At 46.4% G+C, this 143,404-nt stretch overlaps 1 protein-coding gene across 1 annotated transcript; it reads right to left on the bottom strand.

Annotated features, from left to right (window-relative positions):
- Positions 1 to 22,017: 22,017 nt before the first annotated feature.
- Positions 22,018 to 108,932, bottom strand: LOC129708250 (inward rectifier potassium channel 16-like). The gene is made up of 2 exons (XM_055653894.1): positions 108,769 to 108,932; positions 22,018 to 24,252 (listed from the first exon to the last, which is right to left on the bottom strand). The coding sequence occupies exon 2, from the start codon at positions 24,130 to 24,132 to the stop codon at positions 22,915 to 22,917; it is 1,218 nt and encodes a 405-aa protein (XP_055509869.1). The 5' UTR covers positions 24,133 to 24,252; positions 108,769 to 108,932; the 3' UTR covers positions 22,018 to 22,914.
- Positions 108,933 to 143,404: the final 34,472 nt, after the last annotated feature.

Here is a 143,404-nt window from a genome sequence, read left to right as displayed (position 1 = left end):
TGCCAGCGAAACCAGTTGTCCTAAGAGTTGGGTGATAACGTGCATGTTAAATAGAACAGGCCGCGATGCAACGATGGTGGAAATACACACAAAAAAAAACCAACAAGACGACAATCTCGGAGCTCGGCTTGTGTGGGGAGGAACTGCAGTCAGATGCCGGTTTTCAACCGAAGGTGGCAACAGGCATTCTGTGGATGGAGTAAACTCAGCGGGACGGGCGGGCAGCATCGCTGGAGACAAGGAGACCCTCCTTCACACCCGAACCGTCACCCATTCATTCCTTCCCTCCAGAGATGCCACCCGCTCGTCCCGCTGAGTTACTCCATCCAGCATTTTGTGCCCACCTTCAATGAAGTCTCACAGTCTCAGTCTGAAGAGGGGTCTCGAACCGTCACCTATTGTCCCCCCCCCCCCCCCCCCCCCCCCCCCCCCCCCCGCCCCAGAGATGCTGCCTGACCCGCTGACTTACTCCAGCGTTTTGTGTCTATCTTCGGTGTAAAGCAGCATCTGCAGTTCCTTCCCATACACGAAATCACTCGACTTCAGTGAATTGGGTAGACAAAAGTGCTGGAGAAACTCAGCGGGTGCAGCAGCATCTACGGAGCGAAGGAAATAGGCAACGTTTCGGGCCGAAACCCTTCTTCAGTGAATTGACTCTTCGCTAGACTGCACCCCCCAAAATCGAGCACTTTTTACTTCATATGTTTGATAGGAAATCAAATAGAAACCTCATAGAGCAGGTGTCTTTTCGGGTTCTTCAGACAGTTTCGCAGTTTGTATAACTCGTTATCACCTCCTCCCGCAGCCAACAATGGACCATTGTGGGCTCCACTTTTTTCTTGATCGCCGTTGCTTATCTGCACATGTTTCATTCATTTGTCCCATGTACCGCCTATATCTCTTGTTCCCCTCTCCCCTGACTCTCAGTCCCAAGAAAGTTCTCGACGCGAAACGTCACATATTCCTTTCCCGCCAGTGTTGCTGCCTGACCCGCTGAGTTACTCCAGCACGTTGTGTCTAGCTGTGGAACAGCAGATGCAGGAATCTTGAGTGATACACAGATTGCTGGAGTGACTCAGCGGATCGGCCAGGCCACGTTTCGGGTCGGGAGCCTTCTTCAAACTACCGGGGAAGCACTCAGCGGGTCAGGCAGCACCTGTGGAGGAAGAACCACCCCCCCCCCCCCTCTGCCTCCACAGAGGCTGCTCGACCCCCCCCCCCCCTCCTCGCAATCCTTCAACAAAATCTGCCCGCATTCATTATCAAGGCTATACATTAGAAGGGTCTCCGCCTATTCCGCCTCTCCAGAGATGCTGCCTATCCCACTGAGTTACTGCAGCATTTTGGGTCTATCTTCGGTTCAAACCAGCATCTGCAGTCCCTTCCTATACATTAGGAGTTGTCCAATACCTTATCCCCATCGCCGCCGATACTGAATAAACCACACATTATGTGTTTGCGAGTATGCATGTTATTGTTATTTATCAAATCATTTAGGGCGGCACGGTGGCGCAGCGGTAGAGTCGCTGCCTCACAGCGCCAGAGACCCGGGTTCGATCCTGACTACCGGTGCTGTCTGTGTGGAGTTTGTACGTCATCTCTGTGACCGCGTGGGTTTTCTCCCGGGTGCACCGGTTTCCCTCCACACTCAAAAGACGTGCAGGTTTGTAGGTTAATATGTTTTGGGTAAAATTGTAAATTGTCCCCTGTGTGTGTGAGTGTGTGTTGGATAGTGTTAGTGTGCGGGGATCGCCAGGCGTCGCGGACTCGATGGGCCGAAGGGCCTGTTTCCGCGCTGTATCTCAAAACTAAGCTAAATAAACACTAAACATGGCTTCAAGACGGCTGAATCTTGAATGTGAAATACATGCAAGTGTGTCTTGAGTTGTCCAGTGGTGACCACAACATTCTCGCCGGCAAGAACTCCCTTTCGCTGCTCTTCCAATCTATCTCCTCTACTAATATTTAAAGATATTTCCAGGCGGACGTTGTCGTTATTTGTATGTTCGGCACAGTTCAAGCCGTCAGTATTTTTATGTATTTAAAAAAAAAATAGTGATGTTGTTATAATGCAACAACAAAAAAAAGATAGGACACACTCCAGCCTGTCGAGATTGTGCAGGAAATGAGAACCCGAGAAGTTAAAAGTCCTTCAAAAAACAATAAGACAATTAGTTGGGTACTTTTTATCCTTATGGTCGCTGGTCGGCGCGGACTCGATGGGCCGAGTGGCTTGTTTTCTGCGCTGTATCTCGAAACTTAACTAAAATAAACTAGACAAGGTCTTTAAGAAGGAACTGCAGATGCTGGAAAATGGAAGGTACACAAAAATGCTGGAGAAACTCAGCGGGTGCCTATTTCCTTCGCTCCATAGATGCTGCTGCAACCGCTGAGTTTCTCCAGCATGTGTGTGTACCTTAAACAAGGTCTTTGCTATTTCTTCTTTCTTTTTTTAATATATTGATTGGAAAGGACATCCAAATCTGAAAATGGGTCGACTTATAGATGTGTGGGGTTTGAGCAAGGGTCTCGACCCGAAACGTCAACTTCGTCCATTTCTCCAGAGATGTTGCCTTGGCCCGCTGTTACTATAGCTTTTTGTGTAACTAACACTTTGACGTTTTCGGCATTCACACCTGTTGGACACCGTTTATGAAATTGGTAATAAAACGGACAATGAAGTGAGAAGGTTTGTGTTTTGTGGACGTACTCGAGATATACCAGGAAAGTGTGTGAAATCGGCATACATGTGTCCAGAATTGTATCTGAAAGTCATGTTACCAATCTACCCCAATAGCTCATGTCCATCGGTGATAGGAGCAGAATTAGGCCACTCGGACCATCAAGTCCACTCCACCATTCAATCACGTCTGACCTATCGCTCCCTCCTAACCCCATTCTCCTGCCTTCTCCCCATAACCCCCGACACCCGTACTAATCAAGAATCTACCTTTCTCTGCCTTAAAAATGCCAATTGACATGGCCTCCACAGCCTTCTGTGGCAAAGAAATCCACAGATTCACCACCCTCTGACTGGTTCTTGAATCTGATCGATCTACAGACTAGAGATAATGTTTTGGAACCGTTGACACTGCTCTCAGAGAGAGAGAGACGGATTGTAAACGTGTGATCTGAAGAATTGATATGGAGGCACAAGGAACCGCAGATACCGGTTTACAATTGTAAAAAAAACCCACAAAGTGCTGGAGTAACTCATCGGGTCAGGCAGCATCCGTGGAGGAGATGTGTAGGAAGGAACTGCAGATGCTGGTTTAAACCGAATGTAGCCACGGTGCTGCCTGACCCGCCGATTACTCCAGCTTCTTGTGTCTATCTGTGGAGGATATGTACGTACATGCGACGTTTCGGGTCGAGACCATTCTTCGGACCCAATTGAATGCCACCCAATGCCTTAAACCTGCTTGGTCAGGTTTGGGAGGGATATGGGCCAAACGCGGGCAGGTGGGACTAGTGTGGTTGGGATATGTTGGCCGGTGTGGGCAAGTTGGGCCGAAGGGCCTGTTTCCACGCTGTATCACTCTATGAATAAATGGCGGAATCCAAAAGTCTGGGACTAATTTGAAGGTTCTAGCAAAGGGTGGCCAGTGGATGGATGGAATGGCCTTGTATCGTGTGGATGGGTGGTTCTGTAACCGGTTTGATAACCCATCGGAAAACCAAAGCATCATCAGCGTTGTCAAGGAGCGATGCTTAGTCATGGAACGGCGTGAAATGCTGGGGTAAACGACGGTGGTAACACGGTGGTACAGAGACGGGATCTTTACAACGGACCCCCCCCCCCCCCCCTCCATTACCGACCCAACAGGTCAAAGCCCTGGGGATAATCCTAAACCCATGCGAAAACGGTTCACCGAATGACCACAGCGGACTTTGCACTGTAGAAGGCGGACTAACTCACCACACTGCAACATGCGCGTTGAAATCGTCTCTGCCTTGAAAGAGCCAAGAGTGTTTTATTGTCATGTGTTCCTGATAGAACAATGACATTCTTACTTGCAGCAGTGAACATGGTACACTGTAAACCATGTAATAAACGAGAAAAACGTTCAGTGTGTGTGTGTGTGTATATATAGATACTCACAAATGCACACACACACGCGCGCATTTAAAATGCATGTTAATGCATGAGCAACAGATGATCACACCCTCCAATGTAAGCATAATTAAGACTCAATAAGGTTGCCCTGCAAAGCCGTCAGCTCCTGAAATAACCGGTATATCACAGATCGCAAAGAATGCTGTTGATGGTTATGTAATGTTGAATATCGCGCATGGCAGGGCTGAGTTATAAAACTCTTCAATGGCAAATCTGCCCTGTAATTCACACTGCACTTGCTGAGGGATGCACGAAGTCGGGTCTACAGGCAACGTGTGGGAAGCAAGAGCAGGTCAAGAGACAACAGTGTTTTATTGTCATATGTCCCAGATAGAACTCGGTTTACACTGAAGATGAGACACGCACAATGCCGGAGCAACTCAGCGGGTCAGGCAGCATCTCTGGAGAGAATGAACAGGGGATGTTTCGGGTCGAGACCCTTCTTCAGTCTGAGAGTCAGGGGAGAGGGAAACCTTTCTTCACAGTCTCTCAGTCTGAGGAACCCATTCCTTCTCTCCAGAGATGCTCTCTGACCCGCTGAGTTACTCCAGCATTTTGTGTCATATCTTCGGTTTAAAGCAAAGATACTGGTTTAAACCAGCATCCGCAGTTCCACCCTACATACAAAGATACAAAGATGGACACAAGCAATGTATCATGGCAGGCATTCATTCTGCATTTGTTAGTCTTAATATCCGCCCCAGCCTCTTATATCTTTCCTGTCTTTATTGCTACATTGGTACTTCCTTGATGATTCAAGATCGCCTGGCCTTTTGTGGAACAAAAATGTTCCTTGCAATGCAGCATTATACCGCCAGATGGTGCGAGTGGGGAATTAGGAACCTGTTGCTGTATCTGGCAATTTGATGATGGTTTTCCGCCTTTGCTGACCGCAAAAGCACGTCAAAACTGTGTTTTTAAAGGATTTCTGAGTTTCTGAGAGGAAGTAACTTTGTTTAAAGCGCGTATGCTTGTGGGGAAATTTTGTGTTGGACAATTGAATTAGTAATTCAGAAGATGCATGTGTCTGTTTGGTCATCTCTGATCATGAAGGTTCCACCTCATAGAGACCAACACTGACCTAAAGAGGAACATATCAAGTGGGACTGGGGAAAAGACTGCGATATCTGAAATGCTGTGTTTTGGAAGCTATCAAGGAGGATTACCAACTCTCTGAGATCGGTGGAAGAGTGTTCACAACGCTGTAGGGAAGAGGAAGGTACAAGATGTTCCCACTATGAAACACACAAAGTGCTGGAGTGACTCAGCGGGTCAGGTAGCACCTCTGGAAAAAAAAAGGAATAGGTGCCGTTTCAGGTTGAGACCCTTCTCTGAGAACATGTTACACCTGACAGTGCCAGGGACCCGGGTTCGATCCCGACTACGGGTTCTGTCTATACGAAGTTCTCCCCATGACCGCGTGGGTTTTCTCCGGGTGCTCCGGTTTCCTCCAAACACGTACAGGTTTGTAGGTACACAAAAATGCTGGAGAAACTCAACGGGTGCAGCAACATCTATGGAGCGAAGGAAATAGGCAACGTTTTTGGGCCGAAACGTTGCCTATTTCCTTCACTCCATAGATGCTGCTGCACCCGCTGAGTTTCTCCAGCATTTTTATGCACCTTCGATTTTCCAGCACCTGCAGTTCCCTCTTAAACAGGTTTGTAGGTAATTGGCCTCGGTAAAAAATGTAAATTGCCCCAAGGTGTGTAGGATAGTACTAGTGTGCATTGATTGCTGGTCAACGCGGACTCGTTGGGCTGAAGGGCCCGTTTCTGCGCTGTGTCTCTAAATTAAACTAAGAAACCCATTAACCTCCCAAACCTGCATGTCTTTGGAATGTGTGAGAAAACCAGAGAACCCGGAGAAAACCTACACGGTCACAGGGAGAACGTACAAACTCTGTTCCGACAGCACCCATGGTTAAGATCGAACCTGGATATCTGGCTCTGTAAGGCAGCAACTCTACCGCTGCACCACTGTGCCGCACTTGAGTCACTGTGCTGCCCTGATGAAGTGGTGGGGCATCTTGGTCAGCATGTGCAAGTTGGGCCGAAGAACCTGTTCCCTTGCTCCATGACTCAACCACTTCCACTTGGCCTGTTGCCCCAGTGCTTGTGTGGTGGCATTGCTGGAGAAGTCCTACCTGCAAGCTATCGACAAGTACTCAGGGGCTCCAGTGCTGCGTTGTCTAAATGCGTTGCCCCAGAATTAGAAACATTTCAGTTTAGCTCAGTAACATGATGCTATGAGAAATGCCAGCTACCTTGAAGTTGGGACAGGATTCACGGAAACTGATGAAGGGCTCGCTCATGGGAACTTTGCAATGAATTGGGCTTGTGGCTGATGTCTTGAGAAAGCCTAAGCTCTTACATTCTGCTATTATTGATCACTGTTCACAGTTGTCACGGTGGCACAGCGGTAGAGTCGCTGCCTTACAGCAACATGCAGCGCCAGAGACCCGGGTTCGATCCCGACTATGGGTGCTGTCTGTATGTTGTTGTTTGTACGTTCTCCCCGTGATCTGCGTGGGTTTTCTCCGAGATCTTCTGTTTCCTCCCACACTCCAAAAGACGTACAGGTTTGTAGGTTAATTGGCTTGATAAAAATGTAAAATTGTCCAAGTTAGCGATATGCAGAGTACTGCCCCGCCGACTACAAAATTCAGAAGGTTGTCTGTCTCTATCACTTCAAAGTGTAGGAAGGAACTGCAGATGCTGGTTTAAGCCAAAGATAGACACAAGTAGCTGGATTAACTCATTGGGTCAGACAGCATCTCTGGAGAAAAGGAATAGGTCTCGACTTGAAACATCATCTATTCCTTTTCTCCAGAGATGCTGTCTGGCCCGCTGAGTTACTCCAGCTTTTGGTGTCTATCTTCTATCACTTCAATAATCTGTTAGCTCTCCTATTTCTTGCTGGTTGTTAATTTTGTTTTTGCTTTGTTGAGTTCCCTTCTGTTGTTCCCAACATCACATCCCTGGAAGGGTTATTCCCCACCCCCTATTAGTCTGAAGAAGGGTTTCGGCCAGAAACGTTGCGTATCTCCTTCGCTCCATAGATGCTGCTGCACCCGCTGAGTTTCTCCAGCATTTTTGTGTACCTAAAGGATGGATTGTTTTCGCATGACTGGATGAAACTGATGGACAAACTATAGCAAAGTCAACATTGGGGATTGGTGATATATAAGGTGAAGACTCACAGGAGAACAATATTCCTTAGGATTGAAGATGACTAAGTTGGGTCCCGACCCAAAACGTTACGTATGTTCTCTATGGAGAGAGAAGGGGAACAACCCAAAACATGAACTATTCATGTTCTCCGAAAGAGAAGTGTCCTGACCCAGAACGTCACCTATCCCTGTTCTCCAGGGATGTTGCCTGAAGTTACTCCAGCACTTTGCGATTTTTTTCATACCTGCTGGGCTTATCCTGAAAAGGAAGAAAGTGCAATGATTGTACAGCAAGCAAGCTTGGGAAATAATATTAAAAGAGGAGAATAGAAAATTGGCTTGCCAACATAATTCGTTTTGTTCCCAAGTCCATGTTCTAAAGTGTGAAACAGAATCTGTTCATTGAAAGCTTCCAAGTGAATCTGAAATGTAAACTCATCAAAAACTTGTGGTTTATAGACATGAAAAACACATGCCAAAACCTCTCCTCATTAAAAATGGGACAGGCATATTGAGGTAACCAGTTCCACAGCTCACAATGATGTATCCCTCTTGTGATCACACTGTCCCTATCCAACAACTGGAGTCTCAGGGAACCACCCTGCCTAAGATCATCTGTTGCCTGATTTGGCCTGGTCTTTTCTTCCTTCCAGTCCTGTCCCCCACTCGCCCCACAATCAGTCTGAAGAAAGGTCCTGACACAAAACGTCACTTATCCATGTTCTCCAGAGATGCTGCCTGACCCGTTGAGTTACTCCAGCATTTTGTGTCTATCTTTGGCATAAACCAACCTGCCATTCCTTTTTTATTACATTGAGCTGACACCTTTGCTGTTCCTATAGGAACATCCTACACTGAGGAGAGAGAAATATTTTGTGGGCGTCATCACTGTTGGAGTGCAGAAAATGCAACATCCAACTTTTTACACACCAAGTTTCCAAAAAACAGCGAAGTGATAAACTTCGGGTGTCATAGGTTGTCACCTCTGTGGTCTCTGTGGAAAGCAGTGGACAACCCTCAACCGCTTGAGGGCAGGCGCCGGACGCTATGGAGTAGCGATGAAGAGGTGGGGCCTCGTGGACAGCGCCCCCTGCGAGTGTGGGGACCCAACACAGACAGTGGAGCACATAGTCACCAGTTGCCCCAAACACCAACCACCGAATGGTGAACGAGGTCTGATTTACCTGGACGATGACGCGTTGGCCTGGCTCGCCTCAACGGAGCTGCAGGTCTAAAAGACGTACGACAGAAGAAGCCTCTGTGGTCGAAGGTTGTCGGAGGTTGTTGCAGGTGTGGTCGTAGGTGAACGTCCCGAGTCGCGAGGATTCATGTCGCCTGTAGATGTAGTTTGACGTCAACTAGGTGGTAGCTTGTAGTGGACATTGTCTTGGGGGTGGGTGCCTGTCGTGGGAGTGGGCGCATAAAGCCTGTTTTTCTAGCGTCACACCGCGACAATGACTCACCACAGTCGCCTAAAAAAATTGCTTAAGTGGGACATGCCCTTAAAGGCTTTATGCGATTACAATCTCTGGGAGAAATGTATCAATTTTGAACGTCAAAGAGTCCAACCTGTTATTTTTCATACAAATTGATAATCCGAATGTTCTTACCTTGACATTTATAGGGTTTTCTAAAGATGTCCTCTCACTTTGAAAAGCTTTGAGATGTTATTCAAGCAGCCTCTTTGTGTAGGAAGAAAGACAAGGCAACGTTGCTATGAATACAGATGTAAACAGCTCTCGATGTACCAAGAAACCATTTCCTTGCTTTGTAGCTAACGTGACCATCATTTTGACCCATATCACAGTGACTAGATCTAGCCCCTATTCAATGCTTTTCTGAAATCCCAGTAGGTTTAATTCATAAATTAATAGGCTATAGGAGCAGAATTAGTCCATTCAAGTCTACTCTGCCATTCAATCATGGCTGATCTATCCCACCCTCCACCTCCCCCCTCTCAGTCCCATTCTCCCCGTAACCCCTAAAACCTAGACTAATCATAGAATGATACAGTGTGGAAACAGGCCCTTCGACCCAACTTGCCCACACTGGCCAACATGTCCCAGCTACACTAGTCCCACCTGCCTGCGCTTGGTCCATAACCCTCCAAACCTGTCCTATCCATGTACCTGCTACCTGTTTCTTAAACATTGGGACAGTCCCAGCCTCAACTACCTCCTCCAGCAACTTGTTCCGTACACCCACCACCCTTTGTGTGAAAAAGTTAACCCTCAGATTCCTATTAAATCTTTTCCCCTTCACCTTGAACCTATGTCTTCTGGTCCTCGATTCCCCATTCTGGGCAGGAGATTCGATGCATGTACCCGATCTATTCCTCTCATGATCAAGCTCTAATCAAGCCCTAAAGGGTAGAATTTCACCTAGTGCTTCAACAAAGTGTTGAAAGCATCTTTCTGCAGCATTCGGCACCAGTAGATTTTACGATTATCATAATCACCGCCATCAATTTATGCATTTGGGTGAATTTTATGTTTTGTTTAGATTATAGATACATCACGGAAACAGGCCATACGGCCCACTGAGTTCACACCGTCCGGAAATGCCCGTACACTATCACTATCCTACACGCGCCAAGGAAAATGTACAATGTACCAAAGCCAAGTAACCTACAAACCTGTACGTCTTTGGAGTGTGGGAGGCAACAAGAGCACCCAGAGAAAGCCCACGTAGGTCACGGGGAGAAGGTGCAAACTCCGTACAGGCAGCACCTGTAGTCAGGATCGAACCCGGGTCTCTGGCACTTTAATGCAGCAACTCTACCGTTGTGCTACCGTGCACTCAGTGGCCCAAAGGGCCCGTTTCCACGCTGTCTCTCTAAACTAAAGTAAATTCAAATGATAGCTGACTCAATTGTGTTACAACTCCGGAAACAAGGAACTGCAGATGCTGATTTACAAAAGAAAAGAAACAAAGTGCTGAAGTCAGCGGATCAGGCAGTGTCTCTGGAGAACATAGACAGGTAACGTTTCAGGTCGGGACCCTGCTTCAGACTGATTGTAGGCTGGGGGTGGGGGGGGGGGGGGGGAGAGAAAACTGTAAGAGAGGAGGGGCAGGACAAAGCCTGGCAGTTAATAGGTTAATACGAACTGCAAATGCTGGTTTAAACCGAAGACAGACACGCCATGCTGGAGTAACTCAGCGTGACAGGCAGCATCTCTGGAGTGAAGGAATGGGTGACGTTTATGGTTGAGGCTCTTCTTCAGACTACCAATAGTAGTTATCAGTATTGATCAAAGTGATATATCCCAATTCTGCCACAGAAGGCTGTGGAGGCCTAGTCAATGGATGCAGACTAAGGCAGATATAGATAGATAGATTCTTGATCCTTGCACGGGTGTCCGGGGTTATGGGGTGAAGGCAGGAGAATGGGGTTGAGAGATAGAGATAGATCAGCCATGATTGAATGGCAGAGTAAACTTGATGGGACAAATGGCCAAACCCTGCTACAATCACTCATAATAGAAACATAGAAACATAGAAATTAGGTGCAGGAGTAGGCCATTCGGCCCTTCGAGCCTGCACCGCCATTCAATATGATCATGGCTGATCATCCAACTCAGTATCCCGTACCTGCCTTCTCTCCATACCCTCTGATCCCCTTGGCCACAAGGGCCACATCTAACTCCCTCTTAAATATAACCAATGAACTGGCCTCAACTACCCTCTGTGGCAGAGAGTTCCAGAGATTCACCACTCTCTGTGTGAAAAAAGTTCTCCTCATCTCGGTTTTAAAGAATTTCCCCCTTATCCGTAAGCTGTGACCCCTTGTCCTGGACTTCCCCAACATCGGGAACAATCTTCCTGCATCTAGCCTGTCCAACCCCTTAAGAATTTTGTAAGTTTTCATAAGATCCCCTCTCAATCTCCTAAATTCTAGAAAGTATAAACCAAGTCTATCCAGTCTTTCCTCATAAGACAGTCCTGACATCCCAGGAATCAGTCTGGTGAACCTTCTCTGCACACCCTCTATGGCAATAATGTCCTTCCTCAGATTTGGAGACGAAAAACTACACGCAATACTCCAGGTGTGGTCTCACCAAGACCCTGTACAACTGCAGTAGAACCTCCCTGCTCCTATACTCAAATCCTTTTGCTATGAAAACCAACATACCAACAGCCAACATAATAATAATAATAATACATTTTATTTGCGGGCGCCTTTCAAAGTCTCAAGGACACCTTACAGAAATTAACAAGAGAGAAAAAACATATAGTCGGAGTAAAATAAATAATAAGGACATCACCAATACACAAATTAAAGACAGAATTTGCTCCAAAGACAAAAAATCAAAAACACAATGTGAAGAGAGAGCAGCGGCAGCTAAACCGCGCCAGCGTCCACTCTCCCTTCCGACAGCCATCTTGGACACAGACTAACATATTCACTTACACACAAAAAATCATCCCCCCACAATGGATAACACTGTGGGGGAAGGCACAATGTCCAGTCCCCATCCCCAGTTCTCCCAAAGTCAGGCCTATTGAGGCCTCCGCTATTGCCTCTACGGAGGCCCGATGTTCCTGGCCGTTCTGTCCGGGTGCTGTTGCCCCGGCGTCGGGAGAGTCCTTTCAGCAGCTGGGCCACCTGGAACGGCCGCTTCCTAACTGGGGACCGCGGCTTCCGAAGCTGACAAGGCCGCGCCGGTTTGGAGCTCCCAGGCTCCCGATGTTAGAGTCGGCGCCGCCCGCTCCGTTCCGCAGCCCCGCAGCCCGGAGGTGTTGATCTCGGCGGTCACAGCTCACCAGAGCTCCAGCGCGTCGATCCAGCGCGGCGACCCAGGCAAGGCATCGCCCGCTCCGCTCCGCGATAGTGCTCCAGCGCTGTGCCGCCACCGAACTTATGAACCTATGAGACCCTTCTTCAGATGAATCCAATGCCAGGTTCAGGTGGGGGAAACCTCAACTTTATTTTATTTCCAACGATTGCAGGTTTAATTTCCCATTGCTTTTCCTGCTGTGCCCCCCTTATTCTAACACTCCACAATCAAGTGTTGTGGAAATTCATTGACAGCTTTATGAGGATTCAAGGGGATATGTGATACTATTGGCAGGTTACACACAAGCTAGTCGGTCTGTCAGCTTTTGTTATCTCATTTTAAAATCCCCTGAAGAAGAGCAGCGAGCATTCCGGCATTGCCGGCCAACATTCCAGCCTTACCAGCAGGAACGTTGAGGAGTAAAATGGCCATTCATCTTTCTGATGCTCAAATGGCAGCGATAGCTACTCACATTACTCTTCTTCTTTTGCAGAGTCTCAGAGTCAAGGCTGTTTGGATGTGACCGATGAAGACAATATGGCATCCACAGACTTAAAGTGCTGGAGAAACTCAGCCGGTCAGGCAGCATCAGAAGGGTCCCGACCCGAAACGTCAACTATCCATGTTCTCTGGGGATGCTGCCTGACCCGCTGAGTTACTCCAACATTTTGTGTCTTGTTTAGGTTAATTTGGCATTGTGTTTGGCACAAACATTATGGGGCGAAGAACCCATTCCTCAGTTGTACTGTTCTGGGTTGAATAGGTCTGCTCCCCCAATGGTGTGATCCCCCAACCCAATATTCCACCATGCACCCGTCTCCTCCAACGGAACTGAAGCCGTCCCCAAATGTAAGATTCCAGCACTCCCCTGCCTCCCTCAGCAGTGGATTAAAAAAAAATTCCAATTGCACCTTCCCTGCCTGCTACAGCAGTGAAAAGTTCAGAGTGTTCCTGTCTTGCAACTTTGTTTCGAAGTGTGTTGGAAGCTGATAGGAGGAAGCAGCCGTCAACGAATCAAAAGGCAGAAAGGCAGCCGGACGGCAGCCGGTCGGATGGCACGAGAGTTTTATATATTAATAGATAGATAGATAGATAGATAGATAGACAGATAGATAGATAGATAGATAGATAGATAGATAGATAGATAGATAGATAGATAGATAGATAGATAGATAGATAGATAGATAGATAGATAGATAGATAGATAGAGGCTAATTTCCCAACACGTCCACAACGTCACCTATCCATGTTCTCCAGAGATGCTGACTGACCAGTTGGGTTACTCCAACACTTTGTGTCTTTTTTTTTTTGTAAACCAGCATCTGCAATTCCTTGTGTCGCCATGAGATGCACAGACTCTGGCACAGAGCAACTACCCGATGGGAAGATGGGTACCAACCTATCCATGTTCTCCAGACAAGACTGCCCGATCTGCAGTTACTCCAACACTTTGTTTCTGTTTAGGTCAAAGAGCAATCAATCTGAAACTTTCCCAGATCCTTCATCAAAAGATCCACCAATAAAATAAATACCTTGAGAAACTAATGATAAATCAAACACAAAGTGCTGGAGTAATTCAGCGGGTCTGACAGCATCCGAGGATAGTTGACGTTTCAGGTTGGGACCTTTCTTCAGACTAAAGAAGGGTCTTAAGTGGAAAACCCAAAACATGTTCACCTATCCATGTTCTCCAGAAATCATGTCTGCCCATTGAGTTACTCTAGCAACATTTGTCCTTTGTTATAAAACACCATCTGCAGCAGCTTGTTTCAACATTATTTTATTTCTGTTTTTAACTGTAAAACGTAGAGAACCAAGCTGCACTAGAATTAATGATTGACTACGGGTGCCGTATGTATGGAGTTTGTACGTTCTCCCCGTGACCGCGTGGGTTTTCTCCGGGTGCTCCAGGTTCCCCCCCCCCCCCCCCCCCACATTCCAAAAATGTGCAGGTTTGTAGGCTAATTGGTAAATTGTCCCCAGTGTGTGCAGGATAGAGTACGGGGTGGCCTCTGGTCGGCACGGACTCGGTGGGCCGAATGGCCTGTTTCTGCGCTGTATCTCTGAACTGAACTGAACTGAACTAAATGTCCCCATAGGTACAAAGCCAATCCTCAAGGGGCATGTCAGGAATGTCCCTAATTCCCACTACAAAGGCAGCTATGTTATTGATAAGAGCCTTTGTGCGGGGGGAGGTGGGGGGGGTTAGACAGTTCAGCCGTACAAAAATGCTTCTGTGGCCTGATTTTATCTGCTCATGACAATTCTCAGGTAGGCAACAAAGCTGGTTTATTTTGTGACGTCTCCAATCCCATGTCTGCAGAAGGAATTTGAATGCAGCCAAACTGGCCTCTGCAAAGATAAAGAGTATATCAAGGGGTCAGTTGAAACCAGCGGTAAATCACTAATGGCTACTGGAATGCTGTCAAAGCAAATTCCAACCATTTTTTCCCCCTTCGTTTTGTATCTGACCCCCAGCACCTGATACAAAAATCTCGGCATTACATCTTAGGCAAGCAGTTTGAACAAGATATTCTCTTCCAGTTATACGTGTAGTAGATTGATATCACCCATGGGAAACAACGTCCCACTTGAGATTTATGTCCTCCGCTTCCCTGTTTCATGAGAAAAAGATACATGAATGAAAACAATCATCTTGTTTTCCTATTTAAGAGCGGCATTTAAACACAAATTCAGCCCTGCTTCCTCCTGAAGTCAGATACATTCCTATCGGACCATTGAAACATCATTTTTTATTATCTGAAGAAGGGTCTCGACCCGAAACCTCACCCGTTCGTTTCTTTACTCCAGAGATGCTGCTTGACCCACTGAGTTCCTCCAACTATTTGTGTCTATCTTCCTTTTAAATTTATTGGTTTGGTTTCGTTCAGAGATACAGCTGGAAACAGGCCATTCGGCCCACTGAGTCTGTGTCGACCAGCAATCCCAGCACACCAGCACTGCCTACACAACGAGGGACAAATTACAATTTTGTACCCAAGCCAATTAACCTATCAACCTCTACGTCTTTGGAGTGTGGGAGGAAAACAGAGCACCCAGAGAAACCCCAGAACAGACAGCACCCGTAGACAGGATCGAACCAGGGTGTCCCTGGCTCTGTAAGGCAGTAAGGCAGCAACTCTACCCATGCTCTCTGGTGACCAGTGACCGGTGACATCAGTGTGATCCAGCACCACGACAAAGCTATCATCTATTTCACACATCTGCTTAACTGGTCTTTGCAAGTCCAAGGTTTGCTGTTCGAAAGCATCGCAAGGTCACCTTAGTCACAGGAAAATCACAATGAGCATTGGCGTAAAACAAATTACAAGATCAGTAGCCACTGAAGATAAGGACTGATCATCGTGGGGAGTTATAACTTTTCCCCAATTTGATCTTGATGAAAAAGCATCTGAGCTTATCTAAACATTGGTAAAAAATTATCTAAAAATTACTTTAATTTAGTTTAGTTTAGTTTAGATTAGTTTAGTTCAGTTCAGAGTTATAGTCATAGAGTGATACAGTGTGGAAACAGGCCCTTCGGCCCAACTTGCCCACACCGGCCAACAATGCCCCAGCCACACTCGTCCCACCTGCCTGCATTTGGTCTATATCGCTCCAAATCTGTCCTATCCATGTACCTGTCTAACTGCTTCTTAAATGTTGGGATAGTCCCAGCCTCAACTACCTCCTCTGGCAGCTTGTTCCATACACCCACCACCTTTTGTGTGAAAAAGTTACCCCTCGGATTCCTATTAAATATTTTCCCCTTCACCTTGAACCAATGTCCTCTGGTGCTTGATTCCCGCAATCTGGACGAAAGATTCTGTGCATCTACCAGATCTATTCCTCGCATGTTTAGCGTAGTTTCGAGATACAGGCCCTTCGGCCCACCCAGTCTGTGCCGACCAACTAGTTTTATCGTACACTCCAGGAAAAATTTACAGAAGCCAGTTAACCTACAAACCCGCGCGTCTTTGGGATGTGGGAGGAAACCAGAGAATCCGGAGAAAACCCACTTGGGTCACAGGGAGAACGTGTAAACTCCACATAAACAGCGCCCATAGTCAGGATCGAACCTGGGTCTCCGACAATGTAAGGCAACAACTCTACCACTTCGCCACTGTGCTACCCACTAATGTTCTTTTCCCTGTTCTTTTCACTTAGAAGTAACAAAATCTTTTCCCTTTAATTGGGGCGGCACAATAGCCCAAAGACATACAGGGTTGTAGGTGACTTGTGAATGGTCGCTAGTGTGTAGGAGAGTGCTAGCACAGGGGGTGATTGCGGGTTGCTGCGGACTTGGTGGGCCGAAGGGCCTGTTTCCGCGCTCTATCTCTAAAGTCTAAAGTCCAAAAGTCTAAATTGACCTCAATTTTTGGCATTTTTTCGCCTGCCTTTGTTTAGTTTAGTTTATTTTAGCCATACGGCACGGAAACAGGCCCTTCGGCCACCGAGTCCATGCTGACCAGCGAGCCCCGCACATTAACACTACCCGACGCACACTCGGGACAACTTGCATCTATCCCAATCCAATGAGCCTACAAATCTGTAGGTGTTTGGAGTGTGGGAGGAAACCGGAAGATCTCGGAGAAAACCCAAGGTACACAAGAATGCTGGAGAAACTCAGCGGGTGCAGCAGCATCTATGGAGCGAAGGAAATAGGCAAAGTTTCGGGCCGAAACCCTTCTGAAGAAGGAAATAGGCAACGTTTTGGGCTGAAGAAGGGTTTCGGCCCGAAACGTTGCCTATTTCCTTCGCTCCATATATGCTGCTGCACCCGCTGAGTTTCTGCAGCATTTTGTGTACCTTCGATTTTCCCAACATCTGCAGTTCCTTCTAGAACACTCGGAGAAAACCCACGCAAGTCACGGGGAGAACAAAGGCAGCTCCTCTACTGCTGCGCCACCGTGCCGCCACTGGGTCCCCTGTGTCCCCATCCTCAGCAGAGCCAAGGGTGCATGTCGACTGATATCACACATTTCGTTTTCTCCAACATCTCTGCGTATTGTGACACAGAGAGAACTGCTCGCTTCTTCAAGGTTACAGGGCAAACATCACCCTTAACCTTGCGAAACTCTTGATGCAGACACCCAGGGATATTCAACTGCCTGAGTCCGCTGCATTGCAAAATCTCGTCCTCACCTTGAACAATCACACAATGATAAGGGCCTGTCCCACTTGGGTGTCATTTGCGTGTCTCACAGATGGCGCGCGAAGAATTTGTACATCCCAAAACCGCGACCGCGTGTCACTGTCTACGTCACCACGCACCATGCGCACGCGTCGTGCGGCGTAGATTATGTCACGTAAATTACGGGCAAATGACGCCCAAGTGGGACAGGCCGTTAACGGCTCGATTGTAATCATGTGTTGCCTTTCCGCTGACTGGATAGCACGCAACAAAAGCTTTTCACTGTACCTCGGTACACGTGACAATAAACGAAACTGAAAAAGCCGTGACATGAACCTGTATTGTTCAGAGCAAACCGAATAAGTAATAATTCATAATTTGGTGGAGTGGTGGGGAAAACAATGACTAACATTCGTGGAATTTGTGAGCAACATTCTTATTTCCAAGATCAAAAAAATCTACACTTCAATATTAGCCGCATAGCAAGGTCACCGAAAATGTTGAACAGATGTTTTAAACCTAGTTTTGGCTTTGTGTTATTGAGAGAGGGATAGAAAGTGAGAGAGAGAGATATTACATACCTCTCCTTCGTAATAGGTCAGGATGATTTTTGTCTTCATAAGGTCGGCTGGAACCTGAATTTGCCTGTTGTAGGGATTAATTCACTGACTCACCATTCCTAATCACGTCTTCCACCTTTTTATTAAAAAAGCAGTCGCTCATGCGATACTTTGTGGGGAAACTCCAGAACAGGGCGTTTTACCAAACCAGTCCAAAAGGCTTGTGAATTGGAAATAACATTGGCCACAAAAATTAGTGATCCACTAATGACTTAGTTGGATCATATACATAGTGCAGCACGGTGGCGCAGCGGTAGAGTTGTTGCCTTACAGCGCCAGAGATCCGGGTTCGATCCTCATTACGGGTGCTTGTCTGTACGGAGTTTGTACGTTCTCCCCGTGACCTGCGTGGGTTTTCCCCGGGTGCTCCGGTTTACTCCCATGCCTCAAAGACATACAGTTTTGTTGGTTAATTGGCTTTGGTAAAATTGTAAATTGTCCCTAGTGTGTGTAGGATAGTGTTAGTGTTCTGGGATCGCTGGTCGGCACGGACTCGGTAGGCCAAAGGGCCTGTTTCTACGCCATATCTTTAAACTACACTAAACTAAAATATCAATTAATTGATGTTGCTCAACGATTCAGGAATAACTTATTGAAAGCTTGAGAACAATATAAACATATTTATTGACGCTGCTGGTTGACCTATTCCCTCACAGCGCCAGAGACTCGGGATTGATCCTGACCTCAGATGCTATCTGTGTGGAGTTTGCATGTTCTCCCTGTGACCGCACAGGCCTCCCCTCTGTGCCCCGGTTTCCTCCCACATCCCAAAAATGTGCGGGTTTGTCGGTTAATTATCCTCTGTGCATTGCTCTTCGTGTGTAGGGAGTGGATGAGATGGTGCGATAACTCAGAACTAGTATGAACGGGTGATCATATTAGCCTTGGCGGGTCGAAGGGCCTGTTTCCATGATGTATTTTTCGATCAATTAATATTCAGTATTCGTATTCCAGTTCAGAGTTGTTAACTTTTTATTTGCATTTCTGTAACAACAATGTTCAATTTAAATCATCAATGTAAATACATATTCATCAGTAGCTAGTCATTCAGTTTCCTATCAGTTTCTTCACCAATTGAAAAAATCTCTGCACAGTGTATATTATTCTCATTGTACTTCTACAAGCATCAAACCAACAGCTCCATTTTTTTACATTTAAAATGATCATTCAGAATTTAATTTCACTGATATTACATGAAAAACTAAGAGTTACCAGACTGGTAAGTTCCACAAAGTAGGCATTAGGGTCATCTAATGCAAAAGACACAAAGTGCAGGAGTAATGCCCCTGTCCCACTTAGGAAACCTGAACGGAAACCTCTGGAGACTTTGCGCCCCACCCAAGGTTCCCGTGCGGTTCCCGGTGGTTTTTGTCAGTCTCCCTACCCGCTTCCACTACCTGCAACCTCCGACAACCACCTGCAACCTCCGGGTACTGCACGGAAACCTTGGGTGGGGCGCAAAGTCTCCAGAGGTTTCCATTCAGGTTTCCGAAGTGGGACAGGGGCATTACTCAGCATCTCTGGAATACATAGATAGGCAAGGTTTCTGGTTTTGAAACTTCTTCAGTCTCAAGATTCCAGCATCTGCAGTTCATTTGTTTCAAGATTCCAGCATCTGCAGTTCCTTGTGTCTCAAGATTCCAACATCTGCAGTTCCTTGTGTCTCAAGATTCCAACATCTGCAGTTCCTGGTGTCTCCAAGTTTCAGCAGCGGCATGTATCCATGTCCTCCAGAGATGCTGCCTGACCTGTTCAGTTACTCGGCACATTGTGTCTTGTGTCAAGATTCCAACTTCTGCCGTTCCTTATGTCTCCAGATTCCAGCATCTGCATGTATCTACTTAAAATCTCCCAAAATAGGTTAAAATAGAAAAGGAACATTTTGGAATGCATCTTTAGTTTTTTCGTTTAGAGATACAGCGTGGAAACAGGCCCTTCGGCCCACCGAGTCCGTGCTGGCTAGCGATCCCCGCACATTAACATTATCCCATACACTAGGGACAATGTACAATTTTACCCAGCCAATTAACCTACAAACCTGAACGTCTTTGTAATGTGGGAAGAAAACAGAGTTCCTGGAGAAACCCACGCAGGTCACAGGGAGGACGTACAAACTCCATACAGACAGCGCCCGTAGTCAGGTTCGAACCTGGGTCTCTTGCGCTGTAAGACGTGAAAGTGGGGCAGGCCCTTTAGCCATGTTCTCCAGAGATGCTGCCTGACCTGCTGAGTTACTCCAGCACTTTGTGTTCTTTTCTACGAGTAAGATGCTGGAAATGACAGAGCATTTTGCAACGTTTTCTCATTTTCGTCGACATCTTTGAGGGTAGAGGGCGGGAGGGAGTCCCACTAACTGTCTCACCTACTGAGTTTCTCCAGCATTTTTGTCTACCCACTAACTGTCTCCTGCCTTTCGCAATGTTTCCTGTGCTAATTATAAGTCAGTTACGGAAGTATAAGGAGGCTAAGCTGTAATAGTGTGTAGGAGGGAACTGCAGATGCTGGTTTACGCCGAAGATAAACACAACATGCTGGAGTAACTCAGCGGGCCAGGCAGCATATCTGGAGAAAAAGGAATAGGTGACATTTCGGGTTAGGGGCTGCGCCACCATGCCACATCGGTTCTAATGAAGGGTCTTCAACCTGTAATGTTAACTCTGTTTCTCTTTCATTGACGATGTCTGACCTGCTGAGTGATTCCTGCATTATCTTGATTTTAGAATTTCAATTCCACCAATTTTTGTTACATTTTCAGAAACAGAGTATTTTTTCTGTAGCACAGTTCACACCAAGATGAGGAAAGTATTGTCTAGGAAGGAAATATACCGTCTCCCATCCCAGCATGTTGTTTAGTTAAAAGGTTGTCAAATTAGTCGCAGTGTTTTGCTAAGACTCCAGTCTGAGATATGTTGAACCCAGAGGTAAAAGCACTTTGTCCAGACCGCCACTTTCCCTTCTCCAGTAAGGTTCGCTGTAAAAGGTAAGAGCATTTTATTACATCTTCTAAGCTGTTTTTGATCTTTGTCACGAGACTTCATCCAACTTGAAAATAGCAGCAAGAGGAATGAATTAAAGAATTCAGGCCACAGTCCTTGGCTTCAATTTCTGGGGACATCATCATCAAGCCATGAAACTCACATGGAGACACCAAGGCGGCACAGTAGCGCCACGGTAGAGTCGGTGCCTCATAGCGCCAGGGACCCGGGTTCGATCCTGACTACGGGTCCTGTCTGTACTGAGTTTGTACGTTCTCCCCGTAACCAGCGTGGGTTTTCCCCGGGATCTCCGGCTTCCTCCCACACTCCAAGTTTGAAGGTTAGTTGACTTGGTATAATTGTAAATTGTCCCTAGTGTGTGTAGGATAGCGTTAGTGTGCGGGGATCGCTAGTCGGTGCGGATGCGGTGGGCTGAAGGGCCTGTTTCCGCTCTGCATCTCTAAACTAAACTAAACTAAATTTAACATGTGGCTCGGAATTTCTTGTGCTCTTTCTGCCAATCTTCCACATTTCAGTTCTCACTTCTGTTGGATCTCGACCACCAGATGCCTATTAACCTGTATGTGTCCCCTCTGGTGATAATGATGGTTCTGGTCCATGTCTGAAGAAGGGTCCCCGACCTGAAATGTCACCCATCCATTGCCTGCACAGATGTTGCCTGACCAGCTGAGGTGCTCCAACACTTTGGGTAGTTTGCGGAACAGAGTAGGACTTTCAAGGCTGTAGAAAGATGTAAGAAGTTTCATGCTGATGAAATTATTAGAATCTGTGGCACAATTGTAAAAGGTCTAAGCCATGCCCATGTTGAAAATGTTTTATTGCTGCTTACAACAAGCCAGATTACAGACACAGAGTCTGTTTAATAGTGTTTTATCAAAATGGATTAGGTGCCTTGTGCAAAAATTGTCCTTAACTGAGCAGTGGATATATTTTTTGCTTGGTGGATATCATGCTGCCTTTTGACAGAGGGGTCCCGACCTGACACATCACTTATAGGACCTGTCCCACTGTCACGACCTAATTCACGACCTCTGCCGAGTTTGCCCTTGACTCATACTCGCAGCATGGTCGTCACAAGGCCGTAGGAGGTCGTAGGATGTCGTAGGTGGGTCACGATGCTAGTCGTAGGTACTCGTGGCATCAAGTAGGTCGGGGCGTTTTTTCTAGCCTGATGAAAAATATCCACGAGTAAAAAAGTAGGTCGTGAAATTGGGGCAATGTTCTCCAGAGATGCTGCCTGACCCACTGAGTTACTCCAGCACTTTGTGTTCTTTTCTATGAATAAGATGCTGGAAATGACAGAGCATTTAAGATCATGTTGCAACGTTTCCTCAATTTCGTCGACATCTTTGAGGGTAGAGGGCGGGAGGGAGTCCCACTAACTGTCTCACTGTCTGAGTTTCTCCAGCATTTTGTCTACCTACTTACTGTCTCCTGCCTTTCGCAATGTTTCCTGTGTTAATTATAAGTCAGTTACGGAAGTGTAAGGAGGCTAAGCTGTAATAGTGTGCAGGAGGGAACTGCAGGTGCTGGTTTAAGCCAAAGATAAACAGAAAATGCTGGAGTAACTCAGCGGGCCAGGCAGCATATCTGGAGAAAAAGGGAATAGGTGACATTTCGGGTTAGGGACCCATCTTTGGACTGAGAGTCAGGGGAGAGGGAAACAAGAGATGTGGGCAGTACATGGAATACGTGAATGAAAGATGTGCAGACAAGCAACGACGATCAAGGAATGGTGGAGCCCACAATGGTCCATTGTTGGCTGTGGGGTAGGTGATAACGAGTTATAGCAACAGTGACACACAACAGGAATAGGTGTCATTTCAGTCTGAAGAAGGTCCCGACCCACAACGTCACCTAATTCCTTTTCTATAGAGGTGCTGCCTGACCCGCTGAATTACTCCAGCTTTTTGTGTCTATGATTGATTTTTTGCTGTGTTTAATTATCCGTTTCGGTGGTGCTTGGGGTGGCTTCCACCCACTGAGATCCTCCATCATTTCGTGCCTGTCTCAGCTGCATTAACATGGCGAAGGAGGCATTGACACCATTTCCTAAAATCATCCTATTGCGTGTTCAGAGGGCGTCTGGCGTTGGAATTAAATTTCCGATTCCATGGAGAGGGTCCTGAACACAAGCTCGGGTCTTTGGTACACATACAGGTCATCTTCCAGCTCCGTGTCTTCACAGGGACTGATGGCAGTGTCGCACTTGCCGTCCTCGCTGTCCAATCCGGCCACCGTCAGCACATTGACCGCTTGCACGGGCGTCGAGTCCAACTCCTCGGCGCTGCAGTCTGAGATGGCCACCTCGTGGGTCTTGTGAAACTGGGAGTAGTTGACTTTGTAATGGCTGGTCTTGTCCTTGAGGATGTCGTTGAAGCGATGGCCCCACAGGATCTCCAAGGGGGTGTAGGAGCTCCGAGACTGGTGGGTGTTCCCAGTTGAGTCTTCGGAGTAGACGAAGGTCACGATGACCTCAAAGTCGTCTTCGGCCAGGTCTTTCCGACCGAGCTTGTAGAGCGGGCTGCCCTGGTTTATCTCGTGCACCACGGTGACGGGGCTGATGAGGATGACATTGCCGGTGCCCACGTTCAGGTCCTGGTGCACCATGGACAACTTCTGATCGTCGTGCTCCTTGAATCGGAGGAGCTGGGCGCGGACCGTGCCCTCGATGATGTGGCTCTCTCGGAAGTCTCCGATGCGCCACATCACGCACAGCTTCCCGTTCCGCACAGCGATCACGGCGTTGTTGCTGAACCCAATGGTCTGGGCTCGCTTCCTGGCCTTAGACATCTTGGCCACCACTGTGCCGATGATGAAGGTGTTGATCAGGCAGCTCATGACCGACTGGAAGGTAACCATGGAGACGGCGAAGGGGCACTCTTCCGTCACGAACCGGGACCCGTAGCCGATGGTGGTCTGGGTTTCGATGGAGAAGAGGAAGGCGGCGGTGAAGCTGTGGACTTGCTCCACGCAGGGCGTGTGGCTCCCACCGCCGCCCGGCAAGTCTCCATGGACCGCGGCCGTGACCCAGAACACCAAACCAAAAAACAACCAGGACAGGATGTAGGAGAGGGAAAAGATCAGGAACATCTGCCTCCACTTCAGGTCGATGAGCGTGGTGAAAATATCAGAGAAGTAATTCTCCCATTCTCCAAACGCCCGCTTAAAATGGATGTTGCAGTTCCCATCCTTGCGTAGGAAGCGCCGCCTGTACTTCTTCTTGGTCACCTGCATGTAGCAGCCATTCTTAAAAAACCTTTTCCGGTCTTCATCCGAGCACACGGTTTGGTAATTCAGATTGATGAAATTCATCCTGACTCTTGTGGTTCAGGACTACTGTTGACCGGCTTCCAGTTGATGGTAGGGGCCACCTTCAGGTTTTAACTCCACCTGCTGTAACCGGTATATATCTCCCCGACAAATCACATTAGCCTGAAGGAACAAAAGGGTACATGTCAGTTACACCAACAGCCCGCAGATAGGCATTTCGATTAGTTTGCTCGGTGACCTTTGCTACGATGTTCTTTCTTTTTTTTCAATCTTAAGAAAGTGGTATTATCAGCAAATGTGCACATAGTGGGGAAACAGGCCGTAGTTACAGGTATGTTTCTCACGTTTGATCTACGTTAATGGTAAGAGTATTACCCACAGTGATTCCAATCATAGAGTCATACAACGTGGAAACAGTCTCTTCGGCCCAACTTGCGCACATCGGCCAACATGTCCCATCTACACTGGTCCCACCTGCCCACGTTTGGCCCATATCCCTCCAAACCTGTCCTATCCATGTACCCAAACACAAAATGCTGGACTAACTCAACAGGACAGGCAGCATCTCTGGAGAGAAGGAATCGGTGGTGATGTTTCGGGTCGAGACCCTTCTGCTTGAATTCCCATTCCATCTCTCCAGAGGTGCTGCCTGTCCCGCTGAGTTACTCCAGCATTTTGTGTCTACCTTCGATTTAAACTGGCATCTGCAGTTCTTTCCTACGCACACTATCCATGTACCTGTCTAACTGTTTCTTAAATGTTGTGATAGTCCCTGCATCAACTACCTCCTCTGGCAGCTTGTTCCATACACCTACCACCATTTGTGTAAAAAAGATACCCCTCAGATTCGTACTAAATCTTTTCCCCTTCAGCTTGAACCTATTTCCTGTGGTCCTTGATTCCCCTACTCTGGGCAAGAGAAGTTGTGCATCTACCCGATCTATTCCTCTGTTATTGCATTTTATTTTGTTCCCAACCTTAAGAAAGTAGTATTTTTAGTTTAGTTTAGAGATGCAGCACAGAAACAGGCCCTTCGGGCCACCGGGTCAACGCCGGCCATGCAATCCCCGCACATTAACACTATCCTACACAAACTAGGGACAATTTTTACATTTACCAAGCCAATTAACCTACAAACCTGTACGCCTTTGGAATGTGGGTGGAAACCGAAGACCTCGGAGAAAACCCACGAGAGGTCACGGGGAGAACGTACAGACAGCGCCCGTAGTCGGGATTGAACCCTGGTCTCCGGTGCTGGATTCGCTGCAAGGCAGCAACTCTACCGTTGTGCCACCGTGACTGCAAATTGTCAGCAAATGTATACAAAGTGGAGAAATACACTATATTTACGGATATGTTCATCAACTTTGATTTCCATGAATGGTAACAGTATTACCCATAGTATTTCCAATCATAGAATTTATTGCCAAATTGACTAATTCTGCTCCTACAGCTTATGAACAATAGACAATAGACAATAGGTGCAGGAGTAGGCCATTCGGCCCTTTGAGCCAACACCGCCATTCAATGTGATTGTGGCTGATCATCCCCAATCAGTACCACGTTCCTGCCTTCTCCCCATATCCCCTGACTCTTCTATCTTTAAGAGCCCTATCTAGCACTCTCTTGAAAGTATCCAGAGAACCAGCCTCCACCGCCCTTTGAGGCAGAGAATTCCACAGACTCACAACTCTCTGTGAGAAAAAGCGTTTCCTTGTCTATCTTCTAAATGGCTTACCCCTTATTCTTAAACAGTGGCCCCTGGTTCTGGACTCCCCCAACATCGGGAACATGTTTCCTGCCTCTAGCATGTCCAAACCCTTAACAACCTTATGTTTCAATAAGATCCCCTCTCATCCTTCTAAACTCCAGAGTATACAAGCCCAGCCGCTCCATTATCTCAGCATATGACAGCATATCCCGGGAATTAACCCTGTGAACCTACGCTGCACTCCCTCAATAGCAAGAATGTCCTTCCTCAAATTTAGAGACCAAAACTGCACACAATACTCCAGGTGTGGTTTCACTAGGGCCCTGTACAACTGCAGAAGAACCTATTTTCTCCTATACTCAACTCATCTTTTATAATTGACTCCAGCATCTTCCCCACCACCGATGTCAGGCTAACTGGTCTATAATTCCCTGTTTTCTCTCTCCCGCCTTTCTTAAAAAGTGGGATAACATTAGCTACCTCCAATCCACAGGAACTGACGCTGAGTCTATAGAACATTGGAAAATGATCACCAATGCATCCACGATTTATAAAGCCACTTCCTTAAGTACTCTGGGATGCAGACCATCAGGCCCTGGGGATTTATCAGCCTTCAGTCCCATCAGTCTATCCAACACCATTACCTGCCTAATGTGGATTTCCTTCAGTTCCTCCATCAGGCATCAGTGTTTTGGAAACCACTCTATAAAGTAGTAATAATATGTAAGAAACGTATTACAGGAACAAGATTATGAAGGGGATAGATCGGGTAAATGCACAGTCTTTTGCACAGAGTTTGGGAATTGAAGACCAGAGGAAATAGGTTTAAGATCTGAGGGAAAGATTTAATAGGAACCTGAGGGGTAACTCTTTTACACAAAGGGTGGTAGTACAGTGCGCTGCCACTGATGCAAATTTGGAATCCATTCACATGTAGTGATGTAGGTTCCTTCTATAAAACAAAACAATCTGTAATGTACCTCCACTGGAATGCTCTGCAAAATGAATGCGCATTCTAATTTCTCCCGCAGGCAGATTCCTTCCCATCACAACATCATTTATCTCAATGAGAATTACTATGCGGAGCCAACCTCAAAGCTCCATCTGACCCCACCGTCATTCTGCCCCGTCCCCCGCTTAAAAAGGGATGGTGCATGTTGGTGCAAGCAATAAGTGTCCAAACAGAAACTCAGCCAGCTCCCACTTAGAACCGCGCAATAGATTGTAACAAGTTACTTCCGAGAAAATACTGTGAGGAAATAAAGTTATTCCAAAGAGGGTAAATTGGGAAGAAGAACTTCGACCACATTAACCTGGTAAAATAAATCAAAATAGCTCATTCGAATGGCCTGAAGAAGCAGGGAGAGATCTTAGTTTAGAGATTTAGCATATATCTATATACTATATATAGTATTTTAATATATCCTAAAACATTTTTTGTATATATGCTAAATATGTTAAATATATATACATAAATGTGCACGTATGTGTGTGTATATATATATATATGTGTGTGTGTGTATATGTGTATGTGTGTGTGTATATATATATGTGTGTGTGTGTGTGTGTGTATATATATATGTGTGTGTGTATATATATGTGTGTGTGTGCGTGTGTATATATGTATGTGTGTGTGTGTGTGTGTGTATATGTGTGTGTGTGTGTGTGTGTGTGTGTGTGTGTGTGTGTGTGTGTGTGTGTGTGTGTGTGTGTGTGTATGTGTATATATATATATGTGTGTGTGTGTATGTGTGTACATATGTGTGCGTGTGTGTGTGCGTCTGCGTGTGTATGTTTGTATATGTGTGCATGTACATATGCGTGTATATATATATATATTTATATATGTGTGTGTTTGTGTGTGTGTGTAGGAGGGGACTGCAGATGCTGGTTTACACCGAAGATAGACTCAGAATGCTGGAGTAACTCTGCGGGACACGCAGCATCTCCGGATAGAAGGAATGGGTGATGGTCGAGATCCTTCTTCAGACTGTCAGTAAAAGCCTCTTGACCTGAAACGTCACCCATTCCTTCTATACAGAGATATTGCCTGTCCCGCTGAGTTACTCCAGCATTTTGTGTCTATCTTCTGTCTATATAAATATATACCAGAGTCTCAGAATCTCTTGCCCAGAGTAGGGGAATCGAGAACCAGAGGGCATTAGTGAAAGGTGAAGTGGGAAAGATGTTATAGGAATCTGAGGGGTAACTTTTCCATGCAAAGGGGGGGGGGGGGGGTGGGTGTATGGAATGAGCTGCCAGAAGAGGTAGTTGAGGCAGGGACTATCATAATGTTTAAGAAGCAATTAGACAGGTGCATGGATAAGACAGGTTTAGTGGCATATGGGCAAAAACTCAGGTAAGTGGGACTAGTGTAGATGTCAGTGTGATCAGTGTGGCAAGTTGGGTTTAAGAGCCTGTTTCCACACTGTATGACTATGACTCTCTCTTTCTCTCTCTCTCTCTCTATATATATATATATATACTAGACCAGGTGCAGACCCTTTGGGTCTCTTATGGTGGGGGAGGGGATGGAGGGGAGGGGGGGGGAGAAAAAAGAGGGGAGAGAGGGGGGGGGGGGGGAGAAAAAGAGGGGGAGAGAGAGAGGGGGGGGGGAGAGGGGGGAGGGGGAGAGGAAGGGGGAGAGGAGAGAGGGGGGGAGGAGAGGGTGGAGAGGAGAGGGGGTGGAGAGGAGAGGGGGGAGAGGAGAGAGGGGGGAGAGGAGGGGGAGAGAGGGGGGGGGAGAGGAGGGGGAGAGGAGGGGGGAGAGGGGGGGGGGAGAGGGGGGGGGGGGGGAGAGAGGGGGGGGGAGAGGGGGGGAGAGGGGGGGAGAGAGGGGGAGAGGAGAGGGGGGGGAGAGGAGAGGGGGGGGAGGGGGGAGAGAGGTAAGGGGGGAGAGGAAAGGGGGAGAGGAAAGGAGGAGAGGAATGGGGGGAGAGGGGGGGAAAGGGGGAGAGGAAAGGGGGAGAGGAATGGGGGAGAGGAAAGGGGGGGAGAGGAAAGGGGGGGAGAGGAAAAGGGGGGAGAGGAAAGGGGGGAGAGGAAAGGGGGGGGAGAAGAAAGGGGGGGAGAACCTAAAAAACATTTTTAAACCAAAAAAGACACATTCGGCAAGCATTGTAGAACCAAAAGAGACACTTTTTGCAAACATTTTAGAACCAATAAACACTTTTTGCAAACATTTTAGAACCAATAGACACATTCTGCAAGCGTTTTAGAACCACTAAGGACACTTACATTTAAGTGTACATGTGTTCAGTGTTATTCACAGCTCAGAAAAACATGGCCCTCTGCCTTCCTCCAGCTTGCAGACACTGATTGAGGCACGCCACCTCCTGGTTTTATAGTCCCTCCCCCCTGCCGCCAGCAGGGGCAGCAGAAAGAATGGGGAATTTTGTAAAATCATTAATATCTCTGTCATTTTTCATCGACGGGAAAAATCCTCAGCACACATGTGGCGGAGGGGGGCTCTGAGCGAGGTGGCCAAAAATGATGGCCGTAGGTGGCGGCGTTCTCTCGGAAATCGCAGCACAGATGGCCAAAACCGGTCAAGAACAGACTTTTAGTAATATAGATAGATATAGGTATAGCATGGCATAGGTATAGTATAGCACATAGGTATAGCATGGTAGCTGGCCCTTCAGCCCGCCCCCATCGAGACCGTGCGGACCATCGATCACCCGTTTATATTATCCTACTTTCTCATCCACTCCCTACACACAAGGGAAAATTTACCAAGGGCCAATTAATCTACAAACTCGCACGTCTTTGGGACGAGGAAGGAAACCGAAGCACCCGGAGGCAACCCTCGCGGTCACAAAGAAGAACATGCAAACTCCACACAGACAGCACCTGAGGTCAGGATCGATCCCGGGTCTCTGGCGCTGTGAGGCATGCCACCTTCAAGGCTCATGGATGTTAAACATACTCGTGTGTTGAAATTGTGGGACGGACTTGTCTCATGAAACGCAAGGTGCTTTCTGCAGGTGTCGGACAAAGGAGAGCATCACTTATTAAGATCTTTATCGGCAGAGATGCCTGTTCCTAAATGCACTTAAGCTTTACAAAGCCGTCAGCACTCACTCAATCATTCGCCTCTGTAGATGGCAGCTTCACACATGATCCTGAGGGCAGGTTTCACGGCATTCTTTAGCCAGAGTGGCAAGTCCAAAAAAATGTTTTGCTTCCGTCATAAAACTGTCTCTTGAGCTCCATTTTATTTTCCAAACAGGAGACCTTCCACCGAGCCCTTGTCATAGTTGCATTATCCTTTTTTAGGTCGTTGAAATAAAAGACTAGATGGCACCGTTCCCAGTGCCTTTAGAATTAGTGGAGCTGAGGCTGTAAGGCGCGGGTCAGGCCTCATATGGAGCAAATCTGGGCCCCATGTCTGAGGAAGGATGTGCTGGCTCTGGAGAGGGTCCAGAGGAGGTTCACAAGAATGATTCCAGAAATACGATGAGGCATTGGGCCTCTACCCCCTGGAGTTTAGAAGGATGCAGGGGGGACATCATTGAAACTTATAAAATAATGAAAGGCATAGATAGAGTGGGTGTGGAAAGGATGTTTCCACTGGTGGGAGAGTCTATGACCAGAGGTCATAGCCTCAGAATTAAATGGCGCTTGTTTAGAAAGGAGGCGAGGAGGAAGTTCTTTAGTCAGAGGGCTGTGGAAGACAAGTCAGTGGAGGTTTTAAGGCAGAGATGGACAAATTCTTGATTACAGATTCAGATTCAGATTCAGATTCAATTTTAATTGTCATTGTCAGTGTACAGTACAGAGACAACAAAATGCATTACAGCTGTCAAGGGTATGGGGAGAAGGCAGGAAAATGGGCTTGGGAAGCAGAGATCAGCCATGACTGAATGGCAGAGTAGACTCGATGGACCGAATGGCCTAATTCTACCGCAATAACTTGTGAAGTTGTGGCATTTAAGGAAGATCTGTACTTAGTCATACAAGCATATAGAACGGAAACAAGACCTTCAGCACAACTTGTCTATGCCAACCAAGATGCCCCATCTAAATTTCAATGGTGATTGTGTCAATGGTACTATATTTGCCACATAAACCGAATTGTAGTGAAATTCATTTAGATACAGTACAAGAGTCTAGCAGTAGTACACTGAGACAGTACACAAGAGTCGCCAGATTTGGCATCCAGATTTGGAGAAAAAGAATAGGTGACCCTTCTTCAGACGGAAAGTAGAGGTGGGGGGGGTCGGATATAATCTTTCTCAAGGGATGATTCAGGAGGCGATACGATACAATGGAACTTTATTTATCTCCGGAGGGAAATTGATCTGCCAACAGTCATAAATAGACAAAAACACAAAATACATTAAATTAAAGTGACAAGTGGAAAGGATTGGGGGGGTGCAAAGATTGGCGAGGGGGGGAGGTCAGTCTCAGTCTACCCCACGACAGAAGGGGGGGGAGTTGTACAGTTTGATAGCCACAGGGAAAAATTATCTGTGGCGTTCTGTCCTGCATTTTAGGCAGACATGATAGTGGTTTTTGGATATGATGGGGGTTTTGGATAGGGACATGGATAGGCAGGGAAATGGAGGGGATATGTGTCACATTCAGGGAGCGGAGATGAATTCAACGGCAGCATGGGCATTGTAGGCCAAATGGCCTATTCCTGCACTCGACTAAGCTCTATGTCTAAATGCAGATGAGACTTAATCAGTTTTAGCAGTCCATAAACTCAGCACTCTAAGAAAAATTTCTTTTCTCCCTTTAATACCCAAAAATAAGATTAAGTATGAAACTAAAAGATGTGGAAGATGATTAAACTGCCAGATAATGTTTGCACATCCGCCCACACTGTATTCAAACCAAGGGCTTAAGACTCTATTTTTGGATATAATATTAAATAATTTCCTACATGCACACATTTGCAGTCCACAAAGTTTAATCATTTCTCAATATGACGTATTTGACCAAATAATAATTATTATAAATTTGTCACATGTTCTTGCCATTGGCACTTCAAACTTGCACCCTCCGTTTTATGAATCCATGTTGCAGAGATACTGTAGTTAATGCTGCAGTCTTCTATACTTATAAGCCTTATATTTGAATATGCTACTCAAAATATCTTAGACACGGGTGTAATTTAACGCAAGGGTGGCATAACGGTAGAGTTGCCGCCCGGGTGCTGTCTGTACGGAGTTTGTACGTTCTCCCCCCGACCCGAGTAGGTTTCCTCCGAGAACTTTGGTTTTCTCCCACACTCCAAACACGTACAGGTTTGCAAGTTAATTGGCTTGGTATGAATGTAAAATTGTCCCCAGTGTGTGTAGGATAGTGTAAGTGTGCGGGGATCGCTGGTCGGTGCGGACTCGGTGGGCCGAAGGGTCTGTTTCCGCGTGTGGCCAGGATGGTGTGGGACTCTAATGATGCTGGCTGTCTTTTTCCTCCAGAGCTTTGCGCTTTAGTCATAGAGTGATACAACTTGGAAACAGTCCCTTTAGCCCAACTTGCCCACACCGGCCAACATGTCTCAGCCACACTTGTCCCACTTGCCCGCGTTTGGTGCATGTCCCTGCAAACCTGTCCAATCCATGTACCTGTCTTACTGTTTCTTAAATGATGGGATAGTCCCAGCCTCAACTACCTCCTCTGACAGCTTGTTCCATACACCCACCACCCTTTGTGTGAAAATGTTACCCCTCCGATTCCTATTAAATCTTTTATCCTTCACCTTAAAGCTATGTCCTCTGGTCCTCGATTCCCCTACTCTGAGCAAGAGACTATGTGCTCCTACTCGATCTATTCCTCTCATGATTTTATACACCTCTATTAGATCGCCCCCTCATCCTCCGGCGCTCCAAGGAATGGAGTCCCAGCCTACTCAACCTCTCCTTATAGCTCACACCCTCTAGTCCTGGCACCAAGCCTAAGGGAAACTTTTAGGGGGAAAGAAGTTGGCTAATCTGGTTTATAATTGCACCAGGTAAAATGATGATAGTTCTTTTTTTTGTAAAGATATGCTGACATCATTGTCATAATATTTAATGTTTGTCGTGAAGTGAATGAGCTGCAGCATGCCAAGGAATTCAGAGAAAGGATTAATTGATCTGCAAAAGGTTTCATGATTTATACAGCCCATACCAACTGTTCAACATTTAAGGGCATGATTTATACAGCCCATACCAACTGTTCAACATTCCTCGAAGAACTACAGGAGGGCACTGATGGAATGTGAGCCCTGGCTTAAGTCCCACCTGCCTCATTTGGTCCATATCCCTCCAAACCTGTCCTATCCATGCACCTGCCTTAATATTTCTTAAACGTTGGGGTAGTGCCAGCCTCAACTACCTCCGACGAAGGGTCTTGTCCCGAAACGCCAACCCACTCCTTCTCTCCAGAGATGCTGCCTGTCCGGCTGAGTTACTCCAGCTTTTTGTGTTTATCCTTGTACCTCCTCCCTCGATTTCATCCAGGGGCCCAGACAGTCCATTCAGGTAAGTCAGAGGTTTACCTGCACCTCCTCCAACCTCATCTACTGTATCCGCTGTTCCAGGTGTGGACTTCAATATATCGGCGAAACCATGCGTAGATGTGGCGATCGTTTTGTTCAACGCTTAACTTACGCTCAGTCTGCCTGATCTCCCTGTGGCCAAACACTTCAACTCCCATTCCCACACTGATCTTTTTGTCCTGGGCCTCCTCCACTGTCAGAGAGAGGCCACACGCAAATTGGAGGAACAGCAGCTCATTTTTCACTTGGGCAGTTTATAACCCATCGGTATAAGCATTGATTTATTTAATTTCACGTAACCCCTGAATTCCTTCCCCCCCCCCCTCCCCCACCTCTATCCCACCCTAGTAGTCCTGCCAGTTCTACAGTTCACATCCTTGTAGCCCACTCAGTAGCACTTCTACCCCAGCCAACAATGGGCCATTATGGACTCCACCCGACCCGAGGTCATCTGTCGCCAGGTCTGATTTGTTTTGGCTTGTTCTCATCTTCAGTTTTATTCTGAAGATGGGACTCGACCTGAAACATAGTGAGACCACACCTTTGACTATTGTATGAAGTTTTGGTCCCCTAATTTGAGGAAGGACATTCTTGCTAATGAGGGAGTGCAGCGTAGGTTTACAAGGTTAATTCCCGGGATGGCGGGACTGTCATATGCTGAGAGAATGGAGCAGCTGGGCTTGTACACTCCGGAGTTTAGAAGGATGAGAGGGTATCCCATTGAAAGATATAAGATTGTTAAGGGTTTGGACATGCTAGAGGCAGGAAACATGTTCCCGATGTTGGGGGAGTCCAGAACCAGGGGCCACAGTTTAAGAATAAGGAGTAAGCCATTTAGAACGGAGACGAGGAAACACTTTTTCTCACAGAGAGTGGTGAGTCTGTGGAATGCTCTGCCTCAAAGGGCGGTGGAGGCCGGTTCTCTGGATGCTTTCAAGAGAGAGCTGGATAGGGCTCTTAAAAATAGCAGAGTCAGGGGATATGGCGAGAAGGCAGGAACAGAGTATTGATTGGGGATGATCAGCCATGATCACATTGAATGGCGGTGCTGGCTTGAAGAGCCGAATGGCCTACTCCTGCACCTATTGTCTATTGCCTATTGTCACCTATCCATGTTCTCCATTGATGCTGCCTGACCTGCCGAATTACTCCAGCACCATGTGTCATTTGAGGAGATGGCATTCAAAACAAAGCTGGCCACTGTATCTCAGTATAAGTGACAACAATAAGTGACTTCAATATAACTTCAATCCATTTGTATTACAACACATGGTATCAGAGAATTTCACATTCTGACCTCTCACTGAATAAAGAAGATAGGAAGTTTTTAAAATATAATTTTTAAAAGAAAAAGCAGTTCCATACTTTCAATCAATTAGGTGTTTAATAGCTTGGAAAGATCTAACATCAGTCAGAGTCATAGAGTGATACAGCGTGGAAACAGGCCCTTCTGCCCAACTTGCCCACACTGGCCAACATATCCCAGCTACACTAGTCCCACCTGCCCGCATTGGGCCCATGTCCCTCCAAACCTGTCCTATCCATTATTAAAGATATCATTGAATTTTCACCATCTGAACTTTTGTGTGTTTCCAAATGTTTTCATTTCTAATCGGATATTCGTTCAAAAGAAAAATTCATAAGTGATAGGAGCAAAATTAGGCCGTTCGGCCCATCAAGGCTGCTCCGCCATGCAACCATGGCTGAACTACCCCTCCTTTCTAACCCCATTCTTCTGCCTTCTCCCCGTTACCCCTGACACCCGTACTAATCAACCACATAATGATCTGAATATTACTCTGTGTTCAACAAATGACGCACCATGTTCCTTCATTTTATTTGTGTACCGTTCTCCGACTAATCTGGTAAAAACCTATGATGACATATTTCACACTAATTGCAATTAAACCTGGTTAAGATCCTTATCTAATTCTAAGCTACAGCTGTTCACGATCTGTGCCAATGTTTTTCTATATAATTAGCCTTCCTACTTTTTTAAACTTAGCTTTCTTTTCCTCTTTTGCTTCCCCTGTAGTTCCGTTTGCTGCATTGGCCGGGAGGGCACAGGCTGAACTTTGTACTTATTAGCACACAGCAACACTTGAGGACGTTGAGACGACCAACTTTAACTCCCTCCTTTGGGATGCTGCAGTCCACTGCTGTGGACTCTCGAGACTAATTGATCCGGGGCACAGATCTACAGTATGAAAACATTCAAAGTTATCGTGTGCATCACCACCCTCTGACCAAAGAAATTCATCCTCATCTCCTTTCTAAATGTACGTCCCTTTATTTTAAGGCCACGGCCTTAACAAAGAGGAAGATGCCTGAACTTTATTGCCTTCCATCACGATGAAGAATGCCGATTCCACCGTGGTGGATGTTTATGTTAAATTCTATTGTGTATTGTGTTCTTTTTTACTTGTATAGCTGCATGGTAACTCAAATATCACTGTACCTACATTGATGCATGTGACAATAAATATGAACTTGAACTTGAACTTGGCCTCTGAGTCCTAGACTCTTCCACTAGTGGAAACATCCTCTCCTTATTCACTCTATCCAGGCCTTTCACTATTCGGTAATGCCCCTGTCCCACTTAGGAAACCTGAACGGAAACCTCTGGAGACTTTGCGCCCCACCCAAGGTTTCCGTGCGGTTCCCAGGAGGTTTTTGTCAGTCTCCCTACCTGCCTCCACTACCTGCAACCTCCGGCAACCACCTGCAACCTCCGGGAACCGCATGGAAACTTTGGGTGGGGCGCAAAGTCTCCCGGAGGTTTCCGTTCAGGTTTCCTAAGTGGGACAGGGGCATTAGTTTCAATGAGGACTCCCATCATCCTTATAAACCCCAGCGAGTACAGACCCAGTGCCATCAAACGCTCATCACATGTTAACCCAATCATTCCTGGGGTCATTCTCTGGAGAAAAAGGATGGGTGACGTTTTGGGTCGCAACCCTTCTTCAGACCCTCGAATTGAGTGATTTCCTGTGCCACTTCGGAAGAATTTAAAAGTCTACCACATTGTTCCATCAACCTGTGGACACAACTAAGCTGAGGAGCAATTAGTAAAGTAGTCGGTATTTTACAATGCTTTCATAATTTCATCTCCAGTATTGTGACTACCAATTTGATGCCAGAATAATTTATTTAATTAGCAGAGATCACATTTCTCATGCACTGTAGTGTGATTTCCAGCACATCAGTCCAAGCTATTAGATTAATAACCCACTGTCCTATCATGTCTCCCACTTCTGGAACTCACACAGAGTCATACTCAAAGCAATAGGTTTTACGGAGTGCATGAACAGAAATCAGCAAAGTGGACAAACAAGGAAAAGTGTAGGAAGGAACTGCAGATGGCGAAAAGATAAACACATTCAGCTGCAGTAACTCAGCGGGACAGGCAGCATCTCTGGTGAGAAGGAATGGGCGACGTTTCGGGTCGACCCGAAACGTCACCCATTCCTTCTCTCCAGAGATGCTGCCTGTCCCGCTGAGTTACTCGAGCTTTTTGTGTCCAATGAGGGAAAGTGTTGAGTTCAAGCATACCAGTGGCTTCCAGTGTCTGTGGTGGTATTGTCGATTTCTGTGTAACTACAAATTCTCTTCAGTGAAGGGACGGGCGAGGAGCGAGGCCGGTAGTTCATAAGGTCGTGTGATAGGAGCAGAATTAGGCCATTCGGCCCATCAAGTCTACTCCGCTGTGCAAACATAGCTGATCTATCTCTCCCTCCGAACCCCATTCTCCTCCCTTCTCCCCATAACTCCTGACACCCGTACTAATCAAGAATCTGTCTATCTCTGCCTTGAAAGATATCCATTGACTTGGCCTCCACAGCCTTCCATGGCAATGAATTCCACAGATTCACCACCCTATGACTAAAGAAATAACTCCACACCTCCTTCCTAAAAGAACGTCCTTTAATTCAGAGGTTATGATCTCTCCGGTCCTAGACTCTCCCACTATTGGAAACATCCTCTCCGCAACCACTCCATCCAGGCCTTTCACTATTTGGTAGGTTTTAATGCTGATTCCACTTAACCCTAACCCTAACCACCCCCACCCCACCCTCGTCCTTCTAAATGGTAGGAGTTGGAACAGGGGTCTTGGCCTCGCACGCCCTCAAGATCGGCTGCGGGAGGCACAAAGGCCAGCAGCATAATCAAGGACAAGTCACACCCTGGCCACTGCCTCTTCCATCGGGGGCAAAAGGTATAGAAGTGTGAAAACGCACACCTCCAGATTCAGGGAACAGTTTCTTCCCAGCTGTTATCAGGCAACTGAATCATCCCACCACTACCAGAGAGCAGACCTGAACTACTATCGACCTCTTTGGTGACCCTCGGGCAATCCTTGATTGGACTTTGCTGGCTTAACCTTGCACTAAACGTTATTCCCTTATCATGTAACTGTACACTGCAAATAGCTCGATTGTAATCATGTATTGTCTTTCTGCTGACTGGATAGCATGCAGCAAAAGCTTTTCACTGTACCTCGGTACACATGACAATAGACTAAACTAAACTGAGCATAGGCTCTTAAACGAGAGCAAAGTGTAATGATCTGTATGACAGCACAGTACACATCTCGAACCAGAGCTTGGTATGGACCTCTATATCTCAGCACCATTCAGGTCTTTACACCAGTGCTCCATAGAAGTTGCTGTATCAGAGTAAAGGGGCTGTCCCACTTGGGCGGCCTAATTGGCGAGTTTCGAAGAGTTTGAAAAAATGACTTGTTAAAGACCTCCTTCAACTATGTTGAAGACTAACTACGACTAACTTCGGGAAAATTGGACACTGAATAGTGAAGAGTGAAGATGACCTCCGTTCGACCTCCCTTCGACTATGATGAAGACTATCTTCGACTACCCTCGATTACCTACGACTAACATGCCGACCTACTACGACTAAACCTACGAGTAAAAAAAGTATCGATTTTTTCCATGGTGACCTTTTTTTACTCGCGGGCATTTGTTTAACATATTGAAAAAAACGCGGCGACCTAGCTGAGGCCTTGAGTACGCGGAGACCACTCTCGAGCATGAAGGGGAGTTATGAAGACCTCCTACGACCTCGTGTCGACCATGCTGCAAGTATGAGTCGAGGGCAAACTCGCCAGAACTCGCGGATTAGGTCGCCCAAGTGGGACAGGCCTAAGGTACATCAGAACACAGCAGGCTTTTGTACCAATGCACAGCATAGGCATCTGTATCAGAGCATGATACATATTCCAAACTAGAGCATGGTACGGATCTCTATATCAGAGCATAACACAGGTCCTTACACCAGAGCACGATAGAAGCACTTAGACTAGGGAAAGGTACATCAGGACACAATAAACCTTTGTACCAATGCACAGCCCAAGCACCTGTATAAGATCTCAATACATTTTCCAAACCAGAGAAGGGCGCAGGTCTCTACATTGTAGCACAGCATGTCCTTACGCCAGAGCGCCATTGGAAGCCCCGATTCTAGGGAAAGGTACAACAGAACGCAGTCGACCTTTGCACCAAACACACTGCCCACGCACCCCAGCCTGAGCATAGTACAAACATCTAAACCCAGCAGGAGCTGGAAAAGATTTGAGCAAAATGATTTAGTCTTTGTCTCGGGTAAAATGCCATGCAATTTCAGCAAATTGGAAAATGGGATGGATAATATCTTCAACTCCTGGAACAAAATATTGATGCGAGATTTTGCTCTTCTAGCACTTACTATAGGTTAAAGTAATCAGTCTGGCAAAATGTTCAGGAGATGAGTAATGGCTAGGCTCCATTAAAGCCATCCAATCTTCCCCACTTAAATCTCCACTGCCAAAAGTTATCATTTATGCTCAACCTGAACGATATATATCCACCTTCACTGGGCAAGTGAGAGCTCTTTAATGCATCTCATATATTGGAGGCCGTGCCTGATGTTATTGCATATTACAAATTGCAGCTTGTGTTAGGGGAAGCACTAAGTGTTTACTTTCAATAAGAGATAATAATGTAAATATCAAAAATAATTGGAGATTAAAATGCAATCTGATTTCCCACAGGCTAATGAAATGGGCACATCGCTGTTGTAAATCTACTAGCTTTCAGATTTATCCTTTGAGACCAACGGTCTCAGTTTTACTGCATCTCAGTTCACGTGCAGTCAATATTGATAACGCAACAAAGCGGTATAGTTGCTGTCTCACAGCGCCAGAGACCCGGGTTCGATCCTGACTACGTGTGCTGTCAAGTACGGAGTTTGTGCGTTCTCACCGTGACCAGGTGGGTTTTCTACGGGTGTTCTGGTTTCCTCCCACGCTCCAAAGACGTGCGGTTTAGTAGGTCATTTGGGCTTCGGTAAAATTGCAAATTGTCCCTAGTACGTAGTGTTAGTTAGTGTACGGGGCGATCGCTGGTCGGTGCGGACTCGGTGGGCTGAAGGGCCTGTTTCCATTCTGTACCTCTAAAGTCTAAAGTCTACACAACAAATGTATAAATAAAGGTTGATAGGCCTGGAGTTCTATCACACGGGGCAGACTTTATCTCACTAAATGGTAGCTTTGGAACCCAAAACAATTGCTGGATAATATTGACATGCATGTTACATTATATCTTGATCCACCATGCGCATGATGCTTTTATGAAGGTAGACCGTTATGCACTGACATCAAGCAATAGACAACTCACAACTAATGCTCTGCTGTAATATCGTAATGTCAGTACATACTGTAGAAATGACATAGGTTGCAAAGCTGAGAATATTCCTTCATTGCCCATGGTATGGTACGGAACTACCATACAACCCAGTTGTTGTTAGGAAAAGATCGGGTCGATGCACAGTCTTTTACCCAGGGTTGGAGAATCGAGAACAGGAGGACATAGGTTTAAGGTGAAGGAGGAAAGATTTAACAGGATCCTGAGGGGCAACCTTTTTTCACACCTGTATGGAACAAGCTGCCAGAGAAGGTTGTTGGTACACAAAAATGCTGGAGAAACTCAGCAGGTGCAGCAGCATCTATGGAGCAAAGGAAATAGGTGATGTTTCGGGCCGAAACGTTGCCTACTTCATTCGCTCCATAGATGCTGCTCCATAGATGCTGCTGCACCCGCTGATTTTCTCCAGCATTTTTGTGTATCTTCGATCTTCCAGCATCTGCAGTTCCTTCTTGAACACAGAGAAGGTTGTTGCATACTTCCAGCTTGACAAATATCATTCCTAGAAGGGTCTCGACCCAAAGCATCGCCCATTCCTTCTCTCCAGCGATGCTGCCTGTCCCGCTGAGTTACTCCAGCATTTCGTGTCTAACTTCCCAGGACACTGCTCTGAATCATCTGGTGAAGATGATGCTTCTTGACAGGAGGCATGTACACGTTCCCCAGCTGAGTTCAATTTGGTTTATTGTCACGTGCTCCGAGGTAGTGAGGAAAGACAAAGGTTGCGTGGTCTTTGTCGGCTGGTTCAAACCCAGGTGGGGAAGGAAGCATTGCTTTGAGAGAGGACTTGCCATTCGGTACCTCGCAGCGGAGCCGAATGAAAAGAAACGATTGAAGTAAAAGCGCACACTGAGGGAGTTCAGTGTGTGGATCCATCAGTGCCACCTGTTTCCTTGCCTTCCAGTCATTATGATATTGTACGGATTTTTTTCCCATCATCTGTGTCCTCAGGGATGTGTCACATCTGTTTGTGGTTCCTGTAGCTCCTCCATTCTGTCAACACTGTTGCATCGAGCGGGCAGGAAGGTGTGTGAGACATGTAACGTGCCTTCTCTTCCACCCATCCCCCTCAATCCCCTCCCCCCCCCCCCCCCCCCCCCCAACTCCCCCGTTGACACCACTTTTTGTTCGTGCCTGAGCCACGTCCACTCACTTGATCGCACCCCACGGGAGGAACAAAAGAAGGAGCCGGCGTGCTTTGTAACTTGGCCAGTGCCGTAGGTGGATGCTATTTGTATACATTGGGTACCAGCAAAGATTCTCACTGTGCCTTGTCACATGTGGCAATAACGTATCCCATCTCATTCCACTTCAAAGTGCCAACAGTTGGAGCCCAACGAGGTTCATTCGCACGACCACTCTTCATGTCAAAGACAAACCAGGGCAATCCCGAGGAAAATCTCGTCAAACAGAATCCAACGACAATTCTCCGTCCCGTCTCCTCTCTGCCCTCTGTCTCCAGCTGTAGAAGGATCTCGGTCCGAAACTTCACCCCATTCCTTTTCTCCCGGGATGCGGCCTGGCCCGCTGAGTAACTCCAGCATTATTCCCACTAGTATTGTGATTATTAATTGAAGTTTAGATTAATTTAAGTTAAATTGAACTCTTGCCTTTTATATATTAACTAGACCAAGTGCAGACCCGTTGGGTTTGTTCCCCTAACCCCGGGGAGGGTGGTTTTGGGGTAAAAGGGGGGAGAGTGGGGGAGAGAGAGGGGGAGAGAGGGGGGAGAGAGAAGGTGTGCTGAGAGGGGGGTGAGGTGAAGGGGAGGGGAAGAGATGGGGAGAAGGAGGGAGGCTGGATGGAAGGGAGTATGGGGTGTGTGGAGGGGGAGGGGGGTTTAGGGATGGATGGGATGGGGAGGGGGAGGGGGAGAAGAAAGTTCGGAGAGAGAGAGAGAGGGGGAGAGGAGAGGGGGGGGAGGAGAGGAGGGGACGGGGAGGAGGAGAGGGGGGGAGAGGGGGGGGAGAGGGGGGGGGGAGAGGAGGGGGGAGGGGGAGGGGGGGGGGGAGGGGGAGGGGAGGGGGGGGAAGGGGGAGGGGGGGGGGGGGGAGAGAGGGGGGGAGAGAGGAGGGGGAGGGGAGAGGGAGGGGGAGAAGAGGGGGGGGAGGGGGAGAGGGAGGGGGTGATGAGAGGGGGGTGAGAGGGGGGGAGAGGGGGGGAGGGGGATGAGAGGGGAGGGGGGAGAGAGGGGGGGGAGGGGGGGGAGGAGGGGGGGGAGGGGGGTGAGGGGGGGTGGGGGGGGTTGGGGGGGGGGGGGGGGGGGGGGGGGGGGGGGGGGGGGGGGGGGGGGGGGGGGGGGGGGGGGGGGGGGGGGGGGGGGGGGGGGGGGGGGAGAGAGGGGGAGAGAGGAGAGAGAGAGGAGGGGGAGGAGAGAGAGTGCCTTTTTATTTCAACCCAAACAACCATTTGCAGGCCGTGCTTTTTTACTTTAACCATAGTTTCATTTTCAAACCACATTAAGGGTACTTACTCATAGTAGTGTTGAAATGTGTTCTGTGTTATTCACAGCTCAGAGAATCGTGACCCTCTGCCTTCCTCCACCTTGAAGAGACTAAATGAGGCACACCACTTCCTGGTCTTATAGTCCCTCCCCCCTGCTGCCAGCGGGGGCAGCAGAGAGAATGGAGAATTTTGTAGAATCATTAATATCTCTGTCATATTTAATCGACGGGAAAAATCCTCAGCACACATACGGCAGAGGGGGGCTCTGAGCGAGGTGGCCAAAAATGACGGCCGTAGGTGGCGGCTTTCTCTCGGAAATCGCAGCACAGATGGCCAAAACCGGTCAAGAACAGAGTTTTAGTAATATAGATAGATGTATGTGCATTGTGTTTATAGTGCTGTCATGGTGCGAGAAGCAAGAAATTCAATCTTCTGTTAACAGTTCACAAGACAATTAAAGACTCTTGACTTGAAGTGCCGACTGGTATTTTCTTCCACAAAGAAGGGAACCGAAGCCAAAACAGACAAAAAGTTTGATTGAAAAGTCCTCCTTAAATGTGGCCCTTGTATTTATTGCCTTTCGAACGGATATAATCCAACCTACTTAGTAACACTTCCCTTATGGGCCTATCCCACTTAGGTGACTTTTTAGACGACTACAGGAGACTATGCGGTTGCCAAATGGTCGCCACATGTTCGCTGGTGGTGATGCCCGTATGGTCGTGAGTAGTCTCCTCAGTCGCCCAAAGAGTCGTAGCGTCTTTCTGGTCGGCGAAAGATTTTCAACATGTTGAAATATTTTCGCCGACAATGGCGACCTTGGGTTGGACGCCAAATGAGCGTAGCTTGACGCAGGTGCTGTCGTAGGTTGTCGCCTGGTTAATGTAGACAGTCGGCAGGATGTCGTAGGGTGTCGACAGGAAGTCGCAGGTTGTCGCCGCGTGACGTAGGTTATCGTCGATGCTGACTTCGGTGAATTTCAATGTCGTATTCACCGGCAGTGGCCTAAAAAAAATCGCCTAAGTGGGGCAGGCCCATTAGTCCAGTCGCCGGTCTTTCAGCGACCTGCTACGACTATGACGGTCGCCGCCAGTCGCCGAAAAAAATCGCCTCAGTGGAACAGGCCCATAAATCTCTTCTGATCTGCAGCCAGAGAACAAGTTCCAGATTGAGTGGGATTTTGAGGCCAGTCATGAATGAAATGCAGGGCTTCATGGAGCAGGAATCTCGACTGGAACCTCAGACTAGGCCGGAAGTAACGTTGGATCCCATAACATTTATCAGAGGGCATCAGGATCCCTCCTGTTGCCGCAGAAGGCCAAGTCAGTAGGTATTTTTAAGGCAGAGGTAGATAGATTCCTGATTAGTACAGGTGTCAGAGGTTATGGGGAGAAGGCAGGAGAATGGGGTTAGGAGGGAGAGATAGATGCCATGGATGAATGGTGGAGAGGACCTGATGGGCCGAATGGCCTAATTCTGTTCCTAGAACTTATGAACATGACCTTAGAAGAGAGTGGTGATGGAATCTCACTGCAGTTGGGTGGAAATGGTAAACGATGAGGTGCTTGATGGGGAGGAGGGTGATGTGAAAGGTGAAGACACTCGAGAGACTGCAGATGCAGGAGACTTGATCAAAACACAATGTGCCACAGAAACTCAGTGGCTCAGGCAGCATCTGGGGAGGGAATGGACGGGTGACATTTCAGGTCTTGGATCCTTCTTCACACGATTAAGCCATCTCTTGCCCAGAGTAGGCAAATTGAGGACCTGGGGACTTAGGTTTAAGGTGACGGGGAAAAGATTTAATTGGAATCTGAGGGGTAGCTTTTTCACACAAAGGGTGGTGGGTGTTTGGAACGAGCTGCCAGAGGAGTTAGTTGAGGCAGGGACTATGGGAAAGTTTAAGAAACAGACAGGTACATGGATAGGACAGGTTTGGAGGGGGTATGGGCCAAACGCGGGCAGGTGGGCCTAGTGTAGCTGGGACATGTGGGCAGGTTGGACCGAGGGGCCCGTTTCCACACTGTGTGACCCTCTGGCTGTGGAAACGCTGTCTCTATTCTGCGGAAGGAGGTTGAGAGCAGGTCAGAGAAACAGTAAACCAAGGTAGGAGAGGGCAGGGAAAGGGTTGTATCAGTTATTTATCCATGTGCAGGAAGGATGCTGGTTTAAACTGAAGATAGACACAAAAAGCTGGTGTAACTCAGCGGGGCAGGCAGTGTCTCTGGAGAGAAGGAATGGGTAACATTCCGCGTCAGAAGAAGGGTCTCGACCCGAAACATCACCCGTTCCTTCACTCCAGAGATGCTGCCTGTCCCGCTGATTTAAACCACTGTACGAGTTCATTCCAAGAGCTCTGCCGAGTTTTAAAAAATCAAACTCGTGGTAAGCATGGAGAATGAATGCAGCGGGTACATCGGAGCTCGGGGACGTCTCTTAGCGCTAACGGCATGTACTCGGGAAGACTCGTTAATGGCAGGTAAGCACGGGAAGACTCGTGAAGATTTTACAACATGATGAAAAATGTCCACGAGAGCCCCGAGTACCGACGAGCGGCCATTACCGTAAACCTCCGAGTTGGAATCAGGGCAAACTCGGGAGAGCTCTTGGAATGAACGCGTACCGTGGGACAGGGCTATTACTCCAGCTCTTGGAATCTTTGTCTTCGGTCAATTATCCATGTTTTCCACCACGGTGCTGATCTAACAGAGATGCTGGAATGCAGCAAACCTTTATTTCCTCCCAGGATATGCACGGCTGAAATGTGTTCTGTTTTTAATCTCCGTTACTTTAAAAAAAAAAAAAAAATACAGTCAAGGCTGTGATGTACTTTCCAGCTGTTCCCGCCCCAGTCAAGTTAGGACATTCAAACAGCACGGTTCCGGTTTAATTGGGTCAACAAGCTGTAACAGGGCAGATATCATCGCCGGCAGCTCCTCAACTTCCCTCAATGCAGTCTGTGTCGATTAAAACATTTACATCCTTGGGGTCAACTCATCTGTCTCAACACCGACACAGCATCGCAAAAACAGACACGGTGAATCTCAACCAATGCTGGGGGTCTGTCTCCCTCAGCTCTTTGCTGTTAATAGTCGGCTCACAGTTCCAGAACCTTCGTTCCCGTGCATGGAAACCCCTACTTTATTTTCCAACACAAGGTAGCTGGGTATTTCCTGCCTGCCTTGACTTCCTTCCTTCCAAAGTTGATCCTTACTCTTCATGTTCTCTCCCTCTCTCCTCTCTCTCTCTCTCTCCCTCTCTCTCTCTCCCTCTCTCTCTCTCTCTCTCTCTCTCTCTCTCTCTCCCTCTCCCCCTCTCTCTCCCTCTCTCTCTCTCCCTCTCTCCCCCCTCTCTCTCTCTCTCTCTCTCTCTCTCCTTCTCCCTCTCTCTCTCTCTCTCTCTCTCCCTCTCTCTCTCTCTCTCTCTCTCTCACCTCTCTCTCTCTCTCTCTCTCTCCTCCTCTCTCTCTCTCTCTCTCTCTCTCCCTCTCTCTCCCCCTCTCCTCTCTCTCTCCCTCTCTCTCTCTCTCTCTCTCTCTCTCTCTCTCTCCCCTCCCCTCTCCCCCCCTCCCCCCCCCCCCGCTCTTGCTTCCTCTCCAATGAAGACTATTAATGAAGGAAGTGAACTGACGGATATGGAATAATAGCACTGAATGACTAAGAAAAGCAGATTAGCTATCAAGAGCAGATAACATTTCTTTAGGATTTATAAATATGAAGCTGGGACATGTTGGCCGGTGTGGGCAAGTTAGGCCGAAGAGAAAGTCCAACCCATGAAAGCGCCTGATCTGCAAATTATACCTTAAGGCTTTGCCAACAGTCAAAGCTGCCAAGGGACATGTGGAAATTCTCAGAACTATTGAAGATTAATTAAGCAATAAAAAAAAATTAAAACTTAATTATTTTTATTGCTTAATTAATCTTCAATAGTTTGAAAAAAAATAGATCACATAGAAATTCTTAAAATAATTGAAAAGATCAGAGTGACAGTTTTTTCCTAGCATCAGCCGGGCATGGAAATCTGCTGACATTTCCCAAAAGGTTCAGACGGATGATGTGCCAGAGAAAGTCTGCAGAATGATGGCATCCTGCTGACTAATAGTACGATGGCAAGAAGGTGCATCACGGTGGCGCAGCGGTAGAGCTGCTGCCTTACAGTGCCAGAGACCAGGGTTCGATCCTGACTACAGGCGCTGTCTGTACGGTGTTTGTACGTTCTCCCCGTGACCTGCGTGGGATTTCTCCGGGTGCTCCGGTTTCCACCCACATTGCAAGGATTGTAGGTTAATTGTCTTCGGTAAAATTGGAACTTGTCCCTGGTGTGTCGGAAAGTGTTAGTGTGCGGGATGATCGCTGGGTCAGCATAGAGAAGGTGGGCCAAAGCACCAGTTTCCACGCTGTATCTACAAACTAAACCAAACTAAACTGAATTAAACTCTCAGCTTAATCTCGTCAGGGAGTGATGCTTCGCTGACATTTGAGCTGCCTCCTGATTTCGCCGTGTAGGAAGGAGGTGATTGCATTCAAGCCCCGCCACAGTTGCCGAACATCCATCTCATCCTCCAGTCTGGAGCAGAAGTCCCTTTCGGCCTTTTTGAAGGCCTTATCATAGGTATGTTACAAAACCTACCTGAATCGTCATTAGGAATCTGCCCTCAGCCATGTCGGCGATTTTGGCGCTGTTTGGAGGGGGCGGGTTTTAAACGCGATTTTTACTAGGCTGTACTAATCGCACATGTTCAGCCTAGTAAATCATTAACGAAAAATCGCTGCAAGACCCGGTCGCAAAAGGTATTATTAGTTTTATAGGCCTCGATAATATAGTTCTAATAGTTTTTAAAATTACTCTCTGATTCCGCAACCTCTCGCAGCCCCAGGGTTTTATAAAGCAAACAATTAAAGGTATGTACCTTATTTTTACATTAAATGGGGCATATATATAACCCTATATATCAAGTTATCTATAGCGAGTGGTTCATTTTGAGCTTTTTTATATCCCGCAGTATTTTTCTCGGCATTTGAGGGCACTAATCCAGCGCTATGTCAACGTTCTAAACCAGCGCGTTCCACATGAACCCACTAGAAAGCCGATTTAAATGGGCATTTATTTACAGCAATTGAACACTAAATTCCTTCCATTTGGCCTATAAATTAATGTAAATTAGATATAAAAATCATGTTATATTGTGAATTATTTGTGAATAATCTTTGGACACTTAGGCTATTTAAAAATGTTAATCTTTCCTTAAGAAATGGGCGTTTGACTATCCAAGATCACAGCTTTTTTGTAATGTCCATTGAAAATCAATAGGGAACAAGATGCTAATTTCCGAGTATGAAAATGGTCATAACTTTTTTAATACTTGAGATATGAAAGTGAATTTGGTGTCAAATTAAACTTATTGTTATGCTTTATCTGATGGGATAAATTGCAGACTTGATTTTTTGAATCTCAAAATTTTGTAACATTGCTACTTATCAAGGTTGTATCTGGACTTCTTGTAGGCCCCTGCATCTCCAGACCTGTTTGAATGCCCGGGATCTAGACTTCAGAAGAGTGCGGATCTCATGGTTCATCCAAGGCTTCTGGTTAGGAAACACTCGGAAGGTTTTTGTAGGGATGCAGTCCTCCGTATTTCTTTATGAAGTCTGTAACGACTGTGGCATATTCATTCAGGCCCATAGCTGAGTCCCTGAACATTGCCCAGTCTACAGACTCCAAACAGTCCTGGAGTTGTTCCTCTGTCTGTCCCCCCCCCCCAACCAGCTCTGTACAGCCCTCACCTCTGGGAGAGCGCTCTTTAATTGCTGCCTGTAGGCAGGAAGAAGCAGCACCACGGTATGGTCGGATTTAACGAAGTGAGGGCGAGGGATAGAGCGATAGGCATCTTTGATGGTGGTGTAGCAGTGGTCGAGGGTGTTTGATCCTCTGCTGCTGCAGGAGACATGTTGTAGGAAGTTAGGGAACTATATCTTCAGGTTGGCTTTGTTGAAGTCCCCGGCTACGGTGGTAAACACCTCGGGGTAAGCCGTCTGGTGCTTGTTGACCATAGTGTGCAGCTCCCCCTGTGTAGATAGACATCAGCCTGGGTTGGGATGTAGTCCGTGGTCAGAATGATGGAGGTGAATTCCCTCGGTAGGTACAAGGCACGGCACTTCACAGCCAGGTGTTCCAGGTGTGGAGAGCAGGAGTTGGATCAGACTGCCTCGTCTGAGCACCACGCAGAGTTGACCATGAGGCAGAAACCCCCTCCTCTCCCTTTCATCTGTTTTCACCAGTGTAGGGAGTTTGGCGGCAGTTTTGCACGCACACATATCTGCGTGTGGGTGTGGACATCTGTGTGTCACCGTGAGAAGACTCGCTGGTAGACTTGACGTTAACACAAACACAAACAAAAACAAAGGCCACCGTTGACCTCACAGAGTTGTGCAGCAATGGCATAGATTGGAAGAGAGTTGCAATGATGATGTGCCAAGGATGTTTATAGTGTGGGAACACAATCTCGTCTTCTCATCACAGATCCCGTATTCCAGCAGCAGAGCCCAACGTTCAGCGAGCTTTTACAATAGTTCCTTAAAATGAGAAATTGGCTGTCGTCATCTGGGCCCAGGAGTGAGTTCAGCAAAGTTTCCCTTCAACTTCATATCCTCTTTCTGGTGAGTCCCAGCACAGTGCCACATTGTCCCTCATACACAAGATTTAAAGTCCCACTTTTGCCCTCCTAGGCTAGATATGTGCACCTTTTAACCCCTTAGAAACAAATACACCATACTAATCTTTGTATATTGAAATGATTGGTGCTGCTTTACAGCTCCAGTGTGTATATTATATATATATCTATACATACACACATATACACATACACACATACACACATACACACATACACACATACATACATACATACACATACACACACACATACATACATACATACATACATACATACATACATACATACATACATACATACATACATACATACATACGCCTGTCCTGCTGAGTTACTCCAGATTATTGTGACCCATTCCTTCTCTCCAAAGATACTGCCAGTCCCGTTGAGTTACTCCAGTTTTCTGTGTCTATTTTCAGTTTAAACCAGCATCTGCAGTTCCTTGCTACGAATAATTAGTTTGATAATACAGTACTGTTTACATTTCTGTTGTGCTGCTGCAAGTAAGAATTTCATTGTTCCGTTTCGGGACCAATGATAACAAAACATTGTTGACTCTTGACTGTTGACCTGTTGGGAGGTTTTGACTCACTGGCAGGGCCAGCATTTATAGGCCAGCTCTAACTGATCTGAGAAGATGAGCAGGAAGGAACTGCAGATGCTGGTTTAACCCGAAGATAGACACAAAATGTTGGAGTAACTCAGCGGGACAGGCAGCATCTCTGGGGAGAAGGAATGGGTGACGTTTTGGGTCGAGACCCTTCCTCAGGCTTGTTTTGCTCGGATAGGATAATGTGTAGGAAGGAAGTGCAGGTGCTGGTTTACACCGAAGATAGACACAAAATACTGCAGTAACAGGCAGCATCTATGGAGGAAAGGAATAGGTAACATTCCAGGTCGAGTCTGAAGAAGGTTCTCGACCCGAAACGTCACCATTCCTTCTATCCAGAGATGCTGCCTTGTTCCACTGAGTTACTCTAGCATTTCGGGTCTATCTACGACAAGATAACGTGGCTGGAATGTCTGCAGCTCCTCTGAGAGAGATACTGCCCCAGAGTTATTGAGCAGGGAGTTCCAGGATTAAGACCCAGGGATTTGGGGAAAACTGCAACGTAATTCCTAGACGTTAAAGTGTGATTTGCAATTGCTGATTAACTCCTCAACAACCCCTCTGTATGCTTGAAATCTTGAAACACGAAATATACCTTGAAATGAGAAACACATTTTTGAAAAAATGCAATTCAAAATTGGATATATTTCAAAGTAAGGCATAATTAAAATAAGAATTTTAATGCATCACATGAACAGAAACTGAGGTCAGTGAAAGTCCCTTAAGTTATGGTCACTTCAACAAATGTTTGAGATTAGCATCAATGTAGAACAGGATTCCAAACAAAAGAATGTGTATTTTAGATAGCAAAATCGTAATCAGAGAACTTTATAGTGGTACCAACTTAACACCAGGAAAACGTTAACAATGAAGACAGACACAAAATGCTGGTAAAGGGCCTGCCCCACTTGGGCGTCATTTGCGTGTCACGCAGATGGTGTGCAAAGATTTTGTACATCCCAAAAACCCTAGGGCACCGCATGCGACCGCGCATCACCGCTTATGTCGCCACACACCATGCGCGCATCGTGCATCGTGATGCGTAAAATAATGTTGCGTAAATTAAGCGCAAATGTTGCCCAAGTGGGACGGCCCCTTAACTCAGCAGGGACAGGCAGCATCTCTGGATAAAAGGAATGGGTGACATTTTGGGTCGAGACCCTTCTTCAGACTGAGAGTCAGGGGAGAGGGAGACAGAGATATGGAAGGGTAAGGTGTGAAAACGAGACATCAAAGGGGACGAAGGTAGAGGAAAATGTAGAATAGATCGTTGGTAGCTAAGGAAAGGTGACCACGAAGCATACAGAGATAAAATTTAATCAGGAGGACAGTCAGACTGGTCGGGGAACTAGGGTGGGGGAAGGGATGGAGAGAGAGGGAAAGCAAGGGTTAGTGAAATGTCACCCATTCCTTTTCTCCAGAGATGCCTCCTGGCCTGAGTTACTCCAGCATTTTGTGTCTTCCTTCAATGTGCACACCACTGGGGTGTAAGCTGCACCAAGCGGAATATGAGGTGCTGTTCCTCCAATTTGTGCTGGGCTTCACTCTGACAGTGGGGGAGGCCCAGGACAGAAAGCTCAGTGTGGGAATGGGAGGGGGGGAGTTAAAGCGTTAGTTCGGGGAAACTGACAACGAAGCCTACAAAGATAAAATGTAATCAGGAGCACAGTCAGGCTGGTGGGAGAACTAGGATGGGGGAGGGTTGGAGAGAGAGGAAAATGTTAATGTGTAGGAAGGAACTGTAGATGCTGGTTTAAACCAAAGATAGACGAACGCTAACACTGAATTCAGCTGTTGAGAGATCAGTGGCTGCCTGACACTGTATGGTGTGCAATTGCAGATAATCTCATTTAGTTTTGGAAAATACTCGAAGGAAATGCCCTTGAAAATGCATGAATTCATGGCTTGATGTGTTTACAACTTGATTGTGTGCGTACTCGATAAGCACAAAATTAATTAAGAGCTTACGAGAGACAAATAAAGGCATTTCCTGTCTTGGCTGTTGTATTCTGTCTTATCGCCGACTGTAAGTTCCTATTCCTTTCCTTATTTCGACTCTAAGTTCTTTTCTAATTAAAATAAACAGATAAACCCCATTCCTAATTTGCATTGGACTGTAATCTGATAGGAGTTTGGTTTAGTTTAGAGATACAGGGTGGAAACAGGCCCTTCGGCCCACCCAGTCTGTGCTGGCCGGTGATCCCCGTACTCTAGTTCTATCCTACACAGTGGAGGACATTTAATTTTAAAAGAAGCAAATTCACCGACAAACGTGCACATCGTTGGAATGTGGGAGGATATCGGATCAGCCGGAGAAAACCCAACGTGGTCGGAGCACCCGGAGAAAACGGGTGGAAAAAAAGGGAGAAAGTACAAACTCCGCACAGACTGCACCCTTAGTCAGGATCGAACCCGGGTCTCTGGCGCGGTAAGGCAGTAACTCTACCGCTGCGGCTCTGATCGGCAAAGCTGAGTTACTCCAGCACTTTGTGCACATATGTGCACTAACCAGCATCTGCAGTTCCTTGTTTCCTCATTTTGACTGCGAAGTGTCCTCAAGATGTCCCTACCACCTTGAAGAGGTTCCCCTCCTCTCTCCGACAGGAGAGTTAGATGTGGCCCTTGTGGCTAAAGGGATCAGGGTGTATGGAGAGAAAGCAGGTACAGGATACTGAGTTGGATGATCAGGCATGATCATATTGAATGGCGGTGCAGGCTCGAAGGGCCGAATGGCCTACTCCTGCACCTATTTTCTATGTTTCTATGACAGGCGTTATGCAAACTGCCTGTGAAAAACCCTCCTTGCCTGTGTCGATGTACACCCTGCCATGCTTTATCCTTTGTTCTGCCTCTCTCCTTTCTTCCCCCACACCCCCTCCACTCCACCCCCCCCTCCACTCCCCCCCCCCCCCCCCCCCACCTCCACCTCCCGCTTCAATCATTCTGAAGAAGGGTCTCGACCCGAAACGTCACATATGCGTGTTCTACGGAGATGCTGCCTGACCTGCTCAATTACTCCAGCTCCTTGTATTTTTATTGTAAACCAACATCTGCAGTTTATTTTCTTGTCTGTTATGGAGGCATCTCTGAGCATATTTTCGCAGATTCAGAAAAAGAACAATCCAATTCTGCCAACTCTCACAAAAGCTGGAAAACAAAACAGTCAGAACCAAAAATAAAAACTGAAGAGTTCAAGTTCTGTTGAGGAGTTCTGTTGCCAATTTATCAGCACAACACAGATTCTCTGGAGTATCTGTGGATTCAAGTTTACTTTAGTTTAGAGATACATCAAGGAAACGGGCCCTTTGGCCCACCGAGCCCACACCAACCGTTAATCACCCCTTCACAGTGGGGCAGCGGTAGAGTTGCTGCCTTACAGCGCTTGCAGCGCCGGAGACCCGGGTTTGATCCCGACTACGGGCGCTGTCTGTACGGAGTTTGTACGTTCTCCCTGTGACCTGCGTGGGTTTTCTCTGAGATGTTCGGTTTCTTCCCACACTCCAAAGAAGTACAGGTGTATAGGTTAATTGGCTTGGTAAATGTAAAAAATGTCCCTAGTGTGTGTAGGATAGTGTTAATAATAACTAATTATTGGGTCTTTGTAAGTATTTATTGCTTTCAGGCATTGTCCATATTGTATTTTATGTATTTTTTGTCTGCTTTCGTTCTGAATGTGTGGGTTTGTTGGTTGTTGGCTTCTGGGCATCTGAATTTCCCTGGGGATCAATAAAGTGTTTATTATTATTATTATTATTATTATTATTATTATTATTATTATTATTATTAATAATTGTGTTAACATGCGGGGATCGCAGGTTGGCGCGGCCCCGATGGGCCAAAGGGCCTGTTTCCGCGCAGTATCACAAAATTAAATTAAATTAAACATTAGTTCTATGTTATCCCACATTTGCATCCACTCCCTACACACACTAGGGGCAATTTACAGAGCCCAATTAACCTACAAACCCGCACGTCTTTGGGATCTGGGAGAGAAACTGGAGCTTCCCGGAGAAAACCCACATGGTCACAGGGAGAACGTACAAATTCCGTACAGACAGCACCCAGAGTCAGGATCGTATCCGGGTCCCTGGCGCTGTAAGCTCGACCGCTGCGCCACACTGTCGCCCCAATATGCCACCTGCCCAATATCTACTTCATCGTTAAATTTTTGCACCATCACCGTCTATATCTCACGTTTCCCTTTTCCCGACTCTCAGTCCGAAGAAGGTCTCGACCCGAAACGTCACCCATTCCTTCTCTCCAGAGATGCTACCTGTCCCGCTGAGTTACTCCAGCATTTTACGTTTATCTTCGGTTTTAAACCAGCATCTGTAGTTCCTTCCACATTAAAGGCCTTGCATTTTCAGTGACACAGTGAAACGTTTAAACAAGTTTGAGAAAGCATTGGCATGGCCAGTCAAGTTTTATCAAGCATCTGAGGATCAGTTAACCGTTGAGTGAGCGGAGTTACTCCACCCACATTCTCAAAGGTTTGGGACGTCAAGAACAAGAACACAAACTTCCTTTGGCGTGGATACATTCTAAATGGAGTCAGGAAATGAGAAGGAGAGTTGCCTCACTGGCGGCTCCTAGTATCAAAGAACAACACTCACTGACGTTGATATTCATCCCCAGTCTGTCACTCCAAACTAATTAGACAGCAGTAGCAGCATGTTTCGTTTTTGTTTTAGTTTAGAGATACAGCACGGAAACGGGCCCTGCAGCCCACCGAGTCCGTGCTGGCCAATGATCCCCGCACACTAACACTACCCTACACACACACACACACACACACACACACACACACACACACACACACACACACACACACACACACACACACACACACACACACACACACACACACACACACACACACACACACACACACACACACACACACACACACACACACACACACACTAGAGAACAATTTTACATCTATACCAAGACAATGAGCCGACAATCCTGTAAGTCTTTGAAACGTGGGAGGAAACCGAAGATCTCGGACAAAACCCACGCCGGTCACGGGGAGAACGTGCAGATTCCTTACGGACAAGCACCCGTAGTCAGGATGGAACCCGGGTCTCTGGCGCTGTAAGGCAGTAGCTCTACGCCACCGTGCCGCCCTCTGGCGTGCTATCCATCAGCGGAAAGATTATGCATGATTACAATCAAGCTGTAATACAGTGTCCAGATACAGGATAAAGGGAATGACGCTCAATGCAAGATTAAATCCAGTAAAGTCCATTAAAGATAGATGGTTCAGTTGCAGATAGATAGAAAGTTGATCTGTTTGTATGGCTTGCCTGGACTGGTAGGGCTGATTGGCCTGTTCCTGTATTGTAAACATTGATGCCAAGGAGTTAATGAGATTTACGGTAATGGCCGCTCGTTGAAAAATCTTCACGAGTCTTCCCGAGCTTACCGCGTTTCCCGAGTACCTGCCGTTAGCGTTACGAGCCGTTAAGAGACGTCCCCGAGCTCCGACGTACCCGCTACGTACATTCTGCGTGCTTACCACAAGTTTGATTTTTGTTTTTAAACTCGGGAGAGCTCTTGAATGAACTCGTACAGTGGGACAGGGCTTTAATGCAGGGGTTCCCAACCTTTTTCGTCCCGTTTACCCCTGGCAACTTCAATAGCGCATAACAATGTCATTTCACTTATTTATGAACAACTAATGATGAACAGTTCATTATATACCAGAATTGTATGCCAGAACCAAACGCAGTCAGTCAATGCGAAAAAATATGTATAAATTCAACAAATTCACCCCCTGGGTGGGCGAAATTTACCTTCCAGGTTGGTAACCCTTGCCCTAATGCATCAGTCTGAAGAAGGGTCTCGACCCGAAACATCACCCATTCCTTCTCTCCAGAGACGCTGCCTGTCCCGCTGAGTTACTCCAGCATTTTATGTCTACGGTTTAAACCAGCATCTGCGGTTCCTTCCTACACATATGTATGTCCTCAGTGCTTATTTAAAAGTAATTAAACTTTATAGACTTAAAAAGCCACACACTTACATTTTACGAACTCCAATTTTCTTGACCTTATAAAACTTTGTACGGTCTGAGTTACTGGGAGAGATTTATTGGCACATTGAACGGGTCATCAAGTCTCTTGCTCAAGGTTAGCAAATTCATCCGACTTACTTCTCTGTACAGCCAAGATAAAAACCCCAAAGTATTGTTTTATTTAATGCATTTACTTCTGGTAATATAAAGTAATACTTAAAGACTTAACATTAATTTCTGCAAAATGTATAACTACTCTTGAGCAGTACATTGGTTGCAGAATAGGAGGATATTCTGCCCAACAGATTGGTACTATCTAACATCCATTGTCCTCTCCTTCCACCTCATCTCATTCTTTAGGAGATGGGGGTTCCCCTCTTCCATTATAGATGAGGCTCTCACTAGAGTCTTCTCGATATCCCGCAGCTTGGCTCTTAGTCCCCCTCCCCCCATTAGTAACAAGGACAGAGCCCCCCTCCTTGTCCTCACTTTCATCCGTCGCATACAACATATAATTCTCCAACATTTCCGCCACCTCCAACGGGATCCCACTACTGGCCACATCTTCCTATCTCCTCCCCTTTCTGTTTTCCGCTTCGACCGTTCCCTCTGAAACTCCCTGGTATTCTCGCCCCTTCACACCAAAACCACCCCTTCCCTGGGTACTTTGCCCTGCAACCGCAGGAGATGCAACACCTGTCACTTTACCTCCCCCCTCGACTCCACCCAAGGACCCAAACAGTCTTTCCAGGTGAAGCAAAGGTTCACTTGCACCTCCTCCAACCTCATCTACTGCATCCGCTGTTCCAGGTGTCAACTTATCTACATCGGCGAGACCAAGCGCAGGTTCGGCGATCGTTTTGCTGAACACCTCCGCTCAGTCCGTCTTAACCTACCCGATCTCCCGGTGGCTCAGCACTTCAACTCCCCCTCCCATTCCCAATCTGACCTTTCTGTCCTGGGCTACCTCCATTGTTAGAGTGAGGCCCAGTGCAAATTGGAGGAACAGCACCTCATATTTTGCTTGGGTAGTTTACACCCCAGCAGTATGAACATTGACTTCTCTAACTTCAGATAGAACTTGCTTTCTCCTTCCATCCCCTTCCCCCTTCCCAGTTCTCCCACCAGTCTTGCTGTCTCCACCTACGTTCTATCTTTGTCCCGCCCCCTCCTCTGACATCAGTCCGAAGAAAGATCTCGACCCAAAACGTCGCCCATTCTTTCCCCCCAGAGATGCTGCCTCATCCGCTGAGTTACTCCAGCATTTTGTGTCTACCTTCAATCTAAACCAGCATCTGCAGTTCTTTCTCACACATCTATATTTCCATCACATTTTCAGTTCAAATTAGTTTATTATCACGTGTACCGAGGTACAGTGAACATTTTTTGTTTTGGATACGTGCTAACCAGTCAGTGTAAAGATAATACATGATTACAGTCGAGCCATTTACAGTGTCATAAGGTCATAAGGTTATAAGTGATAGCAGAATGAGGCCATTCGGCCCATCAAGCCTTCTCCAGCATTCAATCATGGCTGATCTATCCCTCCCTCCAAGTCCCATTCTCCTGCCTTCTCCCCACAACCCCTGACACCCGTACTAATCAAGTGTATAAATACATGATAAGGAAATAACATTTAGTGCAAGGTAAAGCCAGTCATTTAGTGCAAGGTAAAGCCAATAAAGTCCGATCAAATATAGTCCAAAGGTCAACAATGAGGTAGATAGTAGTTCAGGACTGCTCTGTAGTTGTGGTAGGATGACTCAGTTGCCTGATAACAGCTGGGAAGAAACTGTCTATGAATGGAGGTGTGCGTTTTCACACTTCACATGGATGATTGCATTAGTGTTTTATCTTACTAAACTCTTACAAAACTCAAAAGTTTAATTTAGAGTACAGCGTTCAGTTTTGGTTACCGTGTTATTGGAAAGATATTGTTGAACTGGAAAAGGTGCCGAGAAGATTTATGAGGATATTGCCTCATAAGCTCTAGAGAGAAGCTGAGCAGGCTAGGACTTTAGTCCTTGGAGCGCAGGTGATCCTATAGAGGTCAAGGGAGGAATAGTTGGGGTACGTTAAATGCACAAAGTGTTTGACGCAGAGTAAGGGGATCAAGAACTGGAGGACTTGCGTTTTAAGGTGAGGGAGGAATGATTTAATAGGAACCTGAAGGACAACTTATTTACTCAGAGGGTGGTGCATATCTGGAATGAGCAGGTAGCTGAAGCAAGTACTATATAATGTTTAAAAAACACTTGGACATGTGCATGAATAGGAAGGTTTTGGAGGGAAATGGGCAAATGTGACCAGCTTAGATGGGGTATCTTGGTCAGCAAGGCCTAGTTGGGCCGCAGGTCCTGTCTCCATGCTGTATGACTCTATGACTCCACCACACAACCTTGGCAGCATTTCTCACTCCAGGGGTTTGAAACCAGCAAGAAGACAAAGAGATAAAGAGAAATTGGAAACACATTACTGCATGGATTTCACTGACAGCAATCCGGCCTATTCCTTCGCTCACTGAATTGACTTGACTCGGGGGGGTGGGGGGGGGGGGGGAGAGGGAGAGAGGGGGAGGGTGGGGGGGGGGGGGGGGGGGAGAGAGTGCAGTGGAGAGATAAGTTTATTTGGCCTTCCATCACAGCAATGTGATGGATGTTTATGTAAATTATGTTGTGTCTTGGGTCTATTTGTTTGTAATGTATGGCTGCAGAAACGGCATTTCGTTTGGACCTCAAGGGGTCCAAATGACAATTAAATGTATCTTGTATCTTGTATCTTGTACCTTGTGAAGGAACAGGCGACGTTTCGGGTCGAGACCTTTCTTCAGACTGAAACACTGTTGAAATCTTGAATACATGGCAGGTGAAATTTAACGCAGAGAAATTTGTTTTATTTCAGGAACAAAAATGTAAAGAGGCAACATACACTGAGAGCTATAATTCTAAAAGGGATATGGTATGGTGAGATGCAAGAATATATATGCATTGTTTACTGAAAGTGACAGGTTGAGAAAAGGATTAAAATAGCATAATGCATTCTAGACTATAAATAGATGCAAGAAGGACAAGAACAAGAATTTCCCCATGAACTTTTATAAAACACAGATTCGTACAGAACTGGAGATTTGTGTACAGTTATGTGTGTTGCACCAGGTTTCAGGTTATGTTGCAGTTGTACAGGACGTTGGTGAGTATTTAGGCATTTAGAGTATTGTGTTCAGTTCTGGGCACAATGCTCTAGGAAAGATGTTGTCAAGCTGGAAAGGGTACAGAGAAGATTCACGAGGGTGCTTAGTTTAGTTTAGAGATACAGCGCTTTAACAGGCCCTTCGGCCCATCGAGTCCGCGCCGTCCAGCGACCCAAGCTCATTAACACTATCCTACACACACTGGGGCCTTACACTTACACCGAGCCAATTAAACTACAAACCTGCAAGTCTTTGGAGAGTGGGAGGAAACCGAAGATCTCGGAGAAAACCCACGAGAGGTCACGGGAGAACATACAAACTCCATACAGACAGCACCCGTGGTCGGGATCGAACCCGGATCTCTGGCGCTGTAAGGCAGCGACTCTACCACTGCGCCACCGTGCCGCTGTTTGTGAATTGCCGCCCCAATATGTAAAAGAAAATAATTTCTAGGGCAACGTGGAGACATGAGGAGAGTGAGACTTACTGGAGTGCAGGTTGTGGACAATGGGATTTACGTATCAATCTGCACCATTGACCTTTCTGCTTTTCCCTCAATCACTCAGAGGTGGCACGGTGGCGCAGCGGTAGAGTTGCTGCCTTACAACATTTACAGCGCCAGGGAACTGGGTTCGATCCTGACTATGGGTGCTGTCTGTACAGAGTTTGTACGTTCTCCCCGTGACCTGCAAGGGTTTTCTCCAAGATCTTTGGTTTCCTTCCACACTCCAAAGACGTAGAGGTTTGTAGGTTAATCGGCTTGGTATGAATGTAAATTGTCCCTCATGTCATTGTGCAGGGATCGCTGGTCGGCTCGGTGTGTCAAAAGGCCAGTTCCTGCGCTGTATCTAACCTAAAACACTCAGAGATAATACTGGTCCTCGCTGTGCTAGCTGCACTATTCTGCGCTACCTTCTCCTCCAAGCATTTTGTCACACACCGTACCTTCAGGACAGACATATTACACACACCCCCACCTGAACCTGTTGCTGCACCAGTTACAATGCCCACCTTGACTAACAGGAAAATGTTGCCAGGACTTGAAGGTCCGAGCTATAGGGAGAGGTTGAGTAGGCTTGGTCTCTATTCTGTGGAGCGCAGGAAAATGAGGGGTGCTCTTATAGTGGTGTACAAAATCATGAGAGGAATAGATGCACAGAGTCTCTTGCCCAGAGTAGGTGAATCAAGGACCAGAGGACATAGGTTTATGGTGAAGGGGAACAGATTTCATAGTACTCTAAGGCGTAACTTTGTCACTCAACGGGTGGTGGGTGTATGGAACAAGCTGCTAGAGGAGGTAGTTGAGGCAGGGCCTATCACAATGTTTAAGAAACAGTTAGACAGGTACATGGATAGGACGGGTTTGGAGGGATATGGGGCAAACGCGGGCAGGTGGGACGAGTGTAGCTGGGGCATGTTGGCCGGTGTGGGCAAGTTGGGCTCAAGGGCCTGTTTCCACGCTGTATCACTCTATCACTAGCGCTAGAGATATTAATTCTTGTTTACCAGGACGTTTAGCACCTGTGCGACTTGGCTGACATTTTAATGAGCAATCCAGTTTTAGTTTGCAGCAAGATATAAAACAGCCATTACCCATTTCCCACTTCTGTTTCAGAGGGACTTCTGCTAATGGAATCCACCTACAGGTGACGTACATTATCAGGCAACAGAATGCCTTATAATTAATGTTGGATCTGACCACACTTTGTGCAATGGTTATGCTGTGCATAGCTGTGGTTTTTGAGGTCAGGTTTATCGCGGGGATGGAAACTCCCACATTTCTGCTTCTTTGTTTCAGATAAATGCGTTTGCCCATTTTGGAGGTGGTTCCCACATTGTCAATGTCCCTTTGATATGTCTTGCACTGATGGTTAAACAGGTTGCCACTTGGTAGCATGGGGGTCAAGGAAAGAGCGTTCACGTCGCGGCCCCTGTTTCCACCAATCTCTCCACCACCACGCACAAGAAGCGCAAGAAGCGACAAGACGGACCCCATCGTATGCAGATGCCGAGATGTGTGTTCAGCTCTGGCTGAAAAACTTCTAATCTTGTGTGTGGACTCGATAAGAAGTAGACCTGGTTGCATCACATGTGGGAAGGAACTGCAGATGCTGTTCTATACCGACGATAGACATAAAGTGCTGGAGCAATTCAAGAGGGTCAGGCAGGTCAGAGGCTCTGGAGAAATAGGAATAGTTTTGAGTCAGGACCTTTCTTCCGACATTCCGACACGAATTCCTTTTCTCCAGAGATGCTGCCTGACCCTCTTGAGTTGCTCCAGCACTTTATGTCTATTGTCGGTATAGAACAGCATCTGCAGTTCCTCTTAGACACCTCCTCCTACTTATCCCTGGGCCATGACCAGTTTGCACCCCAACGGTATGAACATTGACTTCTCTAATTTCCGGTAGTCCTTATTGTCTCCTCCCCTCCTCAGCTCTCCCTCAGCCCTCTGGCTCCTCCTCTTCCATTCTTCTTGCTCCCCACCCAAGGTTTCCATGAGTCGCCAGAGGTTTTGGTCACTCGCCTGGAAAGCCTCCACCGAAGCGTGAGCTGCATCTACTGACCAAAGATCCTACAGGATAGTGAAGGGGAGAGAAGGGGAGAGAATGGGGGAGAAGGGGAGAGTGAAGGGGAGTGAAGGGGAGAGAAGGGGAGAGAGAAGGGGAGAGAGAAGGGGAGTGAAGGGGAGAGAAGGGGAGAGAATGGGGGAGAAGGCGAGAAAGGGGGGGGGAGAAGGAGTGGAGACAGTTTTAAGAAGTTTAATAAAGTTAGCGGGCATTTTACCTTCCAGCGGATCTTCTAGGTCCTGAAAACCAAAGATCCTTTGCTGAAAACTCCAATGAGCCAAATAAAAATGGCCGGTCAGTGAAGGAGATTGCCTTCAACTGCCTGTAAGCAAATAGCGACCCCACTCCACTGGCTTCGACCAAATGGCAACCTATTTTTAGTCGAGGCCGGTTTTGAATTTGTTTAAATAATCGCAGGAACATAGAAGAAGCCTCGACTACGCGGAAACCACTTTCGACCAATAGGAAGAATGACCAAAACCTCCGGGAACCTCACGGAAACCTTGGGTGGGGCGCAAGGTCATCAAAGGTTTCCGTTCAGGTTTCCAAAGTGGGACAGTGGCTTAGATAGAGCTGTTAAAGTTAGCGGAGTCAGGGGATATGGGGAGTAGTCAGGAACGGGGTACTGATTGTGGATGGTCAGTCATAATCACAGTGAATTGCGGAGCTGGCTCGAAGGGCCGAATGGCCGAATGGCCTACTCCTGCACCTATTGTCTACTGTCTATAATCACAGGAAACCATTAGATGCTGCTTGCTAATCCTAAAACTGCAGCATAAGTCTGGACAAATCATTGTAGCGATAAATATTTTATTTCCTGGTATCAGAATGTTATTTGAGGTAAAGTATATGTCTATACATGGAAGAGATATATTTTTAATTTTGTTTTTGTGTTTTGAAATGAGTTAAGGAAAATTGAGTTTTTTTGTTCTAAAAATATTAGCAGATGCCAATTTAATATGTTTGCCAAAGTAAGCAGCAGCTTCATGCTCTTGTAAATCATATGATGAAGAATAACAGATTGCTCAGAAAGTACAGTATCTCTAAACCTCTTATTTCAACTTAAACGCTTATTCTTATCGCACAGCAAGGCAGCTGATCGAATTTGATGTCCTCATTTTCAATTGTACAGACTCAATTGTACAGTACGTGCTTATTTTCCACTCATAGGGCAGCGCGGTAGCCCAGCAGGAGAGTTGCTGACTTACAGCGCCAGAGAACCGGGTTCGATCCTGACTAAGGGTGCTGTGTGTACGGAGTTTGTATGTTGTCCCCGTGACCTACATGGGTTTTCTCCAGGAGCTCAGGTTTCCTCCCATGCTCCAAAGTTGTATAGGTTTGTAAGCTAATTGGCTGGGCGAAATTATGAATTGTTCCTAGTGTGTGTAGAATAGTGTTAGTGTGCGTGGATCACTGGTCAGCGCGGACCCGGTGGGCCGAAGAGCTTGTATCTCTAAATTAAACTAAACCAAATATCTTTTACCTGAGTTCAAAAACTTCAAGTTAATACAAGAAAATCCTCTAAAGTCTGAAGAAGCGTCTGGACCTGAAACGTCGTCTGTCCATTCCCTCCACAGATGCTGCCTGACCCACTGAGTTACTCCAACACTTTGCGTTTTGCTCAAGATTCCAGCATCTGCAGATTCATGTGTCTACTAGAAAAGGCTCAGCAGGTACAAGGAACTGCAGGTGGCGGCTTGCAAAATAGACATAAAGTGCTGGAGTTACTCGGCAGGCCAGGCAGCATCTCCGGAGATCGTGGATTCTCGTGACGTTACAGGTTTAAGACCCTCCCCTCCGAAGAACATGGATTCACATGACATTTCGGCTTGGGACCCTTCTTCAGACCAAAATGTTCAGCGGGTCAGTCTTTCTTACGGGAAGGGAAACACAACAAACAGGTCGAAGGTCGAAGACCTATCGTCAGAACTGGGAAGGAGATGAACGACGATGCTTATTCTGTAGGAAGGAGTTGGATGTCTCTGATACAGTAGAACAGGGGTGACCATGGGAATAATTTTATTTTAAATTTCCAATATCTGCATTTTTTGCCGATTGTCCACGAACTATCTGAATCCACACAGAATGATGCACAGAATCGTTGAAAACCTTTGCACATGTGGCAATTATAAACAGCGGGTCAGGCAGCATCTAATAATAATAATAATAATAAATTTTATTTATGGGCGCCTTTCAAGAGTCTCAAGGACACCTTACAAAAATTTAGCAGGTAGAGGAAAAACATGTAAGGGGAATGAAATAAATAGTAGAGACATGACTAGTACACAAAGTAAAGACAGAATACAATTCAAAACACAATTTGAGGCAATTAACGCACAGATGAAAATGGAGGGGGACGTGGGGCTAAGGATAGGCAGAGGTGAAGAGATGGGACTGAGATTGAGGCGGGACTGGAAGATGGTGAGGGACATGGAATTGCGGATCAGTTGGGGGAGGGAGTTCCAGAGCCTGGGAGCTGCCCTGGAGAAGGCTCTGTCCCCAAAACTGCGGAGGTTGGACTTGTGGATGGAGAGGAGACCGGCTGATGTGGATCTGAGGGACTGTGAGGGAATGGGAAGCCAACATTTTGGGTTGTGATCCTTCTCCTACGGACCCGCTACGAGACACCCACAAACTCCTACGGACCCGCTACGGACATTCTCCGAGTTCGAATCAGGGGAAAACTCGGGAGAACTTTTGAATTACCTCGTACAGTGGGACAGGCTCTTAAGAGCTCTACCTAACTCTCTCTTGAAATTGTCCGGTGAATTGGCCTCCACTGCCTTCTGTGGCAGAGAATTCCACAGATTCACAACTCTCTGGGTGAAAATGTTTCCCCTCATCTCAGTCCTACCCTTTATTCTTGGAAGGTGGGCGGCGCGACTCTCGTCAGCAGCGGCCTCTGCAGTCTGTCCGCATTTTATTATTTTCTGTCTATGTTTTTATGTAGTTTTTGTTATTTTTTGTTGGGGTGTGTGTGTGTGGGGGGGTGGTGGGGGTGGGGTGGGGGGGGGGGGGGGGGGGGGAACTTTTAAATCTCTCCCTGCATGGGAGACCCGACCTTTTCTCGTCGGGTTTCCGTTATCGTTGGGGCTGCAACGAGGAGCGGCCTCCAAAAGGAAGAGACCGGGGTCTCTGGTGCCGACGACTCACCCTCACCGTCGCAGTCGCGGGGCTGGCCGAGTCCAGAGCGGGTGGAGCGGTGGAGGAGCGCTGCTGCTGCTGCTGCTGCTGCGGCCCGACCGGAGAGTCGGAGGCTTCAACGGCAGGTCTGTGGACGGCGGCACCGGGAGCCCGCGGGTCCCTGGAGGGAGACCGCTTTTCAGGGCTCTCGCAACGGCGACTTCCCCCGCCCGAGTTGCGGGGTTGAAGAGCTCCTGGAGCGGGGCCTGACACCACTGCCCCGCGCGGCTGGAATGGCCGCGGGACTTTGCGAGCGCACACCGGGGGCTCCAACACCAAGACCCGGTGTGCGACCTTGCACCACCCGGCGTGGCTTTAATGGCCGCGGGACAATTGCCATCGCCAGCCGGGGGCTTTGACTTTGACTCTGACATCGGGGGGGGGGGGAGAGTGCAGTGGAGAGATAAGTTTATTTGGCCTTCCATCACAGCAATGGATGTTTATGTAAATATGTTGTGTCTTGGGTCTATTTGTTTGTAATGTATGGCTGCAGAAACGGCATTTCGTTTGGACCTCAAGGGGTCCAAATGACAATTAAATGTATCTTGTATCTTGTATCTTGTTGTATCTTGTAGATCATGATCATGTAGGCTAATTGGCTCGGTACAAATATAAATAGGAACACAGCCCCAAGTGTGTGTAGATTAGTGTTAGTGTGCGGGGATCGCAGGTCGGCGAGGATTTGGTAGGCTGGAGGGCACGTTTCCGCGCTGTATCTCTAAACTAAACTAAGCTAAACACAGCGGGTCAGTCAGCATTTGTAATTTCCCTGGGACATATGAAATGGGAGCTCCGGCCCTCCCTCCGCTGTTTAGGCCGGATCTGATGAACTGCCAAAGCTAAACTGCTCATGGACATTGAGCCGTGCCCTGTGTGACATAGGACATAATCCCCAGAGCTCTGACTAAAACAGACTCAATGCCAATGAACAGCAATGATGCAGATGCCAAGGTTGGCAGCATTAGTACAGGATGACATTCACTCACTATGAAAAGCCACACGCATTCATCTGTTATTTGTATTAAGGTCATGAAAGCTCTGGGAAACAAAAAAGAGAATGAGATAGCAACAGATTATGTTTAATCTTGCATCTTGATATAGATAGGGCACAGGGTTCAAGGTGAAGGGGGAAAGATTTCATAGGAATCCGAGGGGTAACTTTTTCACACAAAGGCCCGTGGCTATCAAACTGTACAACTCCTCCGCCTTCTATCGTGGGGTAGACTGACTCCCCCTCTCCCCAATCTTTCCACATGCCCAATCCTCTACACTCGTCACTTTAATTTCATGTTTCATGTATCTTGTGTGTTTTATTATGGTTGGCAGATCAACTTTCATACTGGGATAACTAAAGTTCTATCATATCGTATCGATGGTGGGTGTGTGGTGCACACTGCTGGTGGGAGTAGTTGAGGCAGAGACTACTGCTGCAATGTTTAAGAATCAATTGGATATGTACATGGATAGGACAGGTTTAGAGCGATATGGGCCAAGCGCTGGCATGTAGGACTAGTGTAGATGGTACATGTTGGTCAGTGTGTGCAAGTTGGGCCGAAGGGCATGTTTCTACACTCCCATTGACTCTCTGTCTATGACTATCTGAATGTTGGGTCCTGAGCGGAAACTTCACCTATCCTTGATCTCCCAGATATGCCGCCTGGACTTTGTGTCTTTTTCGCGTGTTCCCAGCTTTCACCCACCCACCCACAGTGAAACAGAAGCAGGCTGAAGCTACCAAAGCAACAGTCTTGTGCACCGTGAATTTGTGGCTCATCGCCAACTTTCCATTTCAGGAGAGAGAGAGAGACATTTTCAAAGAAAATGAGAACTCTGGTTCTGTCCAAACCTTGTAAATCTGCTGGGGTCACGACATCTGAACTTGCCCAAGTCTCGGGGGAATGTTAGATTTCAGGCTCCATGTTCGAAGGGCCGAATGGCCTCCTCCTGCACCTATTTTCTATTTTCCATGTTATTCCCTGGTGAATGTCGTTGTGGCTTTTATGAGCCCCAGCTGACCCATTTTGTGTTGGTGGCCAGAAGAACATATTAGTGAATTTAACAGATAAAGAGGATGCAGGTTGGTGGGGGGGTCGGTGTTGGTGAGGAAGAGTCGGAGGTGCTGGGGCTGTTTTAAAGGGCTTTCTCACGGTGCGACCTGAAGCAAGACTTAACAAGAGTTTAACATCGTGGGAACCTTCTGCGATAGCAGTACGGCATTCGTGGACCACCGAGGACCTCCGTGGCGCTAACGGCAGGTAGTCGTGTAACTTTGTAAGGTCGGGAGAAAATTCAAACATTTTTGAATTTCTCCAAGAGTGACTTGAGCAGCGTTGCAACATTGTATGAACGCAGATGCCAGTGCGATATCCGTGCGATATCCGTAATGACTCTTGCGGGTACCATGGGAACTCCTGCGAATGGTAAACCCGGAAGCTTGACAGAAGGGACATAAGGTGAGTAAAAACGGTGGTCTCAATATCGCCAATGGACCATGTGTCCATCGAGGACGTCCCACCTAATTGTCATTGTTTGAAAATCTTTTTCACAGTAAAAAGACTTGCAGAGATGCCTCTCAGAAAAGCCCAAAGAAAGGGGTCAAAGAAAGTCAGAACGTTTTTAGCCATGCAGGTAAATGAGGAGGAAACTCAGCAAGAGAGACAGGTGGAGAGGCAAGAGGAGATGCCAGAGATACCACTGCCTGTGGGCTCCTTGGAGCAGGGAGAAGGTGATCAAGGTGGATTTGAGATTGCCTCCCCAGGAGCTGTTGCCTCCCCAATATCCTCAGCAGACGATAACATAAAGGTAAGATGGCAGAAGGTAAGGCCATATAACTTCAACAGGGAACAAGAGGGGGAACTGGTGGAGTGGTACCAATGCAATGAGATTCTCTATGACAAATCCAGAGAGGATTATAGAAATAGGGAGGGAAAGCGCAACCTGCTGGAGACGAAGGCTGCGGAGTATCCCCCGGTGCTCATGTGAGTAACTATAACAATATATTAGTTTATGTACAGGAGAACAATTTAATGTTATCCATGATTTAAAAATATACAATGCTACAGATGTAAAAGTGCTGTTTTTGCAGTTACCTTTAATTTATCTTATAAGTCTGTCTGTTCCCTGCAGCTGCAATGTAAAAGTAGTGGCAGACAGACAGACAATGAAAATAACAACCAGCCTGTACTCGAACCAACTTTGTATAGGCATGTCTGCAAATGAGCTAATTCTACGAACGGAGGATATTTATATAGTGTGTGAAAAAAAAGTGACATCATTTGTGCCACGTGATTAACTACACTACAGTCCACGATGGTCATTCACGATTAACGGGAAAGATCGGGAGACGGACAAGTCACTCGCACAAATGACAGAATTGCCGAGTACCGTGGGAACTCTTTATCTACCCCCCCTTATATCGTGCAGAACTCGTGCTGGACCACGACCACTCACTCCGGTGACATCTTGCATCAGGTCGCACCATGAGAACCGGCCATTAGACTTTACTTTAGACTTTAGAGGACATTGTAGCGGCACCTAGTGGTGATGCTGGGCATTCAGAACCCTCGTCATTGTCATGTGACTGGGGATTTGTTCGCGGACTTTTGAGAGTAATCAGTAGTTAGTGCTCCTCGCATCGACAGGAGCTTTAATTGTTAATTCTTGACTAGGTGCGCGGTAGTGTGAGCATTTGTTTTCGTTAATAAAGAATATTTCGCCCAACCTGCCTGGTCTCACTACAACATCATATTAGTTTGCCAAGATTGCAGGTATTATTTCAACCTGCTTTGCCACTTTACATACAGACGAGCTGTAGAAAGCATTTGATCGGGATGCATCGCAGGGAATGGCTCCATCCAAGACCGCGAGAAATTACAGTTGCGGACGTAGACCAGACCATCACGTAAACTATCCCTCCCTTCCATTGACTCCACCTACATGTCGCCCCTTAAAATAGTTTAGTTTTGTTTTGGAGGTACAGAGTGGACGCAGGCCATTCACCCCGGGCCAACCAGCGATTCTCCCCGACACTGGTTGTATCCTACACATTGGAGACAATTAACCTTCAGAAACCTGCAACTCTTTGCAACGTGGGTGGAAACCAGTGAAAACCCACGCGGAGAGAACGTGCAAACTCCGCATAGGCAGCATCCTTAGTCAGAGTCGATCCGGGTCTCTGGCGCTGTAAGGCAGCAACTCTACCGCTGCGCCACCTAGTGGAATTGCCCTAGTCACTGAAGAACATGGTGTCCTTATGTTCATTCATATCGATGGTTTTCCAATGGCGCTGCCTCTGACAGCATTGACATTGTTAAAGATTTAAAATGGTAACAGGGCCAAAGAGGTGGGTCCATATCTAAAAAGCCCAGAAGAGTTGGACAACTACCATCAATATTTTTCTATTCCCAACTCGAGCAATCTTTCAGCAAGTCGAGTGTAAACTAAGGGATATTTCCGTTGTGTGATACTCCAGGTTTGCAAAGTCAAGGGCCTCTCTAGATGCTGCGAAGATCGAGTGTAGTCTCTTTGCCCTTATCTGCTGTCGCCTTAATGGAACCACTCTGTGTTCAAGCATCTCGACCCCAAAACGTCACCTAATCCTTCCCTCCAGCGACGCTGCCCGTCCCGCTGAGTTACTCCAGCGATTTGTGTCTATCTTCTGTGCAAACCAGCATCTGCAGTTCCGTCCTACACGCTCTGTGTTTAATCCCTGCCATTCTTCTCACTGACCAACTACAAACTACAAAGTTTCCATCACTTCATTAAGCGCTTTCCAGCCCACCAAGATTTCACTGTAAATTGTAAGGGGTGGCACAGTGGCGCAGCGGTAGAGCTGGTGCCTTACGGCGCCAGAATCCCTATCTCAATCATGGCAATGGGCGCTGTCTGTACGAAATCCGTACGTTCTCCCGGACGACCTGCGTGGGTTTTCTCCGGGTGCTCCGGTTTCCTCACACACGCCAAAGACGTACAGGTTTGTGGGTTCATTGGCTTTGGTAAAATTGTAAATTGTTCCTCGTGTGCGGGATAGTGCAAATGTAGGGGTTGATCGCTGGTCGGAGCGGACTCGATGGGCCGAAGGGCCTCTTTCCGTGCGGTATCTCTAGAGTAAAGTAAACTAGAAGGGGTGTGTGTAAGAAGGAACTGCAGATGCTGGTTTTAACCTGAAGATAGGCACAAAAAGCTGGAGTTACTCAGCGGGACAGGCAGCATCTCAGGAGGGATGGAATGGGTGACGTTTTTGGTCGAGACCCTTCTTCGTACTAGAAGGGGTATTGAGTGGGTCCAGCAAAAAACATCTGATCAAAAGATCAGTGCATGTTGACAAAGCATTTATCACAATTCCACTGAACAGCCTTATCTCTTGTTGTGGAGGGAGCTTAAATATGCAACGCACAAACGCACTACAAATAGTGGGGATAAAAGGAATCCTTCTGCACTGCCCTTCGCTAGGTAATTAATCACTGTCAACACTGCTTTCACCATTAGGCGCCTCTGGCTGTTTGGGAAGTAGTTTTCTCTCTGCGGCTATTTCTGTTCAAAGCGAACAGTGCACAATGAGCGAATGTGTGGAGCGTGAGCCTGGTGTAAACCGGCTGAAACAGGAAAATGGCTACTCTGCTCTTAAGTTCATAAGTTCATAAGTCCATGAGGCATAGGGGTGGCACAGCGGGAGAGTTGCTGCCTTGCAGCGCCAGAGAACCGGGTTCGATCCTGACTGAGGGTGCTTGTCTGTACGGGGTTTGTTCGTTCTGCCCGTGACCCGCGTGGGTTTTCTCCGGGTGCTCCGGTTTCCTCCCACATCCCAACGACGCTCGCATTTGTAGGTTAAATGGCCTCTGTAAATCACTTCAAAGGGTGGTAGATATGGAACAAGCTGCCGGAGGAGGTAGTTGAGGCAGGAACTATCACAATGTTTGAGAAACATTTGGACAGGTGCATGGATAGGAAAAGTTTAGAGGGAACTAGACTAAGTGGGACTCGTCAGGTCCCTGTTCACACGGGAGGGCTGGTCCCCCAACGCAATATTCCACCTCTCCACTAATTCCAATATTGGTGGCCAGTAGGGAGGTGGTGGGGCTTTCTGAAGCGCTAGTGTGGGTGTAGTTGGCCAAAGGGACTGGTTACCAGAGGGCTAGTATGGACATTGTGGGCCAAATGGATTCTTGGGCTGGCACTCATGCCTGGTGACTCTTTGGGCGACTGAAGAGACTATGCCCGACATACAGGCGACACCCTGGTGACATGTCGCGCGGTGAAGCTTGTTTGGTCTTGAGCAGTCGTCCAAAGAGTCTTACCTTCTTCTGGCCGCCACTGGATTTTCAACATGCTGAAAATTTCCGCCGACCTGCTGCGACTATGAGTAGTCGCCGAAAATAATCGCGTAAGTGGGACAGGCCCATTAGTGTGCGGGGATCGCTGGTCAGTGGGGACTCGGTGGGGCGTAGGGCCTGTTTCCGCGCTGTATCTCAAAAACGAAAACTAAAAACTAAATCTCAAGCTAAACGCGGGATATTTATGAGACTTCCTTAAATAGGCAAAATAATTACAGTACCCAAGCTTATATCCGTGGGACGAGATCCTGTCATTTCAGAGCACTTCAGCTTTGTTTTTTGTAGCAAACTGTCAGGCTTTTAGTTCTCATATTGAACACCCAGTCATATGAGTGTATTTGATTGTCAGGGTGACTACGTAAGTGGGATTAAAAAAATTGTCATATTTTAATGAAAGCAGATAAGTGTTCTTATAAAACCGACTGGGGAATCGTGAGGCTTTCTGCTCTCTGCTTCATTATGAATATTGCTTGTTTAGTTTGGTTTAAAGAGATACAGCCCGGACACAGACCCTGTGGCCCACCGAGCCCGCTCTGACTAGCAATCCCCACACATCACCACCACCTTACACCCTAGGGACAATTTACATTTTACCAAAGTGGTCACGGTGGCGCAGCGTTAGAGTTGCTGCCTTACAGCGAATGCAGCGCCGGTGACCCGGGTTCAATCCTGACTACGGGCGCTGACTGTACGGAGTTTTACGTTCTCCCCGTGACCTGCGTGGGTTTTCGCCGACATCTTCGGTTTCCTCCAACACTCCACAGACGTACAGGTCTGTAGGTTAATTGGCTTGGTAAATGAAAAAAAAAATTGTCCTTAATGGGTATAGGATAGTGTTAATGTGTGGGGATCGCTGGTGGGCGTGGTTCTGGTGGGCCGAAAGAGCCTGTTTCCACGCTGTATCTCTAAACTAAACTAAACTAAAAATTAGCCTACAAACCCGTAGTTCCTTGGAGTGTGGGAGGAAACCGGAGAAAACCCACGCAGGCCACTGGGAGAACGTACAAACTCCGTACAGGTAGCACCCGTGGTCAGGATCGATCCCAGGGTCTTTGGTGTCGTAAAGCAGCAACTCTACCGCTGCGCCACCGTGCCGCCTTTGTATGCTGAAAGACTTTGCTGTGAAAAAAGTTAACTTGCTGACATATCCACATTCAAAGATGAAGAATAATTCGCAATGAAGAATGGTGACCATACATTATAAACAATGATCTACTTTTTTTTTCTTTCTTTATGTCTTATTCTCTTTTTTCTATTTTCTTTTCCTCAACTTTCTTCACTCATTCGTCTTTCTTCTCTTTCTTCACACACTATATATCTCACACTTTTCTATCCTTTACTATCTAATTTATTTTTCTTATTCTAATCTTTCTTTAATATAACAAAAAAAAATAAGAAGCTGTACATAAAATGTATTATGCAAATATATATTAGGCACTTTGGTGCCATATGATTGTACTTACTTCTAATAAAATAAAATAAAATATTTTAAAAAAAAAGAAAAAAGAATGGTGACCATACAGAGGTGACCATACTGATTTAAGGGCCTGTCTCACTTGCGCAATTTTTTCGGTGACTTGCCGGCACCCGTCATAGTCGCAGCAGATAACCGAAAATTTTCAAAATGTTGAAAATCCAGTGGCGACCAGAAAAAGGTACGACTCTTTGGGCCACTACTCACGACCATTGAAGCGTCACCCCACAACATGTCACGGGGTGATGTCTGTTTGGTCGTGAGTAGTCACTAAGAATGCTGGTTTACACTGAAGATAGATTTTAAAATGCTGGTGTAACTCAGCGACTCGATAGACACAAAATGCTGGAGTAACTGGAGCAAATGCAGAGATGCTGCCTGGCCTGTGTTACTCCAGCATTTTGTGTCTGTGACCAGATGCTATAGCCTCAGAATATGACACCTTTACAAAGGAGATGAGGAGGAAAGTCTTTAATTCTGTGGAATTCATTGCCACAGAAGGCTGTGGAGGCCGTCAATGGATATATTTGAGGTGGCTGTTGACAGATTCTTGATCAGTAAGTGTGTCAGGGGCTATGGGGCAAAGGCAGGTGAATGGGGTTGAGAGGGAAAGATAGATCAGCCATGATTGAATGGTAGAGTAGGCTTGATGGGCCGAATGGCCTAATTCTTCTCCTATGACTACTGACCGTAATCAATTGTGCAGTTGCCGATTTGCTAAATCCCCATCAATAGCTCACACCGCAGGCATCAGTCAAGAATTTAAGATCTACGCTGCACTAACTTCACTGACAAATCTCATTGACAATTCTTCAACCCAAAGTCGGAGAAAATGCAATTTTGAATTTTGGCCAAAATGGCCACTATTTTATTGCAAGTCCAAGTAGCTTTTTAATTGGAAAACTATTTGCAGTTCGTGACACAACGATATTCATAACCGCTTAAATGCTTCACCAATGCCTACTGGGATGATTTTGTGAGATGCAAATCCTATTAACATTATTACCCATATGATTATACTACTGCAAGGTTTGCACATATTGATTGAATTACAAGACACTTGAAATAATGAAGAAATCTTGAAAAATGATGTGCTTGAAATTATGCCACTGGGCATGAAAAATTCTGAACTGACAATTCTGTGTCACCTGTCTTAAGTTTAGTTTAGCTTAGAGATACGGCGTGGAAACAGGCTCTTCGGCCCACCAGGCCTGTGCCGACCAGCGATCCCCGCATATAATACTCTCCTACACACACTAGGGACAATTTTTACATTTATACCAAGCCAATCAACCTACAAACCTGTACGTCTTCGGCGTGTGGGAGGAAACCCACGCGGGTCACGGGGAGAACGTACAAACTCCGTAAGACAGCGCCCGTTGTCAGATCGAACCCGGGTCTCTGGGTCTGTAAACGCTGTAAGGCAGCAACTGAACCGCTATGCCACCGTGCCGCCTCGATAAAGAAATCTTTCAAAATTATGATCTTGAATTTTTGCCGCTGGACAATTTTTTGTCCACTATCTTAAGTTTAGGTTAGTGTAGATGAGAGATCCACCAAGTCCATGCTAACCAGCAATCACCCGTACACTAGTTCTAACCTACACACATGGGACAATTTACAGAAGCTAATTAACCTAAAAAACCTGCACATCTTTGGAGTGTGGGAGGAAACCGAAGATCTCGGAGAAACCCATGCGGGTCACGGGGAGAACGTACAAACTCCGCACAGACAGAGGTGGAGGTGGAGGCAGATACGATCGTGGTATTTAAGGGGCTTTCAAACAGCCACGTGGAATTGCGGGGAATAGGCGGATCTGAATCACGTACAAGCAGATGAGATCAGACCGACGGGCCCGTTCCTGTGCTGTATAGTTCTAACAATGAGTTGTGGAGTGAGTACGTACAAGTGTCGGGCGGCACAGTGGCTCAGCAGTAGAGTTGCTGCTTTACAGCACCAGAGACCCGGGTTCAATCCTGACTACGGTTGCCGTCTGCACAGAGCTTGTACCTGTGACCTGCGTGGGTTTTCTCTGGGTGCTCTGGTTTTCTCCGACACGCCACAGACATACAGGTTTGTAGGTTAATCGCCTGCTGTACATTGTAAATTATCCTTAGTGCAGGATAGTGCTAGTGTACAGGGTGATCGCTGGTCGGTGCGGACTCGCTGGTAAAGGGCCTGTTTTCACAGTGTATGTCTAAAGTCTAAAGACTAAAGTTCAGAGTGATTTCAGATTAAGGGGTTTTAAAACAAAAGGTATTAGTGTGCTAAGATGTGATGCGCATCAGAGTGAACAGGGGTGACTAAAGAACAGATTCGCTTTTCATGTTGGAAAGAACTGCAGATCCTGGTTTAAACCAAAGATAGACACAAAAAGCTGGAGTAACATCAGCTCAGACAGCATCTCTGTGCTCTTTTCCACAAAAACGCTGCATGACCCACTGAGTTACTCCAGCATTCTGAGTCTCTCTTCAAGCTATAATGTGAATTTGATTTGCGGGTGATGGTGGAGTTTAGGATCATAAGGTTATAAGTGATAGGAGCAGAATTAGGCCATTTGGCCCATCATTTCCACCATTCAATCATGGCTGATCTATCTCTCCCTCCTAACCCCATTCTCCTGCCTTCTCCCCATAACCCCTGACACCCGTACTGATCAAGAATCTGTCAATCTCTGCCTTACATATATATGTACATCCACTGACTTGGCCTCCACAGCCTTCCGTGGCAATGAATTCCACAGATTCGCCACCATCTGACAAAAGAAATTCTTCCTTAAGAAAGAGATGAGTGGAAGAATCCAGGTGTAGGTATCGTTTCACAATGAGAGGGAGGGGAGACCGATCAATCTTCTCCTGCCTAGCCACGGGGTGATGGGCCTTAACAGCCACTGCAACTCCATCATTGGCAAGTCAGCTTGGACTGGCCAGAACTGCTCCCTGCATCAATTATGCAACTATCCCCAGGCACCTAAACCTGCTGACTTTGCAGGGAGAGTAAATGGACAGCACTTTGAAAGTCAGCAAATCGCTGCAAGTTTCAAGTCAATTTCCACTTGTTTTAAAAGTCTTTGCGCAGAAACTGAATTACGGGTGACAGACACGAAATGCCGGGGTAACTCAGCGGGCCAGTTGAGTTTTTCAGTTGAGTGCAGTTTATTGTCACGTGCAGTGAAAAAAGCATTCCTTCCCCTGCCAACCATTCAGCGGAAAGACAATACGCGATTACAATCGAGCCATCCACAGTGTACAGATACATGATAAAGGGAAGATAGACACAAAAAGCTGGAGTAACTCAGCAGAACAGGCAGCATCTCTGGAAAGAAGCAATGGGTGATGTTTCGGAGCGAGACCCTTCTTCAGGCTGAAGAGTGAGAGCCTTCTTCTTGAGTCTGAAGGAGGGTCTCGAAAGAATGTCACCCATTCCTTTTCTCCAGAGATGCTGCCTGTCCTGCTGAGTTACTCCAGCATTTAGATTAGATTAGATTAGATTCCTTTATTGTCATTTAGACCTTTCGGTCTGAACGAAATTATGTTGCCTGCAGTCATACACAGAACCAATAAAAACAAAACATACAATAAACACAAATTAAACATCCACCACAGTGAGTTCACCAAGCACATCCTCACTGTGATGGAGGCAAAGTCTTTAGTCTCCGTCTCTTCCCTCCTTGTTCTCCCTCTGCGCTGAGGCGATTGATCCAGGCCGGAGATGCCGCCCTCCAGTCTAGCAGACCTCCGTGGTGATGTTGCCGCCGCCGAAAGCTGGAACGCCGTCTCCGCTCCGAGACGGCCCGCCACAGCATCAGCTCCAGGCCGGCGCCCCAGCTCCTGGTCTCGCAATCTCCGCTCCGGGCAGCCGCCCCAGCTCCAGGGCGCTGCCCCAGCTCCGGGTCCCGCAGTCTCAGATCCGAGCCCCGCTGCATCAACTCCAGGCCGCCGCCGAAAGCCAGAACGCCACACCAGCAAGTCGGGCCACCGCTGCTTCAACCCCGAAGACGGCCAGCCTCTCGTTGGTAAGTCCTGGCTGGCTCTGCCTCCGGAGCCTCGGAGTCAGTCGCAGGCTGGAGGCCGCCAGCTCCGCCATTAGGCCTCAGCGCAGACGGAGGCAGAGAAGGGGTATACGACACGAAAAAGTTGCATTCCCCCGAAGGAAGAGACAGAGAACATGTTTCACCCCCCCCCCCCCCCCCCCCCCCCTCTGACACAACCCAACAAACTGAAACTTAACCAAAACAAGACAAAAAAAACAACAGAAAAAAATAAAAACAGACGGACTGCAGGCGAGCGCCGCCACTTCCGGATTTAGTGTTTATCTTCGGTGTAAACCAGCAGTTCCTTATTGTACATTATTGAGGGAATAATGTTAGTGCAAGATAAAGCCAGTATAGCACAAGGATTCAGCAAACTAAGTCGAGTGTACAAAGATCTCCCACCTGCGACCAATAGACAACGGCAAGTCCTACTGTCTCCGCCTATTTCCTTTCTTTCCAACCACCACCCCCCCACCCCCCGACATCAGTCTGAAGAAGGGTCTCGACACGAAACATCGCCAATTCCTTCTCTCCATAGATGCTGCCTCACCCGCTGAGTTTCTCCAGCATTTTTTGTCTACCTTCGATTTTTCCAGCATCTGCAGTTCTTTCTTAAACAAACTGCAGGCAGTGATCAGCTTTATTGGGGCTAATAAGTGAGACGAGTGCCAGGTCTTTCTGGGCTTCCCAATACATTACTTACACAAGATTTGTCAGAAGTCGTGATGCATAAACTTCGAAGGTAGACACAAAATGCTGGAGCAACTCAGCGGGACAGGATAGAAGGAATGGATGATGTTGCGGGTGGAGGCGTATCTTCATTGATTGATACTGATGATGTGTGGAGGATGGCAGAAGCCTTTCATCAGCTGCTTCCTCCAATCTTCCAATTTGTAGCATTGTCAGTGCTGACTTCCGAATGCTGTTCGGCTTGATGCAAGTGCATGGGAATCGATACATCCCTCTCTCCCATTTCTGGCGGGGTCATTTCAGCACCTTACACATGTCAGCTGTATCCTGTATTGAAGTATTCTGAGCAAAGGTTGCTGCAGGTTCAAGTCCCGCTTCAGAGTGCAAATATATAGATTGTTGGTGACCTGCTGGAGTCGCTGCCTCAAAAAGGCAGCCAGCATCACCAGAGACCCACACCACCCTGAACACACACTCATTTCACCCCTGCCATTGGGAAGAATGTACAGGAGCCTGAATACTGTAATGTCCAGGTTCAGGAACAGCTTCTTCCTCACAGCCATCAGGCTATTAAACACCACAACCTCCAAAGCCCCGAACTACAAAGACTTGGGGGTATTATTTTTATCTTTGCACTTTCATTGCATGTTTAATTGTTTGTTTGTTTGTTGTTAAATCTAGATAGATAGTTAGATATCAGATTCAGACTCGTCCGAAGAAGGGTCTTGACATATTTCTTCTGTCCACAGACGCTGCCTGTCCCGCTGAGTTACACATAGATAGATAGATGGATAGATGGATAGACAGAGAGACAGACAGAGAGACAGACAGACAGACAGACAGACAGACAGACAGACAGACAGACAGACAGACAGACAGACAGACAGACAGACAGACAGACAGATAGATAGATAGATAGATAGATAAATCCCCATCCGCTTTCTTTGATGGAGGCAGAAGATCTATGAAACTATTCTGAAGATCAGAAGTGATCGCCAGAGAGCTGTTGATGCTTAAGCCTTGATCAGCATCAGAGAGCAGGCGTGTCTGGCGACTGGCACATTTACAGTATATTGCAGTAGGAAAGAACAGCAGATGCTGGTTTAAATCAAAGGTAGACACAAAATGCTGGAGTAACTCAGCGGGACAGGCAGCATCTCTGGATAAAAGGAATGGGTGATGCTTCATGTGGAATGGGTGAAGTTCCGGGTTGAGGCCCTTCTTCAGACTGATCATTTATATTGCTGCTAACTTGCAATGATTGTACCCTTATTGACTCCTGTCGCCTTTCACATTACAACATCTATACCTTAAATAGACTTCATTGGCCAGGCAATGAGTCAATGTGAGATCCTGAAAGTGATTTATGTAAATGCTGGTTTTGTTTTCTTTTTAAAACACCTGAATGGTGCCAGCGAACAGGCCAATAGATGTGCTAATTCCGATAACTTTATACAAAGGAGTCCATACCTGATGGGATTAAACTTTATACCTCTACCCACAACATACTTGTCCTGCATCATTCCATAGTATTCACAAATGGGCTAATCTTAAAAACAAAAGATATTTTGATGATGGCATTTGAGTAGATTCAAAGACACTCCCTTCAGTAACTATAGGAACTACAGAGAGATTTATTTCTAATATGTTTTTCATGCAAGTTGACGACACTTTTGGGCAGATAATGTGGACGGCGCAGCACGGTGGCGCAGCTGTAGAGTTGCTGCCTTAGAGCACTTGCAGCGCCAGAGACCCAGGTTTGATCCCGACTACGGGTGCTGTCTGTATGGACTTTGCCCGTGACAGCATGGGTTTTCTCCAAAATCTTCGGTTTCCTCCCACACTCCAAAAACGTACAGGTTTGTAGGTTAATTGGCTCGGCATCAATGAAAAATTGACCCCAGTGTGTGTAGGATAGTGTTAGTGTGTGTGGTTTGCTGGTCAGTGCGGACTCGGTGGGCCGAGGGCCCTATTTCCATGCTGTATCTCTAAAATTAAAATTAAAACTAAGAGACTGAAATGCTAACTTGCAATTTCCGTGACGATAATTTTCTCATATGATTCCCCATCTACATGAATGTAAATTTTATCCATTCATTGCCTGATGTCCATCACATAACTGACCGACATCATCCAGTGGATAGATAACTCAACAAACCAAGGAGAGTCTATTCATCTTTATCACAGGTACGTCTTTAGACTTTAGAGATACAGCGTGGGAACAGGCACGTTGGCCCACCGAGTCCACGCTGACCAGCGATCACCCCGTACACTAGCACTATCGTACACGCTCGGAACAATTTACAGAAGTTACCTGACCTGCAACCTTTACACCTTTGGATGTGGGAGGAGACCAGAGCACTTGGAGAAAGCCCACGCAGTCACTGGGATAATGTACAACCTCTGTACCGACAGCACCTATGGCCAGGATCAAACCCGGGTCTCTGGCGCTGTCAGGCCGCAACTCTGCCGCTGCGCCACCGTGCCATCCTACGAGAGTTCAATTTACCTTCGAACCTGGAGTGCCAAGGTACATATATGTACCATGCATTGGGAACTACTTATGTAGGGTGGCACGGTGGCCCAGCGGTAGAGTTGCTGCCTTACAGCGCCAGAGACCATGGTTCGATCCTGACTACGGGCGCTGTCGGTCCAGAGTTTGTACGTTCTCCCAGTGACCTGCATGGGTTTTCTCCAGGTGCTCTGGTTTCTTCCCACACTCCAAAGACGTACAGGTTTGAAGGCTAATTGACTTGGTAAAATTGCAAATTGTTCCTAGTATGTGTAGGATAGCGTTAGTGTGCATGGATCGTTGGCCGGCGCAGACTCGGTGGGTCGAAGGACCTGTTTCCGCGCTGTATCTCTAAACTCAACTAAAATAACTAAAGGGCCTGTCCCTCAAGGCGATTTTTTTTCAGCGACTTCCGGCGTCATATCAAGGTCGCCAAAAGATTTTGAACATTTCAAAATCCAGCGGCGACAAAAAAAATGTTGCGACACTTGAAAAAACACCACGCGTCAATACGTCATCACGCCGCATCAATGATGCCGGCAGTCGCCGAAAAAAATCGGCAAGTGGGACAGCCCCTTAAATATTTCTTCGGGGAATTCCAAGTCTGGGAGGGAAAGTAGAGATTAGCTTGACGGCAACAAGTTTCAGGAAACATGACATTCTTCCAAATCTATTTAGACCTATCCATTTCTCGATGCGGTTCAGAGCTAATTAAGAACTTATAGGGTGTAGTCAATGTTCTTTCTGAACATAAAAGTTTCGACATGCAGGTTATTGTTTTAAGGTATGGTAATACTTTTCCAATACATCCCATCGGTGGAATGGGGGCGTCACCATCACCTGGAGATTAATTTCAAACAGAAACTCGGGCAATCAGAAACTCCCTGGACTATCTTTGATCGGACTCTATTGGATTTTATCATGCACTGAACGTTATTCCCTTATCGTGTATCCGTTCACAGTGGACGGCTCGATTGTAATCATGTACTGCCTTTCCGCTGACTGGGTAACACGCAACACTGTACCTCGGCACACGTGACAATAAACTTAACAGAAACTGAGAAATCTAACCTAAAACACGGATAAATCAACCTTGCTCATTCCAGGATTAATTTTGGAAGAGGTATTAGTGAGACTCAAACAGCAGATTGTAAGGGCTGTTGCCTTAACTATAAAGTGCATTTTGCTCACAAGAGCAGGTGGATGCACAGAATCTATTGCCCAGTGTAGGGGAATCGAGGGAAAACTCACGTGGTCACAGGGAGAAGGTACAAACTCCATACAGACATATGTTCAAGTTGAAGGGGAAAAGATTTAATAGGAATCTGATGGGTAACTTTTTCACACAAAGGGTGGTGGGTGCATGGAACGAGCTGCTGGAGGAGGGAGTTGAGGCTGGGACAGGGATGCGGCCTCTGCCTCAGCGGGACAGGCCGCATCTCTGGAGAGAAGGAATGGGTGCCGTTTCGGGTCGAGACCCTTCTGCAGACTGTCCCTATCCCCATACTGTATCTACACTACATTGCCGACTGCATCGGGGCCACCTTCTGCACCAATGCATAAACTCACAGACTTTACTACCAATTTCCATACAGTGTGAAGAAGGGTCCTGTTGAGTTACTCCAGCAATTTGGGCCTATCTTCTGTGTAAGCCTGCCCCTACAGTTCCTCCCTACACATTAACAGGCAGGACTTACATTGGAATTTTCTATTGATTATATCACAGCAAAGGAATTATCAATGTAATTTTAAAATGTACAAAATCATAAGAGGAAGAGATCAGGTAGATGCACAGCTTCTCTTGCCCAGAGGAGGGGAATTGAGGACCAGAGGATATAGGTTTAAGGCAAAGGAGAAAAGATTTAATAGGAATCTGAGGGGTATCTGAGGGGAACAAGCTGCCAGAGGAGGTAGTTGAGGCAGGGACTCAACATGTAAGAAACAGTTAGACAGGTAGGAAAGGACAGGTTTGGAGGGATATGGGCCAAACGCAGACAGGTGGGACTAGCGTCACAGGAACATATTGGCCAATGTGGGCAAGTTGGGCCAAAGGGCCTGTTTCCATACTGTAAGACTTCTTCACTCTTGATTGATATGGGTATCAGGGGTTATGGGGAGAACGAAGGAGGATGGGGTTAGGAGGGAGAGATGGATCAGCCATGATTGAACGGAGTAGACGATGGGCCGAATGGCCTAATTCTGCTCCTATCACTTATGGCTTTATGACCTAAGATAGACACAAAAAGCTGGTGTAACTCAGCAGGGCGCAGCTTCTCTGGACAGAAGGAATGGGTGACATTTCGGGTCGAGACCCTTCTTCTGATGACCTTATGACCCTTTGACCAAGCATTTTTATCTTGCGATCTCGCACAATGTTTATCGCTCAAAGTCACATTTCATGTCAATTTTGTTCACTTCTACTTTTGACTCTTAACTTTTGTGACCCTGCTGCACAATACTGTCTCGGTTAAACTGGTAGCCACTAGCGATTCCAGTTTAAGTAGTTTGTTAAGTACCAAAGCTGGGAACTTACAATGTGAAGTATTTCCACGTACACTGATATGCATTTCTAAGGTTACTTCCCTACAAAAACATCAGGTTCCTGCCAAAACCAGTTGACGTTATACCGGCTCACAAAGTGGGTTCATAAAAAGTTAATACATGAGTTAACATCAGCAAATTTGCAAGCACCGTAAGAAATTTCTACGAAAAGGATTGGCCTCACTTTGTATTAAAGTACGAATTCTTCCCATTGTCAAGGAATTGACTATTCAGTAAATACATGTATATATATATATATATATCACAGAAATATCAAATATGAGAGGATATAACTTTAAGGTGAGAGGGGGAAATGTTGAGACAGCAGTAACGTTGCTGCCTTACAGCTCCAGAGACCCGGGTTTGATCCCGACTACGGGTGCTGACTGTACGGAGTTTGTACCATCTCCCCGTGACCCCCGTAGGTTTACTCCGGGAATCCGTGTTTTCTCTCACATTCCAGAGACGTACAAGTTTGCAAGTTAATTGGCTTCGGTAAAAATTGTAAATTGACCCGAGTGTGTGTAGGGTAGTGCTAGTGAACAGGGATCGCTGGTCGGCACGGACTGGGTGGACCTTGGGACCTATACCCACGCCGTATCTCTAAACTAAACTAAACTATGCTCTACATTCTATGCTAGTTTGTCCTATTACACATGGATGCCACTGACTTGGACGTTCACCTTGTCTAAAACATTCACCACACCTACACTCCAAGGTGGTCTTAACATTTAAATAAATGCCATGGCATGAAGTTGTTCTCCTTGCCTTGTATATGTTTACTAGGGATGACAAATTAAGCTGGGGCTGGAGTGTTTATACGGCACAGAACCAAGGTCGACAGGGGACTCGGGGTGAGTGAGAGATGGGACACGAGGGAATGAATGGAGCGGGATGGGGGGGTAGGCGGTTGGGGGTGGAGGCGATCGAGCAGGAAGATGATTAGGTGGAGGTCAATAGCAGGAAAGTTGCGCCAGGGACTGGATACAGATATGGGTAATTTTAGAGGACCTAACATGAATCATCAGGGTCAATCAATGCATTTTTAAATGTCATGCCAGACCAACTATATCACAATCCCAGGGGCTACTTAATTAGCACCCATCATTCACCTACTAACAATCTCCATAAAAGAAGACATACCCAATATTCATAAGAAGACCTCGCCCTTACACACAGGTTCAGGTCTCTCCATTCCCCTTCACAGTCCACGTTCTCCTACAGACAACCAGTGTTATCTGACACTCATTGAATCATTTCCCACAAAGATACACACAAAAAGCTGGAGTAACTCAGAGGGTCAGACAGCCCTGAAGAAGGGACTCGACCCGAAACATCACCTTTGCCCTTTTCTCCAGAGATGCTCTCTGGCCCGCTGAGTTACTCCAGCTAAGTAAGTAAGTAAGCAAGTTTATTGGCCAAGTATTCACATACAAGGAATTTGCCTTGGTGCTCTGCCCACAAGTAACAACATGATATACAGTGACATACAGTGTCATACATTTTTGTGTCTATCTTTGGTTTAAACCAGCACCTGTATGTTCCTTCCTCAACATTTCCCTTTCTACATGAGTAGCTGTAGCCCAAAGCAACGTTTCAAAACACAGGAGATAGGGATCATCAAAGCAGAACAGCACAGGAAGGTGATGGTGGCGAGGTTGGTGAGGGTGTTTTCTCTGTTGATCAAGGAATTCAAACTTTAGTATAAACCGGTAGAGTTCTGCCCAACTTGCCCACACCGACGAACATGTCCCATCTACACTAGTCCCACCTGCCTGAGATTGGTTCGTATCCATCGAAACCTGTCCTATCCATGTACCTGTCTAACGGTTTCTTAAAAGTTGGGATAGTCCCTGCCTCAACAACCTCCACCAACAGTTGGTTCCATACACCCACCACCCTTTGTGTGAAAAAGTTACCCTTCACATTCCTATTAAATCTTTCCCCCGTCATCTTAAATCTATGTCCTCTGGTTCTCAATTCCCCTGCTCTGTGCAAGAGACTGTGTGTGTCTACCCGATCAAGTCAAGTCAAGTCAAGTCAAGTTTATTTGTCACATACACATACGAGATGTGCAGTGAAATGAAAGTGGCAATGATCGCGGACTTTTGTGCAAAAGACAAACAACAAAACAACCAAACAAATTATAAACACAATCATAACACACATATTCTTTTACATAATAAATAATGGAAGGAAAAACGTTCAGTAGAGTTAGTCCCTGGTGAGATAGGCGTTTACAGTCCGAATTGCCTCTGGGAAGAAACTCCTTCTCAACCTCTCCGTTCTCACCGCATGGCAACGGAGGCGTTTGCCTGATCGTAGCAGCTGGAACAGTCCGTTGCAGGGGTGGAAGGGGTCTCTCATGATATTGTTGGCTCTGGAGTTGCACCTCCTGTTGTATAGTTCCTGCAGGGGGGCGAGTGAAGTTCCCATAGTGCGTTCGGCCGAACGCACTACTCTCTGCAGAGCCTTCTTGTCCTTGGCAGAGCAATTCCCAAACCAGATGGTAATGTTCCCGGACAAGATGCTTTCCACCGCCGCTGCGTAAAAGCACTGGAGGATCCTCGGAGACACTCTGAATTTCCTCAATTGCCTGAGGTGGTAAAGGCGCTGTCTTGCCTTTCTCACGAGTGCTGAGGCGTGTGATGACCATGTCATATCCTCGGAGATGTGGACTCCCAGATATTTAAAACAGGTCACCCTATCCACAGGATCCCCATTTATCCTCAATGGAGTGTACGTCCTCGGATGATGTGCCCTCCTAAAGTCCATGATCAGCTCCTTCGTTTTTTTGATGTTCAAGAGGAGGCTGTTATCCTGGCACCAGAGTGCTTGATCAGCCACCTCCTCCCGGTAGGCCTTCTCATCGTTGTCTGAGATCAGGCCCACCACCACAGTGTCATCAGCAAACTTAATTATTGAGTTGGAGCTGAACCTAGCCACACAGTCATGTGTGTACAGGGAGTACAATAGGGGGCTGAGGACGCAACCCTGGGGCGATCCTGTGCTCAGGGTGAGGGACTCCGATGTATTCCCTCCCATCTTGACTACCTGGGGCCTGGCGGTGAGAAAGTCCAGGACCCAGGCACACAGGGAGGTGTTGAACCCCAATTCCATTAGCTTCCCGGCCAGTCTGTTCTATTCATCTCATGATTTCATACACCTCTACAAGATCTATTCCTCTCATGATTTCATACACCTCTACAAGATCACCCGTCATCCTCCCGCACTGCATGGAATCGTGTCCTAGCCTGCTAAAACCTCTCCTGTCGCTCAGACTCTCGAGTCCTGGCAACATCCTCGTAAATCCTCTCCGCACCCTTTCCAGCTTGACAGCATCTAAAGGTTAATATGCCATTTTTACAAGCTTCAAATCACAAGTAAACTGATATTTCATATTTGCACAAAGAAAGCGCACTTTCTCTTCTTTCAATTACTTCCGACTAATGAGCTCCAACACAAGGGAGTAACGCAGCAGCCAGGCTGCACTCGGTCAAAGACCATTTGTGACTGGTTTTCACCACAACACCAGTTAGTTTAGTTTAGAGATGCAGTGCAGAAACAGGCCATTCGGCCCACCAAGTCCGCACCGACCAGTGATCCCCGCACACTCAAGGGACTATTTTACATTTATATCAAGCCAATTAACCTACAAACCTACACGTCTTTGGAGTGTGGGATGAAACCGGAGCACCCGGAGAAAACCCACGCAGGTCATGGGGTGAAAGTATGAACTCTTTTACTTTCTGTAAATAATTAAATAATTGAACAATGAATATCATAGATACAGCGTGGAAACAGGTCCTTCGGCCCATAAAGTCTGTCCCGGCCACCCAGTCACTAGTTCTGTCCCACACACTAGGGACGATTTACAGATGCCAATTAACCTACGAACCTGTACGTCTTTGGAGTGTGGGAGGAAACCGGAGCACCCGGAGAAAACCCACGCAGGTCACAGAGAGAACATACAAACTCCATACAGACAAGCACCCGTAGTCGGGATCGAACCCTGGTCTCTGGCGCTGTAAGGCAGTGGCTCCACCGCTGCGCCACGGTGCCATAATGGCATTTCTAACTAATGGGCTTGAACGCAAGAGAGTAACTCAGTAGCTAGACTGCCCTTTGCAGCGGGATCAAGGGAATCGTCGATGACCATTTGTAACTGCTTTTCACCGTAACATAAATGGAGAGAGACTGTGCTTGTCTGGGAGAGAACGAACAGTATTTCACAGAATAGAATCAGAGGCTGCCAGAAATTGATACCGCCGTACATTTGACAACCTCACTGTCCGTGACTGCTGATTCACTGAGGTTGATATTTGACCCGATGCATTAGTAGCTAGGTTACTGGCGGAAGAGTGCTGGGGAAATTATGGAACTATAGACATCAAATTTTGCAGAGGGCATTCTGTGTCAGGATTTAATGCAGAATTAAAAGCAACGAGTTGCCAAAATACATTGAGCATTTTTTTTTTAAATGCAGCCAGAGCTTTCTTTTTTCTTTTTAATATTTTTTATTATTTTATACAATTTTTTAACAAAACAGAACAAAACAAACAAAAAAAAAAAAAAAAAAACTGAAAAAGACAACAGGAAAAAAAAAGGAAGGAAAAAAATAAATAAAAATAAATAAATAATAAAACAAAGCCGCCAGACATAACAGTATTGGTACAATCCACATGGTGCTACACAGTCATGCATTGCAAAAGCAGAAGCAAAGGTCACAGGACTACATCACTGCAGATAATATGAAATTATGAAATTATTGGACTTTGAGATGGTTGATAAATGGTCCCCAAACACTTAAAAAGTTGTTTGGTACCTTGGAGTTGTAGAAGCGTATCCTTTCCATCTGTATGATTATTATCATTTCATTGAGCCATTTTTCGAAGCAGGGGGGTGTAGATGATTTCCAGTCTGTTAGGATCATTTTCTTGGCTGCCACCATACCAAGCATCAGTGCTTGTTGTTCTCCAGAGCTTTCTAATTGTGACATTTTTAACTGAAAGGTGCAGCATAGAAAAAAGGCCCCTCCGGCTCACCGAGTCCACGCTAATTGTCGAAATTGTCCCTAGGTGTAGGATAGAACAAGTGTATGGGTGATCATTGGAAGGCAAAAATGCTGGGGAAACTCAATGGGTGAGGCAGCATCTATGGAGCGAAGGAATAGGTGACGTTTCGGGTCGAGACCCTTCTTCAGACTGATGTGGGGGGGGGAGAAAGGACAAAGCGGAGACAGTAGGCTTTGGCGTAGCTGGGAAGGGAAGGGGAAGGAGGGAGAAAGCAAGGACTAACTGAAATTGGAGAAGTCAACGTTCATACCGCTGGGGTGTAAACTACCCAAGAGAAATATGAGGTGCTGCTCCTCCAATTTGTGGTGGGACTCACTCTGGCCATGGAGGAGGCCCAGGACAGAAAGGTCGGATTTGCAATGGGAGGGGGGAGTCGAAGTGATGAGCCACCGGGAGATCAGGTTGGTTATTGCGAACTAATTGTTGGTCGGTGTGGGCCACAGGGTTTGTTTCCATGCTGTATCTCTCAACTAAAACTAATCTAAACTAATGAGGCCCATGTAACATACAAAAGCAAAATGGCTTTAAAATATTGGAGAGACAGTCAACCCTTTCCTTGGGGATCACATCCTCATGAAGTCCAGATATTGTGGGCAGCACCGTGGCAGCGGTAGAGTTGGTGCCTTACAGCGCCAGACACCCGGGTTCGATCCTGTATTACCTATATAATATGTTATATATTACCCAAATTTCTGATCTACTCCCTACACACAAGGGGCCACTTACAGTGGTCAATTAACCTCCAAACCTGCATGTCTTTGAGATGTGGGAGGACACTGGATCACCCAACGGAATCCCACGAGGTCACAGGGAGAATGACTGAGCAAACCTCCACACGCACAGCAACCAAGTTTAGGATTGAACCCGGATTGCTGGCTTTGTGAGGCTGCAGCTCTACCAGCTGTGCCCGCCACCGTGCCACCGTTCCAAAGGGACGTGTCGTTTCCGAAGAGTCCCGTCATGCCAAGTTCTTTGGGGAACTTGGAATATGCAAACGTATCAACTTTCTATACGTCAGGCAACTGTACCATCCTTTCACCATCTAGAGAATGACCCTGAGCTGCCATCTACCTCATTGGAGACCCTCGGACTATCTTTAATCAGACTTTACTGGACTTCCCCGTGGATTGTCACCTTGTCGTGGTGGAGAAGCTTGTGTGGACCTGAGATCCTGAGAACGATGCCGTTTGGAGCTATGCTCCTGGTAGGGCCACCCATGGCAGTAAGGTAGAGGGGGAGGTCTCTGACAAAGAGCAATCCAACCAAGACCTCAACGGTGGAACAGGCGGAGAATGATGGCTAACTTTAGTGGAGCATCACAACGGCTGGGAAAGCGGATGAAGGCTGCAGCAGAAAAGGGTCTCCAGTCGTCTTGGACCATGCCACTGGATCCTGACCCAGATCTGTCAAGGACCGTGGGGTGGCTGTCTGTGCACCAGTCTCCCCACGTTAAACAAAGTCACACACAGGTGTCCTCCATATAGGGAATAGCACCCTGGAGACACCCATGGTCAGCCATGACTGAAGGGGGCCTAAGAAGAAGGACTGGACATTATCTTGCAACAAACATTATTCCCTTTATCCTGTATCTGTACACGCTGGACAGCTCGATTGTAATCACATACAGTCATTCCGCTGACTGGATAGCAGGCAACAAAATGTTTTTTCATGGTACCTCATGACGATAAAATAAACTAATTTAGATCCAAATTTAAATCCGTGAAGAGATGGCTCTCTCGCCCACTCCATTGTTTAAAGAATTGTGATGAATCCACAACTTGACACCCACACCCAAGCTCCACAAAGCTCCATCCCCCTGTATTCCTATTTCCCATTTGAGGGGGAAACGCAGGCTCTCCACCAAAGCAGCACAAAATATTACGGTGCAGGATCAGGCCCTTCGGCCCACAATGTCCATGCTGAACATGATACCATGATAAACTAATCTCATGTAGTTTAGCTTAGTTTAGAGATGCAGTGCAGAAAGAGGTCCTTCGGCCCACCGAGTTGATGCCGGCGGTAATCAATGGTCGTTCATAAGTTCAGAAGTCATCGGAGCAGAATTGGGCCATTCGGCCCATCGTCCACTCTGCCATTCTATCATGGCTGATCTATTCTTCCCCCTCAACCCCATTCTCCTGCCTTCTCCCCATAACTCCTGACACTTTAGAGATACAGCCTGGAAACAGACCCTTTGGCCCGCCGAGTCCAAGCCGACCAGCGATCACCCCGTACACTAGCTCTACCCAACAAACTAGGGACAATTTACACTTTGCAGACGGGGGGTGCGGTACTTGTCAGCGATTGGTCCAGATCCCAACATCCATCGCATCACTGGCCGGTGGAGACGGGAGGGTGGGGGTCATTTTACCACTCAAGCCATAGGTGACTGGGCACTCTGAACCCGAGCACCAAGTTGTAAGCGGCTGAAGAAGCGCATCCCTCGGGACAGCCCCATACTCTTCCACTGCAACGGACACCCTCCACCTCCTCTCTCCCATGCGGCTGCACTCTGACCGGCCATGTGTCGGCAGCGTCGGGTTGAACAGAGCTGTCGGACAGGCTGGTCCCTGCACCCACCCAGAGTCACTGACCATGATGCATCGCCATCACCCCCCCGACACCCACACCGAGTGATTCATACCCACACCGAGTGATTCATCCCCCCCCCACCCTTGACAACAAGGAGCACATTTTATTTATTGTTTAAACACAGTAAACCATCTGGTTGCCTGCGCAAGGCACACAAGCTCGCATGCTCAAAACACCAGATATTCTGTAAACTGTTTTAACCGAAGATGGACACAAAACCTGTTTTAACCAAAGATGGACACAGACCTGACTGGTCTCAGCCGATTAAATGAGACAACTGTCACACCAAAGATGGACACAAAATGCTGGAGTGACTCAGTGGGACAGGCAGCATCTCTGGAGAGAAGGAATCGTGGTGTTTCGGGTCGAGACCCTTCAGACTCAGTCTTTGGGTCTGAAGAATGGTGTTGACCCGAAACGCCACCCATTCCTTCTCTCCAGAGATGCTGCCTGTCCCGCTGAGTTACTCCAGCTTTTTGTGTCCATCTTGGGTTAAAACAGATTTCAGAATATCTTGTGCTTTGAGCATGGGAGCTTGTGTGCCTTACGCAGGCAACCAGACAGTATTACTGTGTTCAAACAATAAATAAAACATGTCAATGGGGGTTGGGGGAGGGGGTGGGAGGAGATAAAATTGTCATTGTCATGCACACTTGTCATCGGCCCACCAGGGAATTTATGTGTGTGTGTGTGTTCCCTCCCCCCCCCCACCCAAGTTTTAAAAGTGATTTACTATGGCTGCCAATACCTCGAGCCGTCTGTCCCCGTGGCCGGGGTGGGGGGGGTGAATCACACAGTGTGGGTGTCGGGGGGTGGTGGCGGTGCATCATGGTCAGTGACTCTGGGTGGGTGGAGGGACCAGCCTGTCCCACACCTCTGCTCCACCCGGCTCTGCCGACACACAGCCCGTCACAGTGCGGCCACATGGTGGAGACGAGGCGGCGGGTGGCCGTGGCCGTGGGAGAGTGAGGGCTGTCCCGAGGGATGCGCTCCTTCGACCGCTTACAACTTGTTGCTCGGGTTCCGAGTGCCCAGTCACCTATGGCATGTGGGAAAATGACCCCCACCCTCCCGTCTCCACCGGCCAGTGATGTAATGGACGCGGGGGTCTGGACCAATCGCTGACAGGTCCCGCCACCCCCCCCCCCCCCCCCGGCCCACCCCCGGCAATGTCATGACAGATATTTGACTGAATGACAAAGTGGCCATTCGGTGAGTTGGCGTTTCGACAGAGCAGAAACTCGATATGACCCCCAACAACTCTCACCAACTTCTACAGATGCGCCCTAGAAACCATTTTATCGGGCTACATCACAGCATGGTTTGCAAACAGATCTAACCTAGACCGCTAGAAATTGCAGAGGATTGTGGACGCAGCCCAGATCATCACACAAACCAACCTACCTTCCATTGACCCCATTTATACCTCACGCTGCCTCGGCAGGGCCAGCAGCATAATCAAGGGTGAGTCTAACTCCCTCTTCCCCCCTCTCCCATCCGGCAAGAGGTACAGAAGTGTGAAAACACACACCTCCAGATTCAGGGGTGGTTTCTTCCCAGCTTTTATTGGGCAGCTGAATCATCCTATCTACAAGATGGCGGCGCTGGCTTAACAGCTGCGGCCCACCTGCAGTCCGTCTGTTTTTTTCTTTCGTTTTTGTTCCTTGTCATGTTTAGTTAATTTTGTTTTATTAAGTTGTGTATGTGTGTGGGTGGGGTGGGAGAAACATGCTTTGGCCTCTTCCTTCGGGGGATGCGACTTTTTCTTCGGTCATGTCCCCCGTCTCCGTCTGCGCCGAGGCCTAATGGCGGGGCTGGCGGCAGTGGAGCTGTGGCGGCGGCAGCAGCGGACGGAGACCTGGCTCAACCCTGAGGCTGTAGCGGCGGCGGCAGCAGCGGCGGCGGAGACCTGACTCGGCCTCTGAGCTGTGGCGGAGGCAGCGACCACCCGCGGAGTTCGAACCGTCGCCTCGGCGCAGAGGGAGAACAAAGAGGGAAGAGCCAGAGACTTTAAGATTTTGCCTTCCACCACAGTGAGGAGGTGTTTGGTGAACTCACTGTGGTGGATGTTAAATTTGTGTTGACTATGTGTTTTGTCATTTTTTTTTTAAATTATATGTATGACTGCAGGGAAACAGAATTTCGTTCAGACCGAATGGTCTGAATGACAATAAACGAATCTAATCTAATCTAATCTAATCTACAACTGGAATGCAGTCCTGATCTACCATCTACATCATTGGAGACCTTCAGACTATCTTTAATCAGACTTTTCCAGACTTTATCTTGCACAAAAACGTAATTCTCTTTATCCTGCATCTGTATGGCTCGATTGCAATCATGAATAATCTTTCCTCTGACGGGATAGCGCGCAAAAGAAGGCTTTTCGCTGTACCTCGGTGCAAGTGACAACAGACTAAACCCACTCATGAATTTATTAATCATGAACTCAACTTTGTGTAGATGCTGAAACATTGAACTGCAGTCACTGGTTTAGGAAACAAAATGTGTGAAGAAGGGTTCCGAGCCGATACGTTGCCTGCCTGTGTTCTTCAGGGATGCTGCCTGATCTGCTGAATTACTCCTGCAGTTTGTGCCTCCCGTCTGATGCTGTCTGACCTGCTGAATTGTTCAGCATTGTCTGCTTTTGAGTCATGGATGAGCATTCCACGCAGGTTGGGACAAATGACGACAATAACTCGCAATTATCCGTTCTATTTAACATGGTAAACCGTCCAAAGATGCCTCAGTTACCAAGATAGAAAAATCACATCATGCCTCAAAAGGGATGGTCACATGGTGACCATAAGACAATGTCAATCTGGCTCTACGGGAATTATCCGAGTATTATTTTGTTTCCATTTTACAATAGTTATTTTGTATCCGTTATTTCTGGCTGAGGCTCAGTTAGCAGACATGGGACGGGGACGATTTGATGTGGTAATGGGGTTATCTAAGGGGATAATTGTAAGTCCGCTTGTTGCCATAACTCCCAGACACTGGAAAAAGAAACAGAGCTAAATGCTTTTGAGGAGGTTCATACCATGGCAAAGCATCTGAGGATTTCAAATCGTCCTGATTTGTTCAATGCGGATGAAATACCCAACAGGCACAAAATGCTGGAGTAACTCAGCAGGACAGGCAGAATCTCTGGAGAGAAGGAATAGGTGACGTTTCAGGTCGAGACCCATCTTCAGACTGGTTAAGGAATAAGGGAAACGAGAGATGTGCAGAGATAGAGAACCACGAATAAAAGATATGCAAAAAACTAACGATAATAAAGGAAACAGGCCTTTGTTAGCTGTTTGTAGGGTGAAAACAAGAAGTTAGTGGAACCTGGGTTAGGGAGGGATAGAGAGAGAGGGAATGCCGGGGCTATCTGAAGTGAGGGAAATCAATATTCATACCACTGGGCTGTAAGTTAAAGCCACTTGAAGATAGACACAAAATGCTGGAGTAACTCAGCATCTCTGGAGAGACGGTACAGGTGACATTTTGGGCCGAGCCACGGGTTAACACTTGCCCCAGCGATGGACAGCTGCCATTGTGCACATTGAAACTATGCAGTAACATCACTAGCGGCCAATTCTAGGAAGGATTGGCATGGTGGCACAGCGGTAGAGTTGCTGCCTTACAGTGCCGGCGACCTGGGTTCGATCCTGACCTCAGGTGCTGTCTGTACAGAGTTTGTACGTTCTCCCCGTGACCTGCCTGTTTTTTTTCCAGGTGCTCTGGTATCCTTCCACACTCCAAAGACGTGCGGGTTTGTAGGTTAATTGTCCGCTGCAAAGTGTAAATTGTATCTAGTGTGTACGATAGTGCTCTTGTACGGGATGATGGCTGGTCGGCGTGGACTCTATGGGCCGAAGGGCCTGTTTCCACGCTGCATATCTAAAGTGTCAGTCGTTATGGGGTGAAAATGGGGTTGAGAGAGAAGGATAGATCAGCCGTGATTGAATGGCGGACTAGACATGATGCCCGAATGGCCTAATTTTGCACCTATGACATGAACTTATGAACCACCATTGATTACCAACAAAGCTCAGGTAAAAACCACATGTGACCAAGTGTTGGACTGGGTCAAAAATAGAAACAAAAAAGCTGGAGTAACTCAGCGGGTCAGACAAGCATCTTCGGAGAGAAGCAATAGGGGTCGCTTCCGGTCGAGACCCTTCATCAGGCTGGGTCTGGGTCTGGGTCTGTGGCCAACAGGCAGGCTGAATGGCCTAATTCTGTTGCTATCACATCAGAATCTATGAACTTATGAAGTCTAAAGTAAAGGCCGATTCACAGTTTTCCTGGAACGACGTTGCTTTGGCTGATTGGTTTACCATCGTACACGCCAGGAACACAGTCATCCTGATTGACTGAATGGAATTAATTGTAGAACAAGTCAGTCCTGTCATTTGCAAAATTGTAAATGCATTGGCAGACTGGTGCAAGCATCCGGAACAACAGATTAGCCAGTGGGCAGAACGTTCCTCCTTGCTAAATGATGAATGCGGAATTATAATCTCATGATCACTGCACTGCGAGAAAAAAGAACTTCACCCAAGTGATAAACAACAGCAAAAAATATATATATAAAAATGTGTCGCCTGTCCATTCCCTCCCCAGCCACCGCCTGATCCATCGACTTCCTTCAGCTCCTTGTGTTTTGCTCAAGATTCATAGAAACAGAGACATCGAAACATAGAAAATAGATGCAGGAGTAGGCCATTCGGCCCTTCGAGCCAGCACCGCCATTCCGCACGATCATGGCTGATCATCCAAAATCAGTTCCCCGTTCCTGCTTTTTCCCCATATCCCTTGATTCCATTAGCCCTAAGAACAAAATCTAACTCTCTCTTAAAAACGTCCAGTGAATTAGCCTCCACTGCCTTCTGTGGCAGAGAATTTCACAGATTCATAACTCTCTGAGTGAAAATGTTTTTCCTCATCTCAGTCCTAAATGACCTATTCCTTATTCTTAAACTGTGATCCCTGGTTCTGGCCTCCCCCAAAATAGGGAACATTTTTCCTGCATCTAGCTTGTCCAATCCCTTAAGAATTTTACATGTTTCTATATCAAGATCGCCTCTCATCCTTCTAAACTCCAGTAAATACAAGCCCAGTCGACCCATTTTTTCATCATCTGGTTCCAGCTTCTGCAGTCCCTAGAAATACATGGTTTATCATTTTGAAACTGTGCTTGTTGCTTTTCATGATGTTTGTTGAACGAGTCATGGAGTCATGGAGTCATAGTGTCATTGAGACATAGAGTCGTAGAGTGATACTGTATGTACTTATCCAAATGCATCTTGCAAGTTGCAGTAGTATCTGCATTGCATTCGACAAGGTTCCGCGTGGAAGATTGGATCGCATGGGATCCTGAGAGTCCCAATGATTTTCAGAACTCATCAGGTACTGTCTTGCACCTGAATCCTTGGATGTTATATTTGACCCAATCATCCACCCAATAAACATGTCAAGGTGGAAGCCTTTGGAGGATATCACCAGGAGAAACCATTGACATCAAATATTTTCTAGTATAGGCATAGAAACATAGACATCAAATATTTCCTAGTATAAAGTTCTCTGTGAATACTTGCAAAGTCTGAATGCGGCTGGATGGGGAAATGAGAGATATAGACGTCGATACAGAGAGATCCATATTGAGGAGGACCCGACGTGGAGCGTGAATACCTCTGCGCTGCTGAAAAAGGTCCAGCAGAGACTGCACTTCCTGAGGGTGCTCAGGAAGAATAACATCACTCAGAGACTGCTGCTGTCCTTTTATCGGTGCTCCATTGAGAGCATCCTAACATACTGTGTATGGGTGTGGTACACCAGCTGCACAGCGGCTCAGAGGAAAGCGCTCCAGAGGGCCATTGACAATGCCCAGAGGATTGTCGGCTGCTCTCTCCTTACTTTGGAGGACTTACACAGTTCCCGCTGCATCAAAAAATCCCAGAGTATCTGTTTGAACCGTTGCCGTCAGGCAGACGGTACAGATCTACAAGGACAAGGACAAGCAGACTTAAAAACAGTTTTTACCCCACTGCTATAAAGGCACTAAATGTAGCCGCCAAGGAACGCAGGGGCGATACATACTAAGGGACTGTGGTACATTGTGAAATCGACGGAAGGATGTAGGGCTGGGTGTTTATGTGTGCTATTTACATGATTTTTATTTTAGTTGTTTATCTTTTTTTAATATTTTACCTTGTATGTATCGTTAGCTTTTAGAAATGTTTGAATGGTGCACTGACTGGCTGACATTTTTTAATTTCATTGTACATGGTTCATGTTACAATGACAATAAAGAAACTATTCTATATAGAACAAATGAATGAAAGACACGCAAAAAAGTTACGATGATAAAGGAAACAGGCCATTCTTAGCTGTGAGCTAAGAAGGTGAAAACAAGTTACAGACAATGAGACTCATCAAGATGGCTTTGAAGCTGATATGACATGGATGGGGGAGGGATGGAGAGAGGGGGGATACAAGGGTTACTTGAAATTAGATAAATCAAAATTCTTACCGCTGGGTTGGAAGCTGCCCAACCGAAATCTGAGGTGCTGTTCCTCCAATTTGCGTTGGGCCTCACTCTGACAATGGAGGAGGCCCAGGACAGAAAGGTCAGTGTGGGAATGGGAGGGTGAATTAAATTGTTTGGCAACCGGGAGATCAGGTAGGTCTAGGCGGACTGAGCGAAGGTGTTCAGTGAACGGATCGCCCTGTCGACATTTGGTCGCGCCGATGTATAAATACCAGCTTTCCAATATGGAAAACGGGATTTGCGGAAAGGCAAATTAGCTCCAGGTCCCATTCGGGTAAAATAACCACTGTGACCGCGCTCTGAAGATTGATGACGCAAAATGAAACAAAAATTGTGCATTAATGCCCTCTGTAGGACATAACGCATGAGTACATAAAGTACAAGGTTTGCGAAATAAAGAGACCTCAAACTGAAGTTGTGCAACCAACTGATTCAGTCGAGCGAAGATAGACGCAGAGTGACCCAGCGGGTCAGGCAGCATCTCTGGAGAAAAATGGATGGATGGCATTTTGGGATGGGACCCTTCCGCCGTTGAATGAAAATACGAACAGAATTAGGCCCATCAATTCTACTCCACCATTCAATCATGGCTAATCATGAAAGACATTCTTGCCACAGAGGGAGTACAGAGATGGTTCACCAGACTGATTCCTGGGATGTCAGGACTTTCATATGAAGAAAGACTGGATAGACTCGGCTTGTACTCGCTAGAATTTAGATTGAGGGGGGGGGGGATCTTATAGAAACTTACAAAATTCTTAAGGCGTTGGACAGGCTAGATGCAGGAAGATTGTTCCCGATGTTGGGGAAGTCCAGAACGAGGGGGTCACAGTTTAAGGATAAGGGGGAAATCTTTTAGGACCGAGATGAGAAAACATTCTTCACACAGAGAGTGGTGAATCCTGGAATTCTCTGCCACAGAAGGTAATTGAGGTCAGTTCATTGGCTATATTTAAGAGGGAGTTAGATGTGGCCCTTGTGGCTAAAAGTATCAGGGGGTATGGAGAGAAGGCAGGATACTGAGTTGGATGATCAGCCATGATCATATTGAATGGCTCGAAGGGCCGAATGGCCTACTCCTGCACCTATTTCCTATGTTTCTCTAATCTGTATCTCTCCCTCCTAACCCCATTCTCCTGCCTTCTCCACATAGTAAAGATACCCGCACTAATCAAGCATCTATTGGTAATTTATATGTGTGGAAACATCAAGGCTTCCCATTATGTTTTTAAAATTTCCCGGGCACTTTGATGGAAAATACGCACATGGTTTCCCTATTCCTGGGTAATCCTGCAATCCGAAGATAGACACAAAATGCTGGAGTAACTCAGCGGAACAGGCAGCATCTCTGGAGAGAAGGAATGGGATGAAGAAGAGGCACGACCTGAAACCTTCTATCCAGATGTGCTGCCTGTCCCACTGAGTTACTCCAGCATTTTGTGTCTATCTTCGGTGTAAACCAGCATCTGCAGTTACTTTGTGCACAGTTGTACACCTAACCAGCAATCCAGGAAATTAGAAGAAACCATGGAAGAGTTACACTCAAGAATCAGGCAAGGCACTCACCAAGATGTTCCAAGGGAGAGCCAGCACTGGCACCTACTCAATACTGTGGGAAATTGCCCACACACACCTGTTCCCAGCATTTTGTGTCTAGCATGGATAGAGTGGATGTGGAGAGGATGTCTCTTTCCTAAAGGACGTTCCTTTAGGAAGAAGATGAGAAGGAATTTCTTTCATCAGAGGGTGGCGAATCTGTGGAATTCTTTCCACAGAAGGCTGTGGAAGTCAAGTCAATGGACATTTTTAAGGCAGAGATAGATAGATTCTTGATTAGTACGGGTGTTGGGGGTTATGGTTAGAAGGCAGGAGAATGGGGTTTGGAGGGAGAGATAGATCAGCCAAGATTAACAGGTGGAGTAGACTCAATGGGCCGAATGGCCTAATTCTGCTCCTTTTACCAATGACCTTACGAACTTTCCCATAAAAATGGAACGGATCCATTTCACGAGATGACCCCCCTTATCCATCCAGCCACAATCATGAACTATATTATGGACGGTATTGTCACACTGAGTCCACGCCGACCAGCGATCCCAGTCCACTAACTCTATCCTACGCATGCGAGGGACAATTTACAATTTTACCAAAGCCAATTAACCTAAAATCCCGTGTCCCTGGTGTTGTAAGGCAGCAACTCTACAGCTGCCCCGGAAGAAGCATCTTGCGTACACTGCAGCATACGTGTGGAAAGTTACTGACGTTTTATGCATGAAATGAATGAGTTCACGGATTTATTTACTGGAGAGTTGTAACCCAGTACATTTACAAGCATTGGTCCCCTTACATTATAATGCCATTTGGCATGTTAGTAGTAAAACTCTCTCAAGAATAAGAATGCTGATTGTTTAAATTAGATGTTACTAAGTTATTTTAATAGGTCATCTGGAGAAGAAGGACTGTCTCATTACATATTTAAAACAAGCCTCACAGAATACTACTCATGTAAAACTAGACTTTTGGTGGTTAATGTTTTACACAGCTTACAGTTGCTGTTATTTTAATCTCTGCCCTTCTAGATTTTTTTTTGTCACCAGTTGCATATAGTGGCATGCTTAAGGGAATAAATTATTTGAGTTTATTTTGTATATTTAGCTGGATCACGGGGTCATCGATGACCATTTGTGACTGTTTATCACCGTAACACAGTTTAGTTTAGGTTAGAGATACAGCGCGGAAACGGGCCCTTCGGCCACCGAGTCCGCGCCGACCAGCGATCCCCCGTACACTAGTTTAGTTTAGTTTAGTTTAGTTGTAGTTTGGAGATACAGCGTGGAAACAGGCCCTCTATTGATGAGCAAGTCGAGGATCCAGTTTAGTTTAGTTTAGTTTAGTTTAGGGATACAGCATGGAAACAGGCCCCTCGGCCCGCTGAATCCGCGCCGACCAGCGATCCCCGCACACAAACACTATCCTACACACACTGGGGACAAGTTACCATTTTTACCGAAGCCAATTAACCTACAAACCTGCACGTCTTTGGAGCGTGGGAGGAAGCCGGAGCACCCGGAGAAAACCCTTGCAGGTCACGGGGGGAATGTGCAAATTCTGTGCAGCCAACACCCGTAGTCAGGATCGAACCTGGATCTCTGGCGCTGGGAGGCAGCAACTCTACCGCTGCGCCACCGTGCCACCCTTATTTGGGTTTTGAAGTATTAATATTGCAACTGGTCTGAATATCCTTGGAGTTATGATGGCTTGCTTTAAAATGTTGTGGTGATTTATTTGAATTTGATATTTACTTCACAAATGGGACCAGGGCATTCCAGCTACTCATTCTGTGAAACATGAGCTATTCCCAAAAGTATGCAATTACTGCTCAACATTTATGTTGCGCCACTGCTGTGCGCATTTTCTTACTTTCCATTTGTAATTAGTTGGTCATCTATTACGAAAGTACTTGGCAGGAGAGCTGTTATATGTTGGTTTGAAACAGCCAGTAATAGTCTGAAAGAGTGTCACTTGATTATATAGAATATCTTTCCAGGAAACTGGCCAACGAGACATCCATTCTCCAGATTCCAAACCACAATCAACAAATACAATCACAGAACTAACAATTCACCATCCATTGGAAATATAATAAAATAGGTTTTGCCAGCATAAACATGTCTGTTCATATATTTCATGTTCATAAATTCACAAGTGATAGGAGCAGAATTAGGTCATTCGGCCCATCAAGACTACTCTGCCATTCAATCATGGCTGATCTATCTTTCCCGATTAATCCCATTCTCCTGCCTTCTCCCCGTAACCCCTGACATACTAATCAAAGCAAAGGAATAGATGACATTTCGGGTCAAGAACCTTCTTCAGGCTGAGATATAACTTTAGGGTGAGAGGGGAAAGTTTAAAGGAGATGTGCGGGGCAAGTTTTTTATGCTGAGGGCAGTGAGTGTTGTCGACGGTGGTGGTGGAGGCAGCTACGCAAGTGGCATTTAGGAGGCGTTTGAACAGGTGCATGGATAGGCAGGGAATGGAGGGATGTGGAACACAGGCAGGCATATAGGAATTGGTCTGCACGTCAGATTTGGAAGGACCTACTCCTGTGCTGTGCTCTTCTATGTGGGTGGCACGGTGGTGCAGCGGTAGACTTGGAGCCTGTATGGAGTTCTGTATGGAGTTTGTACGTTCTCTCCGTGACCTGTGTGGGTTTTCTCCAGCAATCCCGGTTTCCTCCCACATTCCAAAGACATACAAGTTGTAGGTTAATTGGCTTCGGTAAAAGTTGTAAATTGACCCGTGTGTGTGTTGGATAGTGTTAATGTACAGGGATCGCTGGTCGGCTCGGACAGGGTGGGCCGTGGGACCTATACCCACGCCGTATTTCTAAACTAAACTAAACTATGCTCTACATTCTATGCTAGTATGTCCTATTGCACATGGATGCCACTGCCTTGTAGGGTTGCCAACTGTCCCATATTAGCCGGGACAACCGTATTGTATATTAGACCGCCCTTGTCCCGTATTTGACTGCTACTACTCGGGTCGAGGGGACTGTCTGGTCGGAGCGCCGCGTCTGGCCCCGCCTCACCCGTCCCGACGTAGTGCAGCCCATGGAGTGCAGCAGCAGCGCCTCACCCGTGGCCCAGTCGGTCGGCAGCCCGGCCAGCTGTCCGACCTTCGGACCTTCACTTACCGCCAACACCACCACCACCCCTCCTTGTCATGGCCGATCATCGCTTCATGAGTTGGATGGGGCGCCGGGCTTTGCGCGTGACGTCGCGCCCGGGCCAAAACTCCTCAGCTGGCCCGCCGGCTGGGCTTTGTGTGCAGTCCAACACCCGGGCCAACTCATCATTCACCCAGCCACGGCCGAGTCGGTCAACGAATTGCTGCCGGGAATTTGTCCCTTATTTTGATCTTTTGTCCCATAATTGCGAGTGTGAAAGTTGGCAACCCAACTGACTTGGACGTTCACCTTGTCTAAAACATTCACCACACGGTATTGTCACAGGTGGTCTTAACATTCAAAACAATGTCATGGCATGAAGTTGTTCTACTTGTCCTGTATATGTTTACTAGGGATGACAAATTAAGCTGGGGCTGGTGTGTTTATATTTTAATAGTGTTACAAACCTTAATGCCTGCCAAAATGATTTTGCCGGGCATGAAATACTAATTATATACATGTAGTCTCCAAATCCATAATTACAGAATATAATTGTACAAAGAAAGAAGAAAACGCTGAGGATACACAGCAGGTCAGACAGCGTAATTGGAGAAAGGAATGGTGTTAATTGCTAGACAGACACAAAAGGCTTGAGGAGCTCAACGGGTCAGGCAGCATCTCCGGAGAAAAGGAATAGGTGACGTTCCGGGTCAAGGTATTCATTAGCTGGGCCACCGAATATAATTGCCGGGACCTTATGGCGTTATGAAACATTATAAAGTTTTAAAGGCACCTGATTAAATTTGATCTCTGTATGCCTCGTTGTCACCTTCTCCTAGCTAACAATGATCTATACATTTTCCTCTTTGATGTCTTGTTTTCACACCTTACACTTCCTTTTCTCTGTGTCTCCCTCTCCCCTGACTCTCAGTCTGAAGAAGGGTCTTGATCCAAAACGTCACCTATTCCTTCTCTCCAGAGATGCCGCCTGACCCGCTGAGTTACTCAAGCATTTTGTGTCTATCTTTTATAAAACATGAGTTAGGACAGTTTAGCTAATGTAGTTTAGTTTAGTTTAGTTTAGTTTAGTTTAGTTTAGTTTAGTTTAGTTTAGTTTAGTTTATTATTGTCACATGCATCGAGGTACAGTGAAAAGCTTTTGTTATTTTGTGCTATCCAGTCAAAGAAAAGACTATACATTGCTACAATTAATCCACCCATAGTGTAAGGATAATGGATAAAGGACAAATGGTACAACATTTAATGCAAGATAAATTCTGATAAAGTTCGATTAAAGAGAATTCAATGGTCTTCAATGAGGTGGATGGGAGGTCAGGACTGCACTCTGGATGACGAGAGGCCATTCAGGTGCCTGATCACAGCTGGGAAGAAACTTTCGCTGAATCTGGAGGTGTGCGTTTTCACACCTGAGGGGCGAGGTGAGAAGAGGAAGTGACCGGGGTGAGACTGGTCCTTGATTATGCCGGTGGCCCTGCTGTCAGCATCGGTGGAGGGAATGGGCATGTGGCGTCTCAGGTCTGGACCCTTCTTCAGACTCAATCTGATTGAAGAAGAGTTCAATCCAAAACTTTGTCAGCCAATTCCCTCCACAGATGCTGCCTGACCCGCTGAGTTCCTCCAGCACTTTGTGTTTTTAGAGTAGACACTTAGTACTTAGTCTGGATATGGTCAGCTTCTGTGCTTTAACACAAAAGCACAGTGGGACAGGCAGCATCTCGGGAGGGAAGGAATGGGTGATGTTTCGGGTCGTCACCCTTCTTCAGACTGAAGGGTCTGAAGGTGTCTGTGCAGTATGACTCCGTGATTAAAATGTGTAGCAGGTTTGTTCAGACTTTAGAGATGCAGCACGTAAACAGGCCCTTTGGCCCACCGGGTGCGTGCCGACGAAAGATCACACCGTACACGAGCACTATCCTACATAATAGGGGCAATTTACAAGTTTCCCAAAGCCAATGAACCTACAAACCTGGTGTGGGCGGAAACTGAACCACTCGGAGAAAACCCATGCGGTCACGGGGAGAACAAAAAACTCCGTACAAACATCACCCACAGTCAGAAGCAAACCTGGGTCTCTGATGCTGTAAGGCAGCGACTGCCCGACTGCCCGTGTTGTCTACCGCTGCGCCACCGTGCTGCCCTGGCCATTCAGTAAAACTATTTGCATTCAGTGAAAAAGTAACGCAAGATTCTCGTTTCCTCTCGCTTTAATTTCCATCGCTCAGTGACCTCTGTGTCCCCGACCTCTAACACAGCTCCAAGTAAAATTTTCCATTAACTCAAGGGCAGGCACCTCCCCATCTGACTGGGCACATTCCCCTTTCACACCATCTCCAGGAGAAAGCAAACCCACTAAAAGTAATAGATTCATTTACACAGATCTATAAAGAAATGCTCAAAGTCAGCGCAGTGGCCCACCAAGTTCACGCCAACCATCGATCACATTCTGCAGCAGGGTGGCGCAGCGGTAGAGTTGCTGCCTTACAGCACCAGAGACCCTGGATCGATCCTGACTACGGATGCTGTCTGTACGGAGATTGTACGTTCTCCCCGTGACCTGAGTGGGTTTTCTCCGGGTGCTACGGTTTACTCCCGCAGTCCAAAGATGTACGGGTTTGTAGGTTAATTGGCTTTGGTAAAGCTTGTAAATTGTCCCTAGCGTGTAGGATAGTGCTAGTGTACGGGGTCAGCATGGACTCGGTGGGTTGAAGGGCCTGTTTCCACGCTGTATCTCTGAACTAAAACTATACTAAAACTAAACTAGTCCTTCATTGTGTTATTATGCAGGTTTGCAGTGCAAATTTGACCTTCTGATCAGATGCAAAGAAGAAAGAAGTTAGTTTATAACTAGCCATTGGGTAATAAATGTAAAACGATGTTGATTTACTAGGGGTAACTTTCACAATTTATTCTGTGAGGGCAATTCATAAAGCTGCCAATGAACTAAGTATTTCATTACTTTTAATTCTAATTTAGTTAGTCAAGTGTGACAAACAACTGGTTTCCGTATAACAACTCAGTGGGCGGCACGATGGCGCAGCGCTAGAGCCGCTGCCTCACAGCAGCAGAGACTCCATTTTGATCCCGACTGCCCGTGCTGTCTGTGCGGAGTTTGTACGTTCTCCCCGTGATCGCGTGGGTTTCCTTAGGGTACTTCCTTTTCCTCTCACATCCCAAAGGCATGAATTGGTTCATTGGTTATTGACCCTATTGTGTAGGATTTGAAAGTGGTATAACATGGAACTAGTGTGCGGGTTTAGTTTAGTTTAGTTGATACCGCGCGGAAACAGGCCCTTCGGTCCAACGAGTCTGTACTGACCAACAATCCCCGTACAGTAGCACTATCCAACGCACTAGTGACAATTTACAATTTTTACCGCAACCAATTAACCAACAAATCTGTACGTCTTTGGAGTGTGGGAGGCAACCGGAGCGCCTGGGGAAAACCACGTGGTCACGGGGAGATCGTACAAACTCCATACAGGCAACTCCATACTCGGTGGGCTGAAGGGCATGATTCCACACTGTATCTCTAAAGTAAAAAAGAGAGACACAACGTGCTGGAGTAACTCAGCGGGACAGGCAGCATCTCTGGAGAGAAGGATGGGCGCCCTTTCGGATCGAAGCCCTGCTTCAGACTAAAAAGTGAAATAAAAAATGAACTCCACCGAATGCAAGTGACTGGATTTAGCAGGCGGTTAGTGCAAAATGAATGCTTCAGCAGTGGAGTCCAAATATATTAGAACGATATTCCTATATAAGACTTGCTGCTCAGTGCTTTGCATTTACTATTTATTTAATTTTCAACGTGTTTATGTAACAAAGCTCCGACTCATCGCTGTCTGGAGAGCTCAAATTGTCTTGTCAAGGCCAGGATAGAGTGAATGTGGAGAGGATGTTTACACTGGTGGGAGGGTCTAGGACCATAGATCACAGTCTCAGAATAGGACAGACCATTAGAATGGAGATGAGGAGGAATTTATTTCGTCAGAGGGTGGTGAATCTGTGGAATTCATTGCCACAAAGGCTGTGGAGGCCAAATCAATGGATATTTTGATCGATTCTTGATTAGTAGGTTATGGCATGGGTTTATGGGAAGAAGACAGGAGAATGGGGTTGGGAAGGAAAGATAGGTCAGCCATGATTAAATGGCGGAGTAGACGATGGGCCGAATGGCCTAATTCTGCTCCTGGACTTAGGAACGTCCTCAAATACATAGTATTTCAGGGGAGATGTTTTCAAATTTCTATCGTGCTTTATGCAAAAGAAGTGTTATCTGACCTTTATACCTATTGACTAAGATTTAATTTTTAATGTACGTTTGATGGTGCCTGCTCCTCCCACATACCACAATACTTAATCTATTCCAAAGAACAGAAGTTTATGGTACAAAAAAGATTGGCCAGCTGCCAAAGACGTACAGGTTTGTAGTTATTTGGCTTCGGCAAAGATTGTAAATGGTCATTATTGTCTGTCGGATAGTGTTAAGGGCCTGTTCCACTATACGAGTTTACCCAAGAGATCTCCAGAGTTTAAAAAAAAATCAAACTGGTGGTAAGTACGTAGAATGTACGTAGCGGGTACATCAGAGCTCGGGACGTCTCTTAGCGGCTCGTAATGCTAACGGCAGGTACTCGGGAAACGCGGTAAGCTAGTGAAGTTTTTTCAACATGTTGAAAAATGTCCACGAGAGCCCCGAGTACCTACGAGTGGCCATTACCGTAATTCTCCGAGTTCGAATCAGGGGAAACTCGGCAGAACTCTTGAATTACCTCGTACAGTGGGACAGGCCCTTTAGTGTATGGGGATCGCTGGTCGGTATAGACTCGGTGGGCCGAAGGGCCTGTTCCATGCTGTATCTCTGAAGTAATAAACTATAGGCAACCAGTGTATTTCTGCATAGCCTCAAACAGTTAAAGACAAGCTTGACAAAGCAGTAGAGTTGTTGCCTTTACAGCGCCAGAGACCCGGGTTTGATCCTGACTACGGGTGCTTGTCTGTACCGAGTTTGTACCTTCCCCCTGTGACCTGCGTGGGTTTTCTCTGGGATCTCCTGTTTCCTCCCACATTCCAAAGACGTACAGGTTTGTAGGTCAATTGGCTTGGTACAATTGTAAATTGTCGCTGCTGTGTGTGTGTAGGATAGTGTTAATGTGTGGGGATCGCTGGTCGGTGCGGACTCGGTGGGCCGAAGAGCATGTTTCCACGCGGTATCTCTAAACGAAACTAAACTAAACAAGCTACCTACAGTAAAGCTCCAAAGCCAAGATCTTAACCTGCAACAACTCCTCCCATCCGTCTCATTTGTGCTTCTAGCTACAAGACCACAATCCATGGTGCATGGACTCACATCTTCCAATGTCTAAACCTACGGCATATCCATGTACCTTGGCGTCAGGTCATCCTGAAGTTTGTTTCTTTGCATTGGCTGCCATGCCATCAGTTGTCAAGGATCTAATCTCTGGGATTTACCTCCTTAATCACACCACCTCTCTTTCCTTTTTTAGAAAAAAATCACCCATAAGTGCCCAGTTCGTTAATCAATTTCCCTCACAGTTTCATACTTCATAAGTTATAGGAGCAGAATTAGGCCATTCGGCCCATCAAGTCTACTCCGCCATTCAATCATGGCTGATCCATCTGTCCCTCCTAACCCCATTCTCCTGCCTCCTCCACATAACCCCTGACACCCGTTTTGTTGTGTTATTTGCCAACTGGCTCATCAAAAATAGTTTCCTTGACCACCTGGTTACCAATAAAATCGACCTATGGGCAGTTTTAAATCTATCATGTGGAGGAAGAAACTGCAGATGCCAGATCACACCAAAGATAGACACAAAATGCTGGAGTAACTCAGCAGGACAATCAGCATCTCTGGATAAAAGGAATGGGTGACGCTTCATGTGGAGACCCTCCTTCAGACTCAGGGGAGAGGGAGACACAGAGATATGGAATGGTAAGGTGTGATAATGAGAAATCTATCATTCACTGTTTTCTTATTTATAGATTTTTAAATGATTCCAGAATTTGATGAACGGATAAATTATCATTGCTTTGCTCGTGGCCTGAGATTGTCTCTTGGCAAAATATTTTTTTCAAAATTTAGATTCAAGATTCAAGATTCAAGAGAATTTATTGTCATGTGTCCCTGATAGGACAATAAAATTCTTGCTTTGCTTCAGCACAACAGAACATAGTAGACATTGACTACAAAACAGATCAGTGTGTCCATATACCATTATATACGTATATACACACATGAATAAATAAACTGATCAAGTGCAAATAGCAGATAATGGGCTATTAATGTTCAGAATTTTGTCTGAGCCAAGTTTAATAACCTGATGGCTGTGGGGAAGTAGCTATTCCTGAACCTAGTTGTTGCAGTCTTCAGGCTCCTGTGCCTTCTACCTGAAGGTAGCAGGGAAATGAGTGTGTGGCCAGGATGGTGTGGGTATTTGATGATACTGCCAGCCTTTTTGAGGCAGCGACTGCGATAGATCCCCTCGATGGAAGGGAGGTCAGAGCCGATGATGGACTGGGCAGTGTTTACTACTTTTTATAGTCTTTTCCTCTCCAGGGCGCTCAAGTTGCCAAACCAAGCCACGATGCAACCGGTCAGCATGGTCTCTACTGTGCACCTGTCGGAGTTAGAGAGAGTCCTCCTTGACAAACCGACTCTCCGTAATCTTCTCAGGAGTCGAGGCACTGATGTGCTTTCTTAATCTGCACACTGTCGACGGCTCGATTATAATCAGATTCAGATTCAGATTCAGATTCAATTTTAATTGTCATTGTCAGTGTACAGTACAGAGACAACGAAATGCATTGTATCATGCATTTAATCATGTATAGTCCTTCCGCTGACTGGATAGCACGCAGCACAGAGCTTTTCACTACACCTTCGTACATATGACACTAAACTAAACTAAACATAACTTGTACATTTCAATTTAGTTCTAAATATGTAATGAGAACCTTAAAGCTAATCAGTGGACAAGCAGAATAACCCACGATGTTTACATTTGTTCTATTTAGAAGCTTCTTTTTAATACCAGAGACCCCTTTTCCAGGTTATTTTTGGTTATAAATTTGAATACAATAACTACTCACTCGATGTAATCTGCATGACCCCAATCCATCGAGTCGACCCATATTTCAGGACCTTTACATTCTACAGGGAAACAATTTATCCATAAGCCTTTACTTCCGCTTGCTTGATTTGAGTCACGAATCAAACTTTTGCGAAAGTGTTTGAGAGTTTGGGCTTCACACAACCTATAATTACAGGGGATAACACAAAGACCCTCCTTCAAGCACGGTGAAATGGATCTGTCAATCCAAATGGAAAATCGCTTGTCCTGGATAACCCCCTCAATTATCCCCTTCGCTACCAGCAGTCTATATCACCTCGTCGCAGGTGGCTTATATAAAACTGGCACAGGGCTCGCATTTAGTGATACGTTTCAGGTGCAAGGTCACATTAGCCAGTGCTATTCATGTGAAGTCCGATTCTGAACGTTTTAACCGGCATTCATCGTCCCCCCCCACCCTGACTTTTAACAAAGCTTAACTTAAGAAAGGGTAAAAGTCCAAACCGTTCCTACCTTTCACGCAACTTCCCGTCTCACCTCCGGGTTTACCGTGAGGAGTTGGGGAAATGGCGCTGCCTGACCGGTGGATACTCTGGTGCACCAGGAGTGTCGCTGGCAGCCTCTCAGTGGTCTGTGAGCATCAGAGCTCCTTGTTTGCTCATTGCTAGTAACGAGTCTGGAGCAGCGCTTAGGTTAAACATTGACACCTCCCAGAGGAGGCTGTCTTTCAAATCCTGGCTTGAGGGTTCGGGTTGATAAATTAATCGGCCGCCTGCGTCGTACGAACGGATAATTCAAGGTTGTTGAACCCTCGGGGAGGAGGGGTGAAAGGGGGGTGGTTGGGGAGGCTGTGTAAGGATGCTGTGAGAGAGGGGGTGGAAACAAGGGAGGATCCAGGTAACAATCGACAGTGTTTAAAACAAGGTCTGCATGTTACCCCCTGTAACACCTGATCGGGGTAGAAATTCAGGCACTTACAATGTTTAATCCTTTTGTAGCCGCTCTACTTATCAAACCATAGAAGTTGCATAAATATTTGCTGATAATAATCTGATGAAGTCAACTAAAGATAAGCATCGAGCCAGGACACTTGTTTCTGAGAACAAAGATGTATTTAAATCTTTACCTGCTTACCCCTGGACTTGGCACAGGGAATGGCAATCCAATTCATGTTAAGATGAGTGGGACGATCAAGTGTATTATAAGAGTGGACTTGCAACTTGAGTCCCATCAAAAAGCCATTGTGTGTGTTCTGTTTGGAACTGTACAAGGCTGTTGAATTTATCACTGCTAACAGATTGCACATTTTCTGCAGTTAAAACCCTGGGAAAATCTGCTCCGTTTTATTTCCAAGTGAATGGAAAGTAATCTTGTTACACAGAACAGAACAACCACCAAGATGCCTGTGAAATGGTGGATGCCCTTGTCAGTAACGATGCAAATATGGTTGAGTAGACAAAATATTATTGAGTGATCAGCAACGAGCAAAGAGTTGAACCGAAGAGTAATATTCGTAAATATTAACAATGGCAATGTGCTTTTATGATAATAATGTTAGTTTGGTGCGGCACGGTAGCGCAGCGGTAGAGTTGCTGCCTTACAGCGCCAGAGACCCTGGTTCGATCCTGACCATGGGTGCTGCCTGTACGGAGTTTGTACGTTCTCCCTGTGACCATGTGGGAGTTCTCTGGATGCTCCACTTTCCTTCCACACCCCCTAGACATACACGTTTGCAAGTTAATTTGTCCCCAGTGTGTGAAGGATAGTGTTACTGTGTGGGGACGGCTGGTCGGCGCGGACTCGGTGGGCCAACAGAAAGTACCCGTAGTCAGGATCGAACCCCGGTCTCTGGCGATGTGATGCAACAACTCTAGCGCTGTGCCACTGTGCCACCATTTGTGTAACTATTATCTTTTTCAATACTTTTGTATTATTTACTTTGAGCCAAATACTAATAATTATTTTAAATATGGTTATTAGATACTTGCTAAATAAAGCTATTACCAGACTTAAGGCAATTAGATGGGCTGCGGTCACAAATCAGTCCTGATCTCATTTAATGATGTAACATCAGAATGGCCTGTGGCCTAAGACTGCTCCATCTTTAACAGAATAAAACAGAATTAAAAGCTTTTAATTCCAAAGGTAATGCTGGCTTAAACCTGAATGACATTAAGAGGATCTGATTACCATTTTAACAAAGGCTTGAGTGAAAAGGTTGCTGTCATGATCCACCTGCCTGGACTTGATCTCCTGGAGATTGTGTTCCTTTTAGGTACGAGCCTTCTCACCGGGACGGATGTGGAACGTGTTTCCAGCTTCAGGTTTCTGAGGGTCAACATCTCCGATGACCTCTCTCGGACCCACAATACCTCAACTCTGGTCAAGAAGGCTCACCAGCGTCTCTTCTTCCTGAGGAGACTAAGGAAGGTACATCTATCTCCTCAGATTCTGGTGAACTTCTACCGCTGCACCATCGAGAGCATCCTTACCAACTGTATCACAGTATGGTATGGCAACTGCTCTGTCTCCGACCGGAAAGCACTGCAGAGGGTGGTGAAAATTGCCCAACGCATCACCGGTTCCTCACTCCCCCCCATTGAGTCTGTCCAAAGCAAGCGTTGTCTGCAAAGGGTGCGCAGCATCGTCAAGGACTGCTCTCACCCCAACCACAGTCTGTTTACCCTCCTACCATCCAGGAGGCGCTACAGGTCTTTCCGTTGCCGGACCAGCAGGTCCAGGAACAGCTTCTTCCCTACGGCTGTTACATTACCTAACTCTGTACCTCTGTGATTGCCAGTCACCCACCCCGGACACTCCTTCCCCCGGAAAAAATTGCACTACGACGATTGTATGTACGTATATATATTTATTGCTCATATTCTATGTTCGCTCTTCTGGGGAGATGCTAACTGCATTTAGTTGTCGAATCGAAATCTGAATCTGAATCTGTATCTAGTGTTCGAAAGGACCAAGAATTATTGTGAGCAATTTTGGGCACCATACCTGAGGAAGGATGTACTAGCACTGGAGAGGGTCCAGAGGAGGTTTACAAAAATGATCCCAGGAATTAGTAGGTTAACCTACGTTGAGCATTTGGTGACACTGGGCCTTTACTCGCTGGAATTTAGAAGGATGAGGGGGTGGACCTCATTGAAGCGTACCGAATAGTGAAAGGATTTGATAGAATGGATGTGGAGAGGATGTTTCCACTTGTGGTAAAGTCTAGGACTAGTGGTCATAGCCTCAGAATTAAAGGACGTTCTTTTAGGAAGGAGATGAGGAGACATTTCTTTATCACAGGGTGGTGAATCTGTGGAATTCTTTGCCACAGAAGTCTGTGGGGGCCAATTCAGTGGATATTTTTAAAGCACAAATAGATGGATTTTGATTAATACAGGTGTCGGCGGTTATGGGAAGAAGGCTGGAGAATAGGGTTAGAAGGGAGAGATAGATCAGCAAATCATGGAGTAGACCTGATGGGCCGAATGGCTTAATTCGACTCCTTTCACATGACCTTATTACCTTAGGTTCCTCTGGGACTCCCGGGGAAAGGACGCTCATTAAAAAAAGTTTTTCACGCAGAGAGTTGTGAATCTGTGGAATTCTCTGCCACAGAAGGCAGTGGAGGCCAATTCATTGGATGTTTTCAAGAGGGAGTTAGATTTAGCTCTTAAGGCTAAAGGAATCGAGGAATATGGGGAAAAAGCAGGGACAGGGGTACTGATTTTAGATGATCAGCCATGATCATTTTGAATGGCGGTGCTGGTTCGAAGGGCCGAATGGCCTACTCCTGCAACTATTTTTCTAGGCTTCCTACGGGCAAGCGGACATCTTATCAGGACAAGTGGGCAACTCCCGAAAGCTAGGCTTCCCTCTCTCTTCCCACATCACTTGCCTGCATCAATTGGCCCGATGCAAAGTATTCTCCTTATCATTGGCTGAAAACCTCAATCTCACCAGATATCATCAATGGACTTTCCACCAACTTCTGATTGTTTCGATTATATTGATGAGGACCAGACATGAGCAATCAGCTATATCTTGATTGTTCTGGTGGTTCACCCATGAGTTTCTGAGTTCCTTCCCTTCCCTTTACTTCCCATCCCATTCCTCCCTTCCCATCTTTTCCCTTCCCCCTCCCATCCCTATAATCCTTTCCCAGCCCGCCCTTCCCTTCCTGTCCCTTCCCTTCCCTTCCCTTCCCTTCCCATCTGATCAATTTCTTTCCAATCCCAACCCATTGAGAAGCCCCATCATCCTAATACCTGGAAAGTAATATTTCAATGGATGATGCTGATTGATTGGGAGGAAGAATTATTTGGAACATATTACATCCACGCTCTGCGCAGCCTGGTTTGATTGTGTTTCAAGTGTCGTAGAATAAATGTGCTATTTGTAAAGTGAAGTAAAATGCCCCACACTGGGTGAACAGATGGAACTAATCCAAAGATCAAGTAGGTCCATGAATGAGTAGAAAGATAGACGAGTCAGCTGAAATGACTTCCATGAAAACTTATTAACCTGTACGAAGTATTAACTCTTTCAGGCTCTATGTTGTCAGTTGTTAATTTCCAGCACTGTGCCTTCTTGACAAAAGAAATTTGAAGGAGTGTCCCGACTCGGAACATCAGCTGTCCCAGTTCTCCAAGGATGCTGCCTGACACGTTGATCTTTTCCAGCACTTCGTGTCGCTCCACCAGGGGTAACACGTAATCCCATGCTACCTGCTCCATGGTCGGAGAGTCAGCGACTGAACCGTCTTCCCCACCTGGTTTGCCGGGTGAGGAGGGGGCTGTGGACCCCCAGCAGGACCAAAAACAAGACCTGTCAAAGGGCGGATGAGCTCCTAGCGAGCCAAGGGCCATCCACACTTCAGTAGAAGTTGCGATCACTGTCGTACATAGCGCTGTAATGCACCGTGCCCGTTGATGTTTTCAACCATGATGATGATGAGCGTGAATTTGTGTCCTTCTTTTTAAACCAGCATCTGCAGTTCTTTGCTTAGAGATTTATAGATTTAGAGATATATAGCACGGAAACAGGTCATTGGGCCTGCCGATTCCACGCCGCCTTGCTATCACCCCGTATACCAGCATTATACTACGTTCAAGGGACAATTTACAATTTCACCAAAGGCCATTAACCTACAAACCGACATGTCTTTGGAGTGTGGGTGGAAACCGGAGCACCCGGAGAAAACCCACGTGGATCACAGGGAGAACGTACAAACTCGGTACAGGTAGCACCCGTAGTCAGGTTTGAACCCAGGTCTATGGTGCTGTAAGCTACCGCTGCGCCCCCGTGCCAACCTCGCTGTGCCATCGTGCAGCCCTGTTTGTAACAGATGATTCTAAAGATAATTACTTGCCTGGTTTGAGGCAGCAATGGAAATCTAACGTCACGGGGAGAAGGCCGGAGAATGGGGTTGAGAGGGAGAAATAGATCAATCATGATTGAATGGCTGAGTAGACTCGATGGGCAGAATGGCCTAATTCAGTTGCTATGTCCTATGGTCTTATGGTCCAGAAGTCTTATGTCAACCATTTTCCCGAAAACTATTTCTTTGCTGCTGCTGTGAAATGCAAGGAAGATGGCAGGGAAAATGAACAAGTTATGGGCCTGTCCCACTTCACGAATTCTCCCGAGTTATTCACGAATTCTCCCCAGTTTTCCCCTTGATTCAAACTCGCAGAATGTTCGTAGCGGGTCCGTAGTAGTCTGTAGATATTTTTCGTAGGTACTCGGGGCATCCTCCCGACTATATTTTTTACTCGTGGACATTTTTTATCAGGCTGTAAAAAAAACGTCCCGAATTACCTGATGCCCTGAGTACCTACGGCTGGCATAACGAGCCGCTACGATATATCTGCGGACTGCTACGGCCCCGATACGAACATTCTGCAAGTTTGAATCAAGGGAGAATTCGTGAAGTTGGACAGGCCCTTCATCCATTGGACAACTGAAGCAGAATAGCACGTGCTAGTCATTTTACTTGTCCATTTCTTGTTAAATGAATCCACCAAAGGCAGGAGATGATGTGAATAGAAAATAAAAAAGATCTGCAATTTGACAAACACCACTTCTAATTTTTGAAATGCGGACTCATATCTCTCACTGATGTGGGCGAGTAACCTGTTCACAGAAACAGTATGGACAGTACAAAGGTTAAGGCATCTGGTTTTATTTCTACCTTTGGAGCTAGAAGTCAGCTGTGAGTCACAAGATCCATATCAGAATGAATATCTTAACATAATTCCCACAAAAGATTAACCAGCAGAAGCTTCTCGACCTGAAACGTCACCTATTCCTTCTCTCCAGAGATGTTTCCTGTCCACCTGTCCTCCAGCATTTAGTGTCTACCTTCGGTGTAAATCTTAAGTCCCTTCCTACACAACCGCAGTTTAGCTTAGTTTGGAGATACAGTGTGGAAACAGGCCATTCGGCCCGCCGAGTCCGCGCCGACCAGCGACCCCCACACACTAGGACTATCCTGCACACTAGGGACAATTTACAATCTTTACCCGAAGCCAATTAACCTGTCTTTGGAATGTGAAAGGAAACTGTAGCATCTGGGGAAAACCCAAGCAATCACAGGGAGAACGTACAAACTCCATACAGACAGCACCCGTAGTCAGGATCGAACCCGGGTCTCTGACGCTGTAAGGCAGTAACTCTACCGCTGCGGCACCGTGTTGCCATTTGTGTTACTATTATTTTTTTCAATACCTTTATTTTGACACTCAAAAATCAATTATTTTAAATATGGTTATTTGATACTTGCTGAATGAAGCTATTAAGTGTCTATTAAGGGGTTTGGTCACAAATCAGTCCAGATCTCATTTAATAGTGAATCATACAGAAACGGCTGTGACCATTACTTAATCCTGGCTTAATCCTGGGAGAACATACAAACTCCGTACAGACAGAACCCGTAGTCAGGATCGAACCCGGGTGCCGAGCAGCAGCAACTCTACCGCTGCGTCACTGTGCCGTGTTAAAAGAAGAACATTACATGCTGGAAATGCTCAGAGCATCGGAAAGCATCTGTGCAGAGAATAAGTTAATAAGGTCACGTGATAGGAGCAGAATTAGGCCATTCGGCCCATCAAGTCTACCGCCATTCAATCATGGCCGATCTACCTCTCCCTCGCGACACCCATTCTCCCGCCTTCTCCCCGTAACCCCTGACAGCCGTACTAATCAATAATCTATCTATCTCTGCCTTAAAAATATATCCACTGACTTGGCCTCCAAGCCTCCTGTGGCAAAGAATTCCACAGATTCACCACCCTCTGAATTACAGTGTTAATGTCTCAGGTAGTTGACTTTTCGTCAGAACGAGGAAGAGTTTAAAAAAAAAATCAAGCAGGTTTTAAATTGCAAAGGAGAGGAGTGGAAATAAAAGGGAATATCCTTGCAAGGGTGGAGGCCAAGTGAGAGCAAATGACACAAGCGCGTTGCCAGGTGCGATGGTTTGTTTCAGCTAATCCGCATGATAGAGATATAAATAGAAAAGAAGCGATTGAGAAAAGGCAAGAATCGTTTTGCTGGAATTGTGATTGCAAAATACCTCGGTCATTGGAAACGTGACAAGAGAAGTCGCTGGTAATACGCGGAAAAATCCGGCCATCTTGGAGCAGCGAGGAAAGAAATATTGAATGAACGTTACAGGTTCATCGGAACGGGGCAGTTTTGACGCAAACTGGAAAGGCTGGTTATCTGAAATTGTTGAATCCAATGTTAATTCCCGAGGGCTGCAGCAAACTGAATGAGAAGATGAAATGCTGTTCCTCGCGATGACGGTGTGTGTTAATGGTATGATGTAAAAGGCTACAGAGACACAGGTTACAAAGGGGAGGGATAGAGATTTAAATTGTTAGGCAACTGGAATCTCAGGGTCATTCCCTGTTATATATCTGTGTCTGGATAACTAACATGGTACTGGAAAGTGGCAACTCTTTGCATGCTCTTCCCAGAGAAGGATCAGCTATCATCTGATACAATTACTTAACTCTTTGAAATCTCTTTTCCACTTGTAACTGCAGCATGATTCACCTCTACCCCACTGCAGACGTTGGACTTGGTCTCTGGAGCTGCTGCACTCTGGTGCTGAGAACTATATTCTGCTCTCTCTAGATGGACACAATGTGATGGAGAAACTTAGCGGGTCAGGCAACATCTCTGGAGGAAAAGGAGTAAGTAATGTTTTGGAAGGTACACAAAAATGCTGGAGAAACTCAGCGGGGGCAGCAGCATCTATGGAGCGAAAGGAAATAGGCAACGTTTCGGTCCGAAGCCCTTCTCTATCTCCATAGATGCTGCTGCACCCGCTGAGTTTCTCCAGCATTTTTGTGTATCTTCAATGTTCCAGCATCTGCAGTTCCTTCTTAAACAAGTAATGTTTTGGGTTGGAAACATCCTTTTTCTCCAGAGATGCTGCCAGACCCACAGAGTTACTCCAGCACTTTGTGCCTTTCTTGGCTTTCTCCATTCACCACGTGGAAATTGGTAGTATTTCCCATGCATGAGCGTCAGGAAGCCTGCGATCACAGTGCAAAGGTTTATGAGCAAGGAAGTCTGGCAGGCACATCCAGTAATTTTCCGAACACCAAGATTCTGTGATACCCTGGCAGTCCTTGGTGGAATGATCCCAGTGGGTCTGCACCAGCTTTCAAAGACAGTAACGGGAATGTCTGCAAACAGCCATGTTGTTGGACAATTGTTGACACCCAGCTCAGCCCGGAGGTCTGGCTTCACTTGCTGGCAACTTGTTCCCGGAGGCTGGGGTATCTCATGTCCTAAATAAGGACGGGTTACTGATTGTGGATGATCAGCCATGGTCATAATGAATGGCAGTGCAGGCTTGAAGGGCCAAATGGTCTACTCCTGCACCAAAGTTTCTATAACTGAAGCCTCACGGTCACGGTGGCGCAGTGGTAGAGTTGCTGCCTTACAGCGAATGCGACGCTGGAGACCCGGGTTCGATCCCAACCACGGGTGCTGTCTGTACGGAGTTTGTACGTTCTCCCCGTGACCTGCGTGGGTTTTTTCCGAGATCTTCGGTTTCCTCGCACATTTCAAAGACGTACATGTTTGCAGTTTAATTGGCTGGGTAAATGTAAAAATTGTCCCTAGTGGGTGTAGGATAATGTTAATGTGCGGGGATCGCTGGTCGGCACGGACCCGGTGGGCCGAAGGGCCTGTTTCCGCGCTGTATCTCCAAACTAAACTAAACTGAAAGATTGGGCACCGCGTTGTGTTTAGATCCCTGCACTTACAACAACTGGGGCTTGAAAATGGCTGGCAAACTGCAACTCTTTATACTGAAGAAAGGTCTCGACCAGAATCGTCACCTATTGAGTCTGAAGAAGGGTCTCGACCCCGCAACGGCACTTAATCCTTTTCTCCAGAGATGCTGCCTGACCCGCTGAGTTACACCAGCCTTTTGTGTCTATTTTTGGTTTAACCCAGCATCTGCAGTTCCTGTCTCAGTGTACCACTGCTCTACACTTGTGCTGTATCTGAGATGCTTACCTAAGTGCTTACGTTATAGCGATACTCGTACTGAACTGTATGCAAAAAGGAATCTCATTGTACCTCGGTGACATAAGACAAATAAGATATCGTACCATCCCATTGACGGTGGAAGACACTTGGAGTTGGATCACACAGAGAGTTGTGAGTGTGTGGAATTCTCTGCCTCAGAGGGCGGTGGAGGCTGGTTCTCTGGATGCTTTCAAGAGAGAGTTAGATAGAGCTCTTAGGGATAGCGGAGTTAAGGGATATGGGGAGAAGGCTGGAACGGGGTACTGATTGTGGATGATCAGCAATGATCACATTGAATGGCGGTGCTGACCCGAAGGGCCGAATGGCCTACTCCTGCAACTATTGCCTGTTTGTCTATTGTCTATTGGAGTCACCGCTCACTTTGCCCATCATTGCAAGGAACTCATGGACCTCTGTTTCGGGGTCAATAAGGGATCATCTTTTCGAGTTCTCAGGCGAGGTTGGGCCTCGACTAAAGTCTTAAATGAACACAGATCTGTGGTCTCATATTACCATGTAATAAGGAAAAAACAATGGACACACTTGACAGTGTAATATTTCACTTTGGTGAAAATTGGCTGATTTAATTAAGAAGCTATATTAATCACGAGACAATGCCGAAGATCAAACATGCAGGTCGCGTACACCTCCAGACAGGTTACACCCAGGTTAATGGGAATGTCACAAGTTGAACTGACTTCTGCTGGATCTAATCTGAACTGACTTCTAAAGACACAGAGACATTTTGTTGGAACAGCAATGTCTTTTTGCAATAACCTAGTCAAAGATCACTCAGATTATTCATATCCAGCTGCTGATGGAAGAACTGCTGAGTAAAAGATTAACAGTGAATAACACGCATGTCGAACATAGAGCCCTTGTTGTTGTACACACGGCAACCATCTTTGAAAGATCAAAGTCTGAAAGTCTTTGAAATTAAGGAAGAATGATTACAAACCTTTTTTTGCAGCAATAGTTGGCCTTGAAAACCATATTGTCTGTCCAGACTGTGCTTCTTGAGAGTATTAGCCTAATTGCAGTTAGAATTAATACATTCCCACAAGAATTGTAGACATATTGAGCACATCAAGTCTGATATTTTCAATGTCAAATCCAACATCAACATTTGCCTGAGCATTATGCTGTGCAATTGTCAATATTTTATATAAATGACGTATATTTTCATGTTAAATCATTATTCTCAAGGGCCTGCCCAACATGGTGCAAAATATACGTCAAGTAGATTGTCATCATTGAGAGTAGATCGGGATTAACTCATTCTTGTTGTCAACATGTTGAATAGCTCCGTCGGAAGAAGAATCTGAAGAAGAATCGTGGTCCAAAATGCCACCTCCAGGGATGCTGCCTCACCTGCTGAGTTACTCCAGCATCCTTCTTTGTAAGCCAGCATCTGCAGTTCCTTGTTTCCCAACGGTCTGCCTGGAAGAGCTCTTTTCCTAAGACAGGCAGAAAGTGCTGGAGTAACTCAGCGGGTCAGGCAGCTTCTCTGGGGGAAAAGGATCGGTGAGGTTGGGGTTAGGAGGGAGAGATAGATCAGCCATGATTGAATGGAGTAGACATGATGGGCCGGAATGGCCTAATTCTGCTCGTTTCATATGAACTTATGAACACTCTGAACCTATGTCCTCTAAGTTTAGCATCCTCTACCCTGGGAAAAGGACTGTGGCTCTCTACCTAGAGACATGGAGTCATACAGCATGGAAACAGGTCCTTCAGCCCAACATGCCCATACTGCCCAACATGTCCCATCTACACTGGTCCCACCTGACTGTGTTTGGTCCATATCTCTCCAAACCTGTCCTATCCACCCACGTACCTACTTAATTATTTCTTAAATGTTGAAATAGTCCCAGCCTCAACTACCTCCTCCGGCAGCTCGTTCCATACACCCACCACCCATTGTGTGAAAAAGCTACCCATCAGATTCTTATTAAATCTCTCCCCCCTTTCACCTTAAACCTGTGTCCTCTGGTCCTCGATTCCCCTTCCCTGGGCAAGAGACTACCCAGTCTACCCAATGTGCGTCTTCCCATTATTTTCTAACACTTCTATAACATCACCTGCGATCCTTCTATGCTCCAAGGAATAGAGTCCTAACCTGTTCAATCTTTCGCTATAGCTCAGACCCTCGAGTCCTGGACATCATACCCATTGTTACTTTAAAAACTATCTGCGAGGTCCCTTCCTTATACTGATTGGAGTTTCTTATAGAAACATATAAAATTCTTACGGGATTGGACAAGCTAGATGCAGGAAAAATGTTCCCGATGTTGGGGGAGTCCAGAAACAGGGGTCACAGTTTAAAAATATGGGGTAGGTCATTTAGGACTGGGATGAGGAAAATCTTTTTCACCCAGAGAGTTGTGAATCTGTGGAAATCTCTGTCAGAGAAGGCAGTTGAAGCCAATTCACTGGATGTTTTCAAGAGAGAGTTAGGCTAGTTCTGAGGGCTAACTGAATCAAGGGAGGGAAAAAAACAGGAACAGCGTACTGATTTTAGATGTTCAGCCGAATGGCCTACTCCTGCACCTATGTTTTTATGTTTCTATGTTTCTATGGATGGGGGGAAGCTGCACGAGTCAGTGATTGTAAAAACGTCTTTAAGGTCATGAAATGTCCACAACATGGTGCAGACTTCTCTTCATGCATTATGTATAACCTGTCTGACATCCAGTTGCTTCTTGGCTTTTTGCAATGTCCTACTTTAGTATTTTTCCGAAACTGAGATATTTATTGGGTCGACTCGACTGATTTCCGGTGCCCAAATTCCTACTGTGTTCTTGTGACTGGCTGCATTCTGCATCAAGAGCATAAATTGCTTGGATAATAGCACGAGTCTGCATTTAAAATGCCATTTGTTGACTTAAACGTTTAATCACCACAAGAGCAAAATTCTGCAGATGCTAGAAATCTGAAATAAAATCTAGCCACTCCTGAAATTGCTGATCGTATGAATGTTTGTTTAGTTTAGAAATGCTGCAGGGAAAAAGTCCAAAATCCAAATAGCTATGGGCACACGCATGGGCCCCAGCTATGCCTGCCTGTTTGTAGGTTACGTTGAGCAATCCTTGTTCAATACATACCAGGGCCCCATCCCCGACCTCTACCTCCGCTACATCGACGACTGCTTTGGTGCCACCTCCTGCACCCGCACACAACTGACTTGACTTCATCCACTTCACCACTAACTTCCATCCGGCACTCAAATACACCTGGACCATTTCCGACACTTCCCTACCATTCCTTGACCTCACTATCTCCATTGCAGGTGATAGACTTCTGACCGACATACACTATAAACCCACTGACTCCCATGGCTATCTGGACTACACTTCTTCCCACCCTGCTTCCTGTAAGGACTCCATCCCCTACTCCCAATTACTCCGTCTACGCCGCATCTGCTCCACGGATGAGGCGTTCCACACCAGGACATCTGAAATGTCCTCATTATTCAGGGAATGGGGGTTCCCCTCCTCCACCATAAATGAGGCTCGCACCAGGGTCTCTTCCATACCCCGCAACATTGCTCTCTCTCCCCATCCCCCCACTCGCAACAAGGGCCGAGTCCCCCTAGTCCTCACCTTTCACCCCACCAGCCGTCACATACAAAAAGTAATCCTCCGTCAGTTTCGCCACCTCCAACGTGACCCCACCACTCGCCACATCTTCCCATCTCCCCCTCATATCTGCCTTCCGCAAAGACCGCTCCCTCCATAACTCCCTTGTCAATTCTTCCCTTCCCTCTCGTACCACCCCCTCCCCGGGCACTTTCCCTTGCAACCGCAAGAGATGCAACACTTGTCCCTTTACCTCCCCCCTCGACTCCGTTCAAGGACCCAAGCAATCGTTCCAGGTGCGACAGAGGTTTACCTGCATCTCTTCCAACCTCATCTATTGCGTCCGCTGCTCTAGATGTCAGCAGATCTATATCGGTGAGACCAAGCGGAGGTTGGGCGATCGTTTCGCCGAACACCTCCGCTCGGTCCGCAATAACCAAGCTGACCTCCCGGTGGCTCAGCACTTCAACTCCCCCTCCCACTCCGTCTCCGACCTCTCTGTCCTGGGTCTCCTCCATGGCCACAGCGAGCAGCACCGGAAATTGGAGGAACAGCACCTCGTATTCCGTTTGGGGAGTCTGCATCCTGGGGGCGTGAATATCGAATTCTCCCAATTTTGTTAGTCCTTGCTGTCTCCTCCCCTTCCTCAGTCCCCCTGCTGTCTCCTCCCATCCCCCAGCCTTCGGGCTCCTCCTCCCTTTTTCCTTTCTTGTCCCTGCCCACCCCCGCCCCCGAAGGGAGATTGCAACCTTCACACCCCCTGTTTCGACGAATGCAATCAACCTGGTGTGCACAATCAAATAAGATCAAATGGAACAATTTGTCCTACAACTTCAGGCTGTGCACGCCATACGCAAGAAGAAGAATGTATGAGGTGGTCGCTGGTTGGCACGGACTCGGTTGGCTGCAGGGCCTGTTTCCGCGCAAAGAAACTAAATAGATCATTGTTAGCTAGGAAAAGTAGACAACAAAGTAAACAGAGATAAGATGTCATCGAGGACAGTCAGACTGGTCAGAGAACTAGGAAGGGGGAGTAATGGGTAGAGAGGGAAAGCAAGGGTTACTTGAAACTTTCCTCTGACTGGTTCGCACGCAACAAAAGCTCTTCACTGTACCTCGGTGCACGTGACAACAAACTAAACTGAACCTAAGCTGACTGTGAATTTTTATTTTAATTCAATGCGGTGCCTGGTGAGAAGATTCTGTTCCTAACACTATATTAGTTGGAGAAGAAAGAGACCACAACCGGAAGGGTAAAAATGTGCTCGAACGTACAGCAATAGGAGCCCTGACGATTTCAGTGCCTTTAAACTGTGAGTAACGAAGCGTTTGGTTCAAGAAGGTCTGATCCATAGTCTCTGTTGTTAGTTGAGCATGCAGATGGTGACAGAGGCATTTGAATTGGCCTCAAAATATTTGGGTTAGGAAAGAACAAATTGGCAAGGATTCTCACTCTGATCGCCTTCCTGCGGAGTGCGTGTGGCCAGAAAGAGGGAAAATATACAGAACTCACTTCCCTTAAAAAAACAGCTACAAGTCGCGGGCTGTGAAAGTAATCCATGCGAAATGGCCCATACAGGTTCCAGATGTTGTCTGATGACACATTCTTGGACCGGAGGGGAGGCTGTTACTCCAAGACAAGATGTTCATTAAGCCCTGTCCGTGCAGCCTTTAACTTTTTAAAAATAAAATAGCTAAGGTGGGTGGGGATAAAGCAGAAAGAATAGACGCTAATAGGCAACTTAATATTGCACCTCGTAGAATGAAGGCCTGGAGGGAACCAGAGATAATCTTGTTGAGAGTCATTGAGCGAGGGAAAATCTTTCAGATCCGGGATATGTTGTTACTATTATAGTTTGTTTACATATAAAAATATATATATGTCTATATCTATTTATAAATATATGTGTGTGTGTAGATCTATATATCGTTTATCTCTATCTATATATATCTCTATCTATATATATATACATATCTATATATCTCTATCTATATATATATATATACTAGACTAAGTGGGACCCGTTGGGTCCCAGCATCACACGGGAGGGCTGGTCCTCCAACGCAATATTCCACCTCTCCACCAATTCCAATATTGCTGGCCAGTGGGGGGGTTTCTGGAGCGCTAGTATGTGTGTTGTGGGTCAAAGGGACTGGCTTCCAGAGGGCTAGTATGGACATTGTGGGCTGAATGGATTCTTGGGCTGGCAGCTCAGTCACTCTGGCCGGGCAGCTCAGTCACTCAGGTTGTTGTGCACTGAAGGAACTGGTTTCCAGAGGGCTAGTATGGACATTGTGGACTGAATGGATTTTTGGACTTGCAGTTCACTAAGTCATAGGTGGTGGGCTGGCACTTCAGTCACTTACAGCTGGTGGGTTGGCATTTCACTTACTCATGGCTGGTGGGCTGGCAGCCCAGTCACTCACAGCTGGTGGTGGCAGTTCACTCAGTCACCCCTCTTCCCTTCTCCCCCCCACTCTGCTCCATGCCATTCCCCTCTTCCACACACATTCAGTCTATCTCCCCTCAATCTCCCCCCATGCACTCTTAGTGGCTCTCCACACACACACACACGCATTCACACAGACACACACACACACACAGATACGCAGACACTCACGCAGACACACACTCAGACACTCATACACAGAGACACAGTCAAACACTCACACACATACACAGACACTCACACATACACACACTCATACACAGACACTCACACACTCCTCCAGACACTTACACAGACACAGCAACTCATACATACGCACGCACAGACAGACAATGCGCACACACTTTAGAAGCAATAGAGATACTATCTGTAAGCATTTTAGAACCAATAGACATTTTTTTGCAAGCTTTAGAACCAATAGTCTTTTTTTTTTGCAAGCTTTAGAACCAATAGTCATTTTTTGCAAGCTTTAGAACCAATAGACATTTTTTGCAAGCATTTTAGAACCCAAAAAGACACATTCTGCAAGCATTTTAGAACCAATAGACACTTTTTGCAAGCATTTTAGAACCACTATTCACAGCTCAGAGAAACGTGACCCTCTGCCTTCCTCCATCGTGAATGAAGAGACTGTGAGGGACACCACTTCTGGGTTTTATAGTCCCTCCCTCTCCCACCTTTGCAAGCATTTTAGAACCAATAGAGACACTTTTTGCAAGCATTTTAGAACCAATAGACATTTTTTGCAAGTATTTTAGAACCAATAGACATTTTTTTGCAAGCTTTAGAACCAATAGATATTTTTTTGCAAGCATTGTAGAACCAAAAAAATACACTTTCTGCAAGCATTGTAGAACCAAAAGAGACACTGGAAGGCGGAGGGGTGGGCTCTGAGCGAGGTGGCCAAAAATGACGACCGTAAGTGGCGGCGTTCTCTCAGAAATCGCAGCACAGTGGGCCAAATATATATACACACACACACACACATATATATATATATATATGTGTGTGTGTGTGTGTGTGTGTGTGTGTGTGTGTGTGTGTGTGTGTGTGTGTGTGTGTGTGTGTGTGTGTGTGTGTGTGTGTGTGTGTGTGTGTGTGTGTGTGTGTGTGTGTGTGTGTGTGTGTGTGTGTGTGTGTGTGTGTGTGTATTTGTGTGCGTGTGTGTGTGTGTATCTATATATAGGCACAAAAAGCTGCAGTAACAGCGGGGCAGGTAGCATCTCTGGAGAGAAGGAACAGTGTTGGGGGGGGGGGGCTTTCTGGAGCGCTAGTACGGGTGTTGTGGGATGAAGAGGCTGGCTTCTAGAGGGCTAGTATGGACATTATGGGCAGAAAGGATTATTGGGCTGGCGACTCAGTCACTCAAGCCTGTTGTGCTGGCAGCTCACTCACTCACGGCTGGCTGGCTGGCAGTTGACTCACGGCTATTACTTGAAATTCCATTTCAAGCAGGGTGCAAGACCACCAAATTCAAGTGCAGTTTCATCCCATTTCAAGCAGGATGCAAGCCCACTAAAGATATCGAGCCATGACCTCTCCCTCCTCCATCTTGCAGAAACTGAGCCACGCCCACACTTCTGGGTTTTATAGTCGTCCCCCCCTCCCACCAGAAGGGGCATGGAGATTGACAGGAGAGAGAATCTCGACATTTTTTAAACACTAATAACTCTTTTATTTTTCATCGATGGGAAAAATCCTTGGTACCTGATGAGCGGAGGGGGACTCTGAGTAACATGGCCAAAAGTCACAGCCGTACGTGGTAGCATTCTTTCTAAACTCAATATAAAGCACAAACAGGAAGTGGTCAAGATTAGACTTTTAATTAAATATATAGAAGGCAAGGCAACTTTAATTAGGCAAGGCAACTTTAATTGTAATTAGGCAAGGCAACTTTAATTAGGCAACACAGCTTTAGCATTTCCAAACCAAAGGCAACACAGCTTTAGCATTTCTAAACTATATTTTCAAACCACATTAAGGGCACTGACAGGTCAGTAAAACCACTTTACTGGACTTTATCTTGCACTAAATGTTATTCCTTTTATCCTGTATCTGTACACTGTGGATGGCTTGATTGTAATCAGTCTTTATGCTGACTGGTTACCATACAACAAAAAGCTTTTCACTGTAGCTCTGTAAACGTGACAATTACGAACTAAACTAAACTAATCCAGGAGGATGCTTGAGTGCAAGAATGGAATAAGCATTGGTGGCAAGGTGAATGAAACTTTATTGTCACATGTACCTAGATTCCTTCATTTTCTGTACACTGTGGATGGCTCGATGATAATCATGCATAGTCTGTCACCATTAGCAGTTCTCCATTGTCCAATAAGATAAATATTCGGGCTATATTATTATTTTAATTAAATCTAATTAAAAACGATTGATTTCATCCACTCTGGCTCATCCTCGTGATCAACGGCATCTGAGCTGGTTCAGAGGACAGTCATGAATTGATCACATTAGTGGACAGGAGTCCCAGGGAGTACAGGTCGGGATTACAGATTTTAATTCCCAGATTTGTTTTTAATTACAATCCATTAGTCGCCTGGTCAGGATCGCAGACACAGCTATATTAACATCCCAGACCTGCCTTGTTAATTGAAATTAAATTCCCACCTCTTGGCCAGAGTGGGATTTGATCTTGCACCACTGGATCAATAACCCTGTCCTTCTGGTTCCAAGCCAGCAATGTAACCACTTCACTACTACACCTGGAAATAGCTAACTGTTAATTTTACTCCTTATTAATACTTGGACAATTATTGGGTATTAATACTGAAACTGGTCTAATGAAGAGCTGAAGATTTGAAACGGGTCAATGCATTTTGAACCAATTCAATTCCCATCGATTTTCATCCACGTTTAAAGTCAACAATCTTCTGCCGTTCAGTTTAGTTTGGAGATACAGCGTGGAAACAGGCCCTTCGGCCCACCGAGTCCGCACCGACCAGCGATCCCCACACAGAAGCACTATCCTATAATTTACAATTTTTCCCAAAGCCAAATAACATACAAACCTGTACGTCTTTGGAGTGTGGGAGGACACCGGAGCACCTGGTGAAAACCCACGCCGGTCACGGGGAGAACGTACAAACTCCGTACAGACAAGCACCCGTAGTCAGGATCGAACCCGGGACTCTGGCGCAGTAAGGCAGCATCTCTACTGCTGCCACTGTGCCGCTCCATGTTTGTATTACATTGTATGTATTACAATTCATCTACAATTTAAAGTTAACAGGAGCAGATGCTAGAATCATTCTTTTGGGTGATTAAACCAAATTTGGACCCAAGGGGCTCAACTCTCTAACTTCAAGTAACCATTGCTTTCCCTCTCTCTCCATCCCTACCCCTTCCCAGTTCTCCGACCAGTCTGACTGTCGCCCTGATTACATTTCAGACTGAAGAAGGGTCTCGACTCGAAAAACATCACCCATTCCTTCTCTCCAGAGATGCTGCCTGTCCCGCTGAGTTACTCCAGCATTTTGTGCCTATCTTACATTTCATCTCTGTTTGCTTTGTTGTCACTTTCTCCGAGCAAACAATGATCCATTCTACATTTTCATTGATCTTCATCTCTTTTGATCTTCATCTCTCACTCTTCTGTGTCTCTGTGGCCCCCCTCTCCCCCTGACTCTCAGTCTGAAGCAGGGTCTGAACCCGAAACGTCACCCATTCCTTCCCTCCAGAGATGCTTCCTGTCCCGCTGAGTTACTCCAGCATTTAGTGTCTATCTTTGGCTCAATTTCAGTCTGGCTGAACTTTTCAAACTGTACATTGAAGTGGACGTGTAACATGATGGCAAATATGATATACGTAGAGAAGGAACTGCAGGCTTTTATCAAGGAACTTGGTTTTAAAACAGGACGCTGCATTTAGCCCAGGAAATTGTTTTCTGTCACAAGTGGCTTAATCGGAAATAGGATCAAAATGATGCCTGTTACCTTCAGTGGACCATTGAGGTTATAACAATGGGGAATTTCCTCTTTAATTAATCATTGTTATGGTTTTGTTGATAGCAGTAACATGGATAGCATGGCGACTCTGGTGCCAGTAATGAGAAATTGGATTGTTTACCGCAGTTATTTGTCACTTGCAACGGAAATCAACAGAAGGTGTGCACATTCTTTTTAAAAATCCAAATAAAGAGCAAGGTTGCGGCAGGGTGGCGCAGCAGTAGAGTTGCTGCCTTGCAACGCCAGAAACCCGGGTTTAATCCAGGACTATGGGTGCTTGTGTGTCCGGGGTTTGTACGTACTCCCCGTGACCTGCGTGGGTTTTCTCCAGGAGCTCCAGTTTCCTCCCGCACTCCAAGGACGTACAGGTTTGTAGGTTAATTGGCTTCGGTAAAATGGTAAATTGTCGCCAGCCTGTTTCCGCGCTGTATCTCGAAGCTCGAGATTGAAAACCATACCTTGCTCTGTGACTGGAACTCTTTCAAACGGTTTGACAAGGTCATGTAACCAAGTGTCTAAATAGATCCCAGCCTGTCAAGATTATGCTTTAACGTCATCTGAAGCATACAAAATCACTCATTCTTCGAATTGTCCCAGTTATTTGAGGTTTTAGCAGGCATCACTGACTGTTCAGATAATCTGGCGAGATTAAAAGATTGGAAAAGTTATAAATGAGTTTTTTTTATCCACTTGTTGTTTTATCCTTTTTTTGTGGCACCATTTCAAATTTTGGTTTGATCGCAAGCTGATGAAGAAATATGGGACCATCTTTAGTTTAGTTTAGAGATACGGCGCGAAATAGGCCCTTCGACCCACCGAGTCTGCACCGACCAGCGACCCCCCCCCCCCCCACATTAACACTATCCTACACACACTACGGACAATTTGCACTTATACCAAGCCAATTGATCTACAAACCTGTACGTCCTTGGGGTGTGGGAGGAAACCGATGATCTTGGAGAAAACCCATGTGGTCATGGAGAGACCGCACAAACTCCGTACAGACAGCACCCATTAAACCAGGGCCTCTGGCGCTGTAACGTAGCAGCTCCAGCGTGCCACCCTAAATCTTTCAATTCAAGAGATACTACCATGTGAAATTTGGTGACGGCATCATCACAAACCTGTTGGTGATATTTGATTATCGCAATGTTTAAAAAAAAATACAGACAGGTACATGGATAGGACAGGTTTAGAGGGATATGGGCCAAATGCACACTGGTGGGACAAGTGTTGATGGGACACATTGGTCTGTGTGGGCAATTTGGGTCAAAGGGCCTGTTTCCAGGCTATAGGGCTTTGTGACTATATCTTTTGAAAGGTGATTTTTATATTGGAACAGGGATATACTAAAATGAACAAATAAACATATTCACTGCCAGTTCTATTACTGTATATTTGCCAACGGGAACCACTACATTTGCCAATTATTAATATTCCACAATAATTGCTGAGTAGTAACAATTATTGGCATTCAACTGCATCTGTTTGATGCCAATAATTTTAACTACTCAGCAATTATTGTGGAATATTAATAATTAATAATAAGCAATCTAAGCAATCAATTGTAAATAGGACAATTACGACGTGTTACTGATATTCGTGTTCAGAATTGTTTACAGTTGTTAGTAATGATAGTCATTTTTTTCCAATTATTCATCAATAATCAACTTTCACTAATTATTACCATTCAAGCCCAACGTGTTAAATGCTTGTCCTAAAGTGATGAACTTTCTGTAACAATTTAAGAAAAGAGGCAAGCTACATATTTTAAACTTCTGCAGTTAGCGTTTCTTTAGAGTCATAAAGTCTATTCAGGTCAAATTGTCTAAACCAACCAAGGTGCCTCATTTAATCTAGTCCTATTTGCCCACATTTGGCACATATTCCTCTAAACCCTTTCCTGGGTCCCGATCCAAATCGTGAAATCAGACTGAAGAAAAGTTCCGATTTAAACCATTGACTATCCATGTTCTCCACAAATGGACACAAAATGCTGGAGTAACTCAGTGGGACAGGCAGCATGTCTGGAGAGAAGGAATGGGTGACGTTTCGGGTCGAGACCCTTCTCCAGAGATGTTGCCTGACCCGTTGAGTTACTACAGCAATTTGTGTCTTCTTTAGTATATTGCTTACTGTGTTTTAAGTGCCAGGACAGTACCTGCCTCAACTACCTCCTCTGAAAGCTCGTTCCATACACCCACCGCCCTCCGAGTGAAAATGTCACCCCCTCAAGCTCCTATTAAATCTTTCCCCTCTCACCTTAAATATTTATTGTTAAGAATTAATTTAAAAAATAATTATATTACTAAAACTAAATAGACTGAGACCAGATATTGATATTTTGCACTGATGTGGAAGCACTGTAATGTATACAGGGAAAGTGCTGGAAATAGCAAAATATTTTCAATTTACCAGATTGTTAATGTTAATATGTGCCTATAAGCAAGAAACTGCAGATGCTGGCTTACAAAAAAAAAGACACAAAGTGATGGAGTAACTTAGCGGGTCAGGCAACATCTCTGGAAGACTTGGACAGGTGATGTTCCTGATTCAAACCATTGACTATCCATGTTCTCCAGAGAGAGACACAAAAAGCTGGAGTAACTCAACGGGTCAGGCAGCACCTCTGGAGAAAAGCAATAGGCGACACATTTCGGGTCGAGCCTTTTCTTCAGACTGAGAATCAGGGAAAGAGAAATGAGAGATATAGATGGTGAAATAGAGAGATACAGAACAAATGAATGAAAGATATGCAAAAAGCAATGATGATCAAGGAAAGGTAGAGCCCACAATGGTCCATTGTTGGCTGTGGTCTAGGTGATAATGAGTTATCAAAACCATTAAATGAATAACTTTAAAAAAGCAGCGAAAGATGAAGATATAGTACAAGGAGGATGAATTTGAATTTAATTTCAAATTGCAATAAGAGGCGTTTCAAGTCCTTAGAATGAACCTTTAAATTACCTTGGATGTCCCAAACTACCTTATACAATCTAGGCTGCTTACAAAACCCAGCCGTGGTTATTGTGAAAGAAATCCAACTGGCAATTTATGGAATAGTCTGGAAAAGAACAGCATAACATCCATGACAAATCCCGAAAATTTCCGTACGTAATGTGATCAGCTTGCTGCATTCCCCAAATTGGGATAAAAATTCAGAAAATGGCACCATCACAAATCATGTGGCCAAACGTTATTATTAACTCAACCACAGAGAGAGGAAGAAGTGCCTCCTGAACTAAACCAATACTCCTGGGAAAATCAAGTCTACTTTGATTGTTTTCTAATGTAAACAGACCAGGAAAGCATCAAAAACTTCAGGAAGAAATGCTGAAACCATATTTCTGGGTAATCGGCCAAAATCCTGCCTCGGGTACCATCTCTGCCCCTTCTTACAGGAGATCAAAATATTTATATCAAATTCAATGAATGGATTTATAAAAGCAGGTAGTTCATCCAGGAAGGTTATTGCATGTGTAGCTAGCTGTCGGCGGTTTTAAAATAACCTCTCTCCGGAGATCTGACATGAAACCTTTGGTCTACCCAGAGGAGGCACAGTCGTGCAGTTTACAAAACAAATCTTTAGTTTAAAGATACAGAGCGGAAACAGGCCCTTCGGCCCACCAAGTCCGCGCCGACCAGCGATCCCCGCACATTAACACTGCCCTATGCACACACAAGTGATAATTTACACATACACCAAGCCAGTTAACCTACACACCTGTTTAAGAAGGAACTGCAGATGCTGGAAAATCGAAAGTAGACAAAAATGCTGGAGAAACTCAGCGGGTGAGGCAGCATCTGTGGTGCGATGGAAATAGGCAATGTTTCGGGCTGAAACGTTGCCTATTTCCTTCGCTCCATAGATGCTGCCTCACCCTCTGAGTTTCTCCAGCATTTTTGTCGACCGACATGCCTGTACTTCTTTGGAGTGTAAGAAGAAACTGAAGATCTCGGAGAAAGTCCAGGCGGGTCACGGAGAGACCTTGCTAACTCTGTACAGACAGCACCTGTAGTCGGGATCGAACCCGGGTCTCCTTACCTCCTTTCTCTTCTTCAATGTGTTTCTTCATTGGGGGTCCTTTCCCAGGGCCTTGAGACAGAAGAGACTGCAGATGCTGGAACCTTGACCAAAACACAGCGTTTTGAAGGAACTCAGCAGGTCAGGCAAGTTGTGTGTTGGGGGGAAATGTACAGGTGATGTTTCAGGTTGGATCTCTTCTTCAGACTTCCCTCACAATTTGCTGCATGACTTGCTGAGATCATTGCTGTATCCCATTGTTATATACATCCTCGTTTATTACGGTTGTCAGAGGTTAAGGGGAGAAGACAGAGGGATGGGGTTAGGAGGGCGAGATAGATCGCCCATGATTGAATGGCGGTGTAGACATGATGAGCCGAATGGCCTAAATCCACTCCTATCTATTATGATATTTAGGGCGGTCATGGTGATGCGGAGATAGAGTTGCTGCCTGAGAGCAAAAGCAGCGCCGGAGACCCGGGTTTGATCCCGACTATGGGTGCTTGTCTGTACGTCCTCCCCGTGACCTACGTGGGTTTTCTCCGAGATCTTCGGTTTCCTCCCAAACTCCAAAGACGTACAGGTTTGGAGGTTAATTGGCTTGGTAAATGTAAAAAATGTCCCTAGTGGGTGTAGTGTTAATGTGCGAGGATCGCTGGTCGGCGTGGATCCGGTGGGCCGAAGGGCCTGTTTCCGCACTGTATCACTAAACTAAACTAAACAAAACTAATATTATGATTACAAACATCGGAGCATCCTTTCATTTTATACATCACTGTATCCTTAGTTATATACAACGTACAACCCAGCTGTATGAACGGCGATTTATCTAATTCCGAGTAACCCCTACATTACCTCTACCCCCACCCCCTCTCCTTCCCCCCCACCCTGGTCATCCTACTAGTTCCACTGTTCACATCCCTGTATTCCTTCGTTATCACCTCTTCCCCAGCCAACAATGGGTCATTGTGGGCTCCACCTTTCCTTCATCATCTGCCGTCGGCCCTGCTTTGTTCTGGCCTTTAACTATTAAACGTTCTTTAATTCTGAAATGATGACCTCTGGTTCTCGATTCTCCCACAAGTGCAAAAACATCCTCTCAACATCCACTCTACCCAGGCCTTTCATTATTCGGTAAGTTTCAATGAAAGCACACAAATGCCTGTGCATCAGTAGAGAGCGCAGCAAGTTTGGCACGTTCCCAACATGTTTTGGTTTATACTCTCTAGAATTTAGGAGATTGAGAGGGGATCTTATAGAAACTTACAAAATTCTTAAGGGGTTGGACAGGCTAGATGCAGGAAGATTGTTCCCGATGATGGGGAAGTCCAGGACAAGGGGTCACAGCTTAAGGATAAGGGGGAAATCCTTTAAAACCGAGATGAGGTGAACTTTTTTCACACAGAGAGTGGTGAATCTCTGGAACTCTCTGCCACAGAGGGTAGTTGAGGCCAGTTCATTGGCTATATTTAAGAGGGAGTTAGATGTGGCCCTTGTGGCCAAGGGGATCAGAGGGTATGGAGAGAAGGCAGGTACGGGATACTGAGTTGGATGATCAGCCATGATCATATTAAATGGCGGTGCAGGCTCGAAGGGCCGAATGGCCTACTCCTGCACCTAATTTCTATGTTTCTATGTTTCTATGTTTACCAAACTTCTACAGATGCGCCATAGAAAGCATGCTGTATTCCCAAACCAGGGTGTGATGCCTTCCGATACAATGCTTTCGACGGCGATAAATTTTTGACTGCTCTGTTTTACCACAGATGAAAATAAAATCCTAAAGGGCAGGTCGCAGCAGGTCACCTGAAAATCCATCGGCGGCCAGAAAAAGGCACGACTCTTTGGGCGACTGCATGTCGCGGGGTGACGCCTGTATGGTCGTGAGTAATCGCGGAAAGAGTCGTACCTTTTTCTGGTCGCTGCTGGATTTTCAACAGGTTGAAAATGTTCGGTGACCTGCTGCGACGATGACGGGTGCCGGCAAGTCGCCGAAAAAAATCACGTAAGTGGGACAGGCCCTTGAGTGTTGGAACTAAACCAGAAGATGCGAGCACTGCACAGCATCTGGAGGAACATGTGATGTTAGCCTTTCAGCTGTGATCCCTGCCGAAGACCTCGTCCATTTTTGCTAATTAACGTTCTTTCATTTCGTACATTTTCGCGATCCCTTTCCAACATGTTGCATGTGAATGTCCATCTGCTGCATCTTGGCCTTCTGCTTAATTGGGCCCGTCCCCTTTGAGTGCATGAGATTTCTTTACAATCGCCACCTGGTTCCACAACAATTGGTGGTTGATGATAGCTAAATAGGCCCACAGGGGCAAGTTGCATGACCTGGTAGAGTTCCTAAAACATATGGTAACAGTCTAGACTCAAACGTTAGACGCTTACAAGTGGACAAATCCATGTGAAATTATCCATGTTTCAGTGGAATATTTGTTATTTCTCAGGCAGCTGCGTAAGTCTAGTTTTGTTCCGAGATACTGCGTGGAAACAGGCCCTCCACGCGGAAACAAGCCCTTAAATTTAAAAGATTAATTTAGCAAAGTGTGGCATGGATGGAAAATTATTCTCTTAGTTCATAGAGAGAAACCTGAAATATAAAGTGATCCTAAATACCAATTATTTTCTTAAATAAAAGCGATATCATATCATTTTGGATGTCTTTAGTTTTGAGACACATAGCGGAAACAGGCCCTTCATCGCACTGAGTCCGCACCGACCAGCGATTCCCACACATTAACGCTATCCTACACACCCGAGGGATAATTTACATTTACTCCAAGCCGATTAACCTACAAACCTGTACGCCTTCGGAGTGTGGGAGGAAAGCGAAGTTCTCGGCGCAGGTCACGGGGAGCACGTACAAACTCCGTACAGACAAGCACCCGTAGTCAGGATCGAACCCGGGTCTCTGGCGCTGTACGGCAGCAACTCTGCCGCTGCGCCACCGTGCTGCCCTAAGTTCCCGGCCTTCGCTTGATCAATTGCAACGACCCTCCAAACTGGCTTGTTCTTCTGCACACGTTACCACAACAAATGAGGGGCGAAAAAAAACTGCTTTAAAAAGAAAAGAAACTAATTTATTCCCTTCTGACCTGAATACCCAAAGAGCCACAATGAATGTATTTTGCTTCAGATGTTGTAGTTGAGATAAATGTTACCGAGGATTAGTGTGATTAAAGAGAATATGGATTAGCCACAAAATCTAAAGGGAATGACTGACTTCCGAGAACTCATTTGTTCACTTTGAACTGGTTAAAAGGAGACACTCAGGCATGCACAATAATGATTAGCTCCAGGTAGTCAGACAGCAAAAACGCTTGTTTAAAAGGAAATAAAGCATTTGAACTCAATTATGTTCTGTGTGATTTATTATCATCATTATCACAGCAACTGTTTGAACCGATTGATGCAAGGAACCTTAAAATTAGTTTACTCATGAAATGTCTTTCAGATGTGTTCAGAGCAGAAATACTGAAGAAGGGTCTTGACCCAAAACGTTGCCCATTCTTTCTCTCCAGAGATGCTGCCCGTCCCGCTGAGTTACTCCAGCTTTTTGTGTCTATCTTCGTTGAATAATCAAATATGGTTTGTAATGTGAGTTATATTTCCATCTCTTCCTCTGTACCTGGTTGGCAGGAGAGTCTAGGATCAGAGTGCACAGCCTCAGAAAAAAAAGGGCATACAGTACTTTTTGAAAGGAGATGTATAGGAATTTCTTTAGTCAGTGGGGAATGAATCTGTGGAATTAATTGCCATCAAAGGCTGTGGAGGCTGAAAATGGCTATTTTTAAGGCAGAGATAGATAGAATTTTGATTAGTACAGTTGTCAGGGGTTATGGGGAGAAGGCAGTAGATCAGCCATGATTCAAAGGTTTCAAAGGTTTCAAAGATCTTTTATTGTCACGTGCACCAAATAAGGTACAGTGATATGCGAATTACCATCCAGCGAAAAAAAAAGCAACAAGACACACAACTACATAAAAGTTAACATAAACATCCACCACAACTGATTCCCCACATTGAAGAGATGGGCCACAGACCTCATCACTAATTAAGCTTTTCCCCTTGTTAGTCATTGTCGTACAGCAGAAAAACAGATCCTTCGGTCTAACTCACCCATGCCACCTAGAATGCCCTGACGAAGCTAATCCAATTTTCCTGTATTTGGCCCATATCCCTCTAAACCTTTCTTCTCCATATGCCTACCCGTGGCTTTTGAATGCTCTTATATTACTTGCCTCAACTACCTCCTCTGGCAGCTGGTTTCATACACCCACACCCTCTGAGTGTAAAAAAATCACCCCTCAGATTCCTATTAAATCTTTCCCCTCTCACCTTAAGGGCGGCACAGTGGTGCAGCAGTAGAGTTGTTGCCTCACTGCGTTAGCGATCCGGGTTGCACCCTGACTACATGTGCTGTCTGTCTGGAATTTGTCCATTCCCCCTGTGACTGCGTGGGTTTTCTCCGGGTGCACCAGTTTCCCCCCACACTCCAAAAACAACGTACAGGTATGTAGGTTAATTGGCCTCAGTAAAATTGTAAATTGTCCATAGTCTTTGGAATAGCGCTAGTGCACGGGGTGATAGCACTGACAGCACAGATTCAGTGGGCTGAAGGGCCTGGTTCCATGCTGTATATCTGGTTCCGTGCTGTATATCTCTAAATTCTCTTAAACCTATGTCCTCTGGTTCATGATTCCCTTCGCCTGGGTAAAAAACTGTGCAGTCAACCCATCTATTCCTCTCATGATTTTAAATCCTCTATAATATAACCCCTCCAGCCTCCTGTGCTCTATGGAATTAAGTCCTTGCCTGCCCAACCTCTCCCTACAGCTCAGACCCTCGAGATCCCAGTTATCAGTGCATGTTCTTAGTAACGTGAGTTGAACGAGAGAAGAGAGGCTAATTTAACTGGACACAAGGTTTAATGACTCTTGGACTATCCTTGATCGGACTTTGCTGGCTTTTTACCTCTTGCACTAAGCGTTATTCCCTTTATCAGGTATTGTCTCTCTGCGGACTGATTAGCAAGCAACAATAGCTTTTCACTGTTCCAAGGTGCACGTGACAATAAACTAAACTGAACTAAACCAACACTCCAGCAAGTCTGGGCCAATGCCTTGTTATGCAATTTCTCTTATTATAATACAATTTTCTTTTGTCCTTTTAATTTGGGTCTCACACATAAAATAAATCTAAACCGTTACCCAGCACTGATACGATTTTCACCCTGGGCTCGAGGTAAAGAACAGCAGGGAGCGAAGAACATTCATGTTGACATTTATTAATTGTTGCTGTTGCTAAACTTCTTCTCACGATTAAATAAAAAGGACCACAATCTCTGGCAGCTTCCGTGTTGTCATCATTTTGTGCCAATCTTAAGTCATTCAAAAACTAAGGTCTATATTCCGTTCTGTGTGTCAATCCTGGCAGACGCAATTATAATTCTGAAGAAGGGTCTCGACCCAGATCCTCACCCATTCCTTATCTCCAGAGATGCTGCCTGTCCTGCTGAGCTACTCCGGCATTTTGTGTCTATCTTCGATTTAAACCAGCATCTGCAGTTCCTTCCTACACAATTATAATTCACATCTACACACAGCCACATTAGATAAGATTGGAGAGGCTACGTGTCCTTCAGCTTGGTGACTACTCTATCCACTATTCATTTCCACTTTCCATAGCCTTTGGATCTGAAGGATCAATTTTCACTTGCTTCTTTGACGACACCCACACTCCAAGCTTAATAATGTCCCACGCTACTCCTAATCCATTAATCATGGACAAAGTGCCTCAGTTTAATATTCACTAACCACTACAGGGTGGCACGGTGGTGCAGCGGAAGAGTTGCTGCCTTACAGGTTCGACCCCGACTACGGGTACTGTCTGTACGGAGTTTGTACGTTCTCCCCGTGACCTGCGTGGGTTTTCTCCAAGATCTCAAGTCTCCTCCCACATTCCAAAGATGTACAGGTTTATAGATTAATTTGGCTTGGTATTAGTGTAAACTGTCCCTGGTGTGTGTAGGGTAGTGTTAATGTGCGGGGATCGCTAGTCGGTGCGGACTCGGCTGGCCAAAGGGCCTGTATCAGCGCTTTATGTCCAAAACTTGAAAACTAAAACTCCAGGGGCTGCCAGTGGAAAAATCCTTTAAGCAAAAATATGGCAAATGCTGGCAATCTGAAATAATAACAGAAATTGCTGGAATAAAATAAACAACATCTGTGGAACGAGCAACCACATAGCGTGAAAAATAAATCCTTTAATTGCTTTTATTTCACTCCTGTGACTAAAACAATCTCTATTCACCCTGTCTAACCAGAACAAGTTAACCCCTTCCCTCTGCTTAACTGGGTGATGGCGACAATTCATTGTATCACACAGACTACAAGACCTGAGAATGATGCTGGGTCAGTGTATCTGTCCATAGTATACTTCTATTAGCTTTAGCATCTGAGGGTTTTAAGGGACAGATCAGCCTCTATGCCCAAGATAGACACAAATTGCTGGAGTAACTCAGCGGGACAGGCTGGATCACTGGATACAAGGAATGGGTGATGTTACTGGTCAAGACCCTTCTTCAGACTGAGTTTAAAGAATTTCTCCTCCACTTCCCGACGTCACACTCAGGTCAAATCCTCCCCATACGTGGACGATGTCGCCGCCTTCTGCTCGGATCTAGGGTCGGTCCGCAGATTGATCAGTATCTGCGACCAGTGAGTCGGCCACGGGAGCCAGGGTGAACCGCAGGAAGAGCGAGGCCCTGCTCTTTGGCAACTGGCCCGACTGATCTTCCGTCCCCTTCACCATCAAGCCTGACTTCTTGAAGGTGCTGGGAATCTGGTTTGGGGGGGCTGTGGCGTGTGACAAGTGTTAGCTGGAGCGTATAGCCAAGGTGGGGAAGAAGCTGGAGGCAACGCTCCCTCGCCATAACGGGGAAAAATGTGGTCATCAGGTGTGAGGTGCTCCCGGGGCTGCTGTATTTGGCGCAAGTGTGGCCAGTCCCTCCCTCCTACGCCACAGGGATCACCCGGGCCGTCTTCCAGTTCATCTGGAGGTCGAGGATGGACCGGGTGCGACGGGCCACAATGCACTTCGGCAGGCAACGGGAGTAAAAGCGTGCCCAACGTCGCCCTCACCCTGATGGCCACCTTCATGTGTGGCTGCATCAGGCGGAGCGTAGAGCTAAGGCACGTGGGCACTAAGTGTCACTACCTGCTGAGGTTCTACCTGTCCCCGGTGTTGCGAAGGATGTGCCTGGCGCAGATGCCACGCAATGTGCCAGTCAGCTGGACATTGCCGCACCATCTGTCGTTTGTGGAAAGGTTCTTCCGGACCAACACCTTTGATCACAAGTCCATCGGGCAGTGGTCAGCACGGAATGTCCTGCAGGCACTGCAAGGAAAGGACTCGATGGATCCGGTGGCGTGGTTCCCAGAGCAGACTGCCCAGCCCATTGTCTGGCAAAATGCCTCATCGCCAGAACTCACCAACAAGCACCAAGACCTGGCTTGGCTGGCGGTGAGGGGAGCCCTCCCAGTCAGATCCTTCCTGCACCGTCGGAACCTCACTACCAGCTCACGCTGCCCTCGGGACGGCTGCTATGGAGAGGAGACGATTGCCCACCTCTTTGCCGAGTGTGGATTCGCAAAGAGATTCTGGAGAGGTCTGAAAGGGTCCCTGTCATGGTTTATTCTGAATAGCTCCGTCACAGAGGACTCTGTGATTTATGGACAGTTCCCAGGGACGCATTCTGAGACGGACATCGGGTGCTGCTGAAGGTCATCAACTCGGTGAAAGACGCTCTTTGGTCTGCCCGAGCGTTGTTGAACACCCAGCGGAGCGAGATGTCCGTCAGGGAATGTTGCCGACTGGCCCGCTGCAGTCTGCAGGAGTACGTGCTGAGGGACACACTGAAGCTCGGTGCAGCCAACGCCAAGGCTCGGTGGGGGAGGATCACAGTCTAGGGTATTTCCGCTGCTGGACATGGCGGGCAGGGTATGGTGGAGACGCCCCTCAAAATAACGGAAGGGATCCCAAGCCAGGTGGCAAGAGTGGGGGATAAATTTGTGAAATTTGAGCAATGTATGTAGACTGTATTGAATAATTGGTAAAGCCTCCGAAAATGTCGGATGAATTTTTTACACGGTTCATGTATTGTATATATTTATTACCCAAATATTGTCTATTTAGAAATTTAAAAACAAGATCTGCAACAGCCTCTCTGCAATTTTGAACCTTTTCATATCTCTAGTCTACCTCCCCTCTGACTCGCAGTCCAAGGAAGTGTTTGGACTTGAAACGTCACCTATTCTCCAGAGATGCTGACTGACCTGCTGAGTTACTCCAGCTTTTTGTGTCTATATTTTGAGTACTGGTTGCTTGAGACATTAGATTTTAGAGATACGGCGTGGAGAAAGGACTTTTATGATTTCCCTGCTTACTGAGGAGAAGGCCACAAAATGGCAACTGAAGTCCGCCTGGACCTACCTGATCTCCCGGTTGCTAAACACTTTAATTCTCCTTCCCATTCCCACACTGACCTTTCTGTCCTGGGCCTCCTCCATTGTCAGAGTGGAGGAACAGCACCTCATATTGCGCTTGGGCAGTTTACACCCTAGTGGTACCAATGTTGATTTCTCTAACTTCAAGTAGCCCCGGCATTCCCTCTCTCTCTCTATCCCTCCAAGTTGCACCAGTTCCGTGTGTTCACTCAACAAACAGCTAACAATGGCCTGTTTCCTTTATCATCGCTACTTTTTTGCATCTTTCGTTCATTGTTCTTTATCTCTCTACATCATCGTCTATATCTCTCGTTTCTCTTATCCCTAACTAGTCTGAAGAATGGTCTTGACCCGAAATTTCATCCACTCCTTCTCTCCGCTGAGTTGCTGCAGCATTTTGTGTCTATCTTCTGCATCTGAAGACTTAAATGATTCATATAGGTAACCATAGAATCTGAATCTGTGGAATTCATTGCCACAGAAGGGCTGTGGAGGCCAAGTCGATAGACATGCATTTTGTGTCTGCCTTCGATTTAAACCGGCATCTGCAGTTCTTTTCTACACATCTAAGACCCCCAGTTCTCTCACTTACCGGCCCTTGATCTTGTGTCCGCCATCATCAACCTCCTTCATCTTCCTGTTCAAGAAGGAACTGCAGATGCTGGAAGATCGAACGTACACAAAAATGCTGGAGAAACTCAGCGGGTTGCAGCAGCATCTATGGAACGAAGGAAATAGGTGACGTTTCGGGCCAAAACCCTTCTTCCGACTGATAGGGGGTGGGGGGGATAAGGAAGGGAAAAGGGAGGAGGAATAGCCCGAGGGCGGGGGGATGGGAGGAGACAGCTCGAGGGTTAAGGAAGGGGAGGAGACAGCAAGGGCTAGCAAAATTGGGAGAATGCAATGTTCATGCCAACCGGACGCAAGCAACCCAGGCGGAATATGAGGTGCTGTTCCTCCAATTTCCGGTGTTGCTTACTCTGGCAATGGAGGAGACCCAGGACAGAGAGGTCGGATTGGGAATGGGAGGGTGAGTTGAAGTGCTGAGCCACCGGGAGTTCAGGTAGGTTATTGCGGACTGAGCGGAGGTGTTCGGCGAAACGATCGCCCAACCTCCGCTTAGTCTAGACTAAGCTTCCTTTGGCCCCTTATACCTCGGCCCCGCTACTTATTGAAGCCATCCAACGAACGTAACCGCCTTGACTTTCCTCCATTTCCAAAAAGTCAATGCCTAATTTTTAGCACCAAGACCTTGTCAATAACCTCACCGCCTGGAAGGGCCGCAAATGGACTTACAAGAGTACAGAAATATTTTAACTGGCAACTTGATACTGTTACTGCCATCATTGCTCCTGCTTGTTGCCCATATAATGACTGCAAGAATGAATTTGCCTTTTCTTGGAACATGTTTACATTAGTAGCAGCGCATAATCCTATTAAATAGAAATGAAACTATGGGGAGCCAGTATTTCAGAGACTCCAGTGCATTTTGTTACATTTTTTAATGGGTCTGAACTTCTGTGGCTTTCAATATTCTACACAGGTACAAATGAGTCAAAGACACCCTATTTCTCAGAAAATTAGACTGCCATGCCCAGTATCCAGAAATCAAAGGTGCAATAGGACTTGGGAATGCTGGTGCAGGATTCCCAAAAAGTTAGTCTGCAAGTCAAATTAGTAGTAAAGAAAGCAAACTCAATGCTAGCATTATTTTGAGAGGACTTGTATGCCAAAACAGGGGTGTAATGCTAAGGCTCCATGAGGCGCTGGTCAGGCTGCACTTGGAATATGGTGAGCAATTTTGCGCACCATATCTGAGGGAGGATGTGCTGGCTCTGGAGGGGGTCCAGAGAAGATTTACAAGAATGATCCCAGGAATTAATAGGTTAACCTATGATGAGCATGTGATGGCACTGGGAGTATATTCCCTGGAGTTTAGAAGAATGAGGGGGGACCTCATTGAAACGTACAGAATAGTGAAAGGCCTGGATAGAGTGGATGTGGAGAATATGTTTCCACGAGTGGGAGAGTCTAGGACGAAAGGTCACAGCCTCAGAATTAAAGGACGTTCTTTTCAGACGATGAGGAATTTCTTTAGTCAGAGGGTGGTGAATCTGTGAAATTCTTTGCATTAGAAGGCTGTAAGGCAGCAACTCTGGTGCTGTAAGGCAGCAACTCCTTACTTTAAATTAAAATATATATTTTTTTGAAAATACTGTGGGAACAATATCTTTGTTATTGCCAGTCTGTAACTCTCTCGTCCCTAAACACTTAGAAAAAGGGTCCCGTCCCAAAACATCACCCATCCTTTTTCTCCAAAGCTGCTGCCTGACCTGTTGAGTTACCCCAGCACTTTGTGTCTATCTTAAGTCTAACACTGTCGTTCTAAATGTTGAAAACCACATTCGGACAGGTGCATGTATGAAAAGCTACTGCACAAAGTAGCATTCAAGACATTTGATTCAATGGGTCTTCTTCTTAAGGAGTCCACACACAAGATTAGATGTTGTTCAGCCAGAGTTGAACACACTTCTCGGCATCTGCATACAATGGTGTCTGTCTTGTCGCTTCTTGTGCGTGGTGGTGGAAAGATTGGTGGAAACAGGGCCGCAACGTGAACGCTCTCTCCTTGACCCCATTCAATGGGTAACAGGGATTTAAGAGACTAGAGAGTTTCAGACTGGCAATGACAAAGACACTATTTTCAAATATATGTATTTTTCTAAAGTAAGGAGTTGCACAAAGTAACAGCAATCAGGGTTGTTGGTAATATATTGACATGGAAAGGGGAATGAATTACAAAAACAGAGACTTGTGTTATACAAGTTATCCTTGGATCAGCGATAATTGGGTGAGTGGGATACACTGGGGATTAGTGTGGGGTGTCAGCTTTATAATGTATACTAGACCAAATGGGAGCCATTGGGTCCCGTCTCCTCAACACGCAGTTGTTGTTGGGGGGGGGGGGGGTGTCACACACACATTAACCACCCAAAAGACACCCACACTAACCCCCCCCCCCCCCACCAAACACACACCCACACACTAACCACCCCCTTGATATTATATTAAT

This window comes from Leucoraja erinacea, chromosome 23 (assembly GCF_028641065.1).
Source record: "Leucoraja erinacea ecotype New England chromosome 23, Leri_hhj_1, whole genome shotgun sequence".
In the NCBI taxonomy this organism is placed as follows: domain Eukaryota; kingdom Metazoa; phylum Chordata; class Chondrichthyes; order Rajiformes; family Rajidae; genus Leucoraja; species Leucoraja erinaceus.
This window is presented reverse-complemented; position numbering and strand designations above follow the sequence as displayed.

Excerpts from the sequence above, each read along its gene's own strand:
- LOC129708250 (XM_055653894.1), bottom strand. The coding sequence starts at position 24,132 with ATGAATTTCATCAATCTGAATTACCAAACCGTGTGCTCGGATGAAGAC.